Here is a 112,584-nt window from a genome sequence, read left to right as displayed (position 1 = left end):
AGAGAATTCCAGGCAGAGGAAACTGCAAGTGCAAATGCCCTGAGGCAGGAACGTGCTAGGTGTGTTCAAGACACAGTGAGGAGGCCAGTGTGGCTGGAGAACATGTGATGGGAGAAGTGGCAGAGGCAGATCCTGTGGGGCCATGTAGGTCATTGTAAAGACTCCGGCTTTTATGCTCAGAAGGACAGGAACACTTTCTGGAGAGTCTTAAGCAGAAGAGGACCATGAGCTAACCTGTATTTTATCTTTTTTTATTTTTTAATTAATTAATTTATTTTTGGCTGCATTGGGTCTTCGTTGCAGTGCACGGGCTTCTCATTGTGGTGGCTTCTCTTGCTGCAGAGCACAGGCTTTAGAGCGCAGCCTCAGTAGTTGTGGTGCATGGGCTCAGTAGTTGTGGCTCACGGGCTCTAGAGTGCAGGCTCAGTAGTTGTGGTGCACGGGCTTAGTTGCTCCGTGGCATGTGGGATCTTCCCGGACCGGGGATCGAACCCGTGTCCCCTGCATTGGCAGGCAGATTCTTAAGCACTGTGCCACCAGGGAAGCTCTAACCTCTATTTTAAAAGCTTAGTGATTAAGAATTCTTTGGTCTTTAGATTCCCAATTCCACCATTTTCTAGCTGGGTTACCTTGGATAAGTTTTATGTATATATACATATATGTATGTATGTATTCTTTTCCAGATTCTTTTCCATTATAGGTTACTACAAGATATTGAATATAGTTCCCTGTGCTATACAGTAGGTCCTTGTTGTTTATCTAGTTTATATTTAGTAGTGTGTATCTATTAACCCCATGTTCCAAATTTATCCCTCCCTTCTTGGACAAGTTATTTAATTTCTCTGTGCCTCAGTTTCATTATCTGTAAAATGATGATAATAATAGTACTCACTCTGTATGGATATTGTGAGGATTATATAAAGTTAGTATAAAGAAAGCACTTAGAACAGTTTCTGGCACATTATAGCACCGTATAGTGGGAGCAGTGATTATGATAATATTGAATAGTTATATCTTGGCTGCTGGCATTGAGAACAGACTGGAGGGGACCACGGTGGAAGCAGGGATGCCATCTGGGCAGCTCCTGCCGTGGTCCAGGAGAACGATGAGAAGGGCTTGGACTAGACGCCACAGTGGAAATGGAGAATTAGGAAGAGCTTACAGCATTTGCCAATGGATCAGATGTGAAATACGACAGAAAGGGGAACCAAGGACCGCGCCAAGGATTTCCCCCTGAACATGCGGAAGACGGAGTTCACTGAGCTGGGGAGTCTGGGTTTCAGGGCGGAACGTCATCGGGACTTGGGCTTTGAGTATGTTAAATGGGAGATGTCGACGAGGTATCTCCGTGTAAAGGCGCTTGGATCTACAAGTGACCTGAGCTGGGGGTGTCACCTTGGGAGTGGTCAGTATACGGTGGATGTTTAAAGCCAACAGACCAGATGGGCTCACCCAGGAAGCGAGTATGGATTGAGAAAAGGGCCAAGGATGGGTCTGGGAGTCTGCCATGTTGACGCTAGGGCTCAACCGATGCCACCACCCAATTGATGTGACTTGAGAAGCCTGCAGACTTTGGAAAAAGCTTGAGTAAAAGGTTTTTGGTTTTGTCGGAGCTCTCTCAAACCTTTGAAGTAGCGTTTCTAGGACATGTATTGGGACAGGCTTGGGAAGACAGCAGAGATGGGTAAGCCCAGAGGATGGGTGGGTACCAAAGCTGAAGCCTTTGCTGATCCAGAAATATTCAGAGCCGGGGGAATTGTTGCATAAAACAGCCTTTAAGGATATGTGAACTACTGAAAGTGTATAAAAATATTTCAACAAAAAGCAGCAAAGTGGCTAAGAGCATTTTTTTTTTTTTTTGGCCGCACCGCCCAACATGCGGGATCTTAGTTCCCCAACCAGGGATCAAACTCGCGCCCCCTGCAGGAGAAGTGTGGAATCTTAACCACTGGACCACCAGGGAAGTCCCAGAGCATGGGTTTTTTGTTTTTTATAAATTTATTTATTTATTTTCGGCTGCGTTGGGTCTTCGTTGCTGCGCGCCGGCTTTCTCTAGTTGCAGCGAGTGGGAGCTACTCTGCGTTGCGGTGCGTGGGCTTCTCATTGCAGCGGAGGAGCACGGGCTCTAGGCACGCGGGCTCAGTAGCTGTGGCTCGCGGGCTCTAGAGCGCAGCAGAGCCATGGGTTTTGAAGTTGGGTGCACTATGGTGCTTCAGGCTCTGCCCCAGTGTGACCCTGGCTCTACCCAGCTCCTCCTCAGTAGAATGGGATCAGCTTAGTGCCTCTATCCATAGGCGTTGAAGAAGTGAAATAGATAATACAAAGTGCCTAGCATAGCGCTGGCCCTAAAAGAAAAAAACAGTTTTCTTCCTTTTTTTTTTTTTAATCGGGGTATAGTTGTTTTACAATGTTGTGTTCATTTCTACTGTACAGCATAGTGACGTAGAGTTCCCTGGGCTATACAGCAGGTAAACACTGTTTTCTTCTATACCTACTCCCACTCACACTTGTGACACTAAAAGTGTGGGGCTTCTCCCACACTGACCAATTCTCTGACACCAGCTGGGTGTCCTAACCGAACCCTATTCAGTTCTGACACTATCCACCTGGAGTTAGGAGTTAGGGTCCCATCCCATAAGTTAGGGGATCAGTTCCACAGACTGCCCTCACTTCAGAAACTATTTCTGACCTACCAGATATAAATCAGAGGTTCCCATGACCCCCTCCTTGTGTTCAATAATTTGGTAGAATGGCTCACAGAACTCCAGAAAGTACTTTACTTATTTTTACCTATTTATTATAAAAGGATACATCTCAGGAACAGTCAGATGGAAGAGATGAATAGGGCAAGGCATGTGGAAGTGGGTACAGGGCTTCCATACCCTCTTCAGGCCTGCCATCCTCCCAGCACCAACCTACAAGCTCTTGGAACCCCTTTGGTTCGGAGTTTTATGGTGGCTTCATGATGTAGGCATGATTGATTAAATCATTGACTGTTGGTGATTGAACTCAACCTGCAGCCCCTCCGATCTCTCCAGAAGTCAGGGGGTAGGGCTGAAAGTTCCCACCCTCTAAGCACATGGTTGGTACCCCTGGAACTAATTCCCCATCCTTAGAGGCTTTCCAAAAGTCACCTCATTAACATCTGCTCAGGTGTGGTTGAAAGGGGCTTATTATGAATAATAAAAGACATTTCTTTCACCCATATCATTCAGAAATTCCAAGGATTTTAGGAGCTCTGTGCCAGGAACTGGGACTGGATGAAGACCAAATATGTATTTCTTCTGTTAGCACAATATTACAGGCCCACAGTCAAGTGTAGCTATGTACTTGACAAAGAGAGTAAAAGGAGAAGGAAAAAAGAGATTCAGAATAGAATAAAGGGGAAATGGAGAGGGGGGCAGAATCAGTATTCTGGGCAGGGCTGAACTCATGGGCATGTGACCTGTGCAGTCACACAGAGCCCTGCTCTCAGAATGGACCCAGCTTTTGGTTTAATGCCAGCATATGCCATCTTGAAATTCTTAATAATTGACCTTGGTTTTTTTTTTTGCGGTACGCAGGCCTCTCACTGTTGTGGCTTCTCCCATTGCGGAGCACAGGCTCCAGACGCACAGGCTCAGCAGCCATGGCTCACGGGCCCAGCTGCTCCGCAGCATGTGGGATCTTCCTGGACCAGGGAGCGAACCCATGTCCACTGCATTGGGAGGCGGACTCTCAACCACTGCGCCACCAGGGAAGCCCTACTTGAACTTGTTTTGTAAGAGAAGTCGAATGGGACGCTGATGCATGTGTATGAGCGGAGAAGATACACCAGGTGGCAGCAAGCAGGCTCTGGCCATCAAGAACAGCAGAAAGAAAAAGAAAAAAAAAAAAAAAAAAGAACAGCAGGCAGTGGGCGGTATGGGTGCTGAGCAGTTGGCCTGGCCACCCCAGTGCACCCATTTGGCTGGGCAATCTGGGACACTGTGGGGCTGCAAGGGGCCAGGATCTGAGCCCAGATCGGCAGCAGTAGAAGATGGTAGCAGTCCACCAAGGCCGTGGTGAGAGAAGGAACCCCATATGGAAGAGCCCGTTCTGTAGCATCTAACCAAATATAAGCTCTGCGGCCTAAGTCTGGGACAGGAGCTGCCAGCACTCACACAGTAAGATGTCAGCAAATTATCACAAAACTAAAGCATACACATGGATGTTGCAATAAAGCATACCAGGGAGTCATCAGAATTCATTAGAGCTAGAACCTCTGGTTTTAAAAACCGCTGCAGCATTGCAAAGCAAGTAGTCACAGGCTTAGAAATACAAATTAAATTTAAAGATCATATTCTTCAGAAAAGAATTCTATTTTCACTGAAGTTTCATTATTAATGAAGAAGGCAATTTAAAATTAATTTTTCCTTGTAATCGAAGATAGAGCAAGCAAATGTATAAACAGGTTATTAAAATTATATACAGGGACTTCCCTGGTGGCGCAGTGGTTAAGACTCCATGCTCCCAATGCAGGGGGCCCGAGTTCAAACCCTGGTCAGGGAACTAGATCCCCCATGCACGCTGCAACTAAGAGTTCTAATGCCACAACTAAGGAGTCTGTGAGCTGCAACTAAGGAGCCCGCTTGCCTCAACTGAGACCTGGCGCAACCAAATTAAAAAAAAAAAATTATATACAAATCATGAAGTCACTCAGTTTCTTACACAACTTCCACAAGTTACAGAAAATGTTAGGGGAAACATTAAAATGTCACTGTATAACTTTACATATAAAATTAAATTCAGACATATGAAATTGGTTTGTATGAAGAGTTAAGTCTTTTTAGAAAAATTGTTCCACAAGAATCATCAGTTCTAGATGTACTAATATTTGATATATTTTGAAGTAGTTTATCAGAAATTTCTCCTAATGTGACAGCCTATAAAATATTCTTAACAACTCCAGTAACAACTGCATCAGCAGAAAGATCCTCAAAATTAAAAATTATAAAAAATTATTTGTGATCTTGCATTTGCCAAGAATGACTGTCATAGCTTTTAATGTCAATGGAAATGAAGTTGACAAAAGTATGTTTTGATGACTTAATAAATGAATTTACAAAAAAGTAAGCCAGAATAGTTTAATGATCAGATATCATATTAACAAGGTATTATTATTTATTGTATTATATAAAATTATGACAATAAAAAATTTATTTTTCAATTTTAGGTTTATGGTGTTACTCATGTATCACTATTACCTCTTACTTATCATTATAAGTAATAAAATGGGCTTCCCTGGTATCGCAGTGGTTGAGAGTCTGCCTGCCGATGCAGGGGACACGGGTTCGTGCCCTGGTCTGGGAAGATCCCACATGCCACGGAGCGGCTAGGCCCGTGAGCCATGGCCGCTGAGCCTGCGCGTCCGGAGCCTGTGCTCCACAACAGGAGAGGCCACAGCGGTGAGAGGCCCGCGTACCGCAAAAAAAAAAAAAAAAAAAAAAGGTAATAAAATATTTTGAAAGGAAAAATCTTTATATTTTAGTACCTTTAACTGCACTATTTTTTTTTTTTTTTTACTGCCTTTTGAACAAGAGGCCCTGCGTTTAATTTTGAACTGGGCTCTGCAAATTATGTAGCGGCCCTGATTCTGAAAACTAGTATTTTTTTCAAGGGTTTTCACACTTCTGCAAATTGTCCTGCCTCAGGCTTTTACAGACTTCCCTCCAGTCCAATGAATGGCCACCACGTGATAACTTTCTAAAACCCACATCACAGTGTGGAGCGCTGGTCATCTTGGAAGGCTGACGCTCTTCACTGTGATGTCCTATTCATCCCCTTTGGGGCGCAGTCTTCTCCACCTGAGACACTTTCCTCTGAATCGCTCCCCCACCCCCATCCCAGATGGCAGATCTGAGTCCTTCGATGTCAATTTTTGAAGTCCTTTGGCAATATGTGACAAGTGGTACTGTAAAGGGTGGAGGGAATACCTGAATAATGATGACGAGGACAGAAAGTGCAAATAGAGGACGGTGTGACTACTAAGTGATCACAATTCCATTAATCTTCTTGAAGACTGAGGGGAAAGGCTGTTACAGGTGAGCCCCGGGGTCAAGCAGAAGTTAGCGGGCTGGAGCCCGGCCCCACTGTGTCCCAGGGGTACGCTTCCTCACGCCGGGCTGGGGGTGGGGGGGCAGCAGCCTCAAGGGCGGGCCTTCCAGGGGTGGTGGGGCTCTTCTGATTGCGAGCAGTTGCGGCCTTCGGGCCTCCTTAAAGCACAGCAGGACAGAGCCTGGGTAGGCTGAAACCTGCGGTTCTCCACTTTCTCCTGGAACTCGCGCCTCTTCCTGAGTCTCCGCCCACCCGATTGATCAGTCCCTCTGCTCCATCGCCGAGGGAAGCAACCTGATTGGCTTGGTCATAGTGTGGGGTGGGATGAGGGCGGTGCTTTATGACAGCCATGGCGCCAAGGCCCTGGGACCCATCAGCCTGTGAAGGGGCGGCCCATGGATCAGGTGTTCACCTCTGTCCAATCAGAGGCCTAGAGGCTATTTCCCAGGCCGGGACTACTGCGGAATTTGCAGAGAGCAGGGGAGTGGGCGTGGCCAGCACCATAACTGACAGGTCCATACTGAGAGCCAAGCTCACCTGCTCCTCCCCGCCAGCCTGACCTCCAGCACTTCCAGTACTTGGGAGGTGTTCTCACACCTACCTCACCCCTCTTTAGTCAGTCCATTATTTACTGATCTGCTCCTCCGTCAAACTTCTTCCACTCTTCTCATCGCCATGGTGACCTTCCTGTCTGAACACTGGGCAGCAACCTCGACTGCCATCTCACCACCGGAGTGGTCTTTTTAAAGAACACACTGGGACGGTCACTCGCTCTTCAGTGGGTTCCACACACTGACTCTGAACCAAACCCCTACGCAGGCCTCAAGACCCTGCGCCGTGCAACTCGAGTACCCTCCACATTCTCTCCGTTGTCCGCCACTCTCAAGCTCTTCCCCAGACAGGACAGCGTTTTAGTTCCTCTCCAGAATGCTCACCAGCCCACCTTCTTGCCAGAGAACCCCTGCTCATCCTAGACAGCTCAGGTTAAGGGTCATCTGCTCAGAGGGGCCCAGGTCTAAACCGCATCTTCTGACACTCTCTCAGCACTTCACACAGTTGAGATTTTTGCTTGCGCGTTGGTTTAACGTCCATCTCCCCTGCTGGAAGACCACCTCTGCAAGGGCAGGGGTGTCTACCTGGTTCAGTGTTGAACTCCTAGGGCCCAGCACAGTGTCTGGCACTTTACAGAGTCTGAATAAATCCTGTGGCAGCTGAGGGCCACTAACTTTAAAAACAGCGCCCTGCAAACATGTGTACGTAAGAGCATGGGAATGGTCCGGAAGGAATGAGGCCAAGCTAACCTTGGCTGCCTGTGTGGTTGGGGAAGGGACCAGGAAAGGGAGTGGCGATGGGGTGTGCGTGCATGCACACATGTGAAGGTGAGGGGCATTGGCTTCATCTGTAATGACTTTACTTTTTACTAAACATTAATGAACAAATAAAGCATGTTCCAGGTCAGGGGAGACAGAGGGGATGGGCAAATGCCAAGCCACACTCACCAAGAACCAAAAAAACACCGTGACACTCTGCAGTCCACTGGTGGGTTTGGAGTCTTCACTTTATTACTATGTCACCAGAAGTCACCACCTTCACTTGGTTCACCACAAATGGACGGATGTCATAGAGGAGGGTGCCATGGGGCCACTGGATTCACTCTTGAGACTTAACCAGGTGGTGGGGGAGTCCAGAGTGGGGGCCCAGGATGGGGACTGCCATTCACTGCACACACACGCACACAGAGATATATTTGTGGAGCCTTATATTATACATCTTATATATAGAAAATATATATATTTATACTATACACAGGCAGTAACGCTGCGGGAAGGGCCAGGGCACCCAGACAAGGGTTGTGGGCACCAGGGGATGGCGAGCGTCACATCAAGGGGCAGCGCTGGGAGACGGATGGACAAGTCCATCCTCCCACAAACTCTTGGGAGGGGTGCTCCCCCTTTGTGCTCCTTAGAGAATCAAAGGGGTCTTGGGCCAAGGTTGGGGGCTCCCGAGGGGTAACGTGGGGGGAAGCCTGGGACCCCCAACAGTCTTTGAAGATCAAGAACCACCAGGGAAGGGTGGAGTGGGGAGCAGATGCCAGCACTCTGGGAGTTAGTCCCTCAATTGTTACACACCCAGGTGGACCAGATGCCTGTGATGGAGCAGGACGAGTGTCAACTCGGAGACAGGAGACCTGGATCCCGAACCTCTGGCTCTGTGCTTGACTTTGGACAAGTCACTGTCTTCCTGGCCCAGACTCTACCACCCCTAAGCGTCCGTGCAGCTCTAAACTTGTGTGGAACCCAGTTTTCCTTGGCCCTCTCTTGCGCTTGACGGGAGGAGGGAGCCCAAACTCAGCAAGGTCGGACTGCAGGGGTGCCCTTCTCCAAGGAAGGGCTTGGAAGCAAGGGGGAGGCAGAGGGGGGCAGCAGGGAGGGAAAAGGGGATACCGCTGGCCTGTGAGCACAGGCTCTAAGCTTGGGGTCCCCGGGGGCTGTCCTCAGCCAACAGAAGGAGCAGGGCTTCCCCACCAACCACTCAGCAGGGGAGTCGGGAGCCCTGGGTCTCAATCAACTCCCGCCCTGCAAATCCCTGCTCCTGTTTCTCACCCCCGCCGCAGCACAGCCTGACCACGGGACCCTGTCTGGGCAGCACCCCAGGACTAGTGGGGATTCAGCAGCCCCCAATCCTGGCAGGGCCTTGTAAGTTTTCCCATTCTGGGGTGGCAGGTAGAGTCTGTAATAAACACCCAGCGACCGGGTAAAGTTTAAATGGTATCCTGCCCTCTAGCCCAGCATCACCAGCAGCTGGTCGGTGCCCAGGGGAAGAGATGGGCAGCACCCTGGGGTCTCCTGGTGCCCATCAGCAAGGGATGTTTTTGGTGGGGAGTGGGTGAGGGAGAGGACTTCTCATAGAATCCTATGTGGGCACAGAGCTTCTCTCTGCCAGAAACACACCCACTCCCACCCTTACCTTTTTCGCAAACCGCTGCTCTGGTACCGGTTCCACTGCTCAACCTGGCAGATACCAGAGCCCCATCCTGTCCCCACTTGGGCCACCCAGGGGGAGAGAACCATAGATAGAGCCCCTTCCCCAGATGTGGAAAACTGAAGTCAGCAACAAGCAGCTGTCACTTGGCTGCCTGGGGTCCTCTCCCGTCACCGCTGCCTCTTGGGAGGACTTGACCAGACCTGATCCATGCTCCACTGCTAATTCACGTGCTGAGCCTCAGTTTCCCCTTAAGTGGGGACAACGATGCTACTTCTCTGCCTAGGAAATTTCCTCTCCTTCCCTCATTGCCAAGCTAACTGCTGCCCATCCTCAGGGCCCCTCCTTGGGGAGCCGCAGCCCGTCATGCACTCGCATAGCGCCTCACCCCTGTAATGGACCCTGGATACAGCTGTCGGTTTAATGCTCACCTCTGACGACTGTCGGCTCCTTGAGGGCAGGGACCCCACCCTCTATATTCCCAGCACAGATGCCCCATAACTGCTGAATCAACAGGCAAGTGAACAAATATTACCTGCCCCTTAGGGTTCTCGTGGGGGCTGGTGGTGGGAACACCCAGCACCGTGCTGACCTGCAATTCCAGTGCCCTGCTTCCTGAGGCACTGGCTGGTGGACGCTGGGCCCCAGGTCTCTCCACACCTCTCCCCTCTTCAAGGCCTCCCCAACCCTTAAGGCTCAGTGGAGAGCCCACGTTGTGTAAGAGTCCCTCCCTGTCCCCCACAACCCTCCCTGTGCCTTTGAGGACACCTGCCACCCTCTCCCCTACAGCCTGTGGCCTCCCGGAGCCTTCCACGCCCCAGGGGCTCTCACCGTTCATCTTGAGGACAGTTTGTCCCACGACAGCAACTGCAGGCTGGCCTTGCTGGGTCTAGAGCCCCTGTCTTCCCATAGGGAGACCGGCCATTGGCAGGCCTTCTGGAAGGCTTTGGCTTGGCTGTCCCAGCCCCTGGGACCCTGGCTGACCCCAAATGAGGGAAGATGACACAGTGTCCCAGATCAGTTCTGTTTCCTGGGAGGTCACAAGGGCAGGGAATGGGGCACCTGCTGGGTAGCTGGGACCAAGGAGACCAGGTAGCAAGCCCAGCCCTGCCACTCACTCACTGTAACCTTGGGCGACGTGCTCCCCATCCAGGCCTCCTCGTCCACTCGGCCCCGGGCAGGGACATAGCGAGCCCCTCCGAGAGGCAGGGACATGGTCAGTCGCCAGGAGGCCACAAAGGCGTGCTGGAGCTCCTGGCGGGATACGCGCAGCACGGAGCAGCACACGGGAGCCAGGCCCGCCCTCTTGGCTCTCCGGCCCTGGGAGGCGGCCAGGGGAGGGGCTGGCGGGATGTGGGGAGAGGGGCCTGGAGGCAGGGCTGTCCCACTTGAGGGAACAGTCGGGGAAGAGCAGGCCCCTGGCTTGCAGCAGAATCAGGGTGTCTCATGGGCTGAGGTCCCCAAGCCCTCCCAGAGTGACAGTAGCACTGAGCGGTGGAGCCCCCAGCTCGGGGAGGGGGGATGGTGGGAAGGCCAGGGGACAGCAGGTGCTCTGTAGTCAGGGGCCTGGGCTTGGCCCCATCTCTATCACTGGCTGCCTGAATGACCCTGGGTGAGTGACCTTGACCTCTCCAGGCCTCAGTTTCCTCAGCCATAAAATGGAGACAGGCCAACACTCCTAGCAGGGCGGTTGTGTCACTCCTAGCGGGTGACAGCCCCCAGTGTCCTGTGGGTGCTCACACCCTGCAGCCAAACCTTCCCAGCATCCTCCGGGTCTAGTTTTCTCTCCATTCCTACTTCTGGTACCAGTAGGGCCTCCTCCACATCTCCTCTTCCCCATTTCCAGGGACCATTTGTCTTTCAGCACTCATGCCAAGCACAGGCCTGATATATAGTAGGTGCTCAACGAACGCTCGAAGACACAAGGAATGAATGCAAACACCCCAGGGCCCTGCTGAACACACCTGCACACACATGTGGATACCCCCCCAACACCTCACTGCCCCATCCCACCCGAGCTGCCCTGGACCTCAGTGGGACCACCTGGAGGGACCGGGTAGGGCAGCCTGGGAGGGAGAAGGGGGCCGGGTGTGAAGGGGAGCAGGGGGCAGCTGGGGCAGGTCACAGGCAGGCGGGGGGCAGGTGGTCACTGTGGCTCAGTAGCCCTGTGACTGGTAGCCCTGGGGCTCGGGCTCAAAGGCGCTGGCCGGCTGCTGGTAGGTGCCATCCATGCCGGCGGTGTCTGGCCCGGTGCTGGGCTCCACGTAGGGGGCGTAAGGCATGCTGGAGTCCTGGCTGGGGTCCATGTAGTCCTGGGAGAAGAGGGCCGAGTCTGCGCCAATCTGGTACCTCTGGAAGGCCAGCACAGCCTGGCCCGCCTGGGGACGGGGGTCGGCGGGGACAAGGACAGGCGGGAGGGGATGGTTAGGGGAAAGACAGACAAGAGCACTGGGTTAGTAGAGGTTAGTCCACAGGACACGGGCAATAGAGGGTTAAATATCCTCAAAACACAGAAGATGAAACAAGCTTGACTGGGGAGGAGGGAAGGCCGTCCTCGAAGCCAGCCCAGAACCACACTCTCTAGCCACAAAGAACTTCAGAAATCACCTGCCCTATGGCCCCTAATCCCAGAGGTCACTCTGGGTCAACAAAAATTCTAGAGTCTTCATTTTGGAGTGTTAAAATGCCCCCAAGGCCCACAGCATCCTTCTCAAGATGTGTTCTTAGGGAGTTAGATGGAATGGAGAAAAAAGGTTTTGGTGGGACAGAGAAATGTCGGCATCTCCTAAAAGCTATTCTGTCTCTCTTGCAGTTAGGCATAGCCATATGACTAAGTTCTAGTCAATGGGTCACCCCCAAGTTCTCTGTCCCACCCTTTGACCTGATGCCTGGAATGCAGGTGTGATAGCGGGCGCTCTAGTTGTCATAATGGACCATGAGGTCCATGAGCCAAATTATAGGGATGGACGAAGCCTGGGTCACTATAGACTTCTGGAGCCACTATGCCAGCCCTGGACTGTCTTCCCAGACTTAGACTTTGTTTAAACCACTGTCATTTGTGATTTCTGTCATTTGTCGCTGAACCTAATTCTAACTGAAATGCTTCACCAAACAAGTTTGGGAAACTGAGTTAAATAGAAGACTATAGGACTTGTCAGAGCTTTGACTAATGACTAATATATGCTGGGATCCCCAAGGGGAAAACTATGGCAAGCAACATTTGCCAACCTTATCCAACCACTGAAGCCCTTTTTCACAGGACCCAGCTGGGAAAGACTTGTCTACCGCATAAATGCATAAGTGGGAAGTTCTTTTCCAGTAAAAGCAGTTTCATTGTTATGAAGGACAATGACACTGATCACACCAAGCTAGGGAATAAATTAAATCTGTCATTAGACGACAATGTTTATAGGTTTGCACTGAAAGTCTTCTCCAGAGACCTTCCCAATCCAGGTAATCTGCCTGTGATGGGAAAATGCTAATAATGTTCTACATACCCTTGTTTGGGGTCTGGGAAGACTGAGGCCTAGAAAAGGGTGGACTCATGGCAGTCAGTGCCAGAACCCAGACCTAAACACAGGGGTCCTGCCCCTTCCCAGGCCACGGCCCTCCCCACCTCCTTCCTTTTGATCAGCCTGCTGACAAGGCACTGAGTCAACCAGGAACCCAAAAGGGTCAATGGGTGAGAGGCAGGGGGCAAAGGGCCAGGGGCCTGGGAAAGGCAGACCAGGCCTCAATGAGGTGGGCTGAGGAGGTTAGGAGTGGCCCTCCTGTATTTTCCACTATGTTGGTAAGAGGTACTGGCTGTGGGGCACTCGGATGCAGGAGCCTGGAGAAGCAGGGAGGTGGAAAGTCCCCCCTGGGGTACCAGCAACGTTGTCAGCACCCTTGAGCCATCAGTGAGCCCACAAGAGCACAAGGGGAATGAATGAATGAATGAATGAGTCCCTGAGAGGAACTTCTGCAGACCTGGTCCTCCCACAGCTCCCTGGCTCCACTGGGGTCTGCACGGAGGCAGAGGGCTGGAGCAGATGACCTCTGCAGACCCTTCCAGGAAGGGGCCTCTAGCTACAGGCACCTAGTGCTATATCTGTGGTCACTCCTCCATCCCCACTGAGTCAAGGCCTCCCTTAGCCAGCCAGTTCAAAGAGCCACAGACAGGAGCCATGGAGGGGTGTGGGCCCCTGCTGGACTGGGGTGCAGAGGTGAGGCTGGGCGTTCTGTTCAGAGCCCAGGGACCTGGTGGTCCACCTGGCCCTGCTTCTTCAGAGCAGGTGCACTCTCTGTGGCATTTCCACCGTGCAGTGCTTTGCCCTGGGGGCCAGTTTGTACTCCAGGGCAGCAGAGGGAACCTGTGTAGAAATGGGGGCCAAGGTCCTTTGGAAGAACAGGGATTCACCACACGGGAATCACTCCCAAAGTAGAGATTATGAAGGTGTCCTTGACTCCTTGGAGAGAATGAATGAATGAATGAATGAACAAAAGAACCTACATTTATTGAGCATCTCTGTGCCAAGCCCTGTGCCAAGCTTTGTTTCATCTGTGCAACAGCCCTGAGAGGCTGGTACATTATCACTCCTCAGTCCAGGGAAGTAGACTGAGGCTCAGAGAGGTGCACAGGTCTGCCCAGGGTCACAAAGCACACGAGAGCAGAGCCAGACCATGAGTCTTCTGATGTCCTGGGCCAGACCCCCCTTGGCAGCCAGCCTCCATGGCGACTGGAAAATCGGCCTTCATGTTGCAGCCATGGGACGGGCTCTCAGCCCACAGCTCGGCACCCTGACAGCCCATGTGTGGAGCCACCTCCAGCCCTTCTACAGCCTGTGCAGAACATTTGGGGGAGGTTTCGGTTTGTCTGTCTTCGCCTCCCCAGGATGTGGGCTCCTGGGGCCAGGGACCACATCTGATTCATCACTAGGCACATAACAGTTGCTCAATAAATGTTTACTGAATGAACGGACACATGAAGAATAAACAAAGGAGGCAATGAGCGAATGGTGAGTCTTAACTGGCCCCTCTAGCCAGCTTTCCACCGCCCTGCACGCCCTGGCATCTTGGCGGGTCCAGGAAGTGGGCTGCCCCCCAACCTTGCCACTGGGCATGATTAGGGCTCCCTGCCTCTGGAAGCCGGGCGGGCCTACGGCTGTGCTGAGCTGGGAAACAGCGTGCTGTATTCCTCCTGGAAGGTAAGGTCCTTGAATCTCCGCACGGCCAAGGCTGCGGTCAGGCTCTGCCAGGAGACAGCAGGGGTGAGGCCAGTGGGGAAGAACAGGGAGAGGCAGAGGTGCCGGCAGGGAGGCTGACTGCAGTGGGCTGGTGGGCACCTGTCAGTCAGGCTTTCAGACCCACCCCTGGAAGTCCTGGTGTCCAATCACCCACTCCTCCTCTGCAAGCCCCGCCCCCAAGAGAAAAGGGATAGCCAGGAGCCCACAAAAAAGGAAGAAGTCTAGGACAGGCCCAGGAGGGCAGGGGGGACAGGGAAGGCTGGCTGCGGCAAGGCTTCACAGGAGGGGTCAGGACAGCTGGAAGGTCTGGAGGGAAGGGGGCACTGTCAGAGGGGAGGCGAGAACCCTCGGGATGTGGCAACGGAGCCTATATAAGCCCAGATATCTGCAGGAGGGAGACGAGAGAAGAAAAAGTAAATCGAGAGGACCTGGAACCAGTGGGAAAGAAGGACCAGCCTTGCTGTCACGCTGATGGGTGCTCAACACCCCGTGGTCTAGAGCCTGCAAAGGGGTGACCTCTGGCCAGTGGGGCCCAGAGACATGCTTTTTTGGACCCACACAATATATTTCTTTAAACTTGAACAAATTGCTAACACATAAAGATCAGATTTCTCATAGAAATTCAGACTTCTGGGCTCCCTGGGAAAACAGGAAGACCTGGCCTCTGTGGGTCCCCATTACTGCTCAGAACAGGGGCCGGGCAGAGGGTACCCTTTTAGGACGGTGTGCACATGCCACCCGGTCCACTCACACCTTCTCACATCCTGCCTGCCCCGTGGCCATCTGCGTTTGTGACACACCCCACAGCAAATCCAATCTCCTCACTTTACAGATGGGAAGACAGAGGCCCAGAAAATGAGAGGCAGCCCCATGATTTGACCCAGGTCTCCTGACTCTCTGCTTGGGCTCCTTCCCTGCCTTGAACCTCAAGGCCTTATCTTCCCATCTAGGCCTCAGCTTTGTCATCTGTAAAAGGGGACAGTAACTACCTACCACCCAACTATTGGAGTGGCTGGGAGGGGAGTCCATTACCACAGGAATGGTGCTCTGCACCAAAGCCAGGGTCTGCCACCACCACCTGACTGTCTTTGCTGGACAGTCTCCTTCCTCAGGGAGCAGCCCCGCCATGAGCATTGAGGAGAGAAGCAGAACAGAGACCATGGCTATGCTCAAAGGCCACCAGCCCGGGAGCCTGGCTGGGGCCGGCGAGTGTGGGCTGGGTGGGCGGTGTACTCACCCACGTGAAGATGGAGAAGAAGGAGAAGGCGATGGCAGCCCGGGCCGCGTCTGTCCCTTCGTTCAGCGGGCTGTCCTTGGAGACCTGCCACTGGTTGGCCAGGTAGCAGAAGCCCACGAACCACAGGAAGGCCCAGAAGGCTGGGGTGTGCGCGGGGCCAGGCAGACGCCCGCGCGGGGAGAGAGGGCGAAGAGGGAGGCGATTGGAAACCGAGGAACGGGGGACATTCAAGAGCACGTCTCCCACGCTCCCCCACCCCCAAAGGGAGAGGAGGTGGGGGCCAGAGTGGGGAGAGCACAGGCAAGGTGCAGGCGGAAACAGAGAGGCCGGTCAGATGCAGAGCGGGAGAGAGACCACAGAAAGGAACCAGCCAGGCCGGGAGCAGATCCAGGGAGGGCCGGGCAGTGAGAGGGAGGGAGACACAGAGGGGAGGAGAGACAGAGAAACGTCAGTCAGCCTCGGCCGGCGTGTCTCTAACCTCAGCCAACACACATTTCCTGGCTGAATCCCTGACTGACCCATGGTCCACCCTGAGACCTGCAGCTCTCTGGGAGGAGCGTCCACCCAACCCCGCAGCCTCCCAGAGAACTGGGCAGGGGAGGATGAGGGGATGCCGGGGCCAGCAGGTCTGAGTTTCAACCACTAGTGTGACTGCAGCCTCACAAGGCCCCGAGGTTAGTGAGGGGCCCTTGGAGAGCTGAGGTCTGGGGAGTCTAGTGGTGCGAGCCCTGTGGCAACAAGATCTCTAGATGCCCACAGTCTATCCATAGAAGTCCAGAGCTGCTCAGGATAAAAAACGTGTGTGCCGGGGGTGGTGCCTAGAGCCCAGCCCCTCCCAGAGACACTGCTGGGGAACCCAGGGGCTCCATGGAACGAAGTTTGAGAACCACTCATGTCATTCTAGTTCCTTCAAGTCTAAGGGACCCCAGGCCTCACTGCCTGCAAGCCAGGCACATCCTGAGAGTCCTGGGGCCAGGAAGTGGGGGGAGGTCCCAGCCAGACACCTGAGACCACAACCCCAGGCCAGTGACACCAAATCCAAGCACCCTCCAATCAGTCTCTCGGAACTCATGGGGACAGAGACCAGGGTACTTCTGCCAAAGGCCATTTCTGAAGGGCAAGGGTGGCAGGTCACGGTGGCTCCCCAGCTCCAGGTCCTGACCCTCCCGGGGTACCTACTGTGTGTTAGGGCCTTCAGCCATCGCCTTGCTTACTTCTCACGGGGCTCCACCAGGGAAGGGGCCAGAGGAGGCCACTGAAAGAAGGGGTAACTCCTCTGGTCGTTGTGCTCCCCTCCCTGCGTGAGCTGTGGGCTGTTCTGGGGTCTCAGCCCAGCCCTGGTTCCACCCTTCCCTGCTGCCAGCCCTGTGACCCCAAGTCTGTCTCTTCACCTGCCTGTACCTCAGTTTCCCCATCTGGAAAATAGGGAGAAGGGTGGCAGCCGCCTCCCAGGTGTGCGTGAGGCTGAGGAGGACCACGGCCAGGACAGCCCCCTGCGGACTCTGTTGTGCTGGGGTTGGGGGGTGCCCACTGGGATGGGGGCTCACCCGAGACGCCGATGTCAGACAGGACGGCCTTCTTACGGTCCTTGACACTGCTGATCTGCGGGAAGTACACGTCCAGGGCCAGGTAGAGCAGGCAGGTGAGGAAGGCAAGCACGCCCACGGTCACGCCGTAGCCGCAGGCATTGGGGTTGCGGTTGTAGATGCAAAACTCCTTGCTCTCTGAGGGGCTATTGAGGTAGCCCTCATTCACGATGGAGCCGAACACCACGATGGAGAACACCTGCGGTGGCGGGGGAGGGGCAGGGGCAGGCGTGAGACCCCTCCCAGTACCAGCCCCAGGGGAGGGGAGGGCTGCCAACCCCCTCGGCCCGCTGCCTGCCTCTCTGTGAGCCCTCTTCACCCCAAACAGCCACAGGGCCGGTGTTAAGCATGCATTTCAGAGGGCAGGCCCAGAGAGGGAAGGGAACTTGCTTGGGGTCACACAGCACAGGCGGGGTCAGTCGCCTTCTTCTTCAGCTGCAGGCACTGAGGACCCTCTGACCACAGATGTGGCCCCACTCCCCTTCCAGCCAGGTGCTGAGAGGTCTTCCTGGGCCCTGATACCACAGTTCCTCTAGGACTGGACCTGGCCTCCCAGGAGAAGAGGTCTCAGCCCTCTGGGTGGTAAACTGCCAAGCCAGCAAGCCCCCAGCTTATTCCCCCGGATGTGGGCACGTGCCCAGCCCCATTCTGTGCTCCCCTCTGCTCTGCAGAGCCACAGGCTGTTCTGGGGTCTCAGGCCCTGTCCTTGGTCCCACCCTTCCCTGTTGCCCAGGCCCTGACAAGTGGAAAGAATGATAAATGAAAAAAATACAACAGTCACAATCCTGTCAATTACAGAGCAACAGGTCAATTACTTGCAGGACCCCAAGTGTAACATGTGTTACCTCCTTAAGTGCTCCCCAACAACTTCCAAGACAGGTCTATTTCAGCTGGGCTGGCAGCCAGCAGAGGTGGTCCCCTAAGACCCCACCTCCTGGTATTCCGCGTTTGTGCGATCTCCTTCCCCTAGACTGTGGGCTGAGCCTAGCGATTTGCTTCTAAACAAACAGAATACGTCAAAAAGCGACAGGATGTCGCTTGCGCGAGGAGGTTACAAAGACCTGGCCTCCATCGTGCTCACCCCCTCCTGACTCCTCTCACTTGCTTGCTCTGATTGAAGCAGCTGCCAGGTTTTGAGCTGCCTTATGGAGAAACACACGCAGCATGGAACTGAGAGGCCTCCAGTCAACAGCCAGCAGGGAACTGAGCCCCGCGGCCCACAGGGAACGAGTCCGGCCAGCACCATGTAAGTGAGCTTGACAATGGATCCTCCCTCAGCCTTCAGATGAGACCGCAGCCCTGGCTGACACCATGATGTGAGAGGCAGTGGCACCTCGCTAAGCAGATTCCTGGCCACAGAAACTGTGAGATAACAAATGTTTGTTGTTTTAAGCCACTACATTTTGGGGTGTCTTGTTACACAGCAGCAGCTAACGAGGACAATCAGCATCATCGGCATTTTGCAGATGAAGCAGGGAAGGTATAGGTATTGGTGAATGTGCCCAGAGTCACACAGCTGGTACGTGGCAGAGCTGGCTTCAAACCCAGGGACCTGACTCTGAAGTTCATGATTTTTCCTCCTACCTCTCGCCTCCCCAGAAACTATGATTATGAGGAGGCCCAGACCCAACAGACAAACACACAAACAGGAAAACAGAACCTCAGATGTGGCCTACAGTGAACTTGAGGTGCAGGCTGCAGAGCGTTTATTGTCCATTGTCCACTTCACTTTGCTTTCCAACTTTTCTATAATAAGGAACTAGAATTTCAATATGACCCAGACACATTTTTGTCCTTAGCTAACACCCATGATGGGAAGTGACTCCAGCGCAGGTGTGAGAAAAAATATAAGCAGCATCATTTTTTAAATTGTATCTTTTTAAGATGTCTACACTTTACATGGGTTTTATAATGTACTGGACATATTAGTGTAGCAGTAATATATATAAAACAAATCCACATTTCTTATTGAAGTATAGTTGATGTACAATATTATATAAGTTACAAGTATACAATATAGTGATTCACAATTTTTAAAGATTATATTCCATTTATAGTTATTATAAATTATTGGCTATAGTCCCTTGTTGTACAATAAATCCTTGTAGCTTATTTTATACGTAATAGTTTGTACCTCTTAATCCCCACTAGTAACCACTAGCTTGTTCTCTGTATCTGTGAGTCTGCTTCTTTTTTGTTATATTCACTAGTTTGTTGTGTTTTTTAGATTCCACATATGAGTGATACACAGTACCTGTCTCTCTCTGTCTGACTTATTTCACTTAGCATAATACCCTCCAAGTCCACCCATGTTGCTGCAATGGCAAAATTTCATTCTTTTTTATGGCTGAGTAGTATTCCATTATATATATATACAACATGTACCACATCTTCTTTATCCATTCATCTGTTGATGGACACTTAGGTTGCTTCCATTTCTTGGCAACTGTAATAATGCATGAACATTGGGGTGCATGTATCTTTTCAAGTCGGTGTTTTTGTTTTTTTCAGATATATGTCCAGCAGTGGAATTGCTGGGTCATACGGTAGTTCTATTTTTAGTTTTTTCAGGAACCTCCATACTGTTTTCCACAGTGGCTGCACCGATTTACATTCCCACCAACAGTGTAGGAGGGTTCCCTTTTCTCCACATCCTCGTCAACATTTGTTATTTGTGTTCTTTTTAAAAAAATATTTATTTATCTATCTGTTTATTATTTATTTATTTATTTTGGCTGCACCGGGTCTTCATTGCAGCATGCGGGATCTTTAGTTGCAGCATTTGGACTCTTAGTTGCAGCATGCATGCAGGATCTAGTTCCCTGACCAGGGATAAAACCCGGGCCCCCCGCATTGGAAGTGTGAAGTCTTACCCACTGGACCACCAGGGAAGTCCCTATGTTCTTTCTGATGATAACCATTCTGACAGGTGTGATATGATATCTCATTTTTGTTTTGATTTGCGTTTCCCTGACGATTAGCGATGGTGAGCATTTTTTATGTGCCTGCTGGCCATCTGCATTTCCTCTCTGGAAAAATGTCTATTCAGGTCTCCTGTCCATTTTTTAATCAGGTTGTTTTTTTGATGTTGAGTTGTATGAGCTGTTTATATATGTTGGATATTAACCTCTTATCAGTCATATCATTTGCAAATATTTTCTGCCATTCAGTAGGGTTGTGTTTTTGTTTTGTTCATGTTTCCTTTGCTGTGCAAAAGGTTTAAGTTTAATTAGGTCCCATTTGTTTATTTTTGCCTTTATTTCCTTTGCTTTAGGAGATAATTCCAAAAAAATACTGCTATGATTTATGTCAAAGAGTATTCTGTCTATGTTTTCCTCTAGGAGTTTTATGGTTTCCAGTCTTACATTTAGGTCTTTAATCCACTTTGAAGTTTATTTTTATATATCGTGTTAGAGAACACTCTGATTTTATTCTTTTCCATGTAGCTCTCCAGTTTTTCCAGCACTACTTGTTGAAGAGACTGTCTTTTCTCCACTGTATATTCTTGCCTCCTGTGTCATAGATTAACTGACCATAGGTGCGTGGGTTTCAAATTTACGTTTAATGGGAGGACTGATTCAAAAATTTTTCCTGAAGGACGGCATGAACTAAGGTTTGGAGACCGCTGGTTCATGACACTTGCGTTAACAAGGATTCTGACCCAAATGTCCATGAATGGATGAATGGCACATCCATACAATGGAATATTATTCAGCCATAAAAAGGGACAGAGTTCTGATATATGCTGCAACTGGATGAACCTTAAAACAGGTGAAGAAAGAAGTGAAAGAAGCCCAGACACCAAAGGTCAGTATTATGATTTCTTTTATGTATCATACCCAGAATAGGCAAAACAGAGACAAAAAGCAGACTAGAGGTTACCGGGGGCTGGGGGAGGGAAGAATGAGGAGGGATTACTTCATGGGTATGGCGGGTATTTATGGGGTGATGAAAAAGTTTCGAAACTAGACAGGTGGTAGTTGTACAACATCGAGAATCCACTAAATGCTACTGAACTGTATACTTTAAAATGGGTTATTGTGGGTAATATGAATTTTTCTGCAATTCAAAAAAAAAAAGAAAGGATGCGGGGGGTGCTGTGTCCTGGTTCAGCCACGGGCACTGAAATGGGCAGTGGTGGCCTGTGAGCCACACATGTGCCAGTCCTGATTTGGGAATGTACATGTCACCTCAACCTGCAGACCAGTGCAGGCCTCCTGGCACACAGCTCTGCCCGGTCACAGGCTCTGCATCTTCACAATCTCCGCGTGGAGCAGCAAGGGCAATTTGTACTGCCCCCAATTGACAGAGAAGGAAAACTGAGGCTCAGAAAGAGAAGGTGACACTGTTGTCAGGGTACAGGCTGAACTTGAACCCAGGTCTCTTGAACCTCAGCCCTACGCTCTCTTCCACCTGACCAAGCTGACCCTCAGCCTCAGGAGGTGGGCCCTGAAGCAGGCGTGACCCTTTATTTCCAGAGACCCAGGGGATCAGTAGGAAAGCATCAGTGTGATGGGAACAGGCCGTGGGACTGGAATGGCAAGTCTGGCGTTCAGGGGCACACGAGGGGAGAGGCACGAAGTCCAGACTTCAGAGCAACTGTCAAAGGGACCCCTAGGCTACTGACAGCCCAGACAAGCAACGAAGACGCCACTGGGAGACAAAGGCGGGCTCTGACAGCCAGCTGCCTGGGCCGTGCACTGCACAACTCCAGGGACTACCACTCACACAGCCCCTTGGGCCTGTGCACCAAGACAAGTCCAAGGCTCCTACCAGAAAACTGCCAGGCTGGGAATCTGAGGCCCAGTCCCAATGTCATCAGACATCACCAATCCAGCAAAATGGAAAAGTCTCTTGATTAGACAGAGACTTCAGACACTGAGGAGTCACACAGACCTACTGGATTCAAATCCCAGGCCTGCTGCTCATGCTGTGTGGCCTCAGGCAAACGACTTAACCTCTCTGAGCCTCAGATTGGTCCTCTGTAAAAATTAACCTTCCCTCCAGGGCTGATGGAAGCATTATACACAAGTACACAGAGCACAGCAGTCTGGACTTCGTTAAGGGTTAACTCCCTTCTCCAGAGGCCCTGGGAGAGAAGACACGCTCCCTGGGGGCTGGAACAAGGGTGGACCCCCTCCCTAAAGCAGGCTGAGTGGAGGCGTGGGGGCAGCAGGTGGGCGGAAGTCCGGGCTTTGGGGACAGCAGAGGAGGAAGCATTAAGACGGGCCCTCTTGGGGGAGAGGAGCAGGGAGTCCTCAGAGACGCCAGGAGGAAAGTGCTGGTGAGGGCGTGTCCCCAAGAGGGGAAGGAGCAAGATTAAACAGCCTCCTGGACCTGACCCATCGAACTGGCAGAGCTGGCATGCCAGCTCCCTGCAGCCCGTCCTTCAGCCCCTGGGCTCCCCGCCATCCTCTCCGCCCACGGCTCCCTCCTGCAGACTTGGGCCTCCGTCAGGCATTCATCACAGGTCACAGGCTTCTCAGTGCCTTGCACTGTGCTGGGAGGGGGCGTCAAGGGGGACCACGTCCGTGGAGCCCCTGCTGTCGGGGAGCTGACCATCTGGAGCTACAGGAGTGAGGGGGCGAGAGCCTGGCCCCTTGTCTAGCGGGGTGACCTTGGGCTTAACCTCTCTGAGTCTCGGTTCCCAACAACAATAGCACCTAAACCACTGACATTTTGTGAGGAATAAATGAGGTCCTACGTGTAAGGAAGAGCATGTGATGCAGAGTAAACAACCAAAAAATGCCAGACTGACACTAAACAAGTGGAAAAGATAATTGAGGCAATGACCCACGGTGGCAAGTGCTGGGAAGAGGTGGCAGTGGTCAGGGGAGGGAGCCCTGAGCAGTGACCTCTGAGCTGGGCCAAGAAGGAGCCAGCCCTGCACAGATCAGGGGAAGCGTGTTTCAGGCACAGGAACAGAAGGGGCAAAGGCTGAAGGTGAGGGAAGGAGCACGCCTGGAGCAGGGACCAGGGAGCTGGGGCTGGAGGAGGCAATGGGACAGGAAGCGGCAGGGAGGGCAGGACCTGGTGGGCCACGGGCACATTGGATTAAATGCGGTGAGAAGCCACAGGAGCAACGAGATCTGGGTCTATGGATCATGGTCCCCACCCTGCAGAACGAAGGTCACCTAAGGCCCCCAATCCCCGGCCCTGGGCCTTCTGGACACAATCCAAGCTTCTAGGGCTGGTGGTCAAGGTCCTCTAAGTACCCGCTCTGCCCACCTCTCCCGGTGCCTCCCTTCCCTCCACTTCCCACCAGTCACCTACTTGCCCACCTCACAACCCCCGGCCCTTTCCGCTGTTTTCTTTCCGTAATATTCTTTCTACCACGCGGTAGGTGCTGGGCTATAACTAACTTTTCTGATTATGCTGGGTGGCGGTGGGGTGAGCTGCCCCTCTGCTGGGCCTGCACTCCCCAGGGAGATGACCGCTCTGCAGCCACAGGGCCCCCTGCCTCCGGGGCCTGGGAGGCCGCAGCTCGGAGGCCAGAGAACTGGGGCTTGCTATCGGTTGTTCATTCATTTTAAAGTATTTCTAAGCACCTAGTACGTGCCAGGCCCTGTGCGAGAGGCTGAGGGGGCAAGGTCCCTGTTCTCATCAGGGAGACAAACAGCTGAGAGACATGTACAAGAGTCCAGACAAGTGTCCCGAAGAAGCGCCAAGCAAGGCAGGAGGAGACAGACTGGGCAGATGGGGGTCACTGATGTAGTGACCTTTGAGCAGACGCCCATATGCAGAAAGGCAGAGCCATGCAGATATTGGGGAGAGATGTTCCAGGGAGAAGTAACCACAAGTGCAAAGGCCCTGGGGCGCGAATAAGCTTGGTGCCTCGAGGAGGTGCACAGGGTGTGTCTGGAGCACAGTGAGCAAGGGGAGGTCCCCGAGGTAGGCAGGGGCCGGCCCCCAGGGCCTGCAGGGGAAGGCTGAGTTCAGGAGTCACTTTGGGGTTAAGAGCAGGTGAGTGATTGATCTGACTTAGGTTTAAGAAGACTCACCGTGGGCTTCCCTGGTGGCGCAGTGGTTAAGAATCCACCTGCCGGGGCTTCCCTGGTGGCGCAGTGGTTGAGAGTCCGCCTGCCGATGCAGGGGACACGGGTTCGTGCCCCGGTCCGGGAGGATCCCACATGCCGCGGAGCGGCTGGGCCCGTGGGCCATGGCCGCTGAGCCTGCGCGTCCGGAGCCTGTGCTCCGCAACAGGAGAGGCCGCAACAGTGAGAGGCCCGCGTACCGCAAAAAAAAAAGAAGACTCACCCTGGTCATGGTGGAGAAAAGACTGTGGGGCGAGGGTGAAAGCAGGGAGACCAGAGGGGCTAATCAGCGCCCAGGTGAGGGACAAGCGGGCGGGGCTGGCACGGGCAGCGGGATGGGGTGAAGTAGTGGGGGCTGAATGTCCTTTGGAGGTAAAGCCACCAGAATCTGCAGACACTGGCCTGCTGCGGGGAGCAGGGCAGTCGGGGAGGGGCTGGGCTGGATGAGAATTGGGAACAGAGGTGTCGTGCCAGGTCCCCCGCAGGCTGCAGGGCTGGGCCAGGGCAGGGAGCCACCCCTGGACCAGGCTGAGAGTCTACAGATGGAGAAACTGAGCCGAGGGGAGGGGAAGCAGCATTGCCAAGGACACACAACAAGGCCCTTGCAGTCTCACCACACCCCCTGCAGGACCCTCTGGGCCCCAGGTTAACTCCTCCATTTAGCTGCAGTCTCCCCACCCCGAGTGGGAGGGAGCCTCCCAAAAGCAGGCCCAGGCCCCAGGTTTCTGTTCCACAGTCCAAGGCAGGAGGAACGGGGACTCCCTCAAGACCCACGATGTGACTGAAACACATGCTCTTCACTCCACAAGGTCCATGGCCTTATTCTCATTTTACCCACGTCCAGGGAACTGCCCAGGTCCCACGGCTGTTTAAGGGTGGATGGAGTATTGACAAAAATCCAAGGCCGGTGCCCTGTGTCGGGCGGCCTCTGGGGTGACTTGCTAAGGCCGGATGGCAAGGAGCACGCAGAGCAGCCATCAGAGAACCGGAAATTAAACCACAATGAAATTCTACGCTGGCCACAGTGGCAGAGGCATGGGAGGGGGAAGCTCACCCCAACAAGCAGATCTGCTGCAGGGGCCAGGACAGGGCTGCGGAGGCAGAACCAGCAGCCAGGAAACAGGAGAGGATGGAGGGTGAGGGCCCCGGGAGGTACTCAGGGGGCCACTGGGCACAGGCAGGCACAGGAAAAACCACCTCCCTCCCTTGCACTAGAGAAAAATGTTTAAAAAAAAAAAAAAAAGCACCAAGGTAAACTGGGGCAAGACTCTGTTTTTTTCACCATCTTTATAATCCAATCCTGAGCCTTAAAAAAACGGATTCCAGATGGCACTTAGAGCAGAGCTATCTCCAACTCAGAAAAGCAAACCGAAGGAATCTCAGCATCTCAGGCTCCTGGACTCAGAGAGACACAGAAACAGAGAACCCAGAACTGCCAGACCCTGCCCTGGCCTCACATCACTCTCTCTCCCACCCCACGACTCAACCATCCTAGAGGGCCAGCACTAGCAAAGCCACAGGCTGTTTGATAATTTCGCCCTGGCTGTTCCCACCTCCCAGAACACCCTTCCCCACCTTCTTCATCTTTCAAACAGGAACGAACTCCTTCGCACCCTTCAAAACCCTGCTGGGAGGTGGTGACTTGCAGCTGCCTCCTGGGACACCCTCCTTCCCAGTCACTCTCGCCCACCCTAACCCTGCACATACTCCTGCTTGGGATTCATCTAGCGGTCTGTCTCCCCCGGCCCACCCTCACCCCCGACCCTGAGCCAGCCCACAGCCTCTGCAGGGGCCCTGCATCCACTGGGAGGGCTTGCCAAAAATCATCTCATTTAATCCTCATCAAAACCTCTAAGGAAAAAAATAAACCTAAAAACACCCCACAGATTAGGAGATACACACTACTATGTACAAAACAGATAAACAAGGTCCTACTGTAGAGCACAGGGAACCAGATTCAGTATCTTGTAATAACCTAATGGAAAAGAATCTGAAAAAATATATATATATATACACACCTATATGTATAACTGAATCACTTTGCTGTACACCAGAAACTAACATTGTAAAAATCAACTACACTTCAACAGGTAAACAAAAACAACAACAAAACGCCCACCCCAACAAAGCAGGCTTACTTCGCGCACTCCAGCAGAGGGCAGCTGAGGCTCCATGAGGCCTGGACTCTGGCCAGCCCACGGCCGGATGACCCGGAGCAGGTAAGCATGGTGCCAGGCCTCCTGCCCAGGCCTGCCCCAGGTCCAGCCCCATTCCAGAACGTGTGCCAAACCTCGACCTTCAGCTGCCTCCCCATGAAGAAATGACTTCCAGATCCCAGACTCTAGGACCAGCACGAGACCCAGGAGAGACAGCTGCTGTGCCGAGCCTGTCACCTCCCCACAGTGCAGGAGGGGCCCGGCCCACTTTTCTCCACATCCGCCCAGAGAGCTGGCAGGCTGTGCCTGGGCCAGTGCCGGGCATCAGGCTAACTTGGGCTCCAGGGACAGCTGGGCCCAGCCAGCATCAGGGGCAGATGGAGACAGAGGTCCCTGCTGTTCTCAGGGAACTTCCCAGAGGCCTGGCTTTAAACATCCTTGGGCACCTGCTGAGTCTTCCCCCAGACAAGCTGTCAAGAGATGAGGTCAGGAGTCCACGACTCTCCGGTCCTGCCAGCTCCGGATGGTACCTTCTATCTACCTCACCCTGTACAGAGACATCTGTTCCCCAGACCGGTGGCTGGGAGGAGTCCCTGGTCCCTGCCTCACGCTGCAGGCAGCCAGCGGACCCGCTCGCCGGCTCTCCAGTTCGCGGCATCGGCTACTGTCCACTTCCAGGCCACAGTGTTGCTTGCCTGACTCAGGACAGCCTCCTCTCCCGCCTCCTCCAACCCATCTCCAGACGGGCGCCAGGGGGCGCTCACCACTCCCCCAACTCTCACCAGTCCCTCCCGGGGCTGAGGATAAAGTCCAGCCCCGAAGAAGAAGACACCGACGGGCTGCTGGTCTCACCTCTGGTCTCTCCCCGCCCCCTCATCCATCTGCACACTGGCCCCCACTCAGCTGCTCAGACCCCAGAGTGGGCGCGTCCTTGAACCCCATCCAACCTGGCACTTGGGTCTATTTCTTCATCCTTCCCCAAAAACTCTCAATTTCCTCCATGCAGCCTCCCGCCCCCGCCCCTGTGCCGGTCCAGGCCACCATCACCTCTTGCTAAGCGATGACGGCAGCTTCCCAGCCTCTGTGCGCCACTCCTGCGCCCCTGCACCATCCAGATCTCTCTAAACCTAAGTCAGATCGTGTCACCCCTGCTGCATCTCACTCACCAACAGCCGCACGGTGAAATCCCCTCCCCACCCCACCCCCAGGGTTCCAGCTTCCTCTCAGCCTCCTCTCCTGCCACTCGCCTCTGCTTCCTCCTAAGCTCATTCCTGCCTCAGGACCTTGGCACTGGCTGTTCCCTCTACCTGGGATGCCTAGAGTTCCCCAGATCTTCCAGGCTGGCTCCTGCTGGTTCCTTCTCAACGTCCAAATCTCAATGCAAGCCACCTCCTCGGAGAAGCTCTCCAGACCTGACTCCCAATATTCTCCAATACCCCCATTTATTTTCTTGATAACCTCATTACATATTTTTTTCTTATTTTTTGGTTCAGTTGTTGGGTGTATGTCTCCACTCCAGACCCAGAGGGAGGGTCAGGAAAGGCTTCAAGGTGAGTGAACAGCAAGCCTGATAGATGGGCAGAGGCACAGGCAGCACGAGAGTTGGGAGAAAGACTCTTCTCTCCTCAGCATCCTTGGCTTGCACACCTCTGACCACAGGGAGCTCACTCCGTAACAAAGGGCTGCCACGTCCTCTCCCTCAGCACGAGCTGAGCCCGCCTTCCTGCCCGCATCCCCATGAAGTCCTCAACCTGCCTCCTGGGCCTCACGGGAAGAGCGGACAAAGAAACGGGCAGCCGAGCGTTTGAGGGATGAGTCAGGCTGCAAGGGCCCCCCTTCATGGGAACAGGCCCTGCCTCCCCCCGGGTCACGTGAGGGAAAGGGCCAAAGCCAACGCAGGGGCGCGTGATGGGCACTGGGTGGGGGGGCACTCGGCTTCCTCAAGAGCCTCGTGCAGAGCCGCAGGGTGGGGGCGGGGCAGGCGGGCTCCCTTCTCTCCTCCCAGGCCCGGCCCGGCCACCACCTCTGCAGCCTTGGAAGCAGAGACCTGCTGCGGATTAGGCAGTAATCTTCCCGCAAGCTGTCTCCGTGTGCTCTCCGCAGTGGGGGTGGGGAGTGGGCTTGCTGGGCAGGGGCCCTGTCCCTGCGGCACTGAGACTCGCTGGACCTGGTGATCTGAAGGCTCCCCTGTCTTCTCCCTCCTGTGGCTGCACAAACACCAGGAGAGCAGGGAGCCTCCTTAGAAACGGGGAAACTGAGACCCAGCCCTGAAGACTGCAGACTTGAATGGGGACGGTGGGTGGACGGAGGAGGACAGAGCACGGCAATTCCCAGCCTCATTCACCCACGTGTGAGCCATGACAAGATGCCAGGTGCCGTCTCGCACTGGGGATAGACAGTGACCTGACAGACACGGTCCCTGCCCCCCAGAGCTTACAGCCCATGGGGTGTGGAGGGGGTGGGGCAGCAGCCTCTCATCACCGCCCTGCCGCGCCTTCACCCGTGCTGCTCCTGCTTGGAATGTCCCCGCTCTCCGCCTGGCTGGCCCCATCCCTCCCACCTGTCCCGAGCCGGTGAGCCTGAGGGAGCGTCCCTCACTCTAGGGCTTATGCTCACCTCCATACTTTAAGTGGTTCCTCAGCCACATTTCCCACCACTAGACTGTGAGTCTCGCAAAGACCAGGCACATTAGAGAGAAGGTGGCAGTCCCGCGGCTGTCGGAACCCACGGAACCAATGGGAGGACGTACGAACCCCTCACTGCGCCAGATGCGGCCGTGACAGCCATTAATAACAATTGGCCACAGGATTTGGCAACGTGAAGGTCACGGATGATCTTGACGAGATGGAGAGGTGAGGGCGAGAGCCTGAGCAGGGCGCAAGTGAGAGAAAACCAGGGGAGAAACACCAGAGACGGAGACCGTAGACAAATCTTCCGCAGGACCAGAGGCACGGGCAAGGGGGTGGGAAGAACTCCCATTTGTAAGCCGATGGGAAAGAGCCAGAGTGGAGGATGGAGGCAAGGGCGGGGGGAGGGAGGGAAGGAGGAAATCTGAGTCCTCCAGCAGGTGAGAGGGTGCACCTGGTGGACCCTGCAAGGCTGGCCTGGCCACCAGAACAGGAGAGAGCCTGGGGGAGGGGCGGGTGCGAGGAGGCCGAGGGTGGATGCAAGCAGGGCTTTGCCAGGTGAGCGCAGCGACACAGTGGGGTCAGAGCCGGGAGCAGGTGGGTGAGACCACCAGGGAGCCCAAGCTGGCGAGGGGGGCGGGGAGGAGGGGGTGAGGGCCGGTGTACAGAGGGAGCCCCAGGCCAAGGACCGCGCGCGAGGCAGAGCGCTGGAACGACAGGAGGGGTGGGGAGAGGCGGACACCTGAGTTCTCGCCAGGAACAAGGGCCAGGCCCAGGGTACACCCAGTTAGAGTGGCTGAGGCAGGGAGGACAAGACTGTGGGAGGCTGGAGGCCAAGGAAGTGAGAGGCCAGGCTGTGAGAAGGATCACGGAAGCGGGAGCTACAGTCAGCAGGATGGAAGGCGGGGCGGTGCTGAGGGACAGGGCAAGTGACCTGGGGCTGGCTTGCAATGAGGGGAGTGGCTGGCCCAGTGCTGTGATGAGATTCAAAGCTGGGGGAGAATGGTCTGGAAGCAGCCTCAGGAGCCGGGATGACTGTGTCCCATCTCCAGGCCCGGCGGAGGGAGGGCATGAGGCAAAGAACAGCCCCCACTGAGAAGACTGCTGCGGAAGCCGGGTCTGGGTGGGGGGGGGGAGGCCAGGTTACAGTGCAACTTAAAAAAGGTGTCAGGGATGCTCAGAGGGGGGCCCAAGATTTGGGGAAGACCATGTCCTCTTGACCCCTGGACCCTGAGTCATTTGAGGAGCCGGGATGGTTGGGGTTCCCAGGTGATGGCTTTCTGAACAGTCTGGGCCTGACAGCCTGGGACTCTCCCAGCCACCCCTTCCCCGCGGTCCCCCTCCCCCCACACCATCTTCCCAGGCAGAGGTGGGGTGAGCACATCTCCCTCCAGGAAGGGAGGGCTTCCCCAGAAACACAGGGGCACGGGCCACCCTGCCGGCTCCAGCTGACACTGTTCTGCTCCTGCAGTATGGATCTGGGGCCCAGGCTCCCCCTGCAGGCCCCCACAAAGCATCAGGGGTGCAGGAGGCTGGTCCCTGACATCACTTCTTTAAATACTGACCAGTCCCCAAGTTCCCAACCTACAGCCCACTGGGAGCAGGAGTAGCATTTGCTGAGGGTAGAAAGGCCGGGAACCACCAGCCCAACCTGGCTGTCCTCCCCGCATCTGATAGATGGGGAAACGGGCCCAGAGAGCACTGGCAGACGCTCACGTCACACCACCTGTCAGGGGCGGAGTGGGCGCAGAACACGGACTCAGGCCTCGGGCCCCAGGCACTTCCTGACGCTCTGCCCTGCCTCTCCTCCCACCGGACAGCTGGTTCTTCCGGTGTAGGTGCCAACTGTGGCTCCATGCCAGCTCTGCCATCTGCCCTCTCCCTTTCCTCCCTCCTCCCCTTGGTTCTTCCTCCTCTCCGCCCTCCCTCCCCCAGCCTTTGTTCTTTCTCCCCAGGCTCAAGCCTGCCTAACAGCTCTGCACAAGTGGCCGTGTGGGACTCCCCATGTGGCTGGGGACTCCCCAAAGCAGGAAGAAAGGGCCACGTCCTGGAAGTCAGGCATGGGCTGCCATCCCAGTAGCTCCAGTTAACCTCTCTGGGCCTCAGCATCTCACCTAAAGCGGGGGTCATGAAACCCATTGGACAGGGATGTCACGTGCCTAGAGGAATGAACTGGATGGCAGGCCCTTTATACATCCATGTTCACAAACCGAGTGCGCCCTGAACCCAGGCGCTCCAATCCCACGTTCCAGGTGAGGATTTTCCAAGGTCCCTCTCTGGCGGCCCTGGTCTCGATGCCAAACCCAAGACTCCTCAAGTTCCCACACTGCCCCAGGACACGAAGAAATGCCCAAGACGCATGCAGAAACCTACCATCCACGTCTCCTGTTGACCTCCGTGCCCTGACTCTCTCCCACGCCTGAGAGAGATGGACCAGACAAAGGTCGGTCACAGGCAGGCGAAGAGGACAAGAAGATTCTGAGGCTGTCAGCGATACACACCAAAGGAGCACAGGACATGCCTGCGTGGACCCAGCCCCCTGAGTAAGTGGCAGGGCCTTGCCTGGCGCTGGGAGAGGACAGGCTAGACCACACCACACATTTCCTGCTGGGCCTCCTGTCCCCAGAGCCCGCCCCAAGCCACACCTCCACATGGCTCCGCAGGGAACTTCCGAAAACACACCTCTTCTCTGCTTAAAACCCCTCTCTGAGGCTGTCCATGGCCCTCCGATGCAGCCCAGCTTGTGAAACTGGCGCCCAAGGCCGACCCTGGGTTGCCCACCCTGCCTGCCCCCCACACCTCTTTGACTTGCTCTCACTCACACACCCGGGGTCCCCAGGAGCTCAGCAACGTTTCTAAAACCCACTCAGACCTTGTGCCCCCAAGTATTTATTTATACATGTTGTTCCTCCCACCTGGAATACACCTCCACCCCCACCTTCTTTATTAGGACCAACACAGGGGTCACCTCCCCCTGGAAGCCCTCCACGCCCCCTGGCAGAGGTACCTACTCCTCACTGGCTTTCCTTCTCATTGCATCCCAAGCCTTCTGGATGGTGCCTGTCGACTCAATTCTGTTCTCACTGACCTAGAGCATCTCCGGTGGGACACACAGGCTGGCACCGAGCAGGGACTTGGTATTTGTGGAATGAATGAATGAATGCCAGAGCTGGCCAGAGGCTCTGTCTCCACCCTGGACCCATTTCACCCCAGCCCCTGCAGGCTCTAGAATTTCTATGTGGGACAGCTAGAGTGTGGCAATCTGGCTGGGAACGGAGACAAGGGGTCTCATTTCGAAGCTGCTGCGTCTGCAAAGCAAACTCAGCTTTTTTATTTTTATTTTTTGGCTGAGCCTCGCGGCGTCGGGAATTCCCGACCAGGGATTGAATCCGCGCTCCCCGCAGTGCAAGCGCGGACTCTTAACCATTGGACCGCCGGGGAAGTCCCGCAAGCTCGGCTCTTGTACTCAGTGTCTGCTTGGAGTGATTGAGGGGGTCTGATAAAAATGAGGGTGTAAAACCGCTCCCTCAAGCCACTCCTTGGTGCCACTGCGACTCAGACAGGGAAGCCACGGGGAGTACACTGAATGTGGACCCAGTGGACTGGATTGAAACTGCGGCTCTGACAATCCCGGGCCCAGGAGCTCTGTCTCTAGTCAGTAGAGAAGTCACCTCCAGCCTGCCCCTGACTTCTGTCATGCGAGGGATGACACCCACCCTCCTTACAACATCCTGAGTGTTACAGCCAAAGCCCTTAAGAGATCAACCCTGAAAATGGCAAAATTTCCAACATTTTATTGTTTTATTTTTGCCAAAACAGAGCATTAATTTAAAAAAAAAAAAAGAAAGAAAGAAAAAGAAAACCTCTCATCTACCAGTGCTAATATTCTTTTCCCATAGGTCATTTCAAAGCTCTAAAAGGATGTAAATTCCAAATAGAAGGTAGTCCTTTATATGAAATCAGCTAGCTCCCTGCTGAAACTCCACTTCCCCCCACCTGGCTCCAGGTAAAGAAAGGGGTCACTGACAGGCTGCAGGATCGGGGCAGGATTGGGCACCTCTGATCCAGCCCAGCCTCCGCTTTCCGATGGGGAGACAGAGGCAGAGGGGGTGGCCACAGCTGGTGCCAGATCTCCTGGCCCCCAGCCAGCACAGCCCACCTCCCCGCCAACCCAGGTCAGAGGAGGCAGCTCTGAGCTCACCCTGGACACTGTCCCAACTTAGCCATCACCTCCTCGCCCAGGGCAGGAAGGGTCCAAGTTGGGATCTGCCAGAGGGCTCACCAGCTCCCTCCCCACCTTAACCCTCAGGGTCCATTCCTCAATTCCCGAAGTGAGTAATCACCGCCCCCCCAGGTGTGTGTGTGGGGTGGGGGGAGGTGGTGTAGGGCACACAGGGGCAGAGAGGAGTTGAGAAAGCCTCGGTCAAGAGATAAGGGGTCCTGCAGGCCTGGGGGCTCAGGTTCCAGGGTAGGTCCAGGTTTGGTGACTCCCTGAAGCTTACATGGTTTGGGGACCCACTTTCAAATAAAAAAATAACAGAAAAAAGATCTTTCTCTTGCAAGTTTTACAAAATCGCAAGCCCAAGTGCTCACGTTGTTAGGGCCCTACAGGGCGGCAGAAGGGGTCTTGGGGAGCACGGGAGTCCTGGATAGAGTGACCAACCGTCTTGTCTGTCTGGAACAGGGGGGCTCCCAGGTCATGGGACTATCAGTGCTGAAGCCAGGAAAGTTCTGGCAAACCAGGGCAAGCGGGTGCTGAATGCTCAGGCTCCATTAGCTGGAAGGTGAAGCTTAACGCCAGCCAGACCCTGCCTGCCGGACCCTGTGGTGAGCAAGCAGAGGGAGCTCGAGGGAGGAGGGCAGGTGGCCATGTGCGTCCACCACGTGCCCCCACGTGTTAAAATGTCTCAGCGCATCACGTGTTTTTGAAAAAGGCTGGTAGGAGACAGCAGCCCTCCCTAAGTGGTGGGATCACATGTGCTTCTTTTTCCAATTTTTTTTTTTTTGGTGAAATACACACAGCATAAAATTTACCATCTCAACCGTCTTCAAGTGCACAGTTCAGTGGTGTTCAGCGCATATACCTGGTTGTGCAACCATCACAAGTGATGTATGTTTTCCAACAATCGGCAGGTATTACTTCTATGATCAGAAAAAAACCTACATATTTTTTTAAAGTACATCAGCCTGTATCAGATACCTCTGCTCACGCAAAGGTAGTGAGCAGAGCTGGGAGACTGTTGGGGGCCTCTGGGGGGATTTGGACATTGGATGGAGGTTGACCCAGATGACCCTTATCCTTTCCAAACCTGAAATCCCAGGACTTCAAACTCTTCCTGATCCAGGGGAAGCACTGTGCTTTGGAGACAGGAAGATCTGGGTTCAAATCCTCCATCTGCTACTTACATGCTCAGTAACCTTGGGCCTCTCTGAGCCTCAGTTCCCTCAAGTGTGATACAGACTTGTGGGGGGAACTAGCCAGGCAACCGTGAGAACAGCCCTGCATAGTGGGTGCTCAGTGACTTTTTCTCCCTTCTGCTTGGAATGTCCTCCCGGCACCTTGATGTGCACACATGTAAACCCTCCTCATCCTTCCAGGCCCAATTTGACATCGCCTCCTCCAGGAAGCTTCTCTGATTGCTCTCCTGGTTTTGCTGGCCTCTGCCTGAGGGTGCCTGGCTCACTCCCCAGCGGGACTGTAGGCTCCCTGAGCACTAAGGGCTGCGTCTGAGTCACGCCGCCTTCCCTCGGAGCCTAGCCAACTCAATAAAGCTTTGCTAAATGAAGCCTTCACCAGCAGAAGTGACCCAAGCAGACAAAACGCCCACACCCCGTCACAAAGCCAGTGACTTCACGCTTCGGGCCGGCGGAGGGGAGCAGTGCACAGAGCCACCCCACCTCATCAGGCAGGTGTCCCCCAGAGCTCTACCTTTGCCAAGGACCTGCCAGGGTCTCTGGGGAGCTGGAGACAACACACGGATGAATGAACTCAGCACCACAAACCCTCCTGGATGTACCCAGGGTGCCAGGCCATGTGCCAGCACCAGGGACCCAAAGACTAAAGAACAGGGCTTCCCTGCCTTCAAAGAGCTCCCCATCTGGTGGGCACTTGAGAAGAAGGGGTTTAAACGTGGCCACCCTTCCTGTGGCACCAGAGGGAGGTTTTAACGTTTTTAGACAAAGGAAAGGTAGATCCCTTTCCCTCTGGGAGGCCAGAGATAAACACCCCAGCTGTCCCACCCATCACACCCTTATATGGCCCTGAAAATCCAGGAAGTGAGGGAGCTTGAGCACCCCACAGCTGGCTTTAGGCTTAGCCCGGTGGGGTGGCTGACAGGGGCCCTGCCCAGTGTCCCCAATCCAGGCCTTTCTGATCTAGGCCCACAGGAAGGGGCCCCAGGCCTGCAGAGGCAAGACCCTCTAGTGAGGGGGTCTGGGCAATGGCCAGCAACCCTAGGGAGCCCCAGACACCCCTCCCCAGACAGCAGCAGGCCTCCTTTCCCTGGGGTGCTGCCAGGTCATGTGAACCCCTCCCCGTGTGCTGACTCTGTCCCATCCTCCTCTCCCCGACCCCAGGTTTGAACAGGGACCCCCACTCAGCTCTCTGCACTGAGGGATTCTGCCCTCGCCAGGCTGGAGGTCCAGAACGGGCTTCTCTGCTCTTCCCTGTGGGCAGGGGACCTCTCTCCCGCCCTGCCGGCCCACGGCCCTCCTCAGGCATCCAGGTGTCTGCACGAATTCAGGAAATATCCAAGCCCAAGGAGGTCTCAAGGAGGCTCCTCCCGCCTCGCTACAAATCGGGAAACTGAGGCAAGCTAGAGGAGGTGACGCTGCCCACCTCGGAATTTAACTCCTCACTTTCCGTGAACATTTCTAGGGTGGCTTCCAGCCCAAGGTCACGCTGCAGAAAGACGGTTCCCGGGGAGAGAGCCCAGGTATCCGGCTCCCGGCGCGTCGCTCCACACGAGCCCAGCTAAGCCACAAAAACCCGGTTTCCTGCCCTCTCCTCCTTGAACGTCCGTGGCAAGAGCGCGTGCACCCCGCGAAACGATCCACGCCCCGATCCACCCCCGAATAAAGGCCACCTGAAACCAGGGTTCCGTCCCCACGGTCGCCGGTCCGCCCAGGCGGCCGCGCGCAACCCGACCCACGAGGCGCCAGGTCGCGGTCTGGAGGTCACCGCGACGGGGGGGCGGGGGGGAGAGTAAGAAGTGGGGACACCGGGAAGCCAGGGGTCGGGGAGCAGGCGCCCCCGCGAGGGGCAGGACCCCCGCCCGGAGCCCGGGAAGGAGGGAGGGGCGGGCGCCAGGACGCCGGCCGGACGGCTCCCCACCCGCGGCCGCACCCGGGCAGCAGGCCCGGTGGGGTTGGGGTCCGTCCGGGCGCGCCGCCCTCGCCCGCGCCCCCACCCCGCCCCACCCCCTGCTTGGCCGGGCCACCCAGACGTCCTTACCCAGGACACGACGCGCAGGATGGTGTGCGGCTGCCGGACCAGGGTGTAGGGGTCGAAGGCGCCCCCGGCTTTGCCCGCTCCGTACGCACCTCCTTCCATCGTGGCTGCACCCGCGCGGTGCACCCCGCTCGGCGCGCTCCGCCAGCCCGTGCGCGTGCGTGGCGCCCCCGCCCGCTCCCCTGCTCGCGCGACCGGCGAGGCCGAGGGCTCCCGCGAGGGGGCGCCGTAAGCCGAGGGCGCCGGGCAGGCGGGCGCGGCGCCGGCGGGCGGGCCGCGCGCGCCCTCGATCGCGGGGACGCGGGTGCTGCGGAGCCGGCGGAGGGCGCGCTCGTCGCTGGCTTGGTGACCTCTTTGCTGAGTAGTGGGGACGAGGAGTGGGGGGATGCAGTAAATGCAGGACTTGTCCCCGCCCCCGGGTGGCGGGTCTGCCGGGCCGCCCTACCCGCTCCGAGCCTACGGCCCTGGATGAAACCACCTTCGTGACTTTTTTGCTGGTTTCCTGTCGCTCTGTCTGCCCCCAATATAGTGAGCGGACAGGGGCCGCGTTTGTATTCCTCATGGGGTGCTTGGGACACAGTAGGTGCCGCAGGACTTCTCGAATGAATGAACCACGAATGAATTCGATTCACGAATGAATTACCCTTCTCTCAGGGCCTTCCCAAGCACAGCCCCACCTCCCCGGAGGACCTTTCCACCCTGTTTTTACGCTGACGTCACGTGAGTCCCCGAGTCTGCGCAACCCCACCCCCAGCCTGGAGGGGTCCGAGGTACCTGGCTCAGAGGCAGAGACCTAGGAACGGCAATCAATTCTTTATGAGACACCCTCACCCCCACCCCACCAGCACGCTACCCTTTTCCTTAATCCACTAATTAATTATGTAGTTATTTGTTCATTGTGCTCCTCTGCTAGTCTGCGAATTTTGTCTGACTTGTTCACTGCTGTAGCCAAGGGCCTGGCACACAGTAGGTGCTCAGTAAACAGACCCTGATTCCCATCACCCCATCACTGCTTGGCCTAGAGCTCCAGCTTTCATGGAAACCGAGGCTGGATGGAGGAGTGCTCGCTGCAGTGAGAATGACTGCCTTCCAGGTCTGGCTCTTAGCATGACCTGTAGTCCCCAGGGCCTCATGTCTCCACTGGTTCCAGGAGGCTGTTGGATAAGGATGTCTATCTGCAGGGGCCTTTGCTGTCCTGGTGATGACAGAACATGCCGCATCCTGTGATGACAGGACACCAGATCCGTGCAGAGGAAATGTGGTGGGTGTGAGGCTACCCCTTATAAACGTTCCATAGACAAATGTCCATCTTAGGCTCTGTTTAGTGACTGTTAACTCAGCACCAGGGCCTGAGCTAAGGGCTTTACATACGTTATCCCATTTAATACAGCAATCATATTCTATGATTATATGAAACTTCTAGAAGCAAACAGAAATTTTTTGTGACTTTGGGTTAGGCAAAGAGTTCTTAGATACGATACCAAGACCATGATCCATAAAAGAAAATCGATAAATGGGACTTCGTCAAAATTAGGAACACTCATCCGGGGACTTCCCTGGTGGTCCAGTGGTTAAGGCTCCACGCTCCCAATGCAGGGGGCTGGGGTTCGATCCCTGGTCAGGGAACTAGATCCCACATGCCGCAACTAAAAGATCCTGCATGCTGCAACTAAAAGATCCCACACGCCACAACAAAGATCCAGTACATGGCAACAAACATCCCACGTGCCACAGCTAAGACCTGGCACAGCCAAATAAATAAATAAATATTTTTTAAAAAAACACTCATCCAAAGACCTTGTTAAAAGACTGAATGAAAAGGCAAACCACAGTCTGGGAGAAAATATTTGCAAAGCACATTTCAGACAACGGATTTGCGTCCCAAATACATATGAAGGACTCTAAAAAGTCAATAATAAGATAAACAAGCCATTTTTTAAAAAATGGGCAAAAGATTGGAGCAGACACACTTCACCAGAGAAGATATACAGATGGCAACTAAGCACATGAAAAGATGCTCAACATCATTAGTAATTAGGGAAATGCAAATTAAAATCAATGAGATATTTCCACACACCTATTAAAATGGTTAATGTTTTAAAATTTTGACAATTTAGGGCTCCCCTGGTGGCGCAGTGGTTAAGAATCTGCCTGCCAATGCAGGGGACACGGGTTCGAGCCCTGATCTGGAAAGATCCCACATGCCGCAGAGCAACCAGGCCCATGAGCCACAACTACTGAGCCCGCGTGCCACAACCACTAAAGCCCACGCGCATAGAGCCCATGCTCCGCAACAAGAGAAGCCACCAGAATGAGAAGCCCGCGCACCGCAACAAAGAGTAGCCCCCACTCGCCGCAACTAGAGAAAAGCCCTCGCGCAGCAATGAAGACTCAACGCAGCCAAAAATGATAAGTAACTTAATTAATTAAATTGAATAAAAATTTGACAGTTTTGAGTGTTAATGAGTATTTATAACAACCAGAACTCTTGTACATTGCTGATGAAAATACAAAATAGTGCAGCCATTTAGGAAAACAATCTAGCAGCTTCTTATGGCGGTAACTATACATTTGCCATGTGACCTTGCAACCCTCTCCTAGGTATTGACGCTAGAGAAACGAGAAGTTACATTCACACAAAACCCTGTACAGGAATTTTTACGGCAGTTTCATTGGGAATAGCTGAAATCTGGAAACGACCCAAGTGTCCCTCAGCTGTAGATTGTATAAAAAAAATTGTGGAACATTCATACAATGGAATACTACTCAGGAATCAAAAGGAATGAACAACTGATACACTCAACCACAAGAGACTACAGACTGCATGACTTCCTTTACGTGACATTCTTACAAAAGCAAAACTATAGGAACAAAAAACAGACCAGTGGTTGCCAGGGGCTAGGAGTGAGGTTGGTGTGTGTGTGTGTGTGTGTGTGTGTGTGTGTGTGTGTGTAGGATTTACTACTAAGAAGCACAGGGAAATTTGGGGGGATGATGGAATCATTCTATATCTTGTTTGTGGTGATAGTTATACAATTGACTATATATGTTTGTCAAAACTTGCAAAAATGTCCATTAAAGGGTGACTTTCACTGTATTGAAGTTATACCTAATTTTTTTTTTTTTGCGGTACGCGGGCCTCTCACTGTTGTGGCTTCTCCTGTTGCGGAGCACAGGCTCCGGACGCGCAGGCTCAGCGGCCATGGCTCACGGGCCCAGCCGCTCTGCGGCATGTGGGATCTTCCCAGACCGGTGCACGAATCCGTGTCCCCTGCATCGGCAGGCAGACTCTCAACCACTGTGCCACCAGGGAAGCCCCCCTAATTTTTTTTTTAATGGAGAAAAAAGTGTGCAAGGCTGATGGGCTGAATCAGTGAGTGATATTCAGATCAGTGAGTCATGTTCATTCATTTATTCATTCAATAAATATTTATTTGAAGCCCACCATGCATAAGGCTTTGTGCTACGCATAGGGCCATAAGAGTGAAGAATTTAGAGACTGTCCCTAGACCTTCCAGCACTAAGGTTTGATCACACTAATGTATTAAATCTCAGAAAGAGTAGTGTTCAGAAACCTGAGCTTCAGACTGAGATATTCTTGGGTGGTCCTGGCTCCTGCCACCCTTCACTCACTGTGTGACCTTGGGCAAGTGGCTTCACCTCTCTGTGCCTGTTTCCTCATCTGAAAAATGGAATAAGCATAGTACCTACCTCTGAGGATTATTGACAGGATTAAAGGAGAGAACTCACAAAATGTGCCTAGAATAGCGCTTGATACAAAGAATGAGCTCAGTAAACGTTAGTGAGCTGCCCATCCCCGTTGGTCTTCAGGGTAGCTGTGTACAGCAGGGCATACAAGCACTTTCTTAGAAACACAAAGCTATAAATGGTGGGTAGCTTCCCGACTCACCCAGGAACCTCTACTTTTTAACTATCATTGCAGGTCATGGAAACATCCTCCTCTTCTACTGTCTGTATTTATGTGTTCTGCATTAGCAGCAAGGCCAGGCTGTCCTTCGTAGGTCAAGCTTTTGCAAACCCAGAGCTGCCTGGATCATGCCTTGTACTGCCTGGTCGTTCAAGTTCCCAGCCCAGGCTGAGCTGTAACTCGCCTTTGTTCCTTCTCTCCTGCCCCCTGGAGGCCGCTTTGGTATGGAAGGTGTTTGGTCTGTTTTGTGCGAGTGTGGAGTTAGCTGGGCCAATGCGCAATGCATTCATTGTATTTGAGTGCATAATGATAACGTTAAAAATTTGCCAAAGGTACGTTTCTGGAGAGCTGTTTGGCAGTGTGCCATTTGATACAGAAATCCCATTCTTTTCCCAAGGAAGGGATGTAGGAAGTACACACAGACCTAGTTAGCTCTAAGGCTGGGTTGCACATTCGCCTAGTCATTTGTTCAATATATCTTTAACACCACTGTGCTCCAAGTCGTTGAAGACCCTCCAACAGTGACATAGTACGTGGTCTCTTTGATGCTCCTCCCACAGAGAGGTGGAGTCTGTGTCTCCTCCCCTTGAATATGGGCAGGCTTGTGATTCGTTGATCAATAGGATGGCATTGTGCCCTTTTCCCGGCCCAGGCCTTAAGAACATATCAGCTTTCACACTCCACCTCTTGAAACACTCAGCCCTGAGCTGTCATGTAAGAAGTCTGACTATGTTGACACCGCTGAGACATCATGTCCATACTCAGGTTAAGAATCCCAGCTGAGGGAATTCCCTGGCAGTCCAGTGGTGACGACTCAGCACTTTCCCAGCTGAGCGCATCCTTCCAGCCATCACCACCACGGTCCTGAACCCTCCAGACTGATCACGTACCAGCTGAATACCACAGAGCAGAAATACGAGCTGGGGAGAGGGCGGAAGTCATGGATACTTGAGCTCTGGATCCAAGCAGCCACCGAAGCTTTGGCTTTTGTAGGATAACAGAGATTAAAACTTTCCAAAAGAGACGGAACCTGAGCCAGGCTCTTGCCTGAAGGCAGCAACAGGGGTGGCACTCCATCACCGGGAAAGGAAGCAAAGAATAGAACTGCGGGGGATTCTTGCCTGGGACTCTGACTTAAGAAAGTGATGGGTCCGGGAAGGGAGGACAAAGATTTAGCTTGCCACCGAATGCTGAAGCAAGGCTCCCACTGCATCCCCAGACAAGGCATCCCCGATATGTCCATAGGAAAGAGCCCTAACACATCATTGTGAGAGCTGCAGAGATTTAAAATAATAATACCAATATAGCAAGAGAATATTGTGAACTTTATGCCAATAAAATTTGAAAATAAAGAAAAATGGACAATTGCCTATGTTTTTATAGAAAAATGTAGCTTACCAAAACGGATGCAACAAGACATAGAAAAATCTATGTAGTCCTATAACCATTAAAGAAGCTGAAACAGTGGCTAAAAAATCTAGTTACAAATAAAATACAAGGCCCAGATAATTTTATGAGTGTATTTTAACAATCACCCAAAAAAGATGATTTCATTTTCACACAAATTCTTTTAGAGTGAAAAAGTGGATATGCTTGGGCTTCCCTCGTGGCACAGTGGTTGAGGGTCCACCTGCCGATGTAGGGGACAGGGGTTCGTGTCCCGGCCCGGGAGGATCCCACACAACGCGGAGCGGCTGGGCCCGTGGGCCATGACCGCTGAGCCTACGCGTCCGGAGCCTGTGCTCTGCAACGGGAGAGGCCACAACAGTGAGAGGCCCGCGTACCGCAAAAAAAAAAAAAAAAAAAAAAAGTGGGTATACTTATTTTATTCTATGAAGTTAGAATACTTTGACATCAAAATCGGAGAAAGATAGTACTAGAAAGGAAACGCTCAGGGCAATCTCATTCATGAATATCATTGCAAAGAGTGCTGAGAAAATATTAGCAAACCTAGTCCTGCAACGCATAAAATGATAATACATCATGAGCAACTTGACTTTATCCTAGGAATGCAAACTTGGTTCATTTTTAGGGAATCAGTAAATGTCATTTTTCATATAAACAGATTAAAAGGTAAAAACTACATGATCATCTCAATAGATGCATTAAGACTATTCGATAAAATCAATACCCATTCAATATAAAATCTCTTACCACACTAAAAATACAACATCCTTAACTTAAGATTATCTACAAAAGTCCTATAGGATGAGTATACTTTTTTTTAATTTTTTTAAAAAGTTATTTATTTTTTTTGGCTGCGTTGGGTCTTCATGGCTGCGCGCAGGCTTTTTCTAGTTGCAGCGAGTGGGGGCTACTTTTCATTGTGGTGCGCGGGCTTCTCATTGTTGTGGCTTCTCTTGTTGCAGAGCATGGGCTCTAGGCACGTGGGCTTCATTAGTTGTGGCACTCGGGCTCAGTAGTTGTGGCTTGCAGGCTCTAGAGCACAGGCTCAGCAGTTGTGGTACACGGGCTTAGTTGCTCCGCGGCATGTGGGATCTTCCCGAACCAAGGATCGACCCTGTGTCCCCTGCATTGGCAGGTGGATTCTTAACCACTGAGCCACCAGGGAAGCCCCAGGATGAGTATACTTAATAGATGAAGCATTAAAAGCATTCCTTTTAAAAATTAGAGAAAAAACAAGAATACCAGCCATCACTATGTTCAACATTGCTCTGGAGATCATAGCCAGCACAGTAAGACAAGGAAAAACCATATGTAAGGTACAAAGATTAGAAAGAAATATTCATTAGTTCCAGGTGATATCATTACTGTACATAGAAAACTCTAAAGAATGTACAGTCAAATTATTAGAATTGATTAGAGTTTAATAAGTATGCTGACTAGAAAATCAAAATACCAAAAGCAATCGTATTTTTATATTCCCACAGCCAATAGTTAGAAAATGTAAAATTTAAAAGGGAGTCATTTATAATGCATTTTTTAAAAATCTAGGGGTAATTTTAAAAGGGCGTGTGTAGGGACTTCCCTGGTGGTCCAGTGAGTAAGACTCCGTGCTCCCAATGCAGGGGGCCCAGGCTCAATCCCTGGTTGGGGAACTAGATCATGTATGCATGCCGCAACTAAGAAGTCCACATGCCACAACTAAAAGATCCCGCGTGCTACAACGATGATCCCACGTGCCGCAACTAAGATCCAGCGCAGCCAAAATAAGTAAATAAATAAATAAATATTTTTAAAATAAAAATAAAACCTAAGCCCTAACACAGTAACCCCTGCATACAAACCTTCAAGTTGTGAGCTTTCAAAGATGCGAACGTGCCCCTGTGTGCCAGTTGTTGTACGGTACCACTGTACTTTTCAAGGTACTGTACTGTACGATTAAAATTGTTTTCTTTATGTTTGTTTTTTATGTATTATTTGTGTGAAAAGTATTATAAACCTATTATAGTGCAATACTATATAGCCAATTGTGTTAGTTGGGTGCCTAGGCTAGCTTTGTTGGACTTACGAACAAATTGGACTTACAAACACGCTCTTGGATCAGACCTCATTCGTATGTAGGGGTCTTACTGTAAAGAAGACCTAAGAAAATGGAGATGTAGTCCAAGATAATCAGGTATGAATACTCAATATTATAAAGATCTCAATTCTTCCCAAATTGATCTACAGAGTCAGTGTAATTCCAATTCAAATATCAATAAGCTTTTTAGTGGAACTTGATACACTGATTCTAACATTTTTATGGAAAAACAAAGGGCCAAGAATTGGTACAACAGTCTGAGGAAGCAGGGCAAGCCCTATTGGACAGGTAGGGCAGCTGTAAAGGTTGATTATAAAGCTAAAGTAAGATGGTAGACAGAAAGAACAATGGAACAGAATACAGAGCCCAGAAACAGAACAGTGAACATATGGAAGTGTGTTATACAGCAGAAGTGACACTGCAAACAGAAGGATGGGCCATTCAGTAAGTAGTAGCTGGGAAGAATGGCTATCCATATGGGGGGGAAGATGAGGTTGGGTTCCTACCTCACATCATTCACACAAGTTAATTCCACATGCTGGTTGCAAGTACCATCAGCGCAAATCAAAAGCCCCAGCGGGTGTGGCAGTTGTGAAAACAGGCGTGGACTGGCCGCAGGAGTCACTTACCCACCCCTCCCCTCCAAATCAGCAGCTCAGGGATGACAGCTGGGAGACGGCCTCCTCCCAAAGCCCCTTCACCCTAAGCGTTTCCAGGTAAAACCATGGTAAAGTGAGAGGTAGTGTCAGCAAGAGGGGATGCTTGGCTGTCTTGTGGAGCCTGGAGCTCTACTGCCGCAGGGCTCACCCTCCCCTCTACTTCAATTTCCTGGGACAAACACACACTAGAAACTGCCCTCTTTCTTTCTTTTTTTTTTTTTTTAATTTTACTTATTTATTTTTGGCTGTGTTGGGTCTTCATTGCTGCATGCGGGCTTTCTCTAGTTGCGGCGAGTGGGGGGCTACTCTTTGTTGTGGTGCGCGGGCTTCTCATTGCAGTGTCTTCTCTCATTGTGGAACACAGGCTCTAGGCGCGCGGGCTTCAGTAGTTGCGGCACGCGGGCTCAGTAGTTGTGGCTCGCGGGCTTAGTTACTCCGCAGCATGAGGGATCTTCCCTGGCCAGGGATCGAACCCATGTCCCCTGCATTGGCAGGCAGATTCTCAACCACTGCGACACCGGGGAAGCCTGAAACTGCCCTTTTTCTTTTCCCAATACACATTACCAGATTGAATAGTTGAAATCCTTGTGGGGGAGGGTGGGGCTCAGAGGCTAAAATAACTAAATGTCTGAGTAGGACAAGTCCCTGAAAATAAACACAGTAAACTGCAGGACATATACCATTTGAAGCCTGGCTACTGGAAAACACAAACCAAGAATATAAAATAGACCTGACAGAGCTAAGGGATGATATTAATGATATAAATGAGGAACAAGAAATAATCACAGTGAATCCAGCAGAAGTATTTCATTTTATTTTATTTTTTGGCCGCACTGCATGGCTTGTGGGATCTCAGTTCCCTGACCAAGATTGAACCTGGGCTATGACAGTGAAAGCGCAGAATCCTAACCACTAAGTCACCGGGGAAGTCCCTTGAAGTACTGAATGAAAAATATAAATGTTGAAATAAAGGACACAGCATGGATACAGCTGAAGAATGAATTAGTGAGATGGATGACCAGAGTGATTAAATGCCTTGGTAGAGTTTACTGATGGCTAGAGCGCCCTGCTGTTTGGTCAAACACTAGTCTAGTTGTTGCTGTGCAAGTATTTTGTAGATGTAATTAACATATAATCATTTGACTAAGTAAAGGAGATTATCCTCAATAATATGGGTGGGCTTCATCTCATCAGGTAAAGGCCTGAAGGTTTCCCAGAGGGGAAGGAATTCAGACTCCAGATTACAACATCAACCCCTTTCTGAGTTTCCAGGCTGCTGGCCAGCTCTACAAATTTCAGACTTGCCAGCTCCCATGATCCCATGAACTAATTCCTTAAAATAAATCATACATATATTTTTATTGGTTCTGTTGGTTCTGTTTCTCTGGAGAACTTCAACTCATACAGGTAGGTTGTAAAAATCTCGCCATCATAGAAGTCCCTTTACCCTCCCTGCTCTATGTTGTACTTGTCATATGTGTCACCTCTACATACACTGCAAACCCCATCTGTGGGAGTTGCAATAAATTTAGAGGAGCTGAAGGGGAGAGCTTGAGAAGGGGCTGGGGGAAAGTGGAGGCCAGAGCGGCACGATTTGTCTGTTTCCTCAAGATAACACCTATGTGAAACATTTGGACGTTAGTAGTTCACATATGATGTCATGCACTTCACCGTGCACCCCGCTGGGAGGGACATTGTGCCAGGTTGTCCTACTATGTGCTGCTGGCTTAAAGTGTGACCATCAGTCTCCCTGATGTTGAAGCGCACTTTTCCTTGGTTATTAATAAATAATCTGTAGCTGATACTTCGCCTGACTAGCCCGTTTCCCAGCCGTGTTTCACCCAATGGTTTTAACGTCTCTTGACGATCCTTGCTTGATTCAATTAGCGATTACAAAGGGGTGATTTTTCTATTATTTTTCTGTATTTATTAGCACAGCTGTTATCTGGTGTTTTGTTTTTTAACAACATAGTAGTAGATTTTGGTTGGTTGGATTAGAAACACAGCTCATCTAGAATCCTAAAGCTAAGTGGAAGGGACCTGGGACCATCCATTAAAGAAATTCTGGTCCAACCCCCTCATTTTCCAGAGATGGGAAGGGATTTGCTGAAAGGCTCCCAACAAGAGCTTTGTAATGTCCTACAGGAGCTTTCTGGTGCACAGCAAAGACTTATACAATTACTCGGATTTTAAGCTTAAATGATTTGCCCAAACTTTCCCTAGCTGAGTGGACTGTGCCACCAGGGAAGTCCCTAATTTTTAAATAAATAGGATTATAGCATTTGGACTATTCCATGAATTGCTTTCTTTCTTTAACTTGATGTGTTTTGAAAGTCTTCTCACGTCACTATATGTAGATCTACCTAATTCTGATTAACAGGCTGTAAACTATTTCATTGTACAGAAATATCATTGAAGGAAACCAGAATGTGTCACCCCCAAATATGCCTCTTTGACATAAGAATTCTTTTGAGCTGAAGGCAATTAAGAAGTAGCAAATACAGGGGCTTCCCTGGTGGCGCAGTGGTTGAGAATCCTCCTGCCAATGCAGGGGACACGGGCTCGAGCCCTGGTCCGGGAAGATCCCACATGCTGCGGAGCAACTAAGCCCGTGCGCCACAACTACTGAGCCTGCGCTCTAGAGCCCATGAGCCACAACTACTGAGCCCGTGAGCCACACCTACTGAGCCCACATGTCACAATTACTGAAACCCACGTGCCACAACTACTGAAGCCCGCGCGCCTAGAGCCCATGCGCAGCAACAAGAGAAGCCCCCGCAATGAGAAGCCCTTGCACCGCAACGAAGAGTAGCCCCCGCTCCTGGCAACTAGAGAAAGCCCGCGCACAGCAACGGAAGACTCAACGCAGCCAAAAATAAATAAATAAATAAATAAATAAAATAAATCTATTAAAAAAAAGAAAAAGAAATTTTAATAAATAGCAAATACAGGAAAAGCTCTCTTTCCCCTCCCCTTTTCTAGGGTATAAATTTTCCTTCCCTGGAGACAACTCTAGACTCTTATTAACCCAGAGACAGCACCAGAGGAATCTGAAAACGAACTGTATTCCATTCGTTTCCCCCCCATGTACTTACTTCCCCACAGTTTGCCACCCTTGGAAGCTTAAACCCATTTCCTTTGTCCCGTCATTCTCTATAATCGTGTGCTTCTTTATTGCAGATGCAAGATAAGCCCAAGGTTTAGCCACTGCTTTGAGTTACTCACGGGTTTCTCCCATGTGTATATACTATATAAATGTTAATAAACTTCTGTTTGTTTTTCTCTTGTTAATCAGTCATATGTTATAGAGCCCCAGCCAAGAACCTAGAAGCGTAGAAGGAAAAATAATTTTTTCCTCCCCTACAAGCATCATGGTAATAATAATAATTATTGTTCTTTGTTCACCTCAAGTGCAAACTGCCGTGTTCATTGGTTTCCTCAGCTCACAACACACTTCGGTCTCCAGACTGGGTCAAAAGCCCTCTCCTGTCTCCTCTAATTTCTTGCCTTTTCCGCTCCCAGGCCCTTCCTCACAACAGTTTCTAAAGAGAGGTTCTCAAACGCTGGAGTGCATCAGCCTCCCCGGGAGAGCTAAGAAAGAACACGGAGCCCGAGCTTTGCTGACAGGTATGGCCTGGGCTTTTGTGTTTCTACCTTGTTCCCCCTTGTAAATTAAGTACGGATGCATTTGTGTTTGTGTTTTTAAATAGTATTAATGGCATTGGGGTAGACATCTTACTGTTTCTTCCCTTTTTCAACTCCACATTATGTTTTAAGCCTTCTCCACGTTATAGTAGGAGCATCGAACTTGGCAATTCCAAATGTGGTCCAGCATCCCATTGTGTACATCCCCACATCTTATTCATCCATCCCCCTAGTGGTGGCCACTGGGGCTGCAGCCACCTCCTGCTTCAATTCCACTGTTCACATTTGTTTCAAGAACTACTGAATTAAAGTAAAGGAAAGATGTACTGTATAGCACAGGGAACTCTCTTCAATATCTGTAATAACCTATAATGGAAAGGAATCTGAAAAAGAATATATATGTATAGTTGAATCGCTTTGCTGTACTACCTGAAACTAACACAACATTGTAAATCAACTATACTTCAAAAAAAAAAAAGAAAGAAAAAGAAAGGAAGATATGGGTTTATATATCCACTTAGGGACTTCCCTGGTGGCACAGTGGTTAAGAATCCGCCTGCCAGTGCAGGGGACACGGGTTCGAGCCCTGGTCTGGGAAGATCCCACATGCCACAGAGCAAATAAGCCCGTGCACCACAGCTACTGAGCCTGCGCTCTAGAGCCCGTGAGCCACAACTACTGAGCCCGTGTGCCACAACTATTGAGCCTGTGCTCTAGAGCCCAAGGGCCACAACTACTGAGCCCGCGAGTCTACAGCCCGTGCTCCGCAACAAAAGAAGCCACCGCAATGAGAAGCCCACGCACCGCAACGAAGAGTAGCCCCCGCTCGTCACAACTAGAGAAAGCCCGCGCGCAGCAACGAAGACCCAACACAGCCATAAATAAATAAATAAATAAATAAATAAATAAATTTATATACCCACTTAATAAGGGGATAGGGAGTGGGAGAAAGGGCTTCTATGGAAGAACAAATGGAAGGTGTGACAGTTTCAGATAAAATTGGTTTAAGCAATATTCAGGTTATGATGCTTAGTCTCCTTTCTGACCGTGAACCTCCCAGACCGGGGATTTATGGTGGCTGTATCTTTCAGGAGGTCCTGCTTAAGGCCGCAAAGACATTTAGGTAAGTTTTGTTTCTGTGGCTGCGGTTTGTTCAGATATTTTCAGCTTAAAATAATCTTAATGCCACTGGAGTGCATTTTGAATCCCCACAACTATATGGTCCACAAAACCCCAAATATTTCCTCTCTGGCCCTTTACAGAAAGCTTTTGTGGATCCCTGGCTAATGACCCCAGGCCTTGGACCCAGACTACTTGTGCTTGAATCTGCTCTCATCACTTTCAAGTGTACCTTTCCATGGCTCTATTTTCCTATGTATGAGATGAGGATATGAATGGAACAGAGCTCATAGAGCTGGGAGATGAAATGGGTTAACATTTGTAAACACATAGAACAGTGCCAGGCACCTAGGAAATACTCTGCAAGTGCTAAGTATAATCTCTTTCAATGGAAGGCAATCCTTAATTTTGACATAGATGAATACAATCACCCCCTTATGATGTGTTTTTCTGGGGCCTTTTTTAAAAATTTTGTTTTTAATTTTTTTATTGAAGTAAGTTGATTTACAATGGTGTCGATCTTTTTTTTTTTTTTTTTGGCTGCATTGGGTCCTCGCTGCTGTGTGCGAGCTTTCTCTAGTTGCAGTGAGCGGGGGCTACTCTTCGTTGTGGTGCGCGGGCTTCGCATTGTGGTGGCTTCTCTTGTTGTGGAGCATGGGCTCTAGGCGCGCAGGCTTCAGTAGTTGTGGTGCTCAAGCTCAGTAGTTGTGGCTCACGGGCTCTAGAGTGCAGGCTCAGTAGTTTTGGTGCAGGGGCTTAGTTGCCCCGCGGCAGGTGACATCTTCGCAGACCAGGGCTCGAACCCGTGTCCCCTGCGTTGGCAGGTAGATTCTTTTTTCTTTTTTTTTTTAAATTAATTAATTAATTTTATTTATCTTTGGCTTCGTTGGGTCTTCGTTGCTGCGCGCGGGCTTTCTCTAGTTGCGGCCAACCTGGGCTACTCTTCATTGCAGTGCGCGGGCTTCTCATTGTGGTGGCTTCTCATTGCAGAGCACGGGCTCTAGGCGCATGGGCTTCGGTAGGTGTGCCACGCAGGCTCAGTAGTTGTGGTGCCCAGGCTTAGTTGCTCCGCGGCATGTGGGATCTTCCTGGACCAGGGCTCGAACCCGTGTCCCCTGCTTTGGCAGGCGGGTTCTTAACCATTGTGCCACCAGGGAAGCCCTCTGGGGCCTTATATAAGAAGTCTTTCAGCATCCGTAAGTCACAAAGATTTTTCTTCCATTTTAAAAAGAGCTATCTTTATAGTCGTACATTTCTTTAATCTACCTAAAATTTGCCTTCATATACAGCATATGTAGAAGATGCCATAGTTTTTCTCCCCCCAGTGAATCGGTTCTCCCCACACCATACATATCACTTGTCAGTCCATCTGTGCCCCATGGCCTGTGGCTCATCAATCATGGGTCCGGTCCCGATGTGCATGGAGATCTGCTTCCATGCTCTGTCTTTACTCCTTTGTCTGTACCTGTCCCGGTTCCATGCTCTTTTTATCATTAAGGCTGGAATGTGAGCACCCAGAGGGCAGGAAGCATTGTGTTTTTTTGTTTTTTTTTGCAGTACGGGGGCCTCTTGTTGTTGTGGCCTCTCCCGTTGCGGAGCACAGGCTCCGGACACGCAGGCTCAGCAGCCATGGCTCACGGGCCCAGCCGCTCCGCGGCATGTGGGATCTTCCCGGACCGGGGCGCAAACCCGTGTCCCCTGCATCGGCAGGCGGACTCTCAACCACTGCGCCACCAGGGAAGCCCAGGAAGCGTTGTTTTAATCACTGATTTTTCCCAAATGCCTAAATCAGTGCCTGGCACACAACAGGTGCACAAAAAATATGTGCTGAATGAGTGACTTTGTGAAATGTCTTAATGTCGTGTAAGGTGAGCTGTGATTTATTTCACCACCCCTGACTGATATGTATTTTTTTATCTTTCAGGGGATTCTGTGCCCACGAACCACACCAGGGTCACCTCAGGTCCCTGGGAGACTTACCCCAGCACTTGGAGAGACTTACCTCAGCCCAGGAGCCTGTAGGGCAGGACACAGAAACGCTCTCGCCTCAGGGGAGATCTGCCTCCTTCTGAAAGGCGGCCCCCTCTCCCCCTCCCCTTCCCCACTCCTCCCCCTCTATCCTTCCCCTCCTACAGCCCTTCCCCACCTCTCTCCAGGTAAATTGAATGAACACCAAAGGGATTCATCTCCAAATCCCCAACCCCCCAGGGCAGAACATAGCACACATTCAGAAAATAGAAAAGATTGGTTGAATGGATAACGTTGAAACCTACAACTTCATCCTCCTCCTGAATTCTCTAGCCCAGTAGTTCTCAGTTTGGGCTATACTTGGAATCACCTGGAGAGCTTTTCAAAATGTCTAATGCCTGAGTCTCACCCTCAGAAACTACAATTTGTTGTGCTGAGATTCAGCCTGGGACTCAGAATGTCTAAAACCTCCCTGGGTGATTCTAATGTTCAGTCAATGCTGAAGAATCTCTGCTTTACTCTGTCCCTGAAACCACTCTCCACCTTTGCCAGCTGTGGGACCCTCAACCACTCTGAGCCTCAGGAATGGGCTGTAAAATGGGTATAATTAATAAGATGTACTTAGGGCCTTGCTATTTAAAGTGTGTACCATGGACCAGCAGCCTCGGAACCCCAATCCTCCTGAATCGGAACCCACATTCTAACAAGCTGCCTGATTTGTTTGCATATTAAAGTTTGAAAAACACTGTTTCAGGAGATTTTGAAGAATCACTGAGATAGTGAATATTATAATTATATAATGAATTATATGTAACGAGTATAACAGAATCTGGTAACAGGCATTCCTTATGTGTTCGCTGAATGAATAAATGACCCCTTGATTTAGATGTGATTGTTCTCATTTTACAGCTGAGGAAACAATGGTTTAGTTGGCCATTAGGTTAGCTGGTCGAATTAGTAAAATGCTGGGGGCGATGGGCATGGTGTTTGGGGGATGGCAAAAAGGGAAGTTTCCAGAGACTTGAAGGCCAGGACACACCACTACACTTTTTGTTAGAGAGACCCAGGATGTCCAAGCTTGAGGCTCCACTGACAATACTTACATATCCCCAAAACAAACAGGCTCACCGTTGCATTTACCCACAAATATTTATGCAGCCCTGCTCTGTGCTTGCTGCTGGACAAAACAGAAAATAGCCCCATCTCTGAAGAAGCTGATAAGTTAGAATCCACAATGCAGGATAAGATCTGAGAAGCGGGAACTTCCCTGGTGGCGCACTGGTTAAGAATCCGCCTGCCATGCAGGGGACACGGGTTTGAGCCCTGGTCCAGGAAGACCCACATGCCCGGAGCAACTAAGCCCGTGCGCCGCAACTACTGAGCCTGCACTCTAGAGCCCGTGAGCCACAACTACTGAACCTGCGTGCCTAGAACCTGTGCTCCGAAACAAGAGAAGACACCGCAATGAGAAGCCTGCGCACCGCAAAGAAGAGTAGCCCCCGCTCGCCGCAACTAGAGAAAGCCCCCCCGCCGCGTGCAGAGACGAAGACCTAACGCAGCCAAAAATAAAAATAAAATTTAAAAAAAAGATCTGAGGAAGGGAGAGAGGCCAGTTTATAAGATCAGGTGACTGAAGAAGGCTCCCGAAGAGATAACATACAAGATAAGATGTGAAGAGTATAGGAATATTTAAAGATTTTTGGAATAAACAAAAGAGATCACTGGCTATCCTTTTAATGACAAGCTGGAGCCTCAGAGATCATCTAGTTCTTTGTAGTTTAAAGGTTCTTCTTTGCCCTTAAACTATTTTGCATCTCTGTACACTGTAGACAAAGGATAGCAATGCACATAATCTTTATCTGTACACATGCAAATAAATCCTGTCCAGTGGAAGGACACTCCCACCCCCACCAGTGGAAAAAGCCCGTTTTATGTCTATTTGTAAATTCATTTCAACATTTCTTTGCTCCATATAACTACGTGGTTCTGTGTTCTCCTTTGAACCATTTGCAGCATCTGCCTGGTTTCCTCGTTAATTAATGAGCTAAATAAAAATCTTTCACATATGTTCCTTTTATATCTGTACAAGTGTCGTGATTTTATCATCTTTTACAATTTATGCTTTAACAAGAATAGAAGTCAGCCCATGTTCCGGGCAGGAAGAGAAGCAGGTCCAAAGACTCTGCTGCGGGGAGGGCTGCATGTGGAAGGGGGGAGGTCAGCGTGAGGGGAAACCCTGGGACCAAGGGATGTGCTGGGACCCAGCTGGCAGTCCCCAGAGGCCTCATATGGAAAGCCACTGGAGGTCTTAATCAGTGGGATAATGGTCTGATTCTCAGTATAATACCTACCTAGCTACTGAGTGGAGAACGGCTTGAAGGAGCAGGAGGGAGACCAAGAGGATGCACCTGTAGATTGGTTCAGCAATCCAGGTGGGAGGTGACCGTGACCTGGACTTGGTGAGTTGAGGGTTGAGTATCTGCTGAACCACAAACAAATGGGGATGGCACAGGCGAAAGTCTACAAGGGGACACTGCACCTGATTTCTTTTCTTTCTTTTTTTAATATTTATTTATTTTTATTTTTGGCTGTGTGGACTCTCTAGTTGTGGCACATGGCTTAGCTGCCCTGAGGGATGTGGAATCTTAGTTCCCCAACCAGGGATTGAACCCGTGTCCTCTGTGTTGGGAGGTGGATTCTTAACCACTGGACCACCAGGGAAGTCCTGCATCTGATTTCATTCATAGGATAAATGCTCTAGGCCTTTAGCAGGGAACTCAGCAGAGCCCATCTACATGACACCTGAGCAGGAGGTGAAGGCTTGTGGTTGAAGGTGTGAGCTCTGCTGTATGATCTCAGGAAGTTACTTAATTCTTTTGAGACAATTTCCTTAACTATAAAATGGAGACATAAAAGAGTGCTTTCCTCAAAGGGTGGATTGGATGATCCGATGAAATAAAAGACTGTTCTGCCCTCAGTAAATGGCAGCTAATATCATTTCCCCAAGAATAATAAATGCCTCAAGAACATTAAAATAACCTCTGCGTTGGTATACTGCTGCAAATATTTTTGGACCTTAGGTATAGAGTTGAGATACAAGGTAAGGACCTGTATTAGTCTCCTATGGCTGCGGTAAGAAGTCACCAAAAACTCGGTGGCTTAAAACAACAGAAACTCACTCTGCCACAGTTCTGGAAACAGGAAGTCTGAAATCAGGTGTCGGCAGGGTTCGTTCCTCCTGGAGGGGCTGAGGGTAAAACTGGTTCATGCCTCTCTCCTAGCTTCCGGTGGCTATTGGCAACCCTTGGCATTCCTTGGCTAATCTGCTTCCCACTTCACATGGCCTTCTCTTCTGTGTTTCTCCTCCCTTTAGCTTCTCTTATAAACACACGTGTCATTGGGTCCCCCATCCTAATCCAGGATGATCTAATCTCAAGATCCTTAGTTCAAAGTGTCCTTTGCAAAGATCCTTTTCCCAAATAAGGCCACATTCACAGGTTCTAGATAGACATATCTTTGGGGGATCACCATTCAACCAACTAGAAGACGCATATTTATTTATTTTTTCATAGAGTGAACCAATTTCTCCAACTCTATCTGCTAAATAGCTCCTGCTCTCCCCACTGGTTTGCGATGTCACCTTTTCCATGTACCGAGTTCCTATGTGTCGCCACAGCTTACGTCTGGGCTCTGCATTCTGCTCCACTCATCTGCCTGTTTTTTCTGCCACATTGTTTTTACTACTGTGATTTCATACTATGTCTTAATATTTGGTAGAGCACGTCTCCTACCTTGGCTCCATTTTTTTTAAAATGCTTTAAAATTTTAAGGATCTTGACTTTCCATATACATCTTAGAATCACTTTATGAGTCCTCTCCCTTGCCCTCAAATACCTTGAGTTTTTTTTGTTTTTTTTTTTTTGTGGTACGCGGGCCTCTCACTGTTGTGGCCTCTCCCGTTGCAGAGCACAGGTTCCGGATGCACAGGCTCAGCGGCCATGGCTCACGGGCCCAGCCGCTCCGCGGCATGTGGGATCCTCCCGGACCGGGGCACGAACCCGCGTCCCCTGCGTCAGCAGGCGGACTCTCAACCACTGCGCCACCAGGGAAGCCCTAGACTTTTCCTTTTTAAATAACTTTTTAATATATTTAAAAAATTTTTGCCTGCGTTGGGTCTTCGTTGCTGCGCGTGGACTTTCTCTAGTTGCGGGGAGCGGGGGCTACTCTTCGTTGCGGTGCGCGGGATTCTCATTGTGGTAGATTCTCTTGTTGCGGAGCATGGGCTCTAGGCGCGCCGGCTTCAGTAGTTGTGGCTCGCGGGCTTTAGAGCACAGGCTCAGAAGTTGTGGTGCACGGCTTCGTTGCTCCTAGGTATGTGGGATCTTCCCAGACCAGGGATCTAACCAGTGTCCTCTGCATTGACAGGCGGATTCCTAACCACTGTACCACCAGGGAAGCCCTTTATTTTTTTCTTGTTGATTTGCATACACCTCGCTCTGTAGTCTTAGACATGTTCTTGGAAGAAGGAAAGATACAGTTAACCCCATAACTGAATCCAAACCTACACATATAAATTAATCTATCCTTTCTAAAAGTAACGTTATCTATCCAATATTCCAAAACGGATATCCTGACTCCTGCCATCTCTGCTTCCTCTCCCTGCCCCAACCCACAATGACTCATACAAATAGTCTCCAGATCCTGCTATCCTAAATATCTCCTGATTCTGCTCCTTCATGTCTACCCTCAGTGTCCTTTTCCAGGTCACCCACCTGACAGCTTCCATAGAGTAGTGAAAGCTCTTCTACCTTATTCTCACCTTTAGTTGGTCCTTTAATGTCATTCTTAGGCAGAGTAGGCTCAATACACATTTGCTGAGTGAATGAATGAATCCCTCATTTGACAGATGGGGAAAGAAGGCCCAAGGCAATAACCCAGTGAGCTATGTGCACTACTGGCAGGACTGCGCAGGTCTGTTGATACTCTCTTTTCTCTGACTGGAAAGAGGGAATTCCTTTTAGGGGGAATGGTTTGTCCAGGACCTTTGGTAACATTGTTTGTTAAATCTTTTTCAACCCTCATCACAATTTTAAACAGTCTTATTTGGTCTGCAATGGTAGCTGTCTTGTTCTCTTACAAACTCCCACAGACTGGTGCAGTGCCTGGCACAGAGCAGGCCTTTAGGAAGAATTTCTTATTGAGTGAATGAGTGACTCAGGACCCCAGAGCTCCTTTTCCAGTGAAAGGGCTACTGAACCCTGAGTCTGATGTCATGAAAACCCAACCTAGACTCAGTCAGACTTGAGCTCTGTCCTTTATTAATTGCATGACTTTTGCCAAATTATTTCCTCTTGGCCTGAACTTAGTTTTCTGTGTCATGTGGGCCATAATTCCTTGTCTGCAATTCTGAAATGAAAAAACTTTTTTTTAATTGAAGTATAGTTGATTTACAATGTTGTGTCAGCTTCTGGTGTATAGCAAAATGACTCAGTTATATCTTTTTCATATTCGTTTTCATTACGGTTTATTACAGGATATTGAATATAGTTCCCTGTGCTATACAGTAGCACCTTGTTTATCTATTTTATGTATAGTAGTTTGTATCTGCTCATCCCAAACGCCAAATCCATCCCTCCCCCTTTCCTCTTTGGTAACTGTAAGTTTGTTTTCTATGTCTGTGAATCCGTTTCTGTTTTGTAAATAAGTTCAATTGTATCATATTTTAGATTCCACATATAAGTGATATCACACGGTATTGGTCTTTCTCTTTCTGACTTACTTCACTCAGTATGATAATCTCTAGGTCAATCCATGTTGCTGTAAACGGCATTAAGAAAAATCTTCTTAAGTCATTTGGTGGCAAAAACCAAACTAACCTGAATTTTTTTTTTTTTTTTTTTGCGGTACTCGGGCCTCTCACTGTTGTGGCCTCTCCCGTTGCGGAGCACACGCTCCGGACGCGCAGGCTCAGCGGCCATGGCTCACGGCCCCAGCCGCTCCGCGGCATGTGGCATCTTCCCGGACCGGGGCATGAACCTGTGTTCCCTGCAACGGGAGGCAGACTCTCAACCACTGCACCACCAGGGAAGCCCTAACCTGAATTTTTTAGGTAGCTAAGTTAGCCTTTAACTGTGAGGCTATTTATACTTATCCCACTCCGTGTGAATATTCACGTTTCTTAGCAGAATTAACGTGTTTCATTCAACAGCTTAGGGATGATTACATAATATATAGTATGTGCACCATATTGCACGGTATTATCTAAAACATGAAGAATGCTGAATTTGGATACATATCTGGCCCCAAAGATTTCCAGTAAGGGGCTGAGGACTGTCAGAACTGCCACTGGGGGATGGCGCGAGGGTTACATGAGAGAATGTTTTTTTGTTTGTTTGTTTGTTCTGTTTTTTTGCGGTACGCGGGCCTCTCACTGTTGTGGCCTCTCCCGTTGCGGAGCACAGGCTCCGGACGTGCAGGCTCAGCGGCCATGGCTCACGGGCCCAGCCGATCCACGGCATGTGGGATCTTCCCGGACCGGGGCACGAACCCGCGTCCCCTGCATCGGCAGGCGGACTCTCAACCACTGCGCCACCAGGGAAGCCCGAGAGAATGTTTTTTAACAATGGTGTGAGCAATGGTCAGTCCCAGAATCCAAGAACAGGACGGGGTAGGATGGATGTGGAAGGTGGTATCTATGAAAAAGTGTGTGTATTCGCCTGCAGTGAAGAAGCTGGAGTAGCTAGTTAGGGCAGCTTCTTGGCTGGCAGGCTCAGAAGTTAAGGCTTAATCCACGGGAAACAACAAGGGTTGGGGGTGGGCGTGGGCAGGGTCATGGGAAGTAACAAAAAGGGATTTGATTCTTAGAAAGATTTGGAGGGGCAAGCCTGGAGGCAGGGAGAGCCGCTAGGAGCCGCCTAGGACCTAGGTGACCCCGAGCCCAAGCAGACATCAGCAAGGGCGATTCATGCAGAGTCTGGGAAGCAGAGAGGGCCAGGGTCCGTGAGGCCGGGCAGCTGGACCCAGGACCCTAGACGTGAGGTGGTTCCGTCGCCTAAGACCTTCAGAACCAAGCACGGGCCCCCACAGCCAGATTCTCGGAGGAATAGCCGAGATGGGGCTTGAGGGAGGGGGGCCCGAAATCAGGAAGCATTAAAGACAAGCTGGTACCGGGAAGCGGCTCTGGGTTGGGAGCCAGGAAACCAGGGTTCCTGTCTTTCCTCTCCAACTTCGAGCTGGTGGAAGCGGTGCGACTCGTCCCACTTCTACGTGCCTGCAAAATGGCAACAACGCTGTGTGGGACGGAAGCGGCATACCACGTGGGAAAGCGCCTTGGAACTGAAGCCCCAACAGGGTTACTCAATTCCAGAGGTTTTATATGAAACCTGCATTTCATATGAAAAGAACCGACGTAGCCATTTTCCTTCACCGTAACAGCCGTTTCATCAAATTTGGCTACTGCCCAACGCCTCAGGACAATTCCCTGCCGGAAAAAGTCCGAGACTTTTCACTAAGTTTGAACTCAGCCGCTCGCCGTAGAGCCTCTAAGTCCCGCCTACGAAATTGACGTCCCGGTCGGAACGTAAGCAAGGAGAGGACGAGCGTGCGTGGAAACGGCACCCAGTACCCGCCCCCCGACCCGACGTCTGCCGCGGGCGCGCGCTCGCACGCCGGAAGGGGCGGAGCCAGACTGGAATTTATATATGGCGCGCCGAGAGTCGAACGATCTCTACCGGCAGCATCCGACGGCAGCATGGTAAGGGACATTATGGCGGATTTCTATTTGTCTGTCGCGGCGGCATGAGTGAATCCGCGGCACATCCCCGCCATCTCGCCTCACCCGGTGCCGGGGTTCTGCTCTAGGAGCATGGGGCACTCAGCAGAATCAGCAGTCAGGTGTATTTTCTGAAAATGTCCGCGGCCTGAGGTTGGCTTTGGGCCTGCCGGTCGGCTGGCGAGAGGCCTTGCCACGGGAGCTGGGTTGGGGGGCCCAGGCCCGACAATCTCTAAGCCATGGATTATTCCTAGATCTCGGCCTTAGCATTCGAGATCCGAGTCATGAGCACTTTCGCCAGGAGGACCTTGGGTGGGAGCGTTTGGCACTGTTGTGAAAGTGGGAGGTGCAGAAATCCAGGCCGCAGGCGGCAGGGGAGGCTTTGTGTATGGGTTGTTGAATCCTCATTCTGAAACGTCTGGGACGGTTGGTACAACTCCTTGGGCCTCTAGAGTTATCAGAAACCAGAGATGATGAACTTATTGACGGGCGGACAGAGACTTTTGTGCTGATTGTCATGTTCTGATTTGGTTCTGTCGAGTTCTAGTGGCCTCCACTTGCCAGTTAGCTCCCGTTGGGAGCATGAGGAACCTTTACTACCATTACCTGCCACCCAGCCGTTTGACCAGGAGTCCCTATTGTGGACAGAATGTTTATTGGAGTACAGTTGCTTTACAGTGTTGTGTTTATGCTGCACGACAACGTGAATCAGCTATATGTATACATATATCCCCATATTCCCTCCCTCTTGCGTCTCCCTCCCGCCCTCCCTATCCCATCCTAGGTGGTCACACAGCACCGAGCTGATCTCCCCGTGCTCTGCAGCAGCTTCCCACCAGCCGTCCATTTTACATTTGGTAGTGTGTGTATGTCCATGCTACTCTCACTTCGTCCCAGCTTCTCCCCACCCCCGTGTCGTCAAGTCCGTTCTCTACGTCTGCGTCTTTATTCCTGCCCTGCCACTAGATTCATCAGTACTGTCTTTTCAGATTCCATATACGTGCGTTGGCATACGGTATTTTTCTTTTTCTGACTTCATTCTGTATGACAGACTCTAGGTCCATTCACCTCATTACAAATAACTCAGTTTCGTTCCTTATGGCTGAGTAACATTCCATCGTATATACATGCGTGGTCAGAATCTTAACTGACTCGCACATAAGGCTGCTTGTTAAGCGATTTTTAATGCCATTACCTGGTGTGCCTTTGTCCTCTTTAGAGGAAAAGGTGGGTGGTTCATGTTCTTTAACTTATAGGGTGAGGGTTTGAGATACATGTTTAACTCATTTGGCTGAATAATGCCCTTTAGATGTGTGACCTGGGTTCCTGGTGTGGATCCAGCGTTGCTGGGGATCTTAGAACCTAGGCCTCTGGGGATGCAGAGGCGTGAGCTACTTAGAAGGTGCTAACGTTGATCGATCATTTTCTCCTAGTCTCACAGGAAGTTCTCCGCTCCCAGGCATGGGTCCCTGGGCTTTCTGCCTCGGAAGCGCAGCAGCCGGCACCGCGGGAAGGTGAAGAGCTTCCCCAAGGATGACTCTTGCAAGCCCGTGCACCTCACAGCCTTCCTCGGCTACAAGGCTGGCATGACCCACATTGTGAGGGAGGTCGATAGGCCAGGGTCCAGTAAGTACATGCTGCACCTTCCTAGCTGATGGGAGGGTAGGAGTTGGTGGGAACTGACTAGATGGGGCCAAGCTCTCAGGAGAGCAGGCTTTGGAGAGATGAACAGAACCTCTAGATATCACAATGGAAATATATTTTAGGGTCGATTAATGCTTCCCGGGTTCAGGTGGCTGGCAGTGCTTGATTTTTAGGCAGAGGGATGTAATGGTGTAGGGGAGCGTGATGAGGAAATTTGTCAAGAGCTGCAGCACAGAGAAGTATGCTAACATGGGAGGTGGCAACCATTGAGGGTTAAATAGAGACTCCACTCACATTTTAGTGGCAGCCCTGAACTGTGAGCCTCACCTGAATGCCTGAATACTACCCATGTTCCTGGGTTGTGAAGTTCGAAGTAGAAAAGGCGCTAAGTAGAACACGGTGCTGGTGATTGAAACACAGTAAATAGACAGTTAAAATGGTCTATGCTGAGGAATTACTACCTCACTATACTTAGTACTCTTGTATCTTCTAGGTAATAAGGAGTTTGTCTCTGGAGATGGTTATGATAAACCAGCACCAAAACCAGGCTGTTACTTGGCTGCATAGGGTCCAGATAGTTTTGTGCTGAAAAGGTCAATACATACACACTGAGCATTCAGCAGTGAGGGAGTTTGGGCTGCGGTGCAGAGTTGCCCACAAACCTTCCTGTCATCTGAAGCAACTTGCTTTGCTGGCCTGGAAGGGTACGCGACATTTTCCCAAAAGACAGCCCTCCTGCCGGGTACTTGAGGCAGCCCGCTCAGGTCTAACTGCCTGCTTCGTCTGCAGAGGTGAACAAGAAGGAAGTTGTGGAGGCTGTGACCATCGTGGAGACGCCACCCATGGTCATTGTGGGCATTGTGGGCTACGTGGAAACACCTCGAGGCCTCCGGACCTTTAAGACCATCTTTGCTGAGCATATCAGTGATGAATGCAAAAGGCGCTTCTATAAGAACTGGTAAGGGAGCCGATGCTGCCCTCGCCCTGGGTTAGGCTGGCCAGGAGGGCCAGGGCCTCAGCTCCGTAGCCGGGGCGGGGGGAGCTGCTCTGGTGTCAGGTTTTGCAGGACAGAGCAGAGCAATTCTTTGCTGCGCTGGGAGCAGCATCTTGAGACATTTCCTTCAGTGCTCACCTTAGTGGGTGCTACCTGGAGTCAGTTCAGTATTTCCTGAGTTGCTGGCAAGTGTTGAGTCTACTTAGAAGCTGAGGGATAGCAGTAATGCCCCCAGACCCCACCACCCCCGGTGTGTGGTCTGGTTAATGGATAACCTGGAGCAGGAACTTGTGTGTCTGAATGTATGTGACTTGCATCATTAATCTTGTGGACTTCTGCCCAGCTCCGCTCGGCTCTGCCCGATGAGCTCCATCCAGGCTCCGCTTGCCGGTGGAAAAGGCTCCTTAGAAGCCGGCAATGAGCCCTGTCCCCACACGGTGCCCGTGTCTTCCGCTCACCCCTTGGAGGGTGATGAAGGCTGGCACCTGGCCCCCTCCCCAACTCTGCTCTGCTCCTGAAGGCATAAATCTAAGAAGAAGGCCTTCACCAAATACTGCAAGAAGTGGCAGGATGTAGACGGCAAGAAGCAGCTGGAGAGGGACTTCAGCAGCATGAAGAAGTACTGCCAGGTCATCCGTGTCATTGCCCACACCCAGGTGAGCGCCCACTGCTTATTGTCAATGGAGGTGATGACCTACATGACCACCTGTGGCCTTTGGGGGGCTCGGTTACCTTCTGAGTTGATCCTCAGCTCACACGGGTTTTGTGTCAAGCCTCGGGATTTTAGGGATGGTAAGACTTTGAGGTTCTTATACTTATTTCCTGGAGGAGGAAGGGGTTGTTAAAAGCAACACAGTCCAGCCAGTGCCCTGCCTTGAGGCCTGGGTTCCTGGGGCCATGTTAAGGACAGTTGTCTGCTTGAGAAGGCATCCAGGTCTCCTCACATAGGGTTGGTTTATTTGTTGCCAGCAGAGGGCACTGTGTCCCCGATGGTTCTTAATTAGGGAAAACCACATCCCATTTTAGAAGAACTGGTTGAAGGAACCGGTGAGTCATAACTAACGTTGTCTGGCCCCTAACTGAAAATAGTGTTGAGATGCTGGCTGTTTGCACTTCAGACCTGACATGTGAGCTGAATTAGCTCTTGGTTGTCTAGGTAGGAATGGGTGCCGCCTTTGTTGTCAGTCTGGGCGATTATCCTGGGTGTATACCCACGATTCTAAGTGATCAGTAGTCCTGTGTGGTTAGTGGCGACCAGATTACCATAGATTTGTGGTGTGTGTCCATTACTGAAGACGGGTCAGTAGGATAACACTGGACAGCTCTAAAGTCTGTTTAGATTCATTCCCTAATCACAGCTTGTACTCTCACAGTGTTCTCCTGCTCCCAAAATAAGTGGCTTACTGATAGTTGACAGAGCAAGGTAGATGGCCAGGGTAAACCAGGGCAGGTACCCCAAGGGAACTGGCCAAAAGGACAGTGAGCAGGGACATTGGGCTGGTTGGTCCCAGGATCTGGTTAAATCAGCCTGTCTTAAGGTGGGTCTGGTGTGTCTGTCAAGGATCAGTTTATTCTGACCTGATTCAGGCACCAGAATTGAAAGGGGAATGGTACCCAGTGGGGAGTCGTAACACTGGAAAGCAAAACTGTTGCCTGTCGTGCCCAGCCTGAGTTCCTCTCACCTTGAAGCATCTGTTCCTTTTAGATGCGCCTGCTTCCTCTACGCCAGAAGAAGGCCCACCTCATGGAGATCCAGGTGAACGGAGGCACTGTGGCTGAAAAACTGGACTGGGCCCGAGAGAGGCTAGAGCAGCAGGTCCCTGTGAACCAGGTGTTTGGGCAGGATGAGATGATTGATGTCATTGGAGTGACCAAGGGCAAAGGCTACAAAGGTGAGCTTCGCAGTGGCCCACATTGCTGTGGCTAACCTGGGAGAGGGGTGTCAGGCCCAGCTGTTCTGTGATGAGGCCCTGGAATGAGCGCTGGCACAGCGCCCGAGTCAGACTGCGGAAGTATTCCTTGCTGCCTTCCTTCTGAGGACAGTGCTGTGGTCACGTGGCTGGGGTAGCATGTGGGACCGGGCATGACATACATACGCTTTGAGCACACTGCAAAACGCGCTGGGAGGCTTCCTGAATGCTCTCAAATGAGCATGATCACGTGCTAGTAGGGCTGATTTTCCAAGGCCTGTTCTTTGCTGATTATAACTCACGGGTTGTGTCTCAGCTGGTGTTCAAGCTTGCGTGGAGATAGAAGAAGGGAGAGGACATGGCAATCATGTTGCATTGCATGTTCTGTGGACAGAGTTCCACAAACTCACGTTGGGCATTCATAGCAAGAAAGGGCCAATGGCATGGGTGCCAGGCACCCCAGTAATAGCATGTGTCTATTCCAGGGGTCACCAGCCGTTGGCACACCAAGAAGCTGCCCCGCAAGACCCACCGAGGGCTGCGAAAGGTTGCCTGTATTGGGGCGTGGCACCCCGCACGGGTGGCCTTCTCTGTGGCTCGGGCCGGGCAGAAAGGCTACCATCACCGCACCGAGATCAACAAGAAGGTGAGGTGCCCAAGGGCGTCCTGTGGAGACTTTAACCCTAGGAGAGGGGCAGGGTGGTCCCAATGTTGGGAATTGGGGTTTCCAGTCCCCGTCACCATCGGTCCATTTGTGGCGGAGCACCCCGTGGACTTAGTTGCTCGTGTCTGGTGGCACAGTTCTGACTCTCGGGTGTCATGATAGTAAAGTGCCGTCCTTGAATGTGGTTCTGGTGCAGCTGACCCTTGGCAGGGCTGAGGACGTGAGCTTTGTCTCCCCTCTCGGGTTCCATAGTGTTCGGAGAAGCCTCATCCATTGTCTCACTGGATGGCATTGTTTTCAGTTCAGGCCCAGCCACCTTTTCTTTGCTCAAAGCCTGGGACGCCCCCTCACTAGGGCCGAGGTCATAGCTGCTTTCCCAGAGCCCTTTGTAGGCTAGCCCACCCCCAAGATGGATCATTTGTCCCTAATGGCTGTCCTTGCGTCCAGTTTTCTTGTTCTCAAGTATTTATGCTCATTTCCTCCTTCAGATCTACAAGATCGGCCAGGGCTACCTCATCAAGGATGGCAAACTGATCAAGAACAATGCCTCTACTGATTACGATCTGTCTGACAAGAGCATCAACCCTCTGGTGAGTAATGGGAGCTGTCCGTGCAAAGCCTCAGATATCTGGTCTGGGGGGTGGATTTCCAGTTCCAGGCCTCCCCTGTGGGGCTGGGGCCATTTTACAGCCAGTTAACTGGACCCCCGTACCGCACCCAGCTGTCTGCACCCTTTGTCATCGGTTGGGTGGAGGGGAGACTGGCTCGTGAGGAGCGGGGTGGCAGGCCCAGCTGTTCAGTGATGAGGCCCTGGAATGAGCGCTGGGTGCGGCGCCCGAGTCAGACTGCGGAAATATTCCTCGCTGCCTGCCTTCTGAGAACAGCTCTGGTCAGGTGGTGGGACCACCAGGACCTGCGGGGGCGGGGGGTGTCGTGTGCGCGGTCAGACCTGTCTCCAGCCCCATACTTGATCTGTGCTGACCTTTGATGGCCTTGCTCCGTCCCAGGGTGGCTTTGTCCACTACGGTGAAGTGACCAATGACTTTGTCATGCTCAAAGGCTGCGTGGTGGGAACCAAGAAGCGAGTGCTCACCCTTCGCAAGGTGAGGCTGGAGGAGGGGGTGTTGAGCTCTGTTTGGGGGAAGGCGGGGAGGGATGCTACTCCTGACTTTGAAGGCCCAGGAGGAGGGAATTCCGTGTCTGGCCTGGCCCGGCTGTTTGCTTCTGTTCTTAATTGTATTCTCATCCGCCTGGTGGCAGGAGGAAGCCCCTTGGTAGGGGCTGGATGGTGGTGTTTGGGGTGGGTGGGTGTCCTGATTCCAGGACTGATTTAGATGGAGTTGACCTCTGCCCTCTTAAGATGAGGGACCTGTGAACAAAGATGGTACAGAGAAAGGCGTGGCTCTGTACCCTTCCGCTCTTGGTCCACAGTCCTTGCTGGTGCAGACCAAACGGCGGGCCCTGGAGAAGATCGACCTCAAGTTTATTGACACCACCTCCAAATTTGGCCATGGCCGCTTCCAGACTGTGGAGGAGAAGAAAGCGTTCATGGTGAGCACCTACCTCTCTGCCCTCGGGCTGGGGTGGGGGTGGCTTTCAGCTGCTGTCTCCTGTCAGCCTGCCCATCTGGTGCTGATGCAGAGGGGGCCACCTTGTGCCTGCGTGTGCCCCGGGCTGTGGAGACCAGCCCGGAATCGGATGGCACTGCGGTTGGCGGTTATTCTTAACTGCCTTCTATCTCTAACCTTGCCTGCTGCATTTCTCTCCACAGGGACCACTTAAGAAGGACCGAATTGCAAAGGAAGAAGGGGCCTAACGTCAGAACAGATTATACGGCTGGTAGAATCTCAATAAAGTTATTTTCCAGTGACATCCATCTGCCTGTACTTCACCTTCCCGGTCCTGGCTGCCTCCCTTGGCCCTCATGCTCCCAGGGGCGTGCTGTCCCCCCAACCTCTTTGGTTGCCTCTTTCCCCTGCCACTTGCCGGGCCCCATGCTTGAAGCAGACTAGGTGAAGCGGGGGGCGAGAGCCAGCCAGCCTGGTCTGCCCTCACTGTACGGCCAGCCTGGGGAGTGAGCTCTGTGTGAAATGTTTGTCTCAGGGCGAGGAAGCTGGGGCTCTGCTGTAGAAGTTGTGTCTGTGCAGCTTGGAAGGGGGCAGTGAGGATCTGGTGTTGCTGTTGGCCGTGGGCAGGGCGGGCAGGGCAGGGCGGGCAGGGCGGGGCCTGGCTCTCTGCTGAGTGTACAGGTACCTAATTTAGTCACTGATCCGTGCAGGAGGGGTTCCAGTTAGGGCTTGTGGAGGTTCTGTAGCCAGCGGCAGAGTTCTGGCCATGGGAGAGGGTGCCGTGTAGAAGCCCTGAATGGCACCTGGGAAAACACTGGAATGTTTGCTTTGAGGAAAGCCCTGGTGATTAACCAGGACTTCATTAAAACAGGTGAGAATGTGGACCGGCAGAGGTCGAGTGCCTTGACCAGACTCACCTGGCTGGGTGAGGTCATTGAACCCCAATTTCCGTTCTGTCTAGGTCTGCTTTGGTAACTTGGCTCAGGCTCAGCCCCCGGTCCCGTGCCGACCATGTTGTGCACCTGCATCATGTAGGCTGGTAAGAGCTTGGCTGCTAGAGCCCAGCACCCAGTCCTGTGATGTCTGGCCCACCCTTTGGTGGGGTGACTGAACCCCAGTCCAGCCCCTGGCATTCCAGGTGTACAAAATGCCCCCGCTTATTCCCCTTCCGGCCGCAGCTGCTCCCCACGTCACATCTGCCCGTGTGGTGTGTGTGCCTCAGCCCCACCTACGTGGAGGGCAGAGAGCACAGCTGCAGCAGCGCCGACGGCCCTGCCCGGTCTTCTGGCAGACAGCTGGTTGCCCACCAGTTAATCACTTGGGTTCTGGCGTCTTCTGAGCCTTAGTTTCCTCTTCAGAAGGGGTAGTGATAGCTGGGGATAGATGGAGGTCCCATACTTACGGTGCTGTCTCAAGATGACTGGAGGTGGCCGAGTTGAACCTCTGGTTCCCAATGAGCATGGTATCCCCATGACTCGCGTGAGGCCCGAAGATGTCCAGTCAAGGCACAGAGGAGGTTGCAGGAATTACATGTGGGCCCTGAGGCAGAGGCTGGCTGAGGTCTGGAGGGGCTGAGCAAGAGCCCTTGGCATGGGACCCCTTCCCAACATCTGTCTGCCCACTTCTCTGGAGTCCCTTCTGATCTCTGGGGGGCAGTGGGCCTCAAAGCCAACTTCTGGGCCAATTTGCCACCCCATGCAGCACCCGTCGGCTCAGGATCCAGGCCTAGACTGGCCAGAGCTGCATTTCAGGCTGGAGCCACCAGGGGGCGAGAGTGGGCAGCACCCAGTTGGGGCAGCCCTGCGGGAGGACCTCCGGGCTTTGCGGCGGGGCGCAGAATCCCTTCCCCAACTGCCGTCTCTTCAGATGCCCCATAATCCTGGGAGTCAAGCCCACAGCCGGAGGGGGTCAGGACCTGCCTCAAGGCCACCAGGCACCTGCGGCAGAGCCAGGCGTGGGAGCTGGGCTCCTGGTCTTTGGGTTTTATTCACGGGAACTTCAGTCATATCCTGGGGAGGGTGCTGAGCTGGGCAGTGGCCCCACAGTGTCCCCTCACTCATCCCGGTTGCTCTTGGCCTCTTAGCCTGTGGGCCTCCCCAGACCCTTAGGCCAGCCCTGGAGCCCAGCTGCCCACCCAGCCCAGGTACGAAAGGCTTTGCAGGTCTGAGCCCTCGTGGCTGGGCCTCACTCCCTTTCAGGACTCTGCCCAGTTGTAGGTACGGCCAGGATGACTCGGGACGTGGGTCCAGAGAACAGGCTGAGGGTGTGCACATGTGCCTCCAACAGCACAGGTAGAGCACACGCTCACGTCCCCACACATGTGACATGTGCGCAAAGAGCCTTTTCAGGGGCAGGCTTGCTTGACAAGGGCTGAGCCCTTATCTGTTGACCATCCCCGCGTCCCCATCCTCGTTTCCGCCCTGCCCCTGGCCAGTGAGTGCTTTGAGGCACACCCAAGGCCACAGATCTGAGCCTCAGCCTCATCTGGGTGGTGACTGGCCACCTCAGAGGTGGTGGTTATGGGACCCAGTGTGGAAGACAGCCCCAGCGGGTGCACAGAACGCCTGGAACTGGTCAGGACGAGTAATTGGGCTTCCAGGGGCAGCGGGAAGCTCAGCCACGTGTGTGGGATCAGCTTCATTCTCAAGAAACCTGAGCACCCGCGGTGGACAGAGCACTCCTCCAGGTGCTATCTCTCAAGGAGCTTTTATTCTAGTTGGGGAGGGCAGACAGGAGACACAGGCAAACAAGACAGTTTCAGAAGTGATGAGGGACTTCCCTGGCGGTCCAGTGGTTAAGACTGCTCTTCCACTGCAGGGGGTTGTGGGTTCGATCCCTGAAGATCCCACATGCCCTGTGGCCTAAAGTAAGAAAGAAAGCATTTGTCTGCTAAGGTAATATTTGGGTAATACAAATGATAACGCTTTCGCCCTGAATTAAGGCCAGCAGTTTGCTGAAGGTTTTGGTTTTAAGCAGGAGCGTAAAGTTCCTGTGGTCTGTTGGCCATTTCAGAACTTTATGCATGAAATGGTTAATTCATTAGAAAGAAACATCTGAGTCATTGGTGATAGATGTGGGTCAGAATTTAGAGGTCCCTGATTTAACTTTCTTCATTAGAATTATATTACTGTTAAGTCTAGTTACTACAAAAGTTGCTGTGGATCCAAAAACAGAATGATTCTGAACTGAGCTTTCTTTGAATATTATCCTTGTGTATGGTCAGGGCCCTGATTTGTATATTTTAGACTTCATTCAAATTGGAAACTTAGTAAATATAAGTTTGGGGCTGTAAAGCTTTTTGAGTTGTATATTGGATTGTGAAAGTGCATCTGTATTATGGACATTGAGAAAGTTACTTTCATAGTAAATGCACTTTATTTTTTACTTAAAAAAAAAAAAAGATTTTTTTTTGCCCACGCTGCATGGCTTGCAGGATATTGGTTCCCTGACCAGGGATTGAACCCGGGTCCACGGCGGTGAAAGCACGGAGTCCTAACCACTGGACCGCCAGGGAATTCCTCTAAATGCACTTAGAAAAAAAGTGATGAATGCTGTGAAGAAATAAGACAGGACATTGGGATGCCGAGTGATGGTGCAGAGGAGCCCTTTCTGAGACCTGAGGGTGTAAAGGATCCAGCCTGGTGGAGCTCTAAGGGGAGAACGCCCCACGCGGAGGGAACAGTAGGCACAAAGGCCCTGAGGTGGGAACGAGGCTTTGGGGCTCAGATCTGAACTCCCGAGGGAGGCAGCTGAGTGAGTTCCACGAAGGTGGGGCTGGCTCCGCCCCCAGCCCCGCCTCCATAGCCAGGACCTGGCATATAGTAGGTGCTCAGTAAATGTTGTTCCCAGGGTCTCTGGGAGTCGCCCGTTCTTGTGTACGTCTGGGTGTCCCATGAGGGGGTCCCCAGGCATTTCCGTGGGCCTGTGGTGGGCTGGGCAGCGGTCTGGGCCTCCTGTAGACCTTGTTTGTGTGTGTCACAGAGAGTGCATCTCCAAGTGCATGGCGGTGTGTGCTTCTTGTCACCAGAATCCCCAGACAGACCTCTCTGGGATCCTGTGGTGACAGAACAAGGAGCCTCATTACATTCCTCCTTGGAAAAAAAACAAACCTGCTGGGAATTTCTGAGCACGTGGGAACAGGGAGGTGGCAGGAGCCACCATTGCCGTAAAAGGCAGAGCCAGTGACTTCGAGGAGCTTACCTGGGATGGCCTTGGGGGATGGAGGGGTGGACAGGCTGCTGCCACCTCGAGGGCTCAGCCCAAAGTGCTCTCCCCCGATCCTCACTGACAGCCTTGCCAGTGGGGGCTGCGTGTTCGCCCCTCAGTCCTCATCCCCCAAAGCCTCCAGCCCTGTCCCCCCACCCCGGCGGGGGGGCCCAGCCCTGGCTTCCGGCGGCCTCACCCTCCTCCCATCAGCTCTTGGCAGGAAGCTACTTGTCTGAAGCTTCTGTGGTGCCCCTGCCCTGCATGCGACGTTCTGGCACTCAGGCTGGCGCTCGGGACCTGCCGACCTCACAAGTATCGGGTGCCTCCCGGGGTCCGGACTCCTGGGCTGCTCCCAGGAGCCCAAATAGCTCTCCCTGTCCTTTCAGCAGAGGCTCTGAAGCCAGGTCTGGACCCCTGAGAGGAGAGGGGCCTGACCCGAACTCTTGGAGGCAAGAGAGCAACATCCATGAGCCCAGGAATGAGAGAGGTGGCATCCAGGAAACTTCCAGGGCCTATTAATACATCAGAACTATTTAAATGTCTGAATGACCTGTGTCCTTGGCATCCATCGGCCCCCTGGACTCACAACGCTGCCCCTGGCCCTTGATAACAAGCGCTCATGTTGACTTTGAATGCCTCTGGAGGGTGGTGCCCAGGCTGACAGGTAGTAGTAATTGTGAATACCTTATACCTATTGGGTACTGTCCTAAGTACTTTATATATATAAACTCAATACTCAGGATCACCCCTTGAGGCAGCTTCTACTATTACCCCATTTTATAAACAAGAAACTGAGGCTCAGAGAGAGTGAGCCACTTGCCCAAGGGCACACAGTGATAACTGGCAGGGCTGGGAGTTGAGCCTGGGCGTTACTTCACCCTGAACCTATGGTACTAGGGGCCGGGAAAGGATATTTTGGCTCAAGGGAGAGAGTCGGGTGCTTATCTGGTTTTGGTTTCTTCGGCCGCGTGTGCAGCGTGCGCGATCTTAGCTCCCCGACCAGGGATTGAACCCATGCCCCCTGCAGTGCAAGTATGGAGTCTTAACCACAGGACAGCCAGGAAAGTCCTCAAGGGTGCTTATTTGTTGAGTACCTACTGTGTGCCAAGCATTGTGTTGGACCCTTTCAAAGCCATCTTATTTAATCCTTGCAATCACTATTCCCATTTCACAGATGGGGAAAATGGGGGCCCAGAGAGATACAGAGAATCCTCCCAGGTCAGAGAGCTAGAATATACTCTGTCAGGCATCTTAGGTGCTGTGTCTCACTGAGTGGTCATGACAGCCCTGTGAGTCGTGAGTCCAGGTTCCTGCTGACACTCCTGTTTGCACAATGAGGACACAGAGGCATGGAGAGACCAAGCAACGGCCTCTCACTCAGGAGTGCTGAAGCAGAGAGTCAAATCCAGGCACCAGCAGCCCAGCGCTAACCACTGCACCGCACTGCCCCACCGAGTTGGGGCCTGGAGGCTCCCAATGAGGAGCAGGAGGGACACCTCATCCCAGCAGCCACCGTGGCACCAATGTTCCTTCCCCCGCCGCCTCTTGTAGGCGCACACCCTGGGCCCCTGCTTGCTTGAGAGATGGGGGCACCAGGGGACAGGTCGGGGTGGGGGAGCCAGGTACCACAGCCGGCCCCACCTCCTCCTGTCCCAGCCCCGCAGCTGGCCTCTGGGCCACCGGGCCTCATGTGACTATGGAGAAGTAGCCCCTCCCGGCCGCTGTCTGCGCCTGCCCCTGCCCCACGCCGCCAGGCGGAGGAAAAGGGCCGTGAGGGAAGGAGCTAAAGATAGCCGACTCGCCGACTTCCCCATCCTCACTGGCCATCACCTCGTCCCCCGTGGGCTCCTCCAGGGAGTCCCCACCCCATGGCAGCCACTCCTCAGAGCCTGGTTGCCCAGCCTGGGGCACCACACAGGGACCCAGGCAATGGTCCTGAGGTGAAGATTACCCACCCTCCAGGCACCGGGCCGGGCAAGGATGTGCCTCGTCCACTCTCGAAGTACCCCCCGACAGGAAAGGAGCATTATTATCACCTCTGTTATTATTATTAATAAATTTATTTATTTGTTTATTTTTATCACCCGTTATTTATTTATTTTTGGCTGCATTGGGTCTTCATTGCTGTGCGCGGATTTCTCTAGTTGTGGCGAGCGGGGGCTACTCTTCGTTGGGGTGCGCGGGCTTCTCATTGCGGTGGCTTCTCTTGTGGGGCACGAGCTCCGCGCGCAGGCTTCAGTAGTTGTGGCTCGCGGGCTTAGTTGCTCCACAGCATGTGGGCTCTTCCCGGGCTTCTCATTGCGGTGGCTTCTCTTGTTGCGGAGCACGAGCTCTAGGCACGCGGGCTTCAGTAGTTGTGGCACACGGGCTTAGCTACTCTGCGGCATGTGGGATCTTCCCGGACCAAAGCTCGAACCCGTGTCCCCTGCGTTGGCAGGCGGATTCTTAACCAGTGTGCCACCAGGACGTCCTCACCCCTGTTTTATAGGCAGGGAGCCCAAGCAGAAGGGGGCAGCAGCTCCCATTCACACAGCAGTGCCCATGAACACATCTCCACACTGACACAGCCACACCGTTTCCATCAGGCCAGGGCCTGTGAACTCCCCAGCACGGCTACACGAAGGCCCGTGGAGACACCAGTCCCTCTTGCTTCCTCAGGGCCAGCCACTAAGCTAAGCACTGCACAGATACATCCCATCAAAGTCAGGGCCCTCCCCTGCTCAAGAGCTTCCCATGGCTCCCCGCTGCACGTTCATTCATTCATATAATGGAAACATGTACTGAGCACCTCCTAGGCATCAGGCACCTTGGTGTGGCGTTCAAGACGCGTGGCATTTTAGCCCTAGTCTACCTACCGGCTCGTCACAAGCTGCTGTGCCTCGGTCGTGTGGGACCACCAGAGTCATTCTGCCCAGGCCTCCTGGGTCTGCTGCGGTGACCCGCGTGTTGAGTACGGCTGGATCCTGGCTCGGTCTCTTCCCAGCACCACGACAGCCCTCGGAGGCCGGAGGGAGGATTCAGTGGGGTCCTGCATGGGATGTGCCCCTGCCCTGTAGTCTTCACTCAATGTCCAGCACACACTCTCCATCAGTAAATACTGAATGTGCGGACGGCCCCCTGAAGAGGCAGTATTTTACTTCCATTTCACAGATGGCAAACCAGGGCTCAGAGAAGGCCGCTGCCTCGCCGAGGCTCGCACAGCCAGCCCGTGGTGCTGACTGGTCTGGCGCCAAGGTCCACGGAGCCCACAGAAGTGGCAGTTGGCAGCCCAAGGGCCAAATCAGCCCACAGATATGTTCAGTCTGGTCCTCAGAGCGAGCTTCATAGCTTGGCTTTTATCTTTAAAACCTGATCAATAGCACAAACCCGGAAGCAATGATCTGAGAGCTGCTGAGGGAGGGTGGTTCCCACAGCCTGGGGAGTGCCTCTCGGCGGGCGGATGAAGCAGCCCCAGCTGCACGTAAACCTCCCTGAGGGACCCTGCACGCTGCGGCGGCCTCCACAGTTCCTTTGGTACGTGTGAAATATTTTACATTTCATTTAAAAACAAGTAAGTCTGATCTGTGCTGTTGGCCTGGCCCTCATCCCAGCTGCCCTGAGAACACAGTATATGGGCCTCAGTTTCCTCATCTGAAGCATGGGGGCTCAGGGAGGTCTGGGTTGGACAATTTCTCAGGGCCCTTTCAGCTCCGAGGCTGGGACTGTGAAAGCCAAAGGCCAGTGCAGAGTGAGGGGAGAGAGAAAGGAAAGGAGGGAAAGATAGAGAATTCCATGGGCAGCAGCAATCGGGGAAGACTTTCTGAAAGAGGGAGGCTTGACCTGAACTGTGAAGGCTGAGCAACACCCAGCCCAGGGCAAATAGGAATGGATGGCTCTGGAAGGGTGGGAAAGCACAGTTCAAAGGAATGAGTTTGTAAGAGAGGGATTTCAGGCACAGCAGGAAGCAAATTGAGGAGAGATTTGGGGGTGGGTTGTGGGAGGTCTTCCCTGAGACCCTCCATCACACCTCATCACAGGGGACCCGCTTCTCCACACCGGGGTGGGGTGGGTGGCAGCGGGGCAGTTGGCTTCTTGGCCTGTCCGTGCACTGTGTCTGGAGCCTGCCGTGCATTGGCTCATTTACTCCTCACATCTAGGGCCGGCAGGTACGACGAGGACCCCCATTTCACAGAAGAGGAATCTGGGCTTGACCCCCAGGCTCCTCTGGGCCTCTTTTATCTAGAGGAGGGAAAGGAGAGGAAGCCTTTCCTAGAAGCAGGAGGCTGATCCCTTGAGAGCGTCTGCCTAGGCCGTTTCCCCTGCTGGGAATGCTTTTCCCTCTGAGGCTCGCTGTCTCTGCTGCTCCCTCACCACCCCCACCAGGACTATCACTGCGTTATTATTTTTGCTGCTGTTCGTCTTCCCAGCCACACGGCCCCTCCTCGAGGCAGGGGCTGGGTCTGCTCTGCTCATTTTGTGCCCTCTGCACCCAGCGTGGTGCTGAACACGAAGTAGGTGTTCAATAAATATTTGTTGAAAGACTAATTGACCGAAGGTATGAATAAACAAACTTCAGGGGCTTCCCTGGTGGTGCAGTGGTTGAGAGTCCGCCTGCCGATGCAGGGGACGCGGGTTCGTGCCCCGGTCCGGGAAGATCCCACATGCCGCGGAGCGGCTGGGCCCGTGAGCCATGACCGCTGAGCCTGCGCGTCCGGAGCCTGTGCTCCGCAACGGGAGAGGCCATAAGAGACCCGCGTACCACACACACACAAAAAAAACAAACTTCAGAATGAGTGAAGTGATTTGCCCAAGGTCATCCAGGTGGTCAGTGAAGCGTGGCCCTGGTGGAAACCAGGGCTCCTGCCTCTTGCCTTCTGTCTGGTTCCCCTGCTTCTGTCTGGGTGCCCTTGTCTAGTCTCCACCCAGCAACCAGAGTGACCCTGTTAGAACTCAAGTCAGGCTGCATCCCTCCATATGGAGTTTCAGTTTTACAAGATGAGTGACAGGGATGGATGGTGGTGATGGCTGCGTGACAAGGTGAATGTATTTCATACCACTGAACTGTGTACTTTAAAATGGTTAAGTTGAAAAAAAAAAAAAAAGGTTAAGTTGGACTTCCCTGGTGGTCCAGTGGTTAAGACTCCACAGTTCTACTGCAGGGGAGGAGGGCTCGATCCCCGGTTGGTGAACTAAGATCCAGCGCGGTGCAGCCAAAAAAACCCCAAAAGGTTAAGTTGGTATTTACATGTATTTTTAATTTATTTATTTTATTTATTTTTGGTTGTGTTGGGTCTTCGTTGCTGTGTGCAGGCTTTCTCTAGTTGCGGCAAGCAAGGGCTACTCTTGGTTGCAGTGTGTGGGCTTCTCATTGTGGTGGCTTCTCTTGTTGTGGAGCACGGGCTCTAGTCGCGCAGGCTTCAGTAGTTGCGGCACGTGGGCTCAGTAGTTGTGGCTCACGGGCTCTAGAGCGCAGGCTCGGTAGTTGTGGCACACAGGCTTAGCTGCTCTGCGGCATGTGGGATCTTCCCGGACCAGGGATAGAACCCATGTCCCCTGCATTGGCAGGCGGATTCTTGACCACTGCACCACCAGGGTAGCCCTGTTACATGTACACACACACACACACACACACACACACACACACACACACAGCATCCCTCCTCTGCTCCAAACCCTGCATAGCTCCCATCAGATACCCAGTCACCAGAGGGAAAGCCCAGGCCACCACAGTGGGCCAGGCCCTTCACCTCCCCAACGTCCGCTCCCTCACTCATACTCATCCACAGCCACACTGGCTTCCTCTCTGTTCCTCTAACATGGCGGGCTCACTCTTGCCTCAGGACCTTTGCACTGGCTCTCCCCTCTTCCTGGAATGCCCCTCGCCTAGAAATCTGCAGAGATGCTGCTTTCTCAGTGAGGAGATCATCCTAACTGCCCCTGCAACCTGCTCCCCCAGCACTCCTGATGCCCCTCTGGGCTCAACTTTCTCTCCTCCACTGCCTATTCCCTGCCGCCATCTGTAGAATGGAATTATTCATCATATTTACTGTTTGTTTTCTCCACTCCCTGTTCTCCTGGCTTCCAGAGAAGGCAGGGTGGGAAGGGATGTGGTCTGGAGTGCGTGAGAGAGAGGGGAGAACTCCAAGGCGGCAGCAACTTCCTCAAAGCAAATTTAGGAAAAGCTGAAGTGAAAAAGGCTTGGGCAGCTGAGGACTTCCTGCAGCCGGTCCCAGGGGCCGGGGGCTTGCGTCCAAGTCTGTGTGCGTATGTGTGACTTTCTGTGTGTCTCTCTGTGTACAATTATGTGGGCTGAGGGCATCCTGAATCGAGGGCCATGCCCTCTTGGAGCTTTAGGCGGTCAAGCTAGGTGGTCTCTGGCTCCAGGGTGCCCCGAGACCCCCCAGTGCTGTGCACCCAGCGCTTCTGTCTTTCCCTCTCCCTGGACAATGCAACCTAACGGGACAGCGCGTGGGCTCTGGAGCTGGGCTTTCAGGGCACCTATCCCAGCTCTGCCACTGACTGTGTGACTCTGAGGAAGCAATTCAGGCACACTGTGCCTTGGTCTCACCATCTGAAAAATGGGCATGATCAGACCAGAATCTATTCCTAGGCTCTTGCTGGGATTTGATGAGGAAAGGCATGTGAGGGGCCGAGACCAGCGGTGGGCCCTCAGTAACGACTCACTATTGGTGTCGGCCTGAGACCCAGACTGGGTGAGACCCAGCCCAGTCTCCCCAGCCTCGGGAAGTGGGTGTCTGGGAAGAGGCTGCCACTGGCAGTGCAGTGAAGCTGCAGAGGGGAAACCCAAGGTGGCACAGAGGAGGCACTGGCCCCAGGCAGGTGGCCTTGCTGAAGCCTTAGAGATGAGGATGCTCTGGCTGGGGACAGAGTGGGGAGGGGAGTGGGCTGCAGAGAGATGGCCTGGTGGGGGCTGCCTGGAGCTCAGTGAGACCCATGCCTGGTGGGATCAAGGGATGAGGCTGGAGTGTAGCCACAAAGCTCTAACTGAGTGCCAGCCTGCCTTAGACTTTGTCCCTGGGCAGTGGGGAGCCATGGAGGTGTTTGAGTGGGGCCATGGAGGCCTCAGCTCAAGGCTTCTGGTTCCAGGCCAGTGGGGAGACACCATCACAGCATAGGCTGGGAAGACGAGACATTTTTGCACAAAATACTTAGAAAACAAAGCCTGAGTAATTAAGAGCACTCTGCTTGGTGGAACAGTAAAGTCTCAAGGGGCAAAGAGGCCCAGGGGAACATGATCTGGGAAGACTTCCTGGAGGAGGAGGCCCTAGAAGTGAGCCTTAGTGGAAGCAATAAGGGACTCTGCTGCACCATGTTGGGTGACTTTGGGTAAATGGCTGCCCTCTCTGGTCTCAGATCCCATGTGCCCTGACCCAGGCCTCTCCACAGTGGCTGTCTCAGCTCTGACATTCCACGGTCAGGAAAGGGGACAGCTGGAATCTGCCAGGGGCAGATTCAGGTTCTTGGTTTAGACAGAGACCCCGCCTGCCTCGGTTTCCCCTCTGCACCGGGCTGGGGTGAGGCAGGGAGGATAATAATGCTTGATTGTCAAAATCTTGTATGCCTCGGGGGCCAGATGCCAAGGATTGTTTTCCATTCCTAGGAGGGTGGGCCCTTCCTGCCAGGAGAAAATTCCAAGCTCCTGCAGCCAGGGAGGGGGTAGATCCTGCCACCCCCTGTGACCACATACCCGCCGCCCAGACCCGTGGCATCAAGGGCTTTCTTTCTCTTCTGCTTCTCTCTCGGCAAAGGAAGCCACCCAGGGCCTGGAGGAGAGACCCTCTCTCCTTCGGTTTGCTCAGAAGCGCCCCCTCTCTTCCCCGTCTCCCTTCCTGCCTTTGCTGTTCCAGGAGCAGAGAGACCTCCCCAAGGCAGGGGACTGTGGGACGACCCCACCAAGGCCTGGCTGGTTCCTGGATGTCTGTTAGTCTGGGTGGTGGGAAGAACCTAGGGCTCGTGTCCTCTGGGATAATGAGATTGTTGTTTGGGAATTTTCTGCTTCTAAGAGCCTGTGCTCCCAGAACTCCAAACCATGGAAATCCAAGTTTCTGTGGTTCTGATCTTTGGTTACAAGATACTGCATCTCTGAAATTATTTGGTTCTAAGAGCCCTGGGGGCCTGGAATGAAAATGTTCCGATATTTGATGGTCCTGGAACTTTCTGATTGTAAGAACCCATGGTTCTAGAATTTTCTAGTTCCAAGATGCTGTGTTCCTGGAAGTCTGGATCCAGTTGCCTGTAGGTCTGATGCCACACCTTGTGTTGAGGATGCCACAGGAGCCGGGAGTGGGGCAGGATGAGCCACTTGGGGGGGGGGGCAGTGCCGTAGCAGGTAGCAGGCCGGGTGTGCTGGTGTGTGTGTTGGTGGCAGCTCTGGTGCTGACAGATGGGCAGGGGCCGCTGTCTGAGTTCATGGCACCTGGCCCTGACCCGGGACTGCGAGGGGGACCCAGAAGAGTCCAGGCTAAGAGCTTTCCACAAACTCTGCCACCCCCTTCCCTCCCTGGGATGCCCCGTTGCCCACGGAACTCACAGCGGCTGACATTGCTGGGCCCACCAAGGGCAACCCCCCCGCCCCATGAACAAGTGGGGCCTCTGGGCGCAGCCAGGGAGGGAGGGCTTTCCTGGACCCACTGAGGACAGGGGCAGTCCAAGAACCCTTCACCCACAACTTCCCGGTCCACGGATCTTTCCACGGGGTCTCATGTTATCCAGCCACTTAGACACCCCTCTTCTCCCCCAGACGCTTGGTGTCTGGTCATAGACTATCTCCCCCACCCCCTGCCCCACAGCATCCTGGGTCAGGACCTCAGAGTTTGATAAAAGGGAACCTCAGTCTTCCCATCAGGGTATTGGAGGCAGTGAGCTATCCTCCTGTGGGACCCTGACCACGTTCACTCTGACCGTCTGCTTCTGCAGCCCCCAGGCTCCCCTATGCCCTCCTGTCTCCTGTAGGGAGGGCCTCCCCGCCTCTCCCCTATAGCCCCGCTCGGCTCACTCCCAGAGGCTCGTGGGAGCTGGAATTTGGAGCGGTCCCTGGCGTGTGCTCGCTGCCTTCCGCCTGCTGGGGCACCTCCCCTGACTTGTGGCCAGGAATTCCTCCTGCTTGCTCCCAAAAAGCCCCCGGGGAAGGAAGAGCTGTGGGAAGAGGCAGAGAACAGGCTGGAAGTCAGGACTGAGTTGGGAGGGGCCTTGGTCTGGGGACGCCCAAAGCAGGGCAGGCTGATGGGGGTAGGAGAAGAATGGGGAGTGGATTCTGACCAAGTCCCCCATCCCTGGTCTTCAATGCCATCATGTGTACAGAGGAGGACAGTTTTAGAGTCCTGCTCTGCCCTTCTATGGATTCAGTCACTGATTCAAGTATTTATTGAGCACCTACTATGTGCCAGACATTGAACTAGGGGCTGGGCTCCAGCCGTAAGTGAAACCCTGCCCACGGGGGGCTTACATCCTGTGTGAGGACAGATGATAAATGTAGATACAATCTGAGTTGTACTCCCTCAACCCCCACCCCCCACCAGACTGTGAGTTCCTGGGAGCCTGGACTGCCTGGCCTTGCAGCCTCCAGGTCCCTCTCCTGAACCCAGCCCTCCTCCATCCCTCATGCCTCCCTTACCACCATAACCTGACAGGGGACTGGGGACCGTGGCCCTCGGCTGGGCATAGTGTCCCGGGGAACACACTCGGAGGGCTGGGCTCCTCCCAGGATCTGCCCCTCACCTGCTATGTAAGCTTGGGGGGAGGTGTTGCCCTCTCCAGGCCTCAGTTTTCCTATCTGTAAAATGAGGCACTTGGACCATCAGAAATGGTCACCTTCCCCACCCTGATGGCTTCTCACTCTGGCGTCCAAGGCACACGGGAGCCAATCATTTTCCAGGGGCCTTTGGCTGCTGGAGGCGGTTGACCTTGGGGCTGGTGACCTATTTCCAGCCGCCTACCTGGCTCCGCCTCAGCTTGCCTAGTCCTCCAGCTGTGTGGCCCGGAGCTGCGATGTCAGTGCTGGGGAGAAATGACCTCAGGTGAGGGTTACCCTGCCCCCGGCTCCTCTGGTCCTGCACCAGGCCTGCTTCCTACAGGGAGTCTTCATGGGTTACTCCGCTACTCTGAATACCTCCCAGCTAACCCAGACCCTCACTGTGGGCTAGACCCTCACCTGGGTGCCAGTCGGGCTGCTCCCAGTCGATCTGGGCGCACGTAGAAGGCTGGGCAGGGGTCTGCAGGGCAGAGCAAGGAGTTCCGGCTGAACCCTAACCAGCTGTGCGATCTTGGGCGAGCCACTCTCCCTTGCTGGGCCCCAACTCCTCTCCTGAAATAGGAGTCAGTTTCCAAACTGGGTCCTTCCGGGGCCTCCCAGTGGGGAGCAGTTGCGAAGGCCCGACCCAGAGCAGGTGGTCCTGAATGTGTGGCAGAAAGAGATGATTCCCTCGGTAGCAGGGCCAACTCGCACATTCCCTACTCTCAGGCTTTAACGGCATCGATGAGCCGATGTTGTCTGACCCAGTCCCATGCCGGGCTGCCTCCTCTACTCCCATGGCCCGAAACAGAGCTTGGGACCCCCAGGCCTGCTCCTCCCCGGCCATCTCCAGCTCAGCAAATGGCACCATTGCCCACCCAGTTGCTTAAGCTAAAACCCACCGGTCCCCCTTACTGCCCACAGACAGCTACACGGACGCATCTCACTCGGCGGGCAAAAAGCCAGGGCGTGGAAGGAGCACACGCTGTGACTCCACGTGTGCGACGGTCAAGAGCAGGCGGATGGCCGCCCTCGGGCAGGGACTGGATACTGACCAGAGGGAGAAGAAGGATGCTCCTGGGGGCCGGAAGTGACCTGTGTCCTGATCTCGGAGCCGGTTTTGAGGGTATGTTGAGCTAAAAAATCTAATTGTCAGTTTTGATTTGCTTCATTACAGCGGGAGGTGAAATCCCAACTCTCATACACCTTCCAATCTAGCAGGGGCGGGCAGCCATTAAACAAGAAAGAGAAGTAAATGTCTGATAAATCAGAAAGGGAAGAGCTGGGAAGCCATGGACGCAGGGTCAGGGAGATGAGCCCTGAAGGAAGTGAGGAAAGGGGCCTGGAGGCTTCTGTGAGGGGTCCCGGGAGGATAGCGCGTGCAAAGCCTCTTAGGAGGGAAATAAGGACACGTGTCCTGATCTACACTGCAGGGGTTAGAAGAGGTCGTTCTGAGTGCTGAGGAGGAATAGAAACCAGGGGAGGGGGATTGGAGGTTGTCATTTTAGGGATTGATTTTTCTTTTTGGCCACGCCGCGAGGCATGCAGGTTCTTAGTTCCCAAACCAGGGATCGAACCTGTGCCCCCTGCAGTGGAAGCTCGGAGTCTTAACCACTGGACCACCAGCGAAGTCCCTAGGGGTTGATATTTTAGACAGGGTAGTCCTACTGCCCATAGAACATTTATTATCTGACCCCCCCCATCTGCATCTATTGTTTTCTTTTTATAAATTTATTTATTTTTACTTTTGGCTGCATTGGGTCTTCGTTGCTGCACGCAGGCTTTCTCGAGTTGCGGCGAGTGGGGGCTACTCTTCGTTGCAGTGCGCAGGCTTCTCATTGCGGTGGCTTCTCTTGTTGCGCAGCACAGGCTCTAGGTGCGCGGGCTTCAGTAGTTGTGGCTCGTGGGCTCCAGAGAGCAGATTCAGTAGTTGTGGCACACGGGTTTAGTTGCTCTGCGGCATGTGGAATCTTCCTGGAAGAGGACTCGAACCCATGTGCCCTGTATTGGCAGGCGGATTCTTAACCACCGCGCCACCAGGGAAGCCCTGCATCCATTGTTTTCTCTCAAAGGGGCTCCCATCTCCCCCAGGGCCAGGACTGCCCTGAGTCCTCACCCTGCATCCCAGCTCCCAGCTGTGCCTTGCCTGGGACGTAGACTGGGAACACATGTGACAGATGAGTGAACAATCTCTGATAGGCTGCCCTGCCTTTGTGTAACAGGCACACATCCTCGCAGTGAGGATGTGTGTGAACATTTTCCCCCTGGGTGGGGCTCGGAGCTATTCCTGCAGGAGGAGAGCGTGGGTTGGGACTCACAACCTGGGCTAGATCTCTCTCGGGTACTCCTCACTGGATGGCCTTGGCAAGCTCCTTCCTCCCTGCGTCGGCTTCCTGGACTATAAAATGGGGATATTCACACTCTGGAGGGTGAGGTGAGCCGGAGTCGTCAAGAGCTAGCACAGGCCTGGCCCACGGGAGGAGCTGTGAGCTGCGGTGTCCAGTGGCCCAGCAGTGCAGGGGTTAAGAAAGGGAGGAATTCTTTTTTTTTTCTTTTTTTAAATTAATTCATTTATTTGGCTGCGTTGGGTCTTTGTTGCTGCACGCGGGCTTTTCTCTAGTCGTGGCAAGTGTCATTGCGGCGCAGGGGCTTCTCATTTGCAGTGGCTTCTCTTGTGGAGCATGGGCTGTAGGTACGTGGGCTTCAGTAGTTGTGGCATATGGTCTCAGTAGTTGTGGCTCGTGGGCTCTAGAGCTCAGGCTCAGTAGCTGTGGTCCATGGGCTTAGTTGCTCTGCGGCATGTGGGATCTTCCCGGACCAGGGCTCGAACCCATGTCCCCTGCATTGGCAGGCAGATTCTTAACCGCTGTGCCACCAGTGAAGTCCCAGGGGAGGAATTCTTTTTCTTTTTCTTTTAATTTTATTTATTCATTTATTTAATTTTTTAGCTGCATTGGGTCTTCGCTGCTGCACACGGGCTTTCTCTAGTTGCGGCGAGCAGGGTCTACTCTTCGTGGCGGTGCACGGGCTTCTCATTGCGGTGGCTTCTCTTGTTGCAGAGCACGGGCTCCAGGCGCCTGGGCCTCAGTAGTTGTGGCTTGAAGGCTCAGTAGCTGTGGTTCGCGGGCTCTAGAGCACAGGCTCAGCAGTTGTGGCGCACAGGCTCAGTTGCTCCACGGTATGTGGGATCTTCCCGGACCAGGGCTCGAACCCATGTCCCCTGCATTGGCAGGCAGACTCCCAACCACTGCGCCACCAGGGAAGCCCAGCGGGGAGGAATTCTTAAGGAAGTGTAATTAACTGGGGGTCCAGGGATTTGGATTTTGGCCTCTGTGACTTGGGGCAAGTCGTCTCCCCTCTCTGATCCTTGCTTGGTTCCAAGATAGATTATGTGGCTGCCCTTTGGGGCCCGGAACCAGGACAGGGGTGCTCCGGCTTGCGGAGCCTCACCTGGCAACCGGCGGGCGTGGGGCGGTGTTGGAGGCTGGGGGCAGCATCTGCTCAAAGTGTCTGTGGCAGACAGACAATGGCTCTGTGTGCGGGGGAGCGGGCAGGGCAGGGTGGGTGGCACAGTGGCCCCTCAGCAGGAATGTGCCGGCCTGTCTGGGAATGCAAGCACGTCGCTCCCTACACGGCCCACTCCCCAATGGGGGGCTCCCTCACTGGCCGTGCCCACCCTGCTACACTCGGTTTAGAGCTCAGAATGACCAGAGGGAGCAGAAGGCCAGGCGAGGCGCTGGCAGCCTGGGAATCCCTGGCGCAACCTCCTGGGCCTTGGAAGAATGGGGGCGGGGAGGGGGAGCTTCCCTGTGCCACTGACTTGCTGGGTGACCTTGGGCAAGCCCTTGCCTCCCTCCAGGCCTCATTTCCCCATCTGTGCTGATGGTCTCTGACTGCCCTGTAGGGACTTCCTTGGGTTAAAACATCTCCTGTGGTCCAGTCACCTCCCTTACTCTGCCTCACTCCCCTCCGTGGAGTGGGGACTTGGTCTGTCTTGGTCACCACTCTGTTCCCCAGGCCCAGAACTAAGCCTGGCCATGGCTGTGCTCAGTAAACATTTGCTGAATGAAGCCATGTTCACATTATTTGGATTATTCTCTACTTGTTGCCCCCAGGCCCTCTCTGCTCATCTCGGCTTGCCCGTCGGCTGCCCCATCCAGTGGGTTCTTGGGGCAGTGGGTTCTCAGCAGCTTCCAGTGGGTTTCATCCAGTGGGAGGCACGGGCAGATGGGAGGGTGGGAGGAGGGAGGAGGGTGTATTTGTCCCCTGCTCCATCCTTGGTCCCTGCTGGGCCCGCCACACCGGAGCCCCTCTGTGTGTGGCCTTCTGCCCTGCCTCCCCTTTCACTGGCTTGCAGACCCTTACGCCTCCTTGCCCCTCCTCGGCTCTGGGGATGCTCATAGCTCGGCTCTGGGGATGCTCATAGCTCCTTGGATGTCTCTCTCCATGTGCTTCACACCTCATCAGCCCACAGCTCAGAGTGGTCCCTTCCCCAAGATTTCTTCTAAAATCCCTGATGTCTGTTTCTGGCCAGGACTCTGACACGTCCACTCGTTTTATCCTCCCAGCCACCAGGCCAGGTAGCTTCATGACTCCCATTTTACAGATGAGAAAACTGAGGCCCAGAGAGGGTCTATGAATGACTCCAAGCCTTGTGGCCAGGGCATGCCAGGATTTAAACCCACATCTCTCTTACTCCAGTGTCTGGGACTTTGGCCCCAGGCAACACTCTGTTTAGCTTTTCTGATGATCACAGGACTAAAAGCTTAGAATGCTCAGGTGGAATGCCCAGCAATTAATAAAAGGAATCAGAGTCATGTTCCCTGACTCTCCGGCACAGCCCCGGGCCCTGGGCCCATTAGAAGAGTCCTTTTCTCTCCTCTCCCTGGCGGGGCTGTGAAGAAAGGAGGCTGGGTGGGCGAAGAGGTTTGTAGTAAGGGCTGTCTCCATCCTGCAGCCGGGGTGGGGGACAGGGCTGGGGTGCAGACAGCCCCCTCCCAGGGGAAGTCCCTGGCCGGTGAGTCCAGGGGCCAGACAGGCTCCTGAACTCTGCAGGTGGCCGGGGCTGCTGGATGACTTCATGGGCCTTTCCCACCCCTGAGTCACCCACACCTCACTCACTGGCCTCCTGGGCACCTTTGGAGGGAGAGGAGGCGGCTGGCTGGGCTGGCGGGCGGGGCGGGGCTCTGTTACCTAACGGTGCAGGGGGAGATAGAAGAAAGAGGGTAGAGTGCCGCAGGGCTCGGGAATACGCCATCCCCTCTGCGGGGGTCATCGAGAATTACCCCCTCCTGCCTGCGCAGGCCAGAACCAGCCAGTTTAGGACCGTGAATGTGGCCGCACCAGCGCGAAGGAAGGAAGGAATATGTCCCTGTCTGTCTGTCTGTCTGCCTGTCTCCTCCCCGCCCCGCACAGGTGTGAATCAGCCCAGGTGAGGGAGCTGATTCACCTTCCCCACCTGGCCCTAGAGGAAGGGCCACTTTCTCTTCCCTGGGGGTTGGAATCGAACTTGACTGTTATGAAGAGAGCGACCCTGCCGTGGGGGGTGGAGAGACTCAGTGCCAGGCCTTAGGGTGTCGGGTCTCCAGGAGGACGTCGTGAGCACCTACTAGGTGCCCAGCTCGTGGCATCCACTTGACACACATCATCCCAGAGAATCTGCAAACCAACCTGCTGTTCATGCCCTCGTTTTGCAGATGAGGAAACTGAGGCTGGTCAGGGGGGTGACTCACCTAAGGTCACACTGCCCAGGTAAGTGCTTGTGGGTGGAGGTCTGACCTAAGCCCGGGCTTTTTTTTTTTTTTGGCCACACCGTGAGGCATGCGGGATCTTAGCTCCCTGACCAGGGGTTGAACCCACGCCCCTGCAGTGGAAGTGTGGAGTCTTAACCACTGGACCGCCAGGGAAGTCCCTAGGCCTGGGACTCTTGTCCTTGGAGGAAACCTCTCACCCCATCTTACACCCCCAGCCCTCCCTGTGAGTGCAGCCCCCCTTCCTTAGAGACCAGGGGAGGCTGGGAGGGGTGGGGGTACAGAGCCAGCCTCCTTCACATCCCTACCTGCATCACAGGGTCCAGGGGTCTCCTGGGAAGGGGTGATATCCTCCTCTGTGCTCCCATCACGGGTTAAGCCTTTCCCCCCCACCCCGTTCTGCTGTCGTTAACTTTTAAACAGCCTGATGGTTAATTAACTACCGAGACTCAGAGGGGCTCGGTCGAGTGCACCCGGAGCCTGTGACTGGGGAGCCCTCTCCTCGGCCCTTGCACCCCAGCCCCCAGTGTGAGCAGGGGGACACACAGGCAGGGCCCGCCAGAGTCCCAGACACAGGTAGGGGTGTAACTGTCGTTACTGTTGGCAAACCCTGCTCTGTCTTGGGCCCTGGCCATCACACAACCTGCAGTTGGCAGGGGACAGGGCAAGGGGCATGGCAGGGGCTGTCAGAGGAATGAGGACAGACCACGAGGCCAGGCAGGGCGAAGAGGGCTGCTGGGGCCTCCTTCCGGCCTCTGCTGTGTGGGTCTGTTTGAGCCCCAGTGCGCCCTGGGAGATGGGTGTCATTGGCGCCCAGCTCCGTGCTGGCTCCGAGGGCCCTGTGAGCCCAGTCAGTGTCTGCTGACCGGACAGGATGGGCCCACCTGGTTCTCCCTCTGCCCCTCACTGGTCTGAGCTTCGGATTCCCTCACCTACCTCACTGTCCTGCTTGCCTCACAGGATCAACTGGGAAGAATGAATCTGCAGTGGAAACACTGGGGGCTGCAGCTGCTGGGCGTGGAGAGTTGGGGGCAGGTCCTTGCTGAGAAGCAGTGGGATGGGACACATGGCTTCTAGTTCAGGAGATGACCTTGGCCAAATCCTTCCTTCTTTTCCAGCCTCAGTTTCCCCATGTATAAAATGAGAGGCTGGGATCAATGAATGCCCATGACCCTGGGGAGACTTTCAATGGGTGAGTGGGTTGTTCGTGCCATGCGGAGCCCCCAGCCCACCACTCCCCTCCCCGCCACCACCACACCCTGGGTGCTCAGCTCATCCCCTCGGGAGGTGCTGGGCTGTGAACACCAGCGGCCATCTCTCCAGTAACACGGGAGGCTCATGGTCTGGAGGTCTGAGGACCCCCGGCGACTGCCAGCCTGGTCAGCCGGGGCCGATGTGGGAGAGCACAGTCCTGTCCACGGTGACCATTTTTACCTCATTGTTGGGGGGACTGGGCCTCCCAGGAAACCTGAGATGCTGGCCCTGGGAGACAGGGGATGTTGGAAGACATCTGGTCTTCTGGGATTTTAGAATTTTTTTAATTAAAATGAAATAACACACATAAAGTCTAAGTCCATAAACACACCTTCATCATAGGAAAGCACATTCACCTGTCCCCCTGAGTGGGTTGAATAGTGTCCCCCAAATTCATGTCTACCCAGAATCTCAAACTGTGACCTTATTTGGAATAAGGTTTTTTTTGTTTTTTTCTTTGGCAGATGTAATTAAAATAAGGATTTCAAAATAAGATCATCCTGGAATTGGGTGGGTCCTAAATCCAAGGACAATGTCCTTATAAGAGAAAGGAGAAGGATTTGAAAATGGAAACACGGAGGCAGGAAGCAGAGAGACAGCGTGAGACGGAGCAGAGGCAGGAGGGATGTTGTCACAAGCCCAGGGTGGCAGGAGCCACCGGAAGCTGTAAGAGGCTGAGAAGGGTTCTCCCCTAAGCCTTCGGAGGGAGCCTGGAAGCTAGCCTGACACCTAGCTTCCAACTTCTGGCCTCCAGAACTATGGGAATAGATGTCTGTTGCTTTTAGCCACCCAGTTTGTGGTTGTTTGTTAGAGCAGCCCCAGGAAACCAACACACACTCCAATTGCAGGGCCCTTCCCAGTCCCCTGTCTGTCCCTCCACGGCTTCTCTCCGTTCCCCCACACAGAACTCTCTTGCATACAAGAGACTGTGCTTTTCAAACTTTTTAAAATTAATTAATTAATTTATTTATTTTTGGCTGCATTGGGTCTTCGTTGCTGCGTGCGTGCTTTCTCTAGTTGTGACGAGCGGGGGCTACTCTTCGTTGCGGCGCGCGGGCTTCTCATTGCGGTGGCTTCTCTTGTTGCGGAGCACGGGCTCTAGAGCGCAGGCTCAGTAGTTGTGGCGCACGGGCTTAGTTGCTCCGCGGCATGTGGGATCTTCCCGGACCAGGGCTCACACCCGTGTCCCCTGCATTGGCAGGCAGATTCTTAACCACTGCGCCACCGGGGAAGTCCTTCAAACTTAAATAGGCACGCACCGCACGTAATGTTTTGCAAATAGCTATTGCTCCCTGCCACTGTAGCTGGGAGAGGGCTCCGGGTTTTTACTCCTACAGCAACTTCATCCTTTCTAGTGGTTGCAGGTAGTCCGCTGTGTGACTCTATATCCCTTATTTAACAGGCTCTCGTGGATGGACGCGCAGGAAGTTTCCAGCTTTTCGCGATGATATGCAACGCTACTATGAACATCTTTGCACTGTCTCTTTTGCATATGCGTAAGGATTTCTGGAGCACAGAAGATTCCTTAGAAGGAGAATTACTGGGTCAGAGTGTGAGCTCCTTTACAATTCAATTGGTTTTATAAACTGAGTCGAAATGTATTAGAAACTTAGATTCCTGAGAAGGAGAGAAGCATGGAAATAGACTTTTGGGGGTTATAGTGTTGAATACTTCCAACCCCAGAATCATGAAATTTTAGGGCATAGGGAGAGGGGTCCTTGGAAAGGACATCTCTACTGGAGTCTCACTTGGGGTGACCCAGGAGCAACCACTCCCAAACCCTGTGTCCCCCTGGGGTGGGCAAGGAGAAAACAGAGGAGCTAGAACTGGGGGAACCCTGCGGGGCCCTGGGAGAGCTCTGGCAGGAGAGAGGCACCTCCCCAACCTGGGCACCCAGCTCCTCTGCCCCACTGAGGCCGCCCCATTCCAGCCAAGGTGCCAGGCCAGTTGGGCCTCTGTAGCCACCCACAATGGTCCCTCTGTTCATGGTACGAAAGGAGACATGAATGGAGAGGGCAGGGTGAGGATGGAGGAAACGACACCATCTGCTCTAGGACTGATCTGCTAGCCCTGGCTGGAGGGCTGAGGTCTGGAGCAGGGCAGGGGCATCTGGGCTAGACAGAGGTTGCCTGCTTTGGGGCCACCTCCATCTTTACTTTGGTGGTTTTAGAATATTCCCTGCCCCCTGCTAGTTGACAGTCTTCTTACAGAGGGGTGGAGGTCTGGGTCCCCTTCCCTTGAATCTGGGCTCTGTGGGTGCTTGGGCAAAATGCTGGAAGTGATGCTGTGTCAGACCCAGGCTGTAAGGAACAGCAGCTTCCACGGTCCATCTCCCAGGATGCTCACTCTTAGAACTCAGGCACCATGCTGTGAGGAAGGCCGAGAGCTCAATGCAAAGGCCATGTTGAGGGGAACAGAGGCCCCCAGCCTCTACCCCAACAGGGCCAGTGCGTCCTCTAGCCCCCAGTCGAGTTGCCCCAGCTGATGCCATCTGGAGCAGGGATGTGCCTTCCCCGCTGAGCTCTGCTTAACTTGCAGATCTGTGAGCAAGACAAATGCTTGCTCTTGTTTTAAGCCACCAACTTTTGGGGTCCCTTGTTACACGGTGATAGATAACTGGACACCCTGATGGCCAAGAAAGTCACCACCAGGGCCTGAACATGGGCTTTGGGGTGAGTCCCACCAGCCGTATGCCAAGACCTCTCTCGGCCTCTTTCTTCCTCTGCAAATAGTGTTTATAACAGCGCTTGTCCCGCGAGGCGCTGAGAGGGTGGAATGAGATGAGGGTGGAGGGGCTGGCATGGAGAGCCACGGCACCTGGCACCTGCCGTGGCTGTTGACTGTTGCTATTATTTTCATAGGTACCAGAAAATCACCCTCTCCAGACTTCATTAAAACAGGCAAATCCTTCACTGATCATTCCTTTAGGAGCCTCCTCCTCCAGGAAGCCTTCCCTGGCCACCCCCGGCTGAGATGCCACCTCCTTTGTGCACCTACAGCCCCCCACTTTCCCCCTGCCACTATGTGGGTCCCACTGTGTGGTCATGGCCTAGATGGGCCGGCAAGGGTTTGAGGTGTCCCAAGCGAGGACAAGGCATGTGTGCACACAGGTGGGGGCCCTGGGGTGCTTGCACAGCTGTGTGAGGCTCAGCCAGCCTGGGCACCCCGAGTGTGCACTGGGGTGGAGCTTGGGCGCAGGCCTCTGCATTCTGGCAGACCTGTGCTCGTGAGGATGCGAGTGCGCATGTCTGTAGTTACACGTGGGTGTGTCTCTGCGCGCGTGTGGGCGCGCCCCGTGTGCACGCCTCTGTGCGTGAGCATGTTTGTACGCATGTGCTCATGGAGCTGCATGAGTGCCGAGCGTATGGGTGTGTCCGTGTGCGTGTGCATGCGCGTGCTCCCGGGGCAGGTTGTGGCAGTGCAAATCCTCCCTGTAGCAGCTGCTTCATCCAGGTCTCACCGCTCCTCATTTGGGAACTAAAAATAGCCCGTGCCCAACCCTGTCCCAGCAGGCAGGGGGCTGACGGGCAGCCCCACAGGGCACCCCAGCCAGCTTACTGCCCTCCTCCCTTCTTGGGCCACTGCCCTGCCTGCCCGTCCCCGCCTCGGTCTCCCATGAGCTCATGCAGGCTCTGCTCAGCCAGGCCAGGGAGGGGGTGGGGAGGTGCCGAGGCCCTGCCCACATCCAGGCGGCTGGACACAAGCAAGGCCCGATAAGGTCAAGCATGGAGTGGGGTCCGCCCCCTCCCTCCAGCCGGGGCCAACCGGGCGGACATGAGTCAGCACAGGGGGCATTGGGCAGCCCAGGCCTGACCACTTGCTGGTGGTGGGGAAGGCCCTGGGGGGGCGCTGGCCTCCCTGGACAGGGCAGGAACTGGCCAGAAGGAATCACCTGCTGGCATCGCCAAGCCCTGACCTCATTCTCCACCTTGAGGAACCCCACCTCCACTTCCGCCCAGAAAGCCCCACTTGGGGGCTTCCTGCCCTGGTCTGGTCATCCGCTTGGCTTCCTGAGGGCTTACACCCACCCCGCAGAAGGACGCTTCCCAGTTTAACTGCACTGTCCCTGGGCCTTCCATATGCCCCTTCCTCAGGAAGTCCTCGCTGACTCTCAGGCTGGCCTGGGGTGTCCTCTGGGCTCAGGCTCTCTTTCTCGAAGTCAAACCTGTTTATTTGTCTCTGGAACCTGAGCTTCTAAGGGCAGGGAAGCATATCTTTTCCATCTCTGTGTTCACATGTGGACCCTCACTTCTTCCCCGTCACAGCCTACGAGGTGTCATTCTATCCTCCTCTACAGGGTAGGAAGCCGAGACCTGGCTAGGATGTGACTGGCCCAAAGTCCCCATTTGCTGTGTGACTTTAGGCTAAATGGCCTAACCTCTCTGGTCTCTTTATCAGAGGAATCAATGGGGCGCTAATCTCCTGGCGATCCTGTGTCTTGTCTAAGGGACACCATGAGTTCTTGAGGTATCCTGCCTGCAAATCCCACCCTGGGCAGGATGTAATGGGGGATCCCAGACACAGGCTCCATTGGGGGCTGTGTAGCCCCCAGCTGGACCGGAGGTTCAGGGCTGGAAATGCTTCTGGCTGGAACCCAGACGGCCTCCAGACCTGGGGTTGAGCCATTCCGGAAGGAAACTAGCTGCTCTGAGCCCAGCTTGATGGGCAGGAGCGTGAGGGTGTGGCTGGGGGGCCAGGAACTGCCCTACTAACTCTCAGGAAGGCGTCTGAAGAAGGAGCCTGGGGCCTGGGCTGGGCCATGACAGACCTCAGGCTGTGGATCTCCAGCGGAGAAAGGGAAAGGCCTAGGGAGGAGCAGGGACACCCTGGGAACCTGGGCCCTGAACTCTGAGCCAGCTTCCATAACATCTGGTCATGCGGCTCAGTTTCCTCATCTGTAAAATGGGGTCATAACTGCCTCACCTCCCAGAGTTGTGAGGACTGAATGGCTCGAGTGCACAGGACCTTGGCACATAGCAGGCCTCATGGGGGTAGCTCCCCTCCCCGACCCTCTCTAGCTCCCAGGGAGCTGGCCCCAGACCCCAGGACACCTGCAAATCCCCCTTCATGTCCCAGGCTCAGAGAATGACACGAGGGGAAGAAGAGGGGGCAATGAAAACAAACCAAAAGCAATACACTTGTTGAAGATGGTTGCTCACAGGTCCAACAATCAAAATACACCAAAGGGGGGAAAAAATACATCAAAGGGTGTGGAGTGAAAAGCTCCGACCCCACCCCCTAGTCCATTTCTCCAGTCTTCTCCCAGGGATGGCCTAGGCAGACACATGCAAAGAAAAGTTTATATTCTTTCCTCTCCTTAAACACATACTCATAAATGGAAGAGCTCTCGCTCTCTCCTTCTCACCTTGGAGAGTGGCCCCTATCGGTCCCTGCAGAGCTTCCTCGTTCTTTTCTATGGCTGGCCTGCAGGAGTTCCCTTGTTTGTTTGACCAGACCACAGACAGAAGCTTCCTTCCTTCCTTCCTTCTTTCTTTCTTTCTTTCCTTCTTTCTTTCAGCAAGGGTACAGCGGAATGGAAGCGTCCTCCCTCGAGTCAGGAACAGGAGACCTGGGTTTGGGCCTGAGCCCTGCTTTGCACCACGTGGGGGCCTTGCACGTCTCACTTCCCCTCCCTCAGCCTCGGTTTCGTCACCTGTAAGGTGGTGGTTGCTTCCGTCAACGAGGTAGCATCGCTAACTGGTGGCCCACAGGCTGTCTCTGTTTACGGATGTGTTTTGCTCTCCCAATTTTCCCCACATCAGCAGATTTCACATGAAAATCCAGATTTCTGGCTTCTCTTAAAAAACAAAATGGCTGGCAACAGCCGCCTGCAGCCAAGTAGCAGCTGCGCCCTTGGGACAGGGCAAGGGAGCTCCACTCAGCCGCAGGACCCGCCGTCCTGCTTCGCTCACTAACTCTCCATCTGACCCACGGGAGGGTCTCTGATGCTGGGGTTAGAGTCATGCAGACATAATGGGGGCTTTGGGAATCCCCCAAGGGCACGGTCCTCAGTGCCCGGCGCAGGCTCAGCCTTACCCTCTTGCCAGGTTCTCGGGTTGTCCGGGACTCGGTAGCCAGAGCTGTGAGTAATCCAGGCCTGGGGACCTGGGCCTTGAACAAGAGGCTCCAGAGGGTCTCCCCTACCAGAAGGGAAGCGGAAGTGCCGGCACCACGTCCGGGATGGGCTTTGGGCTCTGAGCCAGGCGGCTGCATCCTGGGAGGCGGCAGCTGAGGCTTCTTCCCTAGGTTGGAACCGGAAGCTAGGCTACAGGCGCCTGGAGTTCCCATCTCCGGGTCCCCAGGATGTGGATTCCTGCGCACGACCCCCCACGCCTTCCTCTTCCCCACCTACGTTTGGCAGCCACATCCGGTAGGTGTGGGCCAGGCCTGAAGGGGAGACAGGGACAGGGTTGGAGTCCCAGCGGGAACCTCAGGGGCATCCTTTCTCAGGGGCGGTTGAAATCTCTTCTTGGCCACAGGGTGCCTTGGAACACAGTTTGAAAACCACTGATGAAGCCTTTTTTGACAGATGGGAGAGGAGAGGCCTGGAGTGGGGAAGGGTGGGAGGGCCAGACCCCGGGGGCCTTTGTTGTCTCCCTCCCCACAAAGCCTGGCACATGAAAATGCAGCTAATGGTGCCCCAATCCATCTCCCCTGGAAAGGCTGCCTCCTCTACCCCGCACGCTGCTCTCAAATGCCCACCAAATGCCCACCTTGTGGGGTTGTGAAGAGCAAAAGAGATGATAGTGCAAGTAACAAGGCTACCAATCCTACCCACTACCACCCCTGAGTCTAACCAGATGCTGGACAGGCAAGCTTGGAGTATCTCAGTTGTTAAAATAGCTTTATTGAGATATAATTTATGTACTGTAAAGTTCACCCACTTAAAGTGTATGGTTCAGTGATTTTTAGTATATTTACATAGTTGCACAAACATCACCATAATCTAATTTTAGATTGTCCCATAAAGCAACCCGGTAGCCATTGGCAGTCACTCCCTATACCCCCGGCCCAGCCTCTGGAACCACCCATCTATTCTCTACGGACTTGCCTATTCTGGACAATTCACATAAATGGAATCATACAATATGTGGTCTTTTGTGACTGACTTCTCTCACTTAGTGTAATGTTGTAGCATGTATCAATACTTCATTCTTTTTTTTTTTTTAATAAATTTATTTATGGCTGCGTTGGGTCTTCGTTGCCGTGCGCGGGTTCTCATTGCGGTGGCTTCTGTTGTTGCGGAGCACGGGCTCTAGGTGCACGGGCCTCAGTAGCTGTGGCTCGAAGGCTCCAGGGCACAGGCTCAGCAGTTGTGGCACACGGGCCCAGTTGCTCTGCGGCATGTGGGATCTTCCCGGAACAGGGACCGAACCCGTGTCTCCTGCCTTGGCAGGCGGACTCTTAACCACTGCGCCACCAGGAAAGCCCAATACTTCATTCTTTTTTTTTTTTTTTTTTTTTTTACTTCATTCTTTTTTATGGTTGAATAATATTTCCATTGCATGGGTATATTACTTTTGGTTTATCCATTCATTCATGGATGGACACTCGCGTTGTTTCCACTTTTCGGCTATTAGGAAGAATGCTGCTACCAACATTCCTGTGCAAGTCTTTGTGTAGACATCTGTTTTCATTTCTCTTGGTGGGGAATTGTTGGCTCATATGGTAACTCTTTGCTTAACATTCTGAGGGACTGTTCAACTGTTTCCAAAGTGGCTGAATCATTCTACATTCCCACCAGCAATAGGAAGACTTCAATTTCTCTACAGCCTCACCAACACTTTCTTCTGTCTGCCTTTGATTATAGCCATCCTTGTAGGAGTGATGTTTTAATTTTTATTTCCTTAACCACTAATCATGAGCATCTTTTCATGTGCTTATTCACATACATTTTTTGGAGAAATGTCTATTCAAATGGCAGCATCTCATTTAATCTTCACAAAAACATCATGAAATTTGTACTATTATCAGCTCCCCTGATGGCAGAGGAGAAAATCGAGGTTCAGAGGAAATCGTGAGAGATGGTGGGGACAGGGCTGGCGAGCTTCGGCCCACCACACTGGGGCACAGAATCTGGGAGGAGGGCCTTGTGCATCACAAAATCATGGGAGTGGAGGGCACAGGTGCTGGGGGGACAAGGAGGTATGAGGAGTCCCCTGGGGGATTCCCTAAGGTCCAGGTGTTAGGACTCCACGCTTCCACTGCTGGGGACCCAGGTTCAATCCCTTGTGGAGGAACTAAGATCCTGCAGGTAGCATGGCACGGCCAATAAATAAACAAACAGACAAACAAAAGAAAAAAGGGGCTTCCCTGGTGGCGCAGTGGTTGAGAGTCCGCCTGCCGATGCAGGGGACACGGGTTCGTGCCCCGGTCCGGGAGGATCCCGCATGCCGTGGAGCGGCTGGGCCCGTGAGCCATGGCCTCTGAGCCTGTGCGTCAGGAGCCTGTGCTCTGCAACGAGAGGGGCCACAGCGGTGAGAGGCCCGCGTACCACAAAAAAAAAAAAAAAAAAAGGAGTCCCCCTGGGGCTGCAGGCTCAAAGAAATGACCCCTGAGTCCTATTTCTGTCTTCCTCTGTTTCATTCTGTGACCTTGGACAAGATATCTGCTCCGGCCTCAGTTTCCCCAACTAAAATTTCTTCTGCCGTGAGCATCAGATTTGGTGCTATAAGTGAACTCATTGAAAGCAAGATGGGGGGCTTCCAGACTCCCAGGGGGGCTCACTCTCTAGTCACTGGCCTGCCAGGGCCGGCTGGGGGCCGGGGTCTGTGTTCTGGGTCTTGGGCCAGCCTGTACTCCTGGGCCCCAGATGCTGGGAGGTTCTGGTCCTGCAGGGAAAGCCTCGCTCAGCCTGGTGATGGGCAGAGACCAGGCAGGCAGTGCCTGGGCTGCTGGTGTGCGGGAAGCAGCACACTTGTCCCTGGGTGAGCGCCTCCTCTCCACCTGCTGCTTCCACCTGGGTGTGTGGGTGAGTCAGGAAGCTCAAAAGCGTGCTGAGCTGGGGTCAGGCTGGTGAGCAAACTAGGCTGAGAGGTGCTCCTCTGGTAAGAAACTGAGCAGATTGACCCATTCACTCGCTCATTCATTCATTCATCAGACACTCAGCCCACCCTGGGCACTGGCCTTCCACGGCTGGTGTGCTGAAGAGGAACTTGCAGCAACTGAGGGATCTGGGTTTAAGCCTTTGCTCCACTGTCAAGATACTGTGTGACTCGGGCCAGCCTCCCAACCTCTCTGGTTTAGCTTCTTCACTGGTCAGCCAGAGGACTGCATCCGGTGCTCTTGCAGGGCCGTTGGCCGGGCTGTGTCTCAAGGCAGCTCTGGAGAGCATGCGGCGGGTCAGGGTTGGCTCTCTGGGGGAGGTATGGGTGGAACCAGGCTTTGGGAAGGGTGGCTGCAGCCTACGGGTCATTTTCCAGGGGACACTGGAGACTTGTCCCCCTCCCCACCGGCTCTGGCTGGCTTATCATCTGCCTGTCTCAGGCAGTTCTTCCGAGCGGCTCCTCGGATTTCAGCCCGGAGTCTATGATAGTGGGAACGTGGGAGACCCAGGGGGCAGGTGGGTGGCCCCGTTGCTAGTAGGGCTCTGGGCACCCCATCTCCCCTGGGTTATCTCTGGTCTGAGACAGGCTGGGAAAGTGAGAAGCTGTGTTATCTCCTCGACTTCCCTCCGGAGATAGGGCTGCCTCAAAGCCCTCTTGTTCAGCCCCCCTCACACCCAGCGGTCCCCTGGGAAGTGGGGGGGCTCCCCGGCAGCACGGAGGCCATGGTGGGGGGCCAGAAGTGAGGCTGAGTGGACTGAGCACTGGGCAGGAAGCAAGGGGCTGAGAGGGTTTTCAGCTCATTGAGCACCTACTATATGCCAGAGCAGGGGAGAGATAGAAAAGCGCTCACGCCCAGTGCGGCCCAGGCAGCGGCCAATCAGGTGACCGGGGGAGCAGGTCCAAGGACCCCCTTCTGGGCCAGGTGAGACCCACTAGTTACCAGCTCGTGAGGACGTGCTGGGTGCTCGGTGGGGGGATGGAGGTCTGAGCTACGTGGGGGCATCTAGAGGCCTGGAGTCAAGACTGGTTACCGGTGAATTTGAGTGTATTTCAGGATTTTAGCAGCCCAGAAGGCCCCCGTGGCTCCCAGCCTGCAGTGTCAGGGGGAGGAGCCTGGGGGCAGAGACACCTGGGGGCTAATGTGCCACCCGATCATCTGTAAAACGGGTCTGGGAATGCCTCGTTCTGCACAGACAGTGGAGGTGGAAGCAAGGTCCTCCATGCCTAGTTTGCCAGCACAAACTAGAGTGACCAGACGGAAATTTCTATTCGACCATTTTTGACAAAAATGGCCCTGAGTGCTGGTGAACGCAGGAATTCAGGTTTCCCAGGGCCTCGTTCCAGGTACTGGGGACACGACAGTGAGCAAGGCCGACCAGACCCTGCATGCAGGAGCGCAGGGCCAGTGGGTGGACAGGTAGTTGCCGGTACGGGGTGGCTAATGGCTCCAAGGGAGGCGTGGCAGGCAGAGCCACAGCGCCTCCCCCCACCCCCATGATGATGGCCAGGTCGTGATCCCTGGACATTTGCCTTACAGGCCACAAGAAATTTTGCAGATGTGATCTTGAGATGGGAGCTTAGCCTGGATCACCCAGCAAGGCCCAATGCAATCACAAGGGTCTTTATCAGAGGGAAACAGCTGAACTGCATCCGGGACTTCGCTGGTAGTCCAGTGACTGAGAATCCGCCTTGCAATGCAGGGCATGCCGGTTCGATCCCTGGTCAGGGAACTAGGATCCCACGTGTTGCGGGGCAACTAAGCCCGTGCACCACAACTAGAGAGCCTCTGTGCTGCAACTACAGAGCCCACACGCTCTGGAGCCTGTGCACTGCAACTACTGAGCCTGCACACCGCAGCTAGAGAGAAGCCCACGCACCGTGACGAAAGAGCCCGTGTGCCGTAACTAAGACCCGATGCAGCCAAAAAATAACTAAATACTTTTAAAAATAATGTAATAAACCACAAGTCATGGAATTGTATACTTTAAATGGGTGAATTGTATGGTATGTGAATTACATCTCAATAAAGCTGTTTTTGTTTTTATATTTTTAATTTATTTTTTCTGGCCGCGCCACTTGGCTTGCTGGACCTTTGTTCTCCACCAGGGATTGAACCTGGGGCCACAGCAGTGAAAGCGCCGAGTCCTAAGCCCTGGACCACCAGGGAATTCCCAATAAAGCTGTTTTTAAAAAAAACAAATGGAACGGGTTTCCCTGGTGGCGCAGTGGTTGGGAGTCCGTCTGCCGATGCAGGGGACACGGGTTCGTGCCCCGGTCCGGGAGGATCCCACATGCCACAGAGCGGCTGGGCCGGTGAGCCATGGCCGCTGAGCCTGCGCGTCCGGAGCCTGTACTCCGCAACGGGAGAGGCCACAACAGTGAGAGGCCCGCGTACCGCAAAAAAAAAAAAAAACACAAAACAAATGGAGGGACAAAATACCCAAGCAGCACTCCTCAAAAGTGTCAAGGTCAGGAAAGACCGAAGAACATCACAGATGGTAGGGATGAAGGTGAAAAATGCCACATGGGATCCTGGATGGATTCCGGAACAGGGAAAGGACACTGGTGGTAAAGCTGGTGACATCTGAATAAAGTCTGCAGTTTACAGGTATGATACATGCATTTAACATGTATCAAGATTAAGGTCTTCCTTTTGATAAATGTTAACAGGGGAATCTGGGTGAAGGTATGTGGGAACCCACAGAATTATCTTTCCAACTTCCGTGAAGCTAAAATGAGTTCTAAGTAAAAAGTTAAAAAAAACAGAGGGAGGGAAGTGGGTCACAGAGAGGAGATGTGACAGCAGAAGCAGAAATCAGAAGATGCTGTTGTTGGCTTAAGGGCCATAAGCCAGGGGATGAGGGCGGCCTCTAGAAGCTGGAAAAGGCAAAGAAACAGATTCTCCTCTAGAGCCTCCCGAAGGGAACACAGCCCTGCCGACATCTGGATCTCCAAAACCGTAAGATGAAAAATGTGTGTTGTTTTAAGTCACCGTGTGAGTGGTCATTTGTTACAGCTGCCACAGGAAGCTCGGAAGAAGGTAAGGATGTGATGATGACGACCACAATGACAAGCGCTTAGAAAGGGCCCAGCACCGTTCTTGAAGTGCTTTACATGCGTTAACTCAGTTAATTTCAGACAGTCCTCTGCAGAGGGACTGTTAGTATTCCCATTTTACAGATGAGGCACCGAAGGCACAGAAAGGTTAAGTAACTTGCCCAAGGCCACACAGCCGGAAGGGCAGAGTGGGATTCTCCCCCAGGCAGGTGACAGCCGAGTGTGTGTGTGCAGCTGTTGCCCTCACTGCCTGGCTTCACCTTGTGTGTGAGTTCTGGCTCCACCTGGTCGGTGTCAAGCCCTTTATGTTAAGGATTTGGTTAATTTCACAACTACCCTATGGGGTAGATGCCTTTGTCATTCTCCGTTTTACAGGTGAGGAAACTGAGACCCAGTGAGATGGAACCCCTTGCCCAAGTCACAAGGACAAGGCTGGGGAGTGTTTCCCAAAGATGCTGCTGGGTCCAACTGGGGCCTGAAGCCCCCTCCCCTGCCCTCATCTCCACATTCCCTGTGCTCCCTGAATGGGAATGGCATCCTCATTAAATATCCCCACGCCCCTGCATGCCAGAGGCTGAGGGACATCCCGGCCCCATTGTTCAGGCCAGGAAGCCACCCCTTCCCTTGATGGCCAGGGTAGGCGGTCTCTGGGGGGAAGAGTTCCTTCCCAGAGAGGTGACCGCTCAGGGAGCAGGCCCTGGCTGGGCCCAGGGCAGAAGACACACACACTGGCCCTTTAAGGGCAGGGCCCGGGGTCACTGAATCTGTTATCAGAAACATTTTCAAGGGGGGTGGACCCAGGAGCAAGGGCAGCTGGTGACAGCACCTGGGTGGGGTGGAGGGTAAGAGGCTCTTGTTTAAGGCATAGCCTCCTCCCTCTCTGAGCTCAGTTTCCTCAACTGTAAAATGGGAGAGAGGGGCTGAGGCGCTGTAAGCCCCCGGCGTTCTGTGAGCCTCTGACTCCGTGGGTGCATGCTCCCCGTTCATTCATAACAACAAGAGTGAGCACTTATTGGGGCGTCCGCATCAGGTCTTTTCCAGTTAAGTCTCGCAGTGACTGGGAGCTAAGCACTCCTTTACAGTCTGTTTTAGAAGTGAGGAGGGAATTCCCTGGTGGTCCAGTGGTTAGGACTCAGCACTTTCACTGCCGTGGGCTGTGGGTTCAATCCCTGGTGGGGAAACTAATATCCCCATATACCGCTTGACGTGGCCAAAAAAAAAAAAAAAAAAAGCATCGAGGAAACTGAGGCACAGAGAGATTAAGGAATGCCAAGGTCACCCAGCCAGGGAGAGTAAATCTGGGATGTGCACACATGACTCGGACCCTGAGGCCACCAGCCACACACACTGTCCTGCAGTCACTGCTCACTCTTCCTTTCTCTCCTAACCTGCATTGAGGAGCTGGATCAGGGGTTGGCAGTTGAAGGGTGAGAATTGCAGGGGCTGCGGGAGGGGAGTTGTGGGAATTTGAGAACCTGGATGCTGTTGGTGCTCCAGTCTCTCCCACCCTGCCAGGTCTTGTGCCCCCTTTGGCCTGGACCAGGGTTCAGGAACCAGCTGCAAACTCCTCCCTGAGTCAGGGAGGGCTTCCTGGAGGAGGTGGCATCTCAGCTGAGCAAGAATAAGCATTAAGCAGGCAAAGGAAAGGGGGAAAGGTCATTTTGGGCAGAGGGAACCCCAGGTTCAAAGAAACAGGAAATCTCCAACCTGACCTTTCAGTTCCCGTCCTAGGCCCATTTTCTCAGCGCTGCTTCTTGGCCCTGGGGCCCCCTCTGAGCTTCCTCTGGCCAAGGCAGGGCTGTTTGTCTGCCTGGGGGCCCTTCTGGTGCCTGACAGCTTCTGCACTAAACTGTCAGCTGGATGCAGTTGAGAGCCTGGACTCAGGAGCCCAACTGCCCCATTCAAATCTTGCCTCTCACTTGCAGCTCTGTCACCTGCCCTTGTGACTCTGCCTCCTTGTTACTTGCCTCAGTGTTACTATTGTTATTGTTCTTATTACCGAGTCCCTCCAGCCCAGCTCACATCACAAAAGGCCCGTGCACTGAATGTGTGCAGGAAGCACAACCCGGGAGCCGAGCCCAGTGTGGGCCGAGGTGGCCGGGTTTGGCGTGGCTGGGGGCAGGGTCTGGGTTGCAGCGTATTCAGGAGGTGCCAGAAATCCAAGAAATCTCTCAATTTTTAAGGAAAGCCCAAATTTTAAAAACCAGTTTGGGGTCAAGGAAAACTGGTCTGGATTCTGCCCTCGGGGCTGTCAGATGTCACCCTCTGCCTTCTCTGTTCCAGATGAGCACCTGGATTTGCATAGAGCCAAATGCCAAGGCAGTCTTCCTGTTCCCTCCTTCCCTCTATGCCTTTGGGATGGAAACGTCTTGAAGGCAGGGGTTTTGTCTGTTTTGCTTACTCCAGTATCTCCAGGACCTAGACCTGTGCCTGGCACAAAGTAGGTGTACTTTTTCTGTTGAATGAATGAATGAATGAGTGAATGATTAGAGGAACGTGTGATGGAGGAGGAGGTAGGTGAGGGACTGAGGAAGAACTGCAGGCATCACTGACTGGCTGAGTGACTGTGGACAGTTCACATCACCTCTTGGGGCCTCGCTTTGCTCACCTGTAGAATGGGCGTGGCTCAGGGCCTTTGAAAAGCAATTTGACCAAGTGTGCAAGAAACCCATATGACTCACTGACCCAGTAATTCCATTCCAGCCAAGGAGATATCCCTAAATATGGAAAAAGGAAAGCTTTACATTTGGTACAATGATCTACCAAAATATATTATTATTTTTTTTTCTTTTTGTGGTACGCGGGCCTCTCACTGTTGTGGCCTCTCCCGCTGCGGAGCACAGGCTCCGGACACGCAGGCTCAGCGGCCATGGCTCACGGGCCCAGCCGCTCCGTGGCATGTGGGATCCTCCCGGACCGGGGCACGAACCCGTGTCCCCTGCATCGGCAGGCGGACTCCCAACCACTGCGCCACCAGGGACGCCCAACCAAAATATATTATTTATAACATTGAAAAACTGGAAATAACTGAGATGTCCGACAATAAGGGAATGGCTAAATAAACTATGGAACTTCCACTTGACAAAATATTAGGCAGCCAATAAAAATGAGATTCAGAGAAGAGGAAAAAGAAACGAGGTTATAGGGAGTAAAATAACCAGAAAAGTGCCCATGATATAATGGCAAGTCAAAAAGGCAGGATACCACCGTTTTGTTTTTTTTCTTTTAATATACAGTATGATCTCAGCCAGGTTTAAAAAAAGGTCCCAAACAAAAAACTATGGAAGGAAATACATCAAACCTTAACAATGATTGTCCTGGGTGGTGGGGCTGTGAGTGGTGATTTTTCTTCCTTATTTTGACTTTTGTGCATTTTTCGTAAGTGAACATGTATTGTTGCTTTTATAGTAAAGACATTAAAAATGAAAAAGAATTTGAATTTGGGAGTGGGAGTCTATGCAGCCTAAGATCTGCCGAGATCTCTGAGAGGGAAGGTCAAACTCACCTCCAGGGAGTCAGAGAAGGTTCTGGGCTTGGGGTTGGAATCCGAGTCCAGAACCAGGGCTGTGTGACCCTGGGCAAATCACTCCACCCCTTTGGGCTTCAGTGGTGTCCCCTGGCAAATGGGGCCTGGTTCCCTACTTTACAGTAGCAAGAACAGCACAAGAACGTGGCTTTCTAAGACTTCCGGAACTCTGACCGAATGAACGCAATGGCATCGTTATCAGCTCCTGGGAAGGCCAGTTCTGCTTTCAGACACCTCGGGAAGATGTCAGCGTCTTTGTTAGGGAGTCCTTGGGAGTATTTTTGGCCCCTGAGGTACAGATGTTCCTGACTCATTTTGGAAAGTAAAACTGGGGTAATTTCCAGAAATGCGTCAGTGTGTGGAGGCGGAGCAGGGCTAGGGGCTTGGAATTCTGGGTTCTGATCCCAGCTCTGCCCCCACTGCTGTGTGACCTTGGGCAAGTCACTCAGCCTTCGTGGCCTCAGCTTCCCCTATGCCACAGGCTCTGGACACAGTGGTCACTAAGATTCCTAAACTCTCTCTGTTCACATGAGGCCATCTCACCCTGGCCCTCAGGGGCAGGGACACAGGAGTCTGAGAGGCAGCCCCTTACTGGCTGGGGTCCCTGGAACCTCCCATGTGTGGCCTGCGACCTCATTTCCGGTCCGTCATTCCCTGGGAGAGTGTGGGGTAGGATGGGTGGTTTGGGGGGACATGTCCCAGCAGGTCTCTGGAAGCTCAGTCTGCACGATGGGATTACCCTCAGTTTCCCTCAGCACCCACTTTCACATTTGACCCCTCAGAGGGTCCAGCGGTGTGGGGAAGGGCAGAGACTGCTTTCGGGCAGGCAGTGTGTACACGAAAAAGAGCGCCTGTGTGTGCGCAGCCCGCACGTATGAGTGATGAGTCCCATGCCTCCAGCCAGGAGTGACAGTCGCCCCATCCTCGGTGCCCCAAGAGACCTCAGAACCTCAGTCCTGGACACTCCCAGCCTCCTACTCTGACACACAGTAGATGTGTCCAACAAACCTGTCACGTCCCGTTAGCCGCAGATCAAGGTCCTCAGACCTAATTATGGTCTAATTAACCTGATGGTTAACACGTGTCCAGTGCTTTCCACAGGAGCCACAGCTGTGAATCTTCAGACAAATTCTGCGAGATACGCCCTGAAGCTCTTCAGCACCTACAGATGGGGAGCTGGAGGACAAGAGGGGTTAAGAAACTCGCCCACGGTCACACAGCTGGCATGGGGGCAGGGCCAGGATTTGAGCCCAGGCCGCCTGGCTCGAGTCCACACTTGTGACCCTGATGCTTTGAGATCATTTAGCCTCTTCCAGCTGCTGCTTTGGCAAATGAGGAGAGCTCAGCACAGGCCAGTGGCTTCCCAAGGTCACACAGTAAATGAGTGCAGAGCCCAGACCTGCTCCAGAACCCTGGCTTTGGGGAATGGAGTCTGCGCACTTGAATGCGAGAGGATCTGTCATCGTCATCCCTAACTTCTGTGCCCAGCACAGGCCAGTGGATGACACACCAAGTGGACCCAGGTAACTTCCTCGTTTGTCCATTCACTTATCCATCCATCTACTAAGCTCCTTCTTGGTGCCAGGCCCTACACCCGGCCCTGGGGTACAGAGATGGGCAGGACCCACCTTCTGCTCATAACCCAGGGACTTCCAGGAGGAGGTGACAGCTGAGATTTGGTCAGAGGGAGGAGGGAAGAAAGGGTGTTCTGGGCCCAGGGAACGGCTGATGCATTTGGGGAACCCCCATGGTTTCTAGAAGGGTTGCTGAAAGGGAAGGAGAGGAGGCTACCAGGGTCCGACACCACCGGGGGCCAGTGCGTGGGGAGGGGTGGGAAGGCAGATGGGAGTCAAAAGGGAGTCAGCCACTGACTGGGGGCCAGCTGCTCTGTCCACTGCCATCCACTCTGGAAGTCCAGGAGGGAGTGAGGGAGAGGAGATGCAGTTTATGAAGGATGTGGTTCCTGCCTTCCCAGGTCACAAGTGGAAGGGGAAGTGGGGGCTGGGGACTGGGGCTGGGTGGGGCTGAGGCCACGAGGCAGGAGGGGCGGCGGCAGAGCAGCACCCTAGCTCGGACCTGGGGGCGGGTGGGGCGGGCAGTTCTGCAAGTGCTAGTCTGTCAGAGGCAGGAAGGGGAGAGGGAAGTAGACCCAGCAGCCGGGCCCCTCTGACGGCATCTCCTGCTGCTGCTTCCTCACGCACTTCCCACTGGCCATGTTGCTGTTTCTCCAATGCATACAGCTCCTTCCTATCTCAGGGCCTTTGCACCTGCTGTTCCCTCTGCCTCAAATGGCTCTCTTCTTTTAATCATTCACCTCTTAAATGTCACCTGCTCAGAGAAAACACCCGACCCCTCTGCGCTGCACTGCCCCCTCCCCACCCCCCTTCCCCAACCCAGGACCACTTGATTGTACATTATTGCCCGCATCACTGCCTGCCTGTTTTTTTTTTAAATAAATTTATTTATTTATTTTGGGCTGCGTTGGGTCTTCATTGCTGCGTGCAGGCTTTCTCTAGTTGCGGCGAGCGGGGGCTACTGTTCGTTGCGGTGCGCGGGCATCTCATTGCGGCGCTTGGCTTGTTGCGGAGCATGGGCTCTAGGCGCGCGGGCTTCCGTAGTTGTGGCTCGCGGGCTTCCGTAGTTGTGGCTCGCGGACTTAGTTGCTCCAGGCATGTGGGATCTTCCCAGACCAGGGCTCGAATCCGTGTCCCCAGCATTGGCAGGCAGGTTCTTGACCACTGCGCCACCAGGGAAGCCCCACTGCCTGCCAATTTCCTCACTTGTTTTGAGAGTTGAAGGGGTGAGGGAGCGAGCCAGGAAGACCTCTGGGAGGAAAAGCAATCCTAGGCAGAAGGGATAGCATGAGCAAGGGCTCTGAGAAGGAATGTGCTTGATGAGTTTGGGGAAACTGCTGGAGTGGAGTGAAGGAGGGGAGAGTCGGGGGAGCTGAGGTCAGATAGGTCGTGGGGGCAGCGCGTGTAGGGCCTGTGGGTCGCCGTCAGGTCTTGAGGGAGATGGGAGACACTGGCAGGCATTGAGAAGAGGTGTCTCTGCTCCACGGGTGCGCTCTGGCTGCGGTGCAGAGAACAGACCGCGGGGTCGAGGGCAGAAGCAGGGAGACCAGTCAGCAGGCTACTGAGTTGTCCAGGCAAGAGGTAATGGTGGCCCAGATTAGGGTGGTGGGTGGAGATGTGAGAAGCAGTTGGATTCTGGATTTTTTCTTTTTAATTTATTTTTGGCTGTGTTGGGTCTTCGTTACTGCGCGTGGGCTTTCTCTAGTTGCGGAGAGTGGGGGCTACTCTTTGTTGCGGTGCGCAGGCTTCTCATTGCGGTGGCTTCTCCTGTTGCGGAGCACGGGTTCTAGAGTGCAGGCTCAATAGTTGTGGCACATGGGCTCAGTAGTTGTGGCGCACGGGCTTAGTTGCTCCGCGGAAGTGGGATCTTTCCGGACCAGGGCTTGAACCCATGTCCCCTGCATTGGCAGGTGGATTCTTAACCACTGCACCACCAGGGAAGCCCGGATTCTGGATTATTTTGAACATCAGTCCACCAGGATTTGCAATGGGTCATGTTCTAATTAGTTACAGCTACATAATGAACCAACCCCACACTTAGCAGCTTAAAACAACAAGAACCATTTTATTATTATTATTTTGTTGTTGTGGTTTTTTTTTTTTTTTTTTTTTTTGCGGTACGCGGGCCTCTCACTGTTGTGGCCTCTCCCGTTGCGGAACACAGGCTCCTGGCGCACAGGCTCAGTGGCCATGGCTCACGGGCCCAGCCGCTCCACGGCGTGTGGGATCTTCCCGGACCGGGGCACGAACCCGTGTCCCCTGCATCGGCAGGCGGACTCTCAACCACTGCGCCACCAGGGAAGCCCAAGAACAATTTTATTATTTCTCATAGTTTCTGTGAGTCATGAATTTGTGAAGGGCTTGGCTGGGTGGCCTGGCTTAGGGTCCCTCATGCAGTTGCAGCCAGTGGCTGCAGTGTGTGCTGGCCGGGTGTCTTTCTCCTCCTCCTGTCCTCTCTGGGCCCTTCTGTTTGGTCTCTCTATGTGGGCTGGTTGGGCTTCCTCCCAGCATGGTGACCCTCAGAGCCCCAGAGATGAGTGTCCCAAGAGAACCCTGCAGAAGGTGCACTGCATTTTCTGACCTTGCTCAGAAACCACAGAGCATTGCTTTTGCAAATTCCAAGTCCATCCAGATTGGAGGAGAGGGAACACGGGAGGAGCGTGTCTCCACGGGAGAAAGGTCAAGGTTGTGCTGTAAGAAGAGCATGAATACCGAATGCAAGGATACCGAATCACTCAGCGTGTTCACACCTCCGCTTCCTCATCTGTAAGAGGGAGCAGCTACACCCTAAGGATGGGATTCCTTCCACGTGAGCCATGCCTCTCACAGGGCCGGGCCTCAGTGAACGAGAGCTTCCCCTCCCCACTTCTTGCCAACCATGTTCGCTCCGTTCTGTGCAGCCTGGAGAGGTTCTCCTCTGCAGGGAAGATGGAAACAGCCAGGCTTTGAGCAGCTGTGCCTCTCGGCGGCCATCTGCCTGAGCCTGGGCTGCCCTCTTCCTTGTGTGTGTGTGTGCACAGGTGTGCTTGTGCTTGTGAGTGCATGCACACCCATGCGCTCAGGTGCCTCTGGGCGCATCTCTCTCCCAGGCAGGCCAGCAACGTCTCCTGAGCTCGCGCTCCGTGACGGCCCCCTCAGTCTCCGCTCCTCTCAGCCTCTGGTCAGCTGCTCCAGTGGAAACCTCGCCTCGGCCGCCACAGCCAGTTGCTCACCTGGTCCGAGGGTTCCTCTCAAACCCTCCACCTTTCCTGGACCAGGCCTGTCACCGTCACCTCCATCCTGCCGGGTCCCTCCATCCCCCTCGGCCCTCCTCGCCAGGACCCACACAGCAGCTGGCACTGCCTCGTCAAATGCAGGTGTGATCACGTCACTCCCCTGCTTACACAGAATTCTAGAAAGTGCAACATGACCGTACGAGAAGGCAGGCCAGTGGTTGCCAGGGGCGAGGGGTGAGATTCACTAGGAAGGGCCCCGAAGGGACCTTTAGGGTGAGAAAATGTTCTCCATCCTGGTGGAGGTGGTGGTTACCCCACTGTACACGTTTGAGGCTTGACAGCTGGTGACTTTCATGTATGTGCATGACGCCCTGATAGAGCCGACAACAAAACTATCCATCCACGTGCTTGTTGAACACCTACTGTGTGCCTGGCACTGGTCTAGGCACTGAGGCATAGCAGTGGACAAAACAGACAAGATCTCGTTCCTCATGGGTGCGGAGAGACGGCAGATGAAATAACTACAGGAACTATAACAGGCAGTGCTGCTATGGGGAACTTCAAAGCTGCCTGGGAGACAGGAGAGACAGCCCATTTTGAGGCCTTCAGTGACCTGTCCCCTCACCATTTCTCCCTCCCAGAGGTCTCCCTTTTAAAAAAATGTTTATTGGAGTCTAGTTGATTTATGATGTTGTGTTAGTTTCTGCTGTACAGCAAAGTGAATCAGTTATTCATATACGTATATCCACTCCTTTTTTAGATTCTTTTCCCATATAGTATTGTATTATATAGTATTCTTTTCCCATAGAGTATTGAATAGAGTTCCCTGTGCTATACAGTAGGTCCCTATTAGTGATCTATTTTATATATAGTAGTGTGTATATGTCAATCCTAATCTCCCAATTTATCCCCACTCCCCACTTTCCCCCCTGGTAGCCATAAGTTTGTTTTCTACATCTGTGACTCTATTTCTGTTTTGTAAATAAGTTCATTTGTACCATTTTTTTTCAGATTCCACATATAAGTGATATCATATGATAATTGTCTTTCTCTGACTTACTTCACTCAGTATGACAATCTCTAGGTCCATCCATGTTGCTGCAAATGGCATTATTTCGTTCTTTTTTACGGCTGAGTAATATTCTATTGCATATATGTACCACATCTTCTTTATACATTCGAGAGGTCTCCTTTTGAGGCTGTTCCCCAGTGGCCCGGGGTGGAGCCAGGCTCTGGGCGTAGGGTCCCAGCAGGAGGAGATGCCAGCAGGAGGAGGCGTGTGCACACCCGGGCACACTCACACACATGTACCTCTTGGCTCTCCCACACACGTGATAAGAGCTGATGCGAATCAGTCTTCCCAGCAGCCCTTGGAGACAGGTCACGATCCCATTTTACAGATGGGGAGCTGGGTAGTTGCCCCACCTACAGAGGGCCGGGATCTGAAGCCAGGCTCTGGGGTCTGGTGTCTGTGGCTCTTCATAGAGACCAGCAGGTACTGGGGACACCGGTTTCCAGTGTCTCCTGCCCATCCAGAGGCCCTGTGTCCCACACACGTCCCCACCTCAGAGCTTACAAAGCTGTCTCCCACCCTGAGATGGGAGTAGGGTGGGTCGATTACCCCTGTTCTGCAGAAGAGGAAACTGAGGGAGAGGGATGGTTACGGGTCTTGCTCAAGGTCACGTGGAGGTTAATGGCACAACCAGGACTAGACCCCACTTCCCTGACTCCTGGTCCGCTGCTCTGGCCCCGCCCTCCAGGAGTGTTGAGCGGCCGGTCACTGCCAAGTGCACCGCCCTCCTGCTGAACAGACTCAGCGGGAGTTTTCTGGAGAGCTGTGGGCAGAGGGAGGTGTGCGTGGGCAGCGGTGGATCAAGGGCACTGGGCGGAGAGCCTTTCCAAAGGTGCGGAGTGTCCAGCCTGGCCTTGAGGGGGCTCTGGGCTGGAACGGGAATCGGAGCCAGCCCCTGTGAGGAGCCGGATGTCCTGGGTCCTACAGTCATTCTTGGGACTGGCCCTGTGGGGACCGAAACACAGCAGGTGTGCCTCGTCCAGGCCCATCTGATGTGGCGGCTTGTCCCAGCCAGGGGAACAGGGACTACGGAAGACTCTGGAACCTGGACCCCTGAGCGTCCAGGGTCAAGGCCTGGGGTGGGAGGAACCCGAGCAGACCCTGTGCCCCTGTCAGTGGGAGGGCCATGTCCCCTTGGCACCTGTCTGGAGGTGAGGAGTGCCGGCCTCGGAAGTGCGGCTTCCAGCCCATCCTCGCTCTCTGTCCTCTGCAGGAGGCCGTGCCTGGACAAGCATTGTTTGCAGGTTTAAAAATAAAGGCATCTTGGCCTGGGCCCTGCTGGCAGAGGGGGGGAGGGGGCCTGAAGGGCATCTGGCTGGCAAAGGAGACCTCACCAGCTCCACCACCAGCAAAACTGGGAGTGCGGGGGGTCCCCAGAGAATTGCTGGCCCCTCAGCTTTCCTGCCATGAGAGGCACAGGAGGGTGGGTGTCTGGGTGCTGACTACTCTCTCCTCAGCCACTCAAGTGTGCCTCTCACCCTCATCAGATGCTTCCAACAACCTAGGGCTGCTGGGGTACACTAGCACCCCAATACCTTCTTTCCCCTACCCGCTAACAATGATAGCTGTCCCGATGGCTCTGGTGGAGAAGGCACTATTATTATTACCACTGGACAAGTGAGGAAATCAAGGCTCAGAGAGGTTTAGTAACTTGGTCAAGGCCACACAGCTCATCAGTGGAGGAGCCAGGACTCAACAGAGGTCTGTCTGGCTCCTGAGCCAGGACCCTAACCAGGTGCTGCACTGCCCCTGGCCACTCCGGTGTCCCATCTCTCCCGGTCTCTGGTCCCAGCACAGCAAAGAAGCTTACTATTCCCCCTAGGCGGCCAGGGGACACAGGGATAGGGAAACCGAGCAGGAGAGGGTAGAGGAGGGAGGGAACCAACAGACAAGGAGCGCTGGAGAGTGTCAGGCCCTGGGGGTGGGGTGGGGGGTACCTTATTGCATTCTCACCCCATGTCCTTGTGCAGGGGCATCATCTTCATTTTGTAGATGAGGAAACTGAGGCCCAGAAAGTCCATCACTGTCAAGATGGGATTTGAACCTAGATCAGCTTCGGCCCAAAGCTCTTTTCCTCACTCCTGGTGTAATAGGAATCTCAGAGAGCGCTCTCTCCCCTCACCCCCAGCAGGGCTGCAGGGTAAACCTAGAGGCACTGAGGATGTGGGCCTGGAGGGAAGAGTGGGATGGGGGCACTGTTGCTAGGGAACCAGCTTCCCTGCTCCTGGAGGGATGGTGAGTAGAGAGACAGCAGGTCAGCAGTTCTGGGAGCCCTGGGGGCCGCTTCAGTGCGGGATGTCCCCCACCTGAGAAGCGGCAGGCAGGGCCCAGCCCTCCCCTGGCTCCCGGCTGACAGCCACCCCATTCCAGACAAGATCCGGTGATTCCCCCATCCGCCCCCGAGGCCTCTACCAAGGTTGGCACGCCGCTGCTGGCACCGGAAAGCCACATTCCAGAGGCCCTCACAGCTCCCTGCCAACGCCGGAGTCTTGCAGAGCAGGAGAGCGGGGGCTTCTGAGAGGGAAGAGGGCTGCGGTGGGGGAGGACTGTGGGAGGGGCTTGGTCATCCCTAGTTTACTCACCCCCTCCCCAACCAGAGCAGGCAGGGCCCACGGCACAGCCTACAGACTGGCAGAACTGGGCTGAGGGCGGCCTCTCAGACAGGATGCTCTTGAGAAAAACACATCCTTTTCAGGTGGCAAGGCACCTCTTACTACCTCCTATAAAACGTTTTCCAGGCAGAGGTCCAACTTGCTGTGTGACCTTGGGCAAGACACATACCTTTTCTGGGCCTCAGAGACCCATGAGAGGACTACAGCAGGTAAATTTTGCAGGTGCCTCTAGAAAACAGCTTTCATTGTGCCAAGACGTTAGGCTTCAGCGTCCTCCCTGGTCCCCCTGCTGTCCCGTCTCTACCCAGCAGCCAACAGATTCTCTTAAATCTGTGAGTCAGGCACGTGGCTCATCGTCCTGGGGGAGGGGCACGCGTCTCACACAGGGAATGTTACCCTGGCTTCTTCTCCATCTGGCCCCTGTTGCCTCCTTTTCCTGCAACTGCCCACCCTTATCCCTACTGGGAGTGGTCTCCTGGCCCCCTGGCTGCCCCAACTCTACAAGTTTCTTCTCTCCAAGGCGTCCGCCCTTGTCCTTCCTCTAGCCTGGAGGTCTTGGCACCACCCAGATCTTCGAATAGCTCTTTCTGGTCATCCAAGACCCAGCTCAAAGGTCACCTCTAGAGAGGCCTTCCCTGCCCCCTTTCTCTGAAGCCGGGCCCTCTGCCCACGTTTTGCGATCACATCTCTCTGATTTCTTTCCTTCATAACATGTGTCACAATGGAGACGATTTGGTCATTTATTGTTTACTTGCCGATTATCCTTCTTCCTCTGATCTGTTTACTCCAGGAGGGCAGGCTTATCTTCTTTCCCAGCACTGGGCCCAGCAGAGAGCAGGCACTCAATACATCTTTCTTGAACGGGGTGATGAGACTTTGTGTTTCTTCCAACACATCCAAGCCCCTGGTTTGTCAGTGTGAGCCCCTTCCCTGGGTGCGTGCTCTTCCCTCCCTCCGAGGCCTCCCCCAGCCCAAGCTTGTGGCAAAGTTCCTGGAGACTCAGCTCTGGACCAAGCAGCCTGAAGGGCTGGGCAGGACAGGAGGGAGAGAGGGAACTAGGACTCGTGACCCCTGATCCCCTGGCTTTTCGTTCCCCAAGAGCAAAAGCGCAGCCCTGGACCTGGAAAACCCCCGGGTCTGGCTGCTGGGCAGGCGGTTCCGGGGTGACCTCATCGCCTTGAAAGGAGGGCAGCAGGGGCAGGAAGCAGAGGACGCATCAGATGGGCTAAATTTAGAGCATTTGATTCAGCCCAGGCAGGACAATATTCCTGGAGTCCCCATTGTTTGTGAGGGGCCAGAGGGCAGGCTGTCCACTGAATGGCTGGGTCTGAGCCATGCCAAGCTGTCTGGGCATGCAGGGGTGGGGGGGCGGCGGCCCCCTCCCTACTGGAGGAGAAGCCAGGCCAAGGGTCAGCAGGGCAGAGCCAGGTGGGGTGCAGACACTGGGGGCGCTGCCCTTGGGATTAAGGCCAAAGGTGGGAAGGAGGGTGCCTCACAGGCGAGAAGGGAGCTCTGGGTAGCCCTGCTCGCAGCTGCTCCGCTGTGCGACCCTCTCAGCAGCCAGGGCCGCCGTCAGTCTTCCCGCTGCTCTGCCACTTTACAGCCGGGGTGGGGCTGAGATCTAAGGAATGAGCTGCCGAAGGCCACATAGACGCCCTGTATCCTGACTCCCATCCAGGGTCCACAGCAATCAGCTGTACCCCCAGCCTGCGGCCCTCCCACCGGGACAAGTGCCCTGTCCCCAGCTTAGCCCCCTCCCCAGCAGGCCAGGCAGCCACAGGGGGACAGGAGAGGGTGGCTCAGCCTGCGCAGGCT

The 112,584-nt window shown here is 53.4% G+C and overlaps 2 protein-coding genes and 5 non-coding genes across 8 annotated transcripts; 6 read left to right on the top strand and 1 right to left on the bottom strand.

Moving 5' to 3' along the window:
• Window positions 1-7,613: 7,613 nt before the first annotated feature.
• Window positions 7,614-36,557, bottom strand: SYNGR1 (synaptogyrin 1). 2 transcript variants are annotated; one of them, XM_060025689.1, is made up of 4 exons: window positions 36,376-36,557; window positions 17,067-17,304; window positions 15,520-15,659; window positions 7,614-11,435 (listed from the first exon to the last, which is right to left on the bottom strand). In XM_060025689.1, exons 1-4 carry the CDS (start codon window positions 36,472-36,474, stop codon window positions 11,214-11,216), a joined length of 699 nt encoding a protein of 232 aa, XP_059881672.1. In that variant the 5' UTR covers window positions 36,475-36,557; the 3' UTR covers window positions 7,614-11,213. The 2 variants fall into 2 exon arrangements, with proteins under 2 accessions (XP_059881672.1, XP_059881673.1); XM_060025690.1 differs by lacking the exon at window positions 7,614-11,435 and adding an exon at window positions 13,544-14,287 and having other exon boundaries at window positions 36,376-36,555.
• A 22,305-nt stretch (window positions 36,558-58,862) lies between these two features.
• On the top strand, window positions 58,863-66,030 carry RPL3 (ribosomal protein L3). Its single transcript, XM_060025687.1, has 10 exons — window positions 58,863-58,928; window positions 60,380-60,572; window positions 61,380-61,548; window positions 62,105-62,240; window positions 63,290-63,476; window positions 63,980-64,140; window positions 64,647-64,748; window positions 65,166-65,261; window positions 65,590-65,709; window positions 65,930-66,030. Exons 1-10 carry the CDS (start codon window positions 58,926-58,928, stop codon window positions 65,972-65,974), a joined length of 1,212 nt encoding a protein of 403 aa, XP_059881670.1. The 5' UTR covers window positions 58,863-58,925; the 3' UTR covers window positions 65,975-66,030.
• Window positions 59,412-59,476, top strand: LOC132434626 (small nucleolar RNA SNORD43). Its single transcript, XR_009521346.1, has one exon. It is a non-coding gene; the product is annotated as a small nucleolar RNA SNORD43 (small nucleolar RNA).
• On the top strand, window positions 62,050-62,104 carry LOC132434653 (small nucleolar RNA U82P). Its single transcript, XR_009521370.1, has one exon. It is a non-coding gene; the product is annotated as a small nucleolar RNA U82P (small nucleolar RNA).
• On the top strand, window positions 63,536-63,628 carry LOC132434646 (small nucleolar RNA U83B). The gene has a single exon (XR_009521364.1). It is a non-coding gene; the product is annotated as a small nucleolar RNA U83B (small nucleolar RNA).
• LOC132434645 (small nucleolar RNA U83B) lies at window positions 64,950-65,043 on the top strand. Its single transcript, XR_009521363.1, has one exon. It is a non-coding gene; the product is annotated as a small nucleolar RNA U83B (small nucleolar RNA).
• A 2,621-nt stretch (window positions 66,031-68,651) lies between the features above and the next one.
• On the top strand, window positions 68,652-68,781 carry LOC132434634 (small nucleolar RNA SNORA2/SNORA34 family). Its single transcript, XR_009521354.1, has one exon. It is a non-coding gene; the product is annotated as a small nucleolar RNA SNORA2/SNORA34 family (small nucleolar RNA).
• Window positions 68,782-112,584: the final 43,803 nt, after the last annotated feature.

Source organism: Delphinus delphis, chromosome 11, assembly GCF_949987515.2.
Source record: "Delphinus delphis chromosome 11, mDelDel1.2, whole genome shotgun sequence".
NCBI lineage: Eukaryota > Metazoa > Chordata > Mammalia > Artiodactyla > Delphinidae > Delphinus > Delphinus delphis.
Note: the sequence above shows the minus strand (reverse complement) of the source record. Positions and strands in the feature narration are given on the sequence as shown.

Coding starts and splice junctions, on each gene's coding strand:
- SYNGR1 (XM_060025689.1), bottom strand. CDS start 36,474: ATGGAAGGAGGTGCGTACGGAGCGGGCAAAGCCGGGGGCGCCTTCGAC. Junction 17,305..36,375: donor TCCTGCGCGTCGTGTCCTGG/GTAAGGACGTCT, acceptor CCGCCACCGCAG/GTGTTCTCCATCGTGGTGTT. Junction 15,660..17,066: donor GTCTGACATCGGCGTCTCGG/GTGAGCCCCCAT, acceptor CGCACACCCCAG/CCTTCTGGGCCTTCCTGTGG.
- RPL3 (XM_060025687.1), top strand. Junction 62,241..63,289: donor GTGTCATTGCCCACACCCAG/GTGAGCGCCCAC, acceptor TGTTCCTTTTAG/ATGCGCCTGCTTCCTCTACG. Junction 64,141..64,646: donor GCACCGAGATCAACAAGAAG/GTGAGGTGCCCA, acceptor TTCCTCCTTCAG/ATCTACAAGATCGGCCAGGG.